This window comes from Seriola aureovittata, chromosome 7 (genome assembly GCF_021018895.1).
Source record: "Seriola aureovittata isolate HTS-2021-v1 ecotype China chromosome 7, ASM2101889v1, whole genome shotgun sequence".
Classification (NCBI taxonomy): Eukaryota; Metazoa; Chordata; class Actinopteri; order Carangiformes; family Carangidae; genus Seriola; species Seriola aureovittata.
In genome coordinates this window covers 24,997,466-25,141,644 of record NC_079370.1, presented here as the reverse complement: position 1 = coordinate 25,141,644, position 144,179 = coordinate 24,997,466, and the positions used below count along the sequence as shown (strand labels likewise).

General features: G+C 40.3%; 3 protein-coding genes across 12 annotated transcripts in view; 2 read left to right on the top strand and 1 right to left on the bottom strand.

Moving 5' to 3' along the window:
- The window catches only part of id4 (inhibitor of DNA binding 4), a 3,470-nt gene extending 730 nt beyond the window's left edge, over positions 1 to 2,740 (top strand). Inside the window, exons 2-3 of the mRNA XM_056381800.1 lie at positions 555 to 620; positions 1,340 to 2,740. Of these exons, the coding sequence (XP_056237775.1) occupies positions 555 to 602 (48 nt within the window). The 3' untranslated portion in view covers positions 603 to 620; positions 1,340 to 2,740. The remainder of the gene's footprint in view (positions 1 to 554; positions 621 to 1,339) is intronic.
- A 50,720-nt stretch (positions 2,741 to 53,460) lies between these two features.
- On the top strand, positions 53,461 to 124,591 carry LOC130172133 (neurocalcin-delta A). 7 transcript variants are annotated; one of them, XM_056380577.1, is made up of 9 exons: positions 53,461 to 53,615; positions 56,187 to 56,314; positions 68,020 to 68,075; positions 73,353 to 73,418; positions 84,957 to 85,035; positions 106,776 to 107,186; positions 116,694 to 116,799; positions 120,479 to 120,598; positions 122,322 to 124,591. In XM_056380577.1, the coding sequence occupies exons 6-8, from the start codon at positions 106,809 to 106,811 to the stop codon at positions 120,574 to 120,576; spliced, it is 582 nt and encodes a 193-aa protein (XP_056236552.1). In that variant the 5' UTR covers positions 53,461 to 53,615; positions 56,187 to 56,314; positions 68,020 to 68,075; positions 73,353 to 73,418; positions 84,957 to 85,035; positions 106,776 to 106,808; the 3' UTR covers positions 120,577 to 120,598; positions 122,322 to 124,591. The 7 variants fall into 7 exon arrangements, with proteins under 7 accessions (XP_056236552.1, XP_056236553.1, XP_056236555.1 ...); XM_056380579.1 differs by having other exon boundaries at positions 53,489 to 53,624; XM_056380578.1 differs by lacking the exon at positions 68,020 to 68,075.
- Positions 124,592 to 126,904: 2,313 nt separating this feature from the next.
- Positions 126,905 to 139,111, bottom strand: LOC130172945 (grainyhead-like protein 2 homolog). 4 transcript variants are annotated; one of them, XM_056381931.1, is made up of 15 exons: positions 138,807 to 139,111; positions 137,882 to 138,068; positions 137,351 to 137,785; positions 137,173 to 137,228; positions 136,057 to 136,309; positions 135,779 to 135,890; positions 134,351 to 134,445; positions 131,272 to 131,430; positions 131,082 to 131,139; positions 130,679 to 130,863; positions 130,476 to 130,513; positions 129,101 to 129,192; positions 128,848 to 128,933; positions 128,598 to 128,662; positions 126,905 to 128,149 (listed from the first exon to the last, which is right to left on the bottom strand). In XM_056381931.1, exons 1-15 carry the CDS (start codon positions 138,818 to 138,820, stop codon positions 128,035 to 128,037), a joined length of 1,950 nt encoding a protein of 649 aa, XP_056237906.1. In that variant the 5' UTR covers positions 138,821 to 139,111; the 3' UTR covers positions 126,905 to 128,034. The 4 variants fall into 4 exon arrangements, with proteins under 4 accessions (XP_056237906.1, XP_056237907.1, XP_056237909.1 ...); XM_056381932.1 differs by having other exon boundaries at positions 130,679 to 130,818; XM_056381934.1 differs by having other exon boundaries at positions 136,159 to 136,309.
- Between the last annotated feature and the right edge of the window lie 5,068 nt (positions 139,112 to 144,179).

Genomic DNA, 144,179 nt, shown 5'->3' with positions numbered 1-144,179 from the left:
TTAACCAGCAGGGACGCTTCTCCATTCTCTGTGTCCTCCGGAACTTACCGGGGACCCCGGTTTACCTCCCCGTCCGCCAGTCAGACTCAGACAAAGCGCGTCATGCCCGTTATGTGTCATTGTCCTCTCAGTGTTAGAAAACACAGAGAATCATCTAAATGTTTTACACGTCTTATCGCAGCCTCGGAAAATCATCCGTAAAAAATGCATTTGGCGTGGGCTAGATTGCGCACTTGATTGCGGGCTTTATGATTTGCATGATAATGACAGTGTGTGTCAGAGGCCCTACCTTACCCCAGGGTTGGTGAAGTACCTCAGCCTGCAGCCCACTCCACTGCGCACAATAAGAGCAATTTGTTATTCAATAGGCTATAAGAGAATTTATTATGGGAGATATAGCGGGCTAATTTTCCGCTGCTCTGCTGTATATCATTTATTTCTTGGTTGTTTGGGCCTTGAATTTATTTATGTTTCTCATCCATGGAAGCAATAAACGTTTTAAATGTTTGTTTTTAATGTTTTTTTTTCTTTTTTCTTTTTTCTTCTGTTTGTAGAGGACGTCAATAGTCAAAAAGCCGGAGGACACGATTTTATGCCGCTGAGACATGAGCACTGCATTGGTAAGTTGACTTCAAATAATATGAGTCATTATTTGAAATGTTTTTTATTATTATTATTGTTATTATTATTATTTTCCTTTTAATCAGACGCATGTGGCCAGTAGAAAAACACCACAGGCCCGAAGCGTGGCCACTGAAGCATCCCCATTAACTTGATTACTGTAGCCTGTATGTGGTGTAAATTGACAATCTCAAGAGTGCTCTGGGGAGGCCAGGAGATGTCAGAGAAAATAATAATTGAAGAACATGAAATTGGCAGCAACCTCAGAGGCAGCTGTGCTTTGCGCAATAACTGTCACTAGTGTAGCAATCTGGGAAGAAGAGAGGGTTAAAACCTCAGCTTGTCCTCTCTTTCAGTCTTACACACACACACACCCTCTCTCTCTCTCTCTCTCTCTCTCTCTCTCTCTCTCTCTCACTCTCTCATTCACTCTTTGTCTCTCTCAGTTCCATTCAAGCTGCTGCTCTGGCTTTACTGTCAGATTTATAGCACTGAATCCAAATACACCTGGATAAGACTAAAAGTATGTATGGTGTGTGTCTCAGTGTGAGCGCCTCGGCTGCCTCTCCTCAGCCTTTTCCAAACAGCCCGAGGAGCTGTGTGCTTGTTGTTTGACCTGGTTTGTTTTGGGTTGTTGATCAAGCATGGCCTCTGTTTTGTCGGTGGCGCCAGTCAGTCTGGAGTTCTGCAGCTCACCTCCCCCCCTTCCCCTCCACAGGTGTGCAGGCTGCACAGAGCTGCTCCAAAGCCAGCAAAGCTTCGCCAGGGACTCACACCCAACTGGAGGCACAATCACAAGGGGATTTCAAAACCGCTGGGAGGAATTAAACCCAAATAAAGTCACTATTCATATAAGCTTTTTTTTTTTTTTTTGGTTCCATTGAACAAGGAATCACTGTGTAGACATCTCCCTCTTCTTCCTCCTGTTTAAGTTGCTCTAACTTTACTTCTTCCCACTTAAAATTTTTCTAAAAGAGTGAAAATATGGAATCCCCACGTGGAGAAGTTTTGTGTTGGAAACTTGTCTGTCAACAGCTATGAAAACTGTTTGTGAATTGTGCTTAAAGAATAGTTAAAAATGACTCCAGTTTAAAGCTTTACTAAACTGCGAAAATCATTGTACATGTTTTGTACATCTATTGTTTAAAATAGATGATTTGTGTTGGACAGGGATTTAATCCCTGGAATCTTAAAATGTTTCATATTGTAAAGAAGAACAATTCTGATTCGAGACAATTAAGATTGTACATAAAGAGACACAAATGTTCTATAAAAGTATGTGAAAGGAATACTTATATGTTTAAAATAGACTATTGTAATTATAAGCTATTTTTATTAAAACCTTTTTTGTCGTTATGTAAATATTGTGTTTCCACGTTATGCTCTGCCAGTAATGTCCTCACATGACGATATCAGTTAACTCTTTGCAGTGTTTTGGAATAGTTGAATATGTAGCATGTCAGGCTCATTGCAGAGATGTTGAATGTGCACTGAAGCAGCCCTCCGTGTGTAGATATGTGGTGGAGTTCAATACAAGTTCTTTTATGATTTGGCCTGCTCAGCTTTCTCTTGAGTTGTTTTGTATTCATTAACTACGACAGCTTTGACCTGCTGGGAGCGATGGGTCGCTCTGCTATTTGATCTGTAACAAAAAGGCCTGATCTGATTGTGTTACACCGCACTCCTGTTCAAAAAAATGAATCTGATCGTCACAGCACTTTGACAGTGTTTACAATATAATACATCAAAATCACTGCAACACAATGTCGCTGTTCTAGGGGAGTTAATGATTGACACCATGAAACCATGAAACTTTGGTTATGAACTGATGAAATATGTGAACATGAAGAGACTCTTTTCGGACAAACAAACAACTGTATTCAGACAGGCCGTGTCTTTAAGTAGATATGAACTGATTTCCCTGTCGGAGAGTCAGCAGCCGTTGTTAATGTAAAGAAAAGAAAGCCTTTATTTTTCATGACATCGAACACCGAATTTACCTCACCACCCTCCTGCCAGTGTGAGAGGGCACTTGTACATTACTGTCAGCTGCACTGTTGGACTTGACCTTCACTGGCTTGTGAGGAGTTGTCAAAACAATTAAAGTTTCCAGGAAGAATTGTGTCGTCTCAAGTTTTGTCTCAACGGGCATCTTGGTCTCTTGCTTTCAATGCCTGCGCTGTCACGTGAAATAATGAGGGGAAACGGGGAGGTGCAGGGTGACACCGCGCACCGCTTTCAGTGAGTACAATTGAAAATAAAGGGTGGATAACAAGATATTAGAGTGTTGCAGGTGTCAGCTACTGTCGGTCCTCAAACCTGTTTGACAGGATTCAGGGATAAAGACTTTTATTTTGTAGGCTTTCATTAATTCCATCACACGCACACACACACACACACACACACACACACACACACACACACACACACGGCCACAGGTTTCCAGAAACGCAAGAGACAACCAGGCAGTCAAATTCATATTAAACTATGAGCCAGGTGTCATTTGTTTCATAGCTTTATCTATTTAAATGAAAATGTTTACAGTAAATTTCTTATTTCAAATTATCTCCTTAACAAAATGGTTTGACTTTTAACATTTAACTCTCATAATTATTTTTACGAAGCAGAGGTGAAGGGGAAAAGAATATCCTCCATGCTGTGATTTTGTGAAATATTTTCCTTTAGCAGAAGGAACAGGAGCTTTCTTCATCTCACCGTCTCTAAATAAACTCTGTTAATATAATGTCATTAACAGAAAACTGAATATAGCAGAACGCTGTAGTCAATAATTCACAGCATTCAGGTTTACCATACTTACTGTAGGATGCATTCAGCTGGTTGACCCGTGATGAGGAAAGATGTACAGTAAACTTCCTACATTAGCAGCATTGCCATTGATAAAAAGCCATTATGTTGCCTTACAATTAAATGACAAAACTGTCAGGTAAGGAAGTGTGATGTTAAAACACTAGTTCACAAAATAATTGCTAAGCAGAAGATGTGGAAATTATTTTACTAAAAGAATTAAAAAGAGGAGAGTTGCTGACTGTAAACTATACTCACGCTCCCAATGAAAGAAGCTCGCAGTGTTTCTGCAGGAGGCCTCATGCAGGTTACAGGAGCAAAAGGAGTGAAAATAGCTGCTATATCTCAACTGTTTAAAATTATTTTTGAAGAAAAAAGCAGGGATTGATTTTTTGGTTTAATGTTAATGATTTATGTTTTTTTCAAACGTTTAAAAAAAAAAAAAAAAAAATCTGAAATGAAAAATTAATTCTTGATTCAACACTCCCCTTCATTTATCAGGCTTTTTTTATTTTGAAAATATTCTGAAACAATAGTAAAAATGTATCCTGAATACCGTTCAAGTCAGCGTTCAGAAAATACTTGCGCCTCAACAAAACAGTGTCCGTCCTGTCTGCCGTCTTTCCCACAGAGCTGAGACACACTGACCCTTGTTCACTTGTCCCCACATCAACCTGGTGAATGCGGGTTAAAGCGGTGGTTTGACACTGACAGGCCCAGCGATGGAGGCGCCCTGTGGGTGCTACAGACACCTTTCAGACACGCTGCTCCACCGTGGCCATCTGAGGATACGCGGGCTACGCAGGCCACCTGTGTGTGTTTATAGTCCACAGTAAGAGAGCCTGGCCTCGCTGCCCTTGACAAGCACTGTGACCTTGTGATGTGTGTGTGTGTGTGTGTGTGTGTGTGTGTGTGTGTGTGTGTGTGAAAATAGAAATGAAAAAATGTGTTTTAGCACAGGTGGCCATCTTGACAGTTAGACCTTCCTGATATGATTAAAGATATTCTGGGTGTCAGAGAGAGCACAACACGACCCTGAGAGTTCAGACCTGGCCTCAGCAGCCATGACGACACAGTTGGTGAGAGCTGGGAAAATGCATTTCTCACAGTAAATGCTAGTTTTTATAGATAAATTCAGGGATACGCTGGATATAAACCAGCTGAACCTTTAACTCAGTTCACCCTGCTGACCTGAATAGCTTTCCTACTGTTTTCCATCATGTCATTGGATTCATCACATATTAATCAAAAGTATCAGGATTAGATGAGATGCGACACAGCAAATGTGAAGGTCAAAATCGTGATCATGAAAATGAGCGTGTATTTGCCACAACATTGCGTTTTGTTTGTGATGCAAAATAATCCAATATAACGTGTTTGAAACAGGGTTTGGATTTACTCACACAGCTGCTGAACGTTTCCCAACACACATGACTCTTCTCAGATCTCATGATCATTTCAGTCACACGACCAGTTTAATTTCCTGCTGTCCAGCTGCACTTCTATATCGAGAGAAAATATATTTGATAATCCAAAGACAATTCATTCACATGTAACCGTATAACATGTAATACATTTAGCATTTATATATGGCATCAGTTCAACAGCCAATCAGAAAATACATACATACACTGACACTTACACTTACACACTCATTTGATCCTGTTTACATGATGCTGCAGAGAGACTTGTTTTCCCTCGCAGCTGCGGCGCTACAGTGAAACAGCATCGACACAAAGCAGGAGACGTCTGTTACACCTCCATGATCTGTAGCCTCGTCTCATTCTCTATTAGTCAGCACTGACACTGCTGCCATCCCCAGATACATTATTCATCTGCGCCGCTATTATACTTTGCTGCCCCCGTGTTGACTAACAATTCCCACTGTCTTGCTATTTGCCACCACAGTGGTGCCACATCCTGTATCCCTCCAGCATTAGCACCGCAGGAGTTTTCAAATAATTCCTGTTGGGGCCGAGACGGCAGTGCAGCAGAGGAGCATGAGAAAAGTGTGTGAGACTTGTTCATCAGCTTTTTCATCCTCTTGTAGTTTTTCCAAAAACTACTTCCTACCTGCGGCCTTCCTCTCCTCGTGCCCGTCCTGCCCGCTCCACATCGTGGGAAAGCATCACATCCTGTTTGATAAGGAGGCTCAAAGCACATTGGTCGACCTGTTTTCTTCCCTCACGCTGAGGCCACGGGAGTGGACGCGCCGGCCCTGTGGTTATTCACCAGAAACTGTCATTATGAACACAGTATCATTATTATCAAAACAAGGGATTGGCCAGGATGCAAGTGGAGTCAGTTGTTTGCACAGGTGTGAGTGTGTGTGCGTGCTTGGCTCTCATACATTGGTGTGTTTTCCCTATAACGTTCTTGCAGAAGATTACAACAATATAAAACTCAAACTACAATTGTGTGTATTTGTGATTAAATCTTGTCAGATCACACTTCTTTATCTTCCTCCTCCAGATGAATCTATGGCTGTAAGAAAGAATCCACCATCACTAATTGCAAAAGTTAAAAAAATCTAATCAAATCTTTCTTTTCTTTTTTTTCCCAAGCACGGCTCCATACAAAAGAAACACACCAGCTCCTATTTCCACAAAATAGGAGCTGGTTAATTAACCTTCTGCATATGTTAAACTGCAACAACAGGTTTAGCTGTGGTGTGTCACCTCCCTCTCTCCCTGATTTAACTCCACATTACGCCGTTCCACGGGGGCCTATATCCCTGCGTGTTAATCACTGCTCTTCCCGGCGTACAGAGAAATATATGGCGGGTGCTTGCAGAGGAACAGTGGAGGACAAAAACGTGCTCACTCTTGGACACTACTTGATTACAGACTAATTGGTCTAGAGTGATTAAATATCTCATGCTTCTCAGTAATTGCAGCTATTTAAAGCAGCTATTAGCTTAAGATGCCTGCCACCAACAGCCATTTACTCATAAACAAAATGTGAGATGCAGCACATTCACCTGTGCTGCTCAGACTGGAAACAGGAAGCCCTGAGCCGCAGCCACACATCATGGCACATATTATATATATAGATTTATCAATGAAATATATATATATATTTATATATACATATATACATATAAATATATACATATAAATATTGAAAGTTTTATTTTTCATAAAGCAAATGCATTGCTTTTGAAAAATGTGTAGCAACTTGTCTTTTTTTCCTTTGATGCATTTCCAAATAAGTAACAGATGTACATTTTCACTGATGCCTAATTAATCACAATTATATTCATATTACTACATTCATGTTACTTGTCATAACTGAAGTGTAATTATTTTTTCATCTGTGAGTGTGTTAATGATTTGACACTTTATGTTTTTATATATGAGATGAAAATGTTATAATAAGCTTAATAATAACAAGATTTATTTATGAAGCACTTTTCTTAACAATGTGCTTCACGAAAGGATGAAACAACAATAAAACAAAGAAGTAAAAATGAAATGAAATTAAAATGGAAATGATGAATATTTTAGTTTAGCAGCCGCAGTCCACACAACAACCTGACACGCTCGAGGAAGAAGGATGAGAAACCACACGCTCAACATTTTTATGTGACTTGAGCCCTGGAGCCATCAAACACAATCACAGGAGATATAATGCGTGTACACCCACCAGTTTAGCTGCAGTCAGGGCCTCTTTCAGGGCAACAGCAAATAATGACAGGGGTGAAAGAGAGGAAGAGGACAAAGATGCAGTAAGAGAGGAGGAATAGGGACAGACAGTGTGGGGGGGGGGGGGGACTTGGCATCGCCAGTGCCAACCAGCAGCTCCCGGGAGACCTGCGATGAATTACAGAAATGAGATCTCAGACAAATGCCAAGCTTTTCCAAAGAGCAGCGAGAATGGCTGGCGCCCCCCCGGAGAACACAGTGATTATAGAGGGGGAGCCAGGGGTCTGCCAAGCCCCTTAAAGGATCTGTGTGAGTCTGTGTAAGTGTGTGTGTAGGGATGGCACTGGGACAACAGCCATGTCACAGAACATGACCCTGAGGTGCAGCCATCAGACAGCCAATATGGCGAGTTAAATACCGCTGCTGCATCAGAGCGGAAGGGCTCCAACTGCCTCCAATCAAACAGGTTTCTGTTCACCTAATGAGCTTAATTAATGAGGCTTAGTTTCTTCTTTGCTCCAAAAGGGGGAACAATGTGCAACATTTGCCAGAGAATAGGCTGCGGTGTCTCTGACAGCGTGAGGTCGTCAGCTGTTTAAGCCACATAACCTTTTTATTTTAACTCCACCATATTTTAACAATCCTCATCCACGTAGTTATAACTTTGTGGTATTTAGATGGTCCCTGTGTGAACTGACTCAAACTGTGACTATCTATGTATTTATTTGACTGAATTGGACGATCACAATGATAGATGAAAGGACAGATACATCATTTCCACTGGGGATGGGGCGGGACATGTGCCCATCACTTTCTCCAAATCCTGTTTCTCTCCTCTCATTGGTGGAGGATGGAGCAGTGTGCTGCCTGAGAGGAAGAGATGCTGGCACCATTCAGATCTGAAAATAAACATCTGTCATCTCCTCTGCTGGTTTCTAGGTTGAAAAATCATTTTCTTCTTTAAGGGCAGACATCGTCTCCCGGTCAATACGTTTCTATGCACCTTAACCGCAGCAGTGATGCTTTGTAGGAAATGTTCCGCTGGCTGGGAGCAGGGGACACATCCAGTCTCCTCTGGGTTTAGGCAACAGAAGTGCTTCGGTTGAGAATAGTGAAAGATGGTGTTTTTTCCTACATGGAGAAAAACACATTGTGTTTAAGATCACTGCGAACTTTTTCTGACCACAATCTTCCTCTAAACTTGCTGCAGTGCTGTGAGAGTCTGAACAGAACCATTAAGGCCTTTAATAATGCTGTAATAGTATTGTACTGCAAGGTTGGAACGTTTCACATGTTCAGTATCGGCTTAATGGTAAATGAACAACATATCTCCATCACTTTAATACGCAAATACCTTTATAACAAAACCTATCTACAGTTGAAGTGAAGTTGTGTATATAGTTAAACTCAGGGCTGTATATAAACACAATAAACCATAGACCAGGATAAAAATACATACTGCTCAACATTTAATGAAGCATGAATGAATCGTCAGTTTCCTATAAGATAACCAGCTGATATTTGTGACCGATTTTTAATGACGTTTAGGATAAAGAATATGTAGCTGAACCGCCCACAGAGAAGGCCGTGAAAAGAATCCACACAACAAGCAAGGCGTCAAAATAAACTAAATGAGGGTGCACTGCCTGGAATGAACACAGTCCCAGTGACAGATAAACGGATGAATAATAATAAAGAAATAAAGTGATGGGCATCGTATAGCATCGCTATCAGAGAGGTCACAACTAGCTGTACTTCCCGACCTACATCATTAAAGCTGCTGAGCACCGAGAGTCAAGATAAAGAAAAAGGAAGAGAGGAGTATAAAGCACATGGTTACACAGCAATGCCACAGTTTAGTTTCAACTCTCTGAATTGTCTGAAGCTTTAGTTTTTTAACGTTGGTAACCCACATTCCTCCAGACCGAGCCCACGCTTCACACACTCCTCATGCAGCTTGGCACGACAGTATCCAAAACCAGAACACTTCATACACATCTCGGGATCAGCTGTTGTGCCAGAGCACTGACAACAGAATTAAAACAACAGGTAGCATCACAATATGGATCACTACTGTCTGTGAAGTATCTTTATTTATTGATTTATTTGGCATAAACCAAGATTCCATTCCAACAAAAAGAAAGGCGCTCATTGTCATGTGTTGTGCCTCCTTTCAGTATGTGAATCAGAAATGCTGCATCACAATTCATTTGGCTTTTTTTTTTTGATGTACAGTAGATGCAGCAGAATGTTTTGGTGTAGCTTGGCTGAGATAGATGATTGATGGATTTATTGATTGATTGATTCTGTCCTCATTAAGGCAGACAGGACCACATTATTCTGATATTTGAAATTTCTCTCCGGGCCTCAGATTTGAGCGATCACATTGCCTCATATGAAATTGTCCCTGAGTGGGAAATGCAATTCAAAATGGGGATTTTATTTCAGCGACTGCCTGAAGGCAAACCACATCAAACTAAGCACAAATCACATTGGAGTCTGAGAGACCTTGAATAACTGCATTACTGCGATTATATTTGGAAATGGGAAAAATTAATTTCATCGCACTGCAATGTTTCTGTTTCTCACAGATCTGCATTATGATATAGATCATTTACAATTTCATTAGGAAAACATTTGCTCACATTTATCTGACTGGAAGGAAGCACTGAAACTAAACTGAGAGCAGAGACTAGACTCTGACTTTGTTCTAAGACATATAAAAATACTGGCTGTGAACAATAACAATTTGCTCAGTTACCAGATAAAAATTACATCCACCTTATGTACCTGAACCTGAGAATATGCAAATACCTTTTGTTTCAAAAGTTTAACTGCTGATGCTAAATGTCTCCTACTCCACACACACACACACACACACACACACACACACACACACACACACACAGAGAAACTTTCCTCCTTCAGCAGATGAATGTTGAAGCTGTCGTTTATTGTCATTAGTGTCTCTTTTGATTATTTGATTAGTTCATTTTAAATGTATGTAAAGCACTTAGGAACTGCTCTGAGTGCGGAAGTATAGTTGATATGGCATACTTTATAGTTTAATTATAGTTTGCTGATAATACTTCCGCACTTCATTCATTCATTCACACACACACACATCGCTCAATATTGAGTTCACTTCTTCAAACCCTTCACACACTACTCACCACAGCTGTCAGTGTGGACAGAACTTTGGCTCATTTTCATTCCTGGATGACCTCTGAGGGAAACTGGTGCCAGGTGAGGAGAGAGAGAAGGCGAGGCAGAATCCAGGCTGCTCTGTTACCATGGGGCGATGGGGTGTTTGACTTTTTTACAACCCATCCCAGGGTGCTGTCTCTTTTCCTTCCACCTTACTCTCCATTCATGAGCCCCAGAGAGGAATTCTTTTCCTCATGGAGGTGGAAACTTTATGAACAATGAATCCTGGATGTCTGGACGTATCTGCAGGAAACTGCCAGGGATGGCTCAGACAGGAAAATTGTTTCTCTGGGTATTTACAGGAGGAGACATAAGGTGTGACATGGATGAGAACTTGTGGCCAAATGCAGAACACTGCACTGTTGTATTTCTATTTCTGTGGCTATTCTATATCTATGTATAGTGAATATGCACAGATTTGTACTGTATTACAGGAATTACTGAATTACTTTATTTTCTTTTTGTGCAAAAACGGCTAAAAAGAAACTTGAGCCTAATATATATACATATTTCTGATTAATGTCTGAAGAACTGTTCTGTTTGTCGTAATGGAAGCGTGCTTTATGCCAAATAAATAAATGAAAAATACATCAAGGACAATAGAGACACATGTATGTCACGCTACCTGTTGTTAATGTTTTCTGGGTCAGTGTTTGTTAAGAGACAAATGTTATCAGTGTGCAAGAGCTGATCTTGAGATGTGTATTTAGAGCGCTGGTTGCATCAGTGGAATATGGATGTGAGTTGAGCTGCATGTCAGTCAACTGTGAAGAAACAGCGACCTCAGTATAGAGAAATGCAGGACACATACACACATACTGAACGCTTGTAAATAGACACTGGATAACGCAGATGTGATGTATAATATTCTTGGCCTTTAAATGTGTGGGAGAATGAACTTCCTTGTACAAACAGCTCCAGAAGGCCTCATTTAACCTGAAATAAAGCGCCACGTATCTGACACTGCTTTGTTTGTAAATGCTGTTTCATATTTAAGGCGCTCTCTCGCGAGCAGCAGTTTAAAATCTCCACCGAGCTGAGCTGAGAGGTTGAGCACGAAACTGGATCAAAATGAAACAGTAAAGCCTGCGCTCCTGATCCCTCCATATGTTTGCATATAGATATTAAGCCATCGATTAGGGGAATGCTGTCATCTAGTTGGCAGCGATTAGGCTGCTGGCTTTGGCACCCAGTCAACAACAAATTCACATGCTAATGTCTTCCAAATCAGGTCTCGCCCCCAAACTGGTTCCCCTTATTGACTTGATTCCCTGATTGGACAGATGGCCACCTTTCAATATCACAGATGTCTGTTTGTGTTACGGGGGTTGCGTGTGTGTGTGTGTGTGTGTGTGTGTGTTTGGGGGGTGGGGGGGGGCTCCCAAGCTTATGAATAAACAACAACAATCATCTAGATAAACAACAACATTATCTGGCGTCTGAACCTTGGCGACGATCCATTATGGCCATTACTGTCACATCATGTGCTACAGTTGGCTTTTAATTGCTCTTATTTGCTATTGTGAATGGGGGAAATCTCAGCCACTGTATCAGTCGACACTCTTAATTGATTTGTCCTCATGCTTGCCAAGACTGCAGTCAATACAGTCGAGTGCAGTGGAACCTATCAAAGCAGAATTAGGAGTGAAGGCACGAGCACCGAGGACAAAACAGTGGTGGCTCGTGGAGAGAAGAGGGAGAAAGAAAACAGCGTTTCTATTTCTCCTGATCCTCCAGCCCCCCCCCTCCTCCCTCCTCCCTCCTCCTCCACACACATCTCTCCCTCACCTCTTGCTCTGCTCCTTCTCTCTCCAATCTCCATTTTCATGCCTGGCAGCAATCTTTCTCAGGAGACTTTCTCTGCAGTTGTGTGAGGAGAATGTCAGTCCTGTGTAGTTCGGTGTGTGTGTGTGTGTGTGTGTGTGTGTGTGTGTGTGTGTGTGTGTGTGTGTGTGTGTGTGTGTGTGTGTGTGTGTGTGTGCGTGTGTGTTTGTGTGCATGTGTGTGTGTGTGCATGTGTGCATGTGTGTGCGTGTGTGTGTGTCTGTCTCGACACAAAACGTCCCCTGGATGTGCTCATTACCAAAACACAAGTGCGTATGACTCCCCAGAACAAGGCATTCTGGGTACTGCCACTGTCTATCTTAGCTTTGTGAGTTCGTAAGCAACTAATGAACAGATTCAGGCATGAATACAGGGCAGCCGCGCTGCAGAAACACACACACACAGACACACATACACGCGCGCGCACAGAAAATAAAGACTAAATGACCTTTCATACATCACAGACTAAGAAAAATAACGAATCGTTCAATATTCTACAAATTTAATATTCTGATTTTGTGTGTGGATGGTCTGAGGCTGAAGCTGTGCTCTGGAAAAAAGAAAAGAAGAAGAAGAAGAAGAAGAAGAAGAGAAAGAAGAAGAAGAAGAAACCTTTTTCTGCTCAAAAGCACAATCCCCTCGCTTCCAAAATAAAGTGCATAAAATCAGATGCAAGAGGAGCTGCTGCTGCTACAATACTTCCCAGGCTTTTACATTAATTCAACATTCAATATTTAGCACACAGTGGGGTCCTGCTGGTGGGCTGGAGGAGGCTCTGTTAGTGAGAGGATTTATTTTCTCTCACAGCTTGACTCGCTGTGACTTTCAATGGAAAGTAAAAGTTTTTGTATTTTATAATATGAAAACTGGCATTCTGACTTTTCTAGAAGAATACTCCAGTTCTGCAGTTGACAAAACAAAATGTCTACAAGGTCTGTTTTGTTTTTGTCTTCATGTTTGCAGAAAGTGGTTAAATTATTTTATAACTTTCAGTCAGTCAGTGAAAGAAGAAATTCACATTGTCAGAAAGAACATCTCTTCTGCGTCTAAGTACAGGATTTAAAATAATATAACTTTTGATTTTTACAAAGAGAGAGGATAAAAAGAAAATGTGAGACACTGATTGGTCAAGAGAGAAACTAAAAAGGAAATTTGTTATTAACGATTAGGAAATCTTTCAAGATATCAGAACCTTGAGTCCGTAGCGTGAGTTCAGCTCATCGTCAGGTTCATCAGCTTTATTTTCTCGTGTGTGACATAAGTGATCAAACTGTAGTGGTTGGGTTCATATACACAACCTTCCAGACATATAGTGGTGTCCAAAAGTCCAAGTCCACATCCCCATTCAGTGGTTTCAAACATTTGGAACCCATTGAATGTACATGCTGTATAACAATAACAATAACATAATAATAATAATTATTGTTATTATTGTTAATATTATTACTATTATTATAACATATTTCTGTCCATACAAGTGAGCACATATTTCCTTTAAGTGAAACTGATCAGTAGCAGAAAATAATAGTGTTGAGGTTCAGTGGTTCATGTACAATATGTAGAGATAGACTATCTATAGATGGAGTTATAAAATGTTGTTTAGTGAAATGTTTTTCAAGCTGAGCACAGACACTCATAAATATGTATTTTCATGTACAAAAGGAAACAATTTACCCCCAATCATATTCCCAGCGTTCAAAACTAATCAGCACATGGCCACGAATGGAAAAACACTCTAATCTCACATGAAATAAAATGCTGTGAAATGAGCAGGTGCATAGGTGAACAAAGATAAATATAGCCTGGCTTGATGAAATAATTTCTCTACCTGTCCTGGATAATAACTCATTATGTTAATCACAAGCCCTATTAATCATTTTCTCATTTGAACTGTCAGGACGTGATTGTTGTACAAGGACATTGTGTGAAGTACAGCGAAAAGATTCGCCTTTTGCCATTCATCAAAAAAAAAAATAGTGAACGTCGGAGCGGAAATCAAGGCTGAAGCCGCTGTGATGTGTCTGGCCCGAGCTGCAACAATGAGAAGCCTCCTTATATCTTGAGCGGTAAAATAGAAAAGAGTAATGATAAATGCATTTGCTCTGGTAACCCACTCTGGCAGTTAGATCCTGATGGTGCCGTAACACAACAGCACAACAGGAAACATATTAACAATAGCCAGGAGAGTGTGTGTCTCTGCATACTGTATGTGCTTTCCTCTGCATATGTGTGTGGCACCAGGCTCATATATTGTGATTGTCTCATTGTGAAAATGCCCTACTGGGATGGCCAGCTGTTCCTGTGGCCATAAAAAGGAGGCAGGAATGTCTGGTGGGATGAAGGAGGCTGCAGAGACGCAGAGAGAAACACACACACACACACACACACACACACACACACACTCGCTTCAGAGGAGCATATGTAGGACACAGAAATTTAACACAAAAAGGTAAAAAAAAACCTCATGCAAAGACACATCAGCATTCACACACATCTGCATGCATGCATTTAACACAATTTTACACAGTTACACCAACATACAAACACAAAGACACACACACACACAGCAGCAGCAGCAGCAGCAGCAGCAGGCGAGGTGGTGGAGGCGTTATCGGTCCATATCTGTGCTTGGAGCCACAGCAGTCTCCAAGGCTGCTATCAGCTCCCCCATTATCTCTGTCTGAGAGTGTGGAGGAGGAGGAGGAGGACAACGATGAAGCCTGCTTCCCCACCCCCCATCAACCAGCTCCCCTCATCGCTCCTGTACATACACACACACACACACACACACACACACACACACACATATATTAACACCAACTCGTTAAGAGGGCGGAAATGAAATGTCTGTCCCCTGAGTTGCCCGAGAAGCAGAGCTTTGCTGCTGTGGCACAACTTTGGTGACTACAATAGGCATCAAATAATAAATCTACAGACAGAAGGAGAGGGGATAAGGAAGGAAAAGAGATGGCGAGAACAGGACTGAGAGAATATGAATGAAAGACACAGAGAGATAGAGGGGATAGTTGGGGGAGGAAAGAGAGGGAGCAGCCTGCTGCTGCAGCCCCTACCTCAGGTGTCATTAACTTAATGGTCTCTGTGGATGGTGAAGGGCTGAGCAAGGATGGAGGGCAATGGGGGAGGAGAGGAGAGGAGGACTATGATATGTGTTGCTTATTTTAGTTTTCAAATAAAAATCAGTTTTTTTGTCTCTGTATTTTGCCTTAATCTTTATTGCACAGTCTTGTTCATGCTGTGTAAAATTTGCTACTTGAGAGAGTACAAAACTAAAGACACTGCTCAAGTGAGAGAGTCAGAGAGAAGACCAGGGAAAGATCCTGGTTCAGTGAGTCATCTACAGACTCTTCTCACTAAACAGGCTGGACATAGAGCAGATCGTGAATCCGTGAAGTGTTATGGAGCTAAAAAGGATATTGTAAAGTGTATCTGCAAAAAAAAGTGAGCATAAATTAAATAAATGGCAAAAAAAGAAAATGACATTTTTCTGTCTCTTGCATTTTAGCCAGAAAAAAATGTTTCTAAAATCAGTCACATTGTTGCTTCCGAGCCAGTGGCCTTAATTTATGCATCACAATAGTGTTTAATCAAGTGGAGACAGAGAGGAGCAAAATGCTTATTTCTGTGACGCTGCCAAAGGCTGCGAGTTTAAAACCAAGACAACTCAAACTTTGCAGGAAGGAAAGAATGAGAGATTATAACTCAGGTTAAAACCTTTTCTTTATGCATTATTTTTGTTTGGTTTTTTTTTATTTTCCCTTTTCAGTAATACAATTAAGAAAAGAAAAACCAATACAATAATAATTCACGGAGTAGTAATAATAGTAATTTGGTGTATACACGACAATTTCCATTTTTCTATCGTCATATTTTAACCATTTATTACATTTTTGTGATCAAAGGTTTTTGAGGCAAGTCAACTCATCCTGTGAAACTAAAGCTAAAAAGAAACTGGATGTTTTCATTCACATCAATATTCGCACCCAGTTATTCAGTTGTAGTACGAAATGTCCAATAAGTCTGATCATCAATATTTGTCTGATATAAATCACTGGGTTAATAGTTGAACCAAACACCCCGATATTGAATCGTCATTAATGAGGAGAAATGAAGAGATAGATTTTGTTTTTCTTCATGGATTTCAGACCCAGACCAGCATCTCTCTGTATCTACATCCTCTGTACAGATGGACCACTTACTTCTTTTCATCAGTGTTCCTCAGCAGCACTCATAATTCTTTTGTGCTGGTGACATGGGCGTCAGTGTTGACAGGGCGTCCACCGCTATCATCTGGACTGTCCAGCCACTGGCGCCGCACTCAGAGGAGTTTCTGCACCACCTCAAGTCTGACATGGAAACACTCGGACACACGAGACAAGCTATTAGAGGACGGCTGTCCGGAATAGAGATGAAGAATGGACAGAGAGTCCACTTCCTGGTACTGTGCTGCTGAAATTTAATATAACGTCATTATTGCGTGCGTAGGATGGATGGGAATCAGATTTACAAAGACTGACAAGACGGCCATTGGCATTTCCAATGCTGCTCTCACCATGGTAACATATTAGCTTTCTGCATGTCTGTATTCAGAATGCATTTCCATGACACTATTAATCAGAGGTGTCAAGTAAGTGTAGCGTGTAAAACAGCCATTCAGTAATGTGAACTGGGATGAAGAGATCATTCTTCATATTCTAACTCTGCTCTGGTCTGAAAACGCAAACAGCTGCTGCATTTGCAGCATGACAGACAGCATGAGAAAGACACAGGCCACTGAGACAGACAGAAACAGACATGCTGAAGAGTGAGACAGATGACAGACCTCAAACTATTCCAGATACATAAGACTGACACTTAAAAAAAAGCAAGAGGGACACTGCAGAGATGAATGGGAGAGGAAGGGAGCTAACGAGAACAATATCTAGCACAGAGGGACCGATGGGGAGAATAGTGACAACACTGGAGCCAATACGAGGAGAAAAGCTATAATTCATGGGAAATGTAGTGAGAAATAATTTGTCATCTCTGTTAAAAGTACCTTGATCACAGCTGTGTGGGTCTGCAGGGGGAAGCTTTTCAGAGAATTGTTTATCTACCATTACAGCAACTCACTGTGTTCAAGTTCACTATTTCACACACAAGGTTTTCTGTAAGTTACTGCAGCACAAGCAAACAAATACACACATACACAGCAACACACCCTTCTCTCTCACACTCACACACACAGACACACCCACCCACACACACACACACACACACACACACACACACACACACACACACAGACACACACACACACACATCCTGCCACACTGCAGGGACCATCTGACAAGGCCAAAGTGATGTTGGTTTCAGGGGACCGTGAGTCGGTCCCTCCACAGATGGGCCGGGGCCCTGCACCCTTTCCCTAATGCTCCATTCTGCAGCTGTTTGAGATTAGCTAGGTACCATCAATGCTAATTTGTGCTGATACAACCAAAACTTTTATTGAGATGAGAGGAAAAAAAGTAGATAAAACACACACACCCTCCTGGTACACTGAAGATGTCTCCTTGAGTCTGCTGCGGAGGCTGCACCCAAGGTGTACAGAGTCCAGGGTGTGTATTTAAATACATTGTTATTAAAGATTATTAAAGCTCGGTGCTATGATTGCTTCTAGGAATTTGAGCCATCTTTTCGAGCTTTGTATAGATTCAAAACAATTTATTTACAAACAACATATTTTACAGAGTATTTCAGGAAGGGACTGTCCGCAGGGAAAGGGACAAATTTAAGAATGCTGAGAAGGTTGTATCCTTGTCGAAGCCAGCTGCTGATCTGACTAATGATAAGCCGGTGCTACTAACTGAGAGGCTGGTGGTGGGAAAGGAGAAGCCGACTATTCATTCAACCAAGATGTTAACTCGTTCGTCTTACCTAGCAACCCACTGGATCGGCTAATAGCTTGGCTAGTCATTAGCATTCCAAAGCAAGCTATATTAGCTACTGATTTGGCTGGCCACTTCCACCTCTTCTTCTGTGTTGTATTGCCAGATGGGAGCCAAATCTGGCACATTACCGCCACCAACTGTAGACAAATAGGGTTTACCTAGATTCTTTCAGTTAGAAGTGTGTGTCTGTGGTGTTAAGGCAGAGAGAAAAAAGAATGTCAATAAAGTTGAACTTAAACTGAATTTGTCTATTTTTATTAACAAAAAAAGTCATCGCTCGACTCCAGTTCCAGCAGAGTAGCCGCCGACTTTCCTTTGCATGTGCACTGTAAATAAAGATGGACATAGCCTCTGTGACATCACTCATAGGTTTCTGAAGAGCGGTTTTGAAGCTCAGAGTGAGCTGCTCCACCATCGCCATCTTGGCAGTTCTGACTCTGCCTAACTCCCAGCTAATCCAATAATGGGCAAAGAAGTGGGACATGTGTGGAGCCAAGACCTCAGTGCATGCCAGTTTGTGGCAAGCATGCGCTCATCCACCTGTCACTCAAAGCAACCACGCCCTCAATTCTTCAAGCCTTAATAAAATCTCAAAGAGTTATTCACCCCCTGTACATTTGTCCTGAAGGAGGAACATGTTTATTTCTGCTGTAAAGTTTGACATTTTAGCATGGGAGTCTATGTGGATTGACTCATTTTTGGAGCCAGCCTCAAGTGGTCATTCGAGGAACTGCAGTTTTTGGTACTTTCGTGTTGGCTTCATTTTTCAGCCCCAGAGGTTGATGTGCACACATGATCCTTCTGCTTTTCAGTCTATTTTTTCTATTCTATTCTATATTTTATGGCCCACCAGCCTTTGTGGTGTCCTCACTTGAGCCATGGTCTTAGACCAAACAACAGTTACTCAGTCTGGTTTCCAGAGACAGTTAAGGGAAACATATGAACAAATTAATGAATTAGTGTAATTGGGTGTACATACACACAGGTAGTCCAATGGTTCGCATTGGACTACATTTCGTGTAACGGCCGATAGGTGTCAGTCCCAGCCTCCTCCTTTAGGTGCACAGGACTGCTGGCCCTTTTCCACTGCACAGTATCGACTCTATTCGGCTTTTTGGTTTCCCATTGGGCAAAAGTTGTGGATAGTTCCTGGTATTATTAGTTATTGTTCTATACTTCTAGTATGACAAGCAGCAAGACTGCGCCACTGAGGGAGTGAGAGATATTTCGTATCCCTATCTCTATGTTTGGTATCTGTTCGCTATCCTCCATCGTTCATATGGTGATGCAAGCAAGCAGACCTGAAAAACATATAGCTTAATAAACATATTGAAAAATCCCTAACATGTTCTTTACTCAAGTATATGTATATAAGTATGTATATAAGCCATATATTGTATGTAATACTGTCTTAACAGGTTAAGTAAGAGAACTTTAATGTTTCCTATTAAAACAGCTGTAAACGAATAAAACACATCTTTAAGAAAACTCTTTACTCTGTTGTCAACCGTTTTAACATTGAGACTTTTTTTCATGCTTGGTTTTTTTGCTTGCTTGCTCTTGTTCAAGTGTTGACTTTCATCTTTGAGTACACCCTAAAACTTAAACAGCTAAATGGAATACAACTGTCGTTCGTTTGATTACTTACACCCATTCCTTCTGACATGTCAAAATGTTTGCCATGAAAACGATCTATAAAAAAAATGTAAAAAACAAAAGAAATAACATATTATAGAAATGTTGACCAGTAGTGTCACAAATATGGTGCAATGTCAGCAAACTGTCACCGTCCTGTTGAGCTGATCCTAAAAAAACTAATATGACTAGGATTAATGTAGCATATTGTTTCTTGAGGCTGTATATGTATGATACATTCAAACCTTGTCGCCACCCCTTGCACACATCCCTCCATCCAATTTTGCCAGTCAGTATCGTATGTATGCCGTCTCATAAGGCAACCATAATGTTCTTGAAAATACCTCAAGAAGTAAGAGATTGTGCAGCAGGATTCATGTCTTTTTTACTGATTATTTTTACATTTCTGTGTTGTGATAGAATTTAAGCCTGTAATACCACACACAGATCATCTATTTACAGCTGTTTACACATGAGGCATTTGTTCATTTTCCATTCGGCTGTGTGTTCACCAACTTTCATCTACACCAGAAACACACCAGACCTATAAACCTCTTCAACACACATACATACAGTTTTAGATCTCCCTCTCTCTCTTTCTCCATCTCTCTCTCTCTCTCTCTATCTCACACACACACACACACACACACACACATCTATCCCACATTTGGCCAGCCCATTACATTATTTATCATATTATTTATCATATGCATAATGTCTCCCAGTTAGCCTATTTTCCCCAGATAAGTAATATACAGTGTAATGTCACTGGCACGCACACTGCTGTAGGAATAATGGGGGGGTTTGTTCACTTTATGAAACACTATTTATCACAACAGAGACAAACAAAACCGATTTCAGCTCTGGATTATTCACCGGCAGAGACTGATATTGTTTTCATGCAAAACCAATAAAGAGGCATCATGTGGAATTTTTGATTATATTATCAGGGCCACAAATACATTTAATAATAAAAGTGTACTAGTGCCTCATGATTGAATCCTAATACAGCATGGTATATTCCTTCGGGTTTTTAATACAGTGTACAGAACCATAAAAATAAAAAACCTATTGTCATTGTCAAATTAATGACATCTTAAATATGCTTAACCTGCCTGGTGACACACAGTACACACTGTCTTGGAGTACCTTCTGTGATGTCATCTTTTATCTCGTTACACGTGGTAGGTAAGCAGTAATGAAAGGTTATAGTGAAGCGTGACCATTTTATTGCCACTGAAATTGCTAATAATGTTTTAATGTATCAGTCAATAGAAACCATGCTTTCTTAGCACCTCAAAATTAACAATATTTGGAGGAAACTGCTGATTTTAATTTAAATCCATACCTTTGAGCGTGGTCATGTAGCGATCACCACTTCGATTATTTGGAAATACACCATTGACTTAGTTGCTTATAGCAGTTACTGGTAACCTACTGCATATGCATTGGAATAGATTAGTTTGTATAATGACAAGCACTGTTAATTATTGAATTAGCTATATGTGTCTGCATAAAGTGCTACTTTAAAATCCAGTAACTCTAAAAGAATAGGTCAATATTTTGGTAAAATGCTTTTCCACTACTTTGCAGATGTGCCTGATGAAGAGATCGATACGTATGGAGCTATAAAGGGATACTTCAAAGGGTTAAATGAGAAATCTAAATAAAATCTGTTGTTGCTGTAGGAATGCTGTCTCAGTAGCCATGAGGTCACTTCAATACTCACAAGCCATTAATGCCAGTGAGGATGACCCACACAAATGAATGAAGTGTAAATGTGAAGTATATCATTATGTGAAAAGAATGGCACACGGCCGTTGTGTCACATTTGTGTCTATAGGGAAAGTAAGAGGCTGCCTAAGAAGCAACAGATTCTCCCAACTCCACTAACAAGCCACTCAGTCAAAGAGCCACGTGTAATTACACTGCAGTCATAGGCCACCTTGTCTGAACTGACAAGTGAGAGCATCACTTTTAGATATTTAAAGTCACCTACAGAAAATCTAGGAGAAAAGTGCCTCAGAGGTTTTATCGGCTACACGGACGATAAGTATCATAGATCATTTTTATGTCTATATATCCATTATACTGTGATAGTGACACCAGGAAGTGTAGACATTTCTTGACAGTGAGGTTGCTGGTATTAAGTATCATAAATTTGTTGTGTGTACATTTACAGTTTTAGCCAAAGGTCACTCATTAGAAAACAGTTTATCTGTGTTAGTGTTAGTGCGGTTATGTACTAACATGCATGCATGGAAAAAATCTTTAAGCTATAAACTGAACTGAATCCATCACCAGAGATAGGTCACTCGGACAACAACCATTAGTCATTTAGCCTTACTCATTTCCGTACAGTGCTGGTCTCTCTGTCCTGTAGAGGAAACTCCAAATAGTATAGTGATAGCATATGTAGATAGTTGGGGTTGTGTGAGGTGGTGAGGTGTGTGCAGCAGCACATCGCTCTGCTTCTGTGACGGTGCTCCCGGCTGCTTCTCTAAACTGGCAGCACGCTGATCCGAATATATTGCAGGTAACACACTGACCTGGGATGACTACCTCACACACCCCCAAGTCAAATAACCAGAACTATGACTTTAACACTAAAGAAGCTGCAAAATTTTTTTTTTAAAAAGTGGAGAACGCGCAGATTACCACTTTAAAACTGAGTAGTGAGTGTGGGCACACTCTCTGTCTCTCTCTCTCTCTCTCCTCTATCTGTCTCTCTCTCTCTCACTCAGATCTGATGCCAAGTGGGCGCAAGAGAGGCGCTGTGTGTTTGTGTAATGACTACCTGCTGCATGGCACAGTTACCTTTGGACACTACAGAGAAATGTGATTAACCACTCAGCCACACTCTGCACTGTTGCTTTTCATGCCCCATGAATGTATGCAAACACTGGAGTACGTAGGTGAGAGAGGTGTGTGTGTGTGTGTGTGTGTGTGTGGTGTGTGTGTGTGTGTGTGTGTGTGTGTGTGTGTATGTAAGCATTTCCTCTGTGGCGTATGGTCCTGAACATAAAAATGTTGTATTATGTTGTTTAATTGTATTTTTTATGGCTCCATAATCAGAGCTATGTTTTATTTCTGAGGTGGTTTTACATTGACTTTGTTTTTACATTGAATTTCTTTTTCTTATTTTGCCTTTAAATCTTTATGGCCCAGATTTGAGTTTAAGTTTGAGTTTAGTTTGAGTAATCTATAAAAAAAATCTCTTTTGTTCTTTCAGCTGTTTGTGGCTTATTATGTGAACAACTGTTTCTTTTTTTCCTGTAATTTCCCTGTTTATTCCAAACAAAATTACTGTTATTGCTGCTGCAAACATCACGTGACATCACATTTTGTCTGCCAAATGATTCTCTCTGGTGAACGTGAAAGACTCGCTGGGGGTGGAGAAGAGCAAATATTTGTTTCAACTAGTTTCTTATATGAAAATGATCAATTACTAAGGTCTGAGTAATAGATCAATCGAATCCTTTAAACCCTGTGGAAAAATGTGCTTATGTAAAAAAAAAAAAAAAAGAAAAAAAACATTAGCTGATGTCGAGCCAGCCACAACAGATATAACAGGACATATTAAAAATGTAGCAACTTGTGAATATGTTGCTCTGTTTTCATTTCCCAGCTTCATAAAGATTTAAATGAATCTGTTTTCAGAAGCTGCAAACAAGGAACAAGGGCTGACACATTTAGATGCCTTTCTTTCTCTCAGCTTTCATCTCTCATAAACAATCCTTCCTCTCTCTCTCTGTCTCTCTCTCTCTCTCTCTCTCTCTCTCTCTCTCTCTCTGTCACATTTTACCATCTTGTCAATTACTGTCCCAGTGGTTTACCTCCTCAGTCTGACACATCCACGGAGTGTGTGAGCATTCATCAGAGCTGTTTAACCCTCACAATGGCCCGAACTGGAAACCAGCCAGGGAACGTCACGGAGGCAGCCAGTTGTCAGCGACGATCATCCCCTTCCACCCTCAAACCCCCCGTCACCGAGGAGCAGATCAGACAGGGAGCGGGCCTTGTTGATGAGAAGAAATTCACTAATTGTTTGATTATACAGATCTCCATGATAATGAATCACTACTCCATGGTTCGGGAACATGGTGTGCAACCCGAATTACCACCCCAACACTCAAGCTGTGAAAGTTGATTACTCATTAGCGGGTGACTGAGTGGCACAAACAACCCTGACACCCCTTTTAAAATCCCCTCCTGTGTTTTTTACTGTATGTACTTGTAATTGCTTTAGGCTACAGTACACTGTGACTCAGGAGACTGGCCTGCAGCAACATAGAGAGATTAAAATCCAATCCAAAGTCAAGCAGCAGCCTGTTTCTTCCCTTTTTACACCAGTTATTAAATACTGCAAATATTCAACAATATCACTGTATATCACCCTGACTTGTCTGCAGGTCGGGAGGCTGAAATAAATCTCCAAAATGTTATAAAAATATCATCAGCAACCAATTTTAGAAGCCAGATCGTGACATGCTGTCAATATTAGTATTGATGGTTGCTACTCAGTTAAACTACTGGCAGCAATCTGCTTTTTTCCTCAGTCTGTCATCGTTTGATTTGAACACTCTGGTACGGCAGTGGAACCGAGTCAAGGCTCATTTATTTGTGTAGCACTTTATGGTTGTTCGATGTGCTGAGCAGAAATAAAAGAAGCAAAATACAAGTAAAAAGCATAAAAAGAAAAGAGTATAAAAACACACATTATAAAACAGACAATATCTAACTAAAGTGTAAGATTAAAGGATTCACTGTTGTTAATTGATTAATCATAATGATTTATTTATTTATTTGAACTAATTTGACCATTTGAGCAGTCAAACAGAAGTAGCCTCATCCAGCCACAGTACATGTCGTGATTTAGACCAGTCAAATAAGCACTGTACGAGTGAACTGTGGGACTTTGGGGGTATTCAGATGTTGATGTGATGAGCTGCTTCTCAAATTCCCCCCCCCCCCCCCCCCCCCCCCCCCCAAAACCTTATCAACAGAAATAAAGTGCAGCATGATTCTGGGCCTCTCTCTAACCTCTAACTTGAATTTCAATATTGATCTTGGTGGAGAGCCATCGTGGGCAGCCATCATGGTTTTTAAAATCAAATATAATGACTGACAGCTCAGTCAGTTGTTTGTCTGTCCAATCACATCTGAGCAAGTTGTGGAGTTGTAAAGTGTGTTGGAGGATATTTTCATTTTTCCTCTTTCCAGATCTTCATGGCACTGAGCTGGTTGTGTGGTTTGGATGTTGCTTCAAATCTTCTCTAATTCACACTTTCCACCCAAACTCTTTAAAATAGTATCCTCATAGTTATACTCTATGTAACTTACATTATACTTTATTTTTCATGGACTTAATAATAAAGGATTCATCTTTTTCTCTACAAAACAATTCTAATGTATTTTACATATGGCGTCATTTGGAGTCAGAGTCTGCGCAGTAGTGATCAGGTGGTGTTATCGAGGTCCCACTCGCAGACCCGCATGACCCGTCATTGTTTTATAGCATCAAATAACAAACTGAAACAAAACTTATCAGAAAAATGAACAGGTGAACAAACATCAGTGTGATAAAAAAAAATAGCCTCAAATGACAGAAACAATCTTTGGAAAATAATAATTTGACATGTATTCTAATTTTTAATTTGGCCTGCTTACACGGAAGGGGCGGGGTTTATCACCTCTACTGCAGCCAGCCACCAGGGGGTGATCACAATGTTTTGGGCTCACTTTTGGGGAGCTGCCTTATTGTCCATCTTTACATTTACTGGTGTAAACAAGGTCCCGTGTATTTTCTCCTTTTGTAGCATTTTATAATAGCATGTTTCTGCAAAAAAGTCACAACCACAGCTGCATCTGAAGGCTGCCATGGCAACCAAAAACAACTTAGCCTAGGGTCTATGGACAGAGGGTGTTGTATATTGTATAGAAATAGGCCAGGGTCACAACAGGAAAAGCACAGGTGTAAATAATATAAAATGAATGATGGCTGAATCCCATTTAGCTGGTATTGTGCACGCTGGCACTGTCCTAATACGCATTACTGGGAAACCTGAATAGAACAGAGCCACTGTTAATGTCATTAGTAACACCTGTGCTTTTTCCTGCTATGACAAGTCAAAACACCTTGAGTGTAAAGGCCTCTGAGAAAGGATGGGCAAACTATATCTAGATAGCTGCAGTAAGTACAAAGTGTAGTTTTGCACTTTGACTGATCCACAACCACTCTTAGTTGCACTTTGACTGGCTTATGTGTCTGAATGATTCATTCAGTCCAATTCAGCTACTGAGCAACTAATTCACACAGTATTAGCTGCAGCGCTCAATGACCTACATCAGTGCAACAATGTGACTCTTGAATTGATTACGGCAGTTTGTGTTTCTCCACAGTGTGTGGAGAAAAGCCAGCAGCAGGTGTTGCCATGGTATAAAATAAAACAACTGTCTTGGGCCTGAATAGTTTGTGTTTACAAGCAAACTGACCTGTTGCTAACTGTTTTTATTCATTTCCATTGGACTGAACTTTAGCATTATTACTGACATTCATATTCTCCATCATAATGATCACAATGGAATCAAAGCAAACATCTGAAGCTCATATATTGCTCAGGTTTATCATACGGTCTTGTTGGAGAGGGGCTTCAGAGCTGAGGATGGTGTGTAATTGCTTGTACAGTACGGCTCAGAGTGTGCTGCTGGGTTTTTGTGTGCTATATGTTTGTGAGTACATGTATGTATATATGGGAGTGTCCGTGCGTGTGCGTATGTGCGAGTGCGTGCTTGAGATTGCCGCAACAAGACAAAAGTTAATGAGGTTTGAAGGCTGCTGTGGCAGCGGCGGCCTTGTCTTAGTCCTTAGCCTCTCTGCTTCCTGCCCAGACCTTTATTAAAAGGATAATGCAGCAAGGGTCTTTAAGTGTGCAGCTGCAGAGAGAAAGACAAGGGTGACAGAGGGGTAGAGCGAGAGAGAGATAGAGAGAGAGGGGGAGAGTTAGCAGTGGTGAGCAAAAAGAAAAAGGAGTCAGGGAGAGTGAAAGAGAGGGAAGGCGGCAGAGAATAAGAGAAACAGCCTAAATAATGGTGACAAGAGGAGGAGAAGGGAGATGATCTAAACAAGGCATGCAAGGATAGATGGGTAGATAAAGACATGAGGCATAATGAGAGAAAGACTGGAAATGCTGGAGATGAGGGATAAAGAGGAGAAACAGAAACAGGGAGAGCTGCAGTGAGAACAGGAAAGATTCAGAATGAGATGTAGCGATAAGAACAGGGAGGAGACAGACAGGAGAGATTTAGAGCAGGAAAAGCAGCAGCCACTGTAGCAGGTTATCTGTGATCACAATGAATACACAACAGGGAGACAACACCAGACCAAACACTTTAAACAGAGAACACATTAGGACTGTGGCATCCATTTGCTCTGGCATTAACCTGAACATTTTGGCTTTCAGTAAACTTACGCCTTTATTAATGAAGAAACCCATGGGAACATCAATGATGTTTTACTTTATTATGAAAATTATGTTGTTCTGAAAACATCAGGGTAAAAGCATATTACACATGTACATCACCATCAGTTGATTTATAAGCCAAAAGACTGTCAAACTGAACCTAACCTGATATTTTCATCTACTAATTCATTTATTATATTCTTTTCAGGGTCACAAGGGGTGGGAGCCTCCCAGCATGCACTGAGCTAGAGACATGGGACATCCTGGAGGACTTGCCAGTCTATCATATCAGTGTTTTTCTGTTATTAAAAGTTTCTTATATATGTTGAAATAAATGAAAAATAAAAAAGAAGTCCAGCACTATTTCAGAACAGATGTGGTACAAATCTGGTATGGAACATATAGAGCACAGTATATGCTCCACATAACACTGCTGTAAAATCCCTATAGAGCATTTTGTAAACCTATTGAAACCTACTTCATCCTAAAAGAGAAAACAAAATATGTGAATACTGTTAAATACATGAGACAAATAAGAATACAAAACAGCAAATCAGAAATCATCAGAAAATCACTGACCAATAACAAACTGAAGCCAAGCTTATCAGAAAAATAAACAAGTGGACACTCATCAGTGTGATAACACTGGCCTAAAATGACAGAAACCATGTTTGGGAAAAATTGATTTGACTTGTACTCTAATTTTTAATTTGGCTCATGTCCCATCCGCTAACACGGAAGGGGCGGGGTTTATTACCCATACTGCAGCCAGCCACCAGGGGGCGATCACAATGTTTGGCTCATTTTTAGGGAGCTGTCATGTCGCCGAGCTTTACAGTCATTGGTGTAAACAAGGTCCAAAAAAAAATCCTAGATCAGGTCAAGGATAATGAGCTCTGATGGTACACGTGTAACACATTGAATTCACAGCCACATAACTGCAGCATCCAGCGGGGGAGTCGTGTTGCATGTCAAACCCTTTCTCTCTGTCTTCCATGTTTCTGTCTTTCTCTTCACTGTCAACTGTCAAATAAAGAAAAATCTCTCTTTTGGTGGGAGATCCTTTTTATCATTATATAAATCTTTCTTTCTCTCTCTATAATAATTCTCTTCTAATTCTAATTTTAGCTTCATTGTCTATCAAATGTGCTTCAGTCAGACTAGACAAACAGGCTAAATTAGTTACTTAAAATAAATTATCACTCAATTATTACTGTTATTGTGTTTCATATTAGTATCAGTTCGTGACAAGTGAAACCAGATATTCATGTAACTATCATATGTGGAGCATCTGCAGCCACTTTGCCAACAGCTTGTTGAAGTCTGTGGTTGTTTTCACTGGGTGGGAGATATTGTCAGTGTCAGAAATATTTGATATCTCCAACTCTGAATTACAAGTCGGTGGCTGACATGAACGGTTTTCACTCGGCTGCTCATAATAATCTGTTAAAACTTGAAGTTTGTGCTCTCATCCCCATAGATCATCCCACAGGCAGAACAGCTGGTAAAGTCAGAGTGTGACAGAAAATGAGTCTTTATAAACACAAAAACTTTAAAGGTGTAGTTACACATTTTGGAAAGTGCTTTCAAGTCCAAGCATTAAAGGGATAGTTCGGGTTATTTGATGTGGGGTTGTATGAGGTAGTCATACATAGTCAGTGTATAAGCTGCAGTAGATTGCACTACATTTTTTCAACGTCTGAACTACTGTATTCCTCTGCACAAGTGCACCTACGGAGTGCACTGTATTACGCTTCAGTCGCAGGCCAATCAGAAAGCGGCCTAACACTTGTGCATAGGAATACAGTAGTTCAGGTTCAGGTTGAAAAAAGGTAGTGCCAAAAAAAAGTTCTGTTTTGACTGGAAGATAAACTGCTGAAAATATTCTACATGAGGCGAACATTTAAACAGATATTGGATGGTTTTGGTGGGAATTTTTTTAATGTGTCTCAAATATGGTTTTTCTGCTGGCTCGTGCACAGCAACACATCACATCACATCACCAAGTGTTCCCGGCCGCCTCTCGTGACTGGCAGCTGATCTGAATCTACTGCAGGTAAAACACTGACTATGCATGACTACCTCACACAATCCCACGTCAAATAACCTGAACTGTCACTTTAAGTATGGAGCTAGAGCTACGAGGCTTGTAGCTTAGTTTAGCAAGCGCGAACAGTTAGCCAAACTCTCTCTCTCTCTCTCTCTCTCATCTACAATGTAAAGAAAAATACCACAAAAGCTAAATCAACAGAGTGTTTGTGTACCGATTAAACAAAGGAGATCAAAATGTATGAGTCCATATAGACATGAGAATGGTATCAATCTCCTCATCTAACTTTTAGTCAGAAGGCAAATAAGTGTATTTCTTAAAATGTGAAACTATTATTTGAACATTAGCTTTCTTATAAATTTAACAAGCTTACTTCTATGATATGGAATTGTCTAATTAGTTCCTTACTGTCACAACACACAGTAACAGCATTTTTTTTCTCCCCTGTGGATCAATCAGTCTGTTGAGATGAACCGACATTTTTGTTATATCCTACTTTACTGGCCAATTAGCAACCTGTTAATTGGCGCAGGTGCACATGTCTGAATCCAGGGGCATTGTTATTTATTAAAGGATCTCCGCAGACCTCCTGCTGGCTGAAATTAGGCCTCCTTTCGGCCAATTGCAGGTCTCAGGTGTGAGTGTTGTGGCAAAGACGTGTGCCTGTTAGTGTTGGTAAGTGCATTGTAATTAGTCTGTGACTGTAATAAGTCTCTCTCTCCTCGCTCCGTGTCTGCTTGGCCTCTCCCACCAGCTGCCTCTCTCCTTTCCCCCCTGCTTCGTCCATCTTTCTCACCTCTCCTCTCTCCATCTGCCTGTTTGTCGCTTGAAACATATACAAAGTCTCAACTCCATTCTTCAGTGTTGTGTCTGTTTTCTTGTTTTCCTTTTGTCTTGTGTCTCACATCATCTGTTAGATTCTTCTATTTCTGTCATTTTTGAATTACATTGGTGGACCAGAGCACACAGGGAAGTTTTCATGTGACATTATACCCAAGTAATGACTTTGCAATTTGAACAGACTTGTAAAAAATTCTTCTGTTCGACATTTGGACTTGAAAAACATCATTGACTTTCAAATGTGAATTCACTGACAAACTGTATATGTTATATAAAGATGTATCCATCCTAAAGCCTGTCAGTATATGTTGATATTATATATAGTGGCTTCCAAAGGTCTGAGACCACTTTCCCAGAAAGTGAAGTTAGATATGCTTAAAATTAATAAGAAAAACATAATTTAGAATTTTTATACCAAATAAAAAATAATTATATATACATTTCTAATATATGTACATATACAAATTTTACTATACGTACTTCATATATGTTGTAACTGTATATCTTCATATTTCCAGAGGATGTATATATGTGATAGTAATATAAGTGACATATATGGCAACATCACTCTTGATATAGGGGCATATACAGTATGTCATATATTACATTTCTGAATGAGTGATGATTATTCTCTGAGTTTGTCACTACAAGCTACACAACACCTTCACACACAAGCCGTCTCACCAACCAGTCCAGTCCACTTTAGATTTTAGATTTAAAAGCACAAACAAACACCTTGGCATCTTTTCCATTAAATGTTCTGTTGATGCCGTTTCAGTTTCTGTGGTTGGAGCTCTTTGCATTTCATCACAGATGCCCATCTGTTCTTCTGTTTATGTCACCTGAACTGATGTTTCTTCTGTTAATGTCATATCACCTCACCTCCTTTTTTTCCTCAAACAAAAAGACCTACAGGATGTGTTAAAAACAGCAGATAAAATTATAGTTCTATATTAAAACATGGACCCTGCTTTAATTTGCAGCCTTACTAAACCTTATTTTCGTACAACACTAAGATCCTGATCTCACAATGAAGATGGAAATACAAGAACGCAATGAGACAACCATGTAAAGTGTGGTTGCCTTACTGGGTTTGCATGAAGGACGAGTACATGTGGATGTGTGGGTGTATGTGTTGAGCAGGGGTAACCACAGCCCAGCCATTAATCCTTCTGAGAAGGAAGGACAGAGGAGGAGGAGGGGCTGCAGGGAGGATGTAAATGAGGAGGGGGTGACAGACAGCTGACAGATTCCTGCTGGGAGCTTCATTTGCTCCCAGCACACTGCTTCTTCAGTGGGTGAGAAAACAGGAACCTGTATTATCAAGCAGGTTCATCATACCTTTTCGTAATGTGGCTTCACTAATACTACGTCCACACTACTACGTTTTCATTTGAAAGAAACAAAAAAGATCTCTGTCCAGATGAGCGTTTTAACTCTGTATCAGAAACTATCTCTGTCCAAACTAACACACCTTAAAACGCATACATACCTGAGCAATCACGTACAATGGTGCAAACAGGAAGCAGATTGTTTACTCTGCAGCTGATCAGCTGCAAAAAACACTACAAATGAGCAACAGCGAAAACATCTGCAGTGTTAAAATGCAGAATTAAACATCTCAACAGCTGCTAGCAAAGACAACAAGGTCAGTAACACTTGTATTTCATTATCATGTTGCATTCATCACTGGTAGTCGAGGCTGATAAGACCCAATCAGGGAGCGAGTGTGGGTGTCTACGTCATTGTTTTCAAAGGTCTCAGTTTTCGCCCGCTGGACGTCAACGCAACCCCTGCGTTTTCAAACTAAAACGGGGCGAGCAGCGTTTCCTAAAGTCTCAGTTTTAGGTGCTTGAAAACGTAGCAAAAGGGATGCGTTTTAAAACGAAAACGCAGTGTAGTGTGGACGTAGCATAAACCTGACAACGGTCAGGTCACACGATGGTGGTGATCAACTCGATACATCCAGAGAATGTTCACATAAAAGCACTGGTGTTTGCAGTTAATGACAAACATGGATAAGTCAATTGGCAGCGCAGAGCAGTATATTTTACAAAGAAGGAGCAAATAGTATTAGACAAATGCAATAAGGTTAAAATCATATGCAGGATAAAGGCAACACTACCAAATGCAGGAAGAAGAGCTGGGTAAAATGTGCACGCATAAGTTAATAGACTAATATCACTGCCCTCACATCAAGGCATAAGCTCTGACTATAATTACATTTCTGTAGATAGAATAAATGTTTTCTTATGGCGTGTATGACAAGTGCAGCCTCATTCTTTCAGCTGCGACCCTGGCCAAGTCAAATGGACTTGGGAGGAAATAAAAAATAAATATAAAAAACACAATTCGACGAGATGAGTAGGCTTAACTTTGACATCTGATGAGTACAAGGCTTTAGTGCTTCAATCAGTCTCTGTGTTAGGATGACATTGGTGTACAAAGGCACAGTGACACAGCTTTTTACACTGCTCGCAGCCAACAGGAAAAAGAATGAAATGAAGGAGGGGGCCTTCTCACCATCCGTGCACCAAAAGCTCCACGGGATCCTCTGCACATGGTGACGCCAGTTTCCAAGAGAAATGATTGATCAGTAGGCCGTGCTTTTATATGCGTTATGTTATCTTGCAACATAGGTTACCATGGGGATGTACACCAGTAAGAAACGAATCCAGGGTTAAACCTGAAGTTACCTTGTTAGTTTGTGTTGATAATCGGCTCATTGTAAGCAGAGATGATCTGGGAAAGTCATGTCTTCAATTAGGTGTAAAAAATAAATAAATAATTAAAAAAAATCTGCCATTGCGTCTCATTCATGCTTGTTCTCCTGAGCCTCATAATTTTATCCACTGCCTGAAATGTTCCATCTCTCTCCTCAGCCTGAGGTCGGTCCCTATAGATGAGATGATACAGCAGCAACCTAAACATCAGTGGCAGTGATGGAGTATGGTGGCGGCAGCTGAGTTAATGAAGCAATATCCACTTTGTTTGCAGGATATGAAAGCTTGAATATATTTGAATATATCTGTAAATACCCACACTGGAGTCATACATTTTTATTAGAGAATATGAGAATATGTTGTGATTGTTTTTCTGACCAGAATACAAGAAGCTAATAAACGTCATTGTGTCATGGATGGATATAAGCTGATCAGCTAATGGCCAACCTGGATATTACGGTGAATGTACATCCAAGAATGTAGAATGGCAGCTTTCATTTACTTGTAGCGTATTATATCAAGAAAATATGAAGTGCACATATACAAGTGGTAGATATTGGTCTTTCTCTGAGCTACATAACAGGCTTTGCCTGTCTATGTAGTTTAAAGATGTACACAATTCAACTAAGCAGTGATGCTACCTATCATAACCAGCTTTATCACCCATGATCAGTTTTATCAGTGCTGTTAATGACATGTAACACGTCATGGTTAGATTGTGTGGATTAAACTCCTCACATTTCTTATATGTTTTATTCCTCTGTGCCAGTAGAGGCAAGATTTTTTTAACCTGGCTGGGACTTGTTGTTAATTGCCCAACTGTGACTTTTGAAGTTGAAATCATTGAACAAGAGGTGCGTCCAGCCAGCAGGTTCATCACTTTTTTCTTTATTTTTTTGCCTTAATTCCGATAGCGAAAGAGAGAGACAGGAAAGTCAGGGAGAGAGAGAGAGTGATAGAGAGCGAAAGAGAGAGAGAGAGAGAGTGGATGATTTGGCGCAAAGGAACTAAACCAGCCCACTACGGTTAGGATTACGACTTCATGGTTGAGAGTATTGGACTGCAACACTCAGTCAGCTGACCAATGATGTAACTTCATCACTCAGTCACTCAGCGATATTTGTGTTCATAAGGCTGGCCCTGCTGTTAGCCATCAGTCTGGTACAGACACATTTGAGTCTGTGCTAATGCACCTGTCTGTGTATGAAGCATCATTCCCTCCATTTTCTACCTACATTTTCATAAGACACATCACAGTGACACACTGTGATCTAATATGGCATAGAGGACGGACCAAACCAAGTGGATGAATCCCATTGCTTTTATATGGGCCATTTATTCACATCCATCACTTTCAGTTAGGAGCTCTGGGACGAGGGAGACTGGTCAATTTATTAGTCATCTCCCTCCTCGTGGGTTCAGGGGCACAAGAGAAAGCCGAGCATGCAACACAGACAAGGATTCAAAGTGGGGAGAGTCCACAGTGAAAGACCATTTGACATCAATCAGAGTGACAGCGTGGCGCTATGTTTGAATCACAGTTGAAATGTTTACATGTGTAAAAAGAGAAATGTAAGAACCCCCTATAGTTTCAATGCAATATCATTTTGTATTATTTTTTGGATGCTTTTAGGAATGTGAGAAAAGATTTCATTTGGGGGAATTGATCTTTAATTTGCATTACTTTTGTCGAAGACAGTGATTAGACTAGGAATAAATCATTTCTAAACAACAAATCCAACGCTTAGTGTAGCAGCTGTGAGATTTTCAGTCATTCCTTTAATTTCTGTGGTATGATTCATTTTCTCTTCAGCTACAGTTTGTCCCTCAATTCTCTGTTTGAAAATAAAGAAAGAGAAAGACGAAATGGATGTTGATTCTTCTGAGAATGAATTGATTATACACAGAATATTTTTGCAAAAGAACAAAAAAAAGAAGGATATAGCCAAAGAGACAGGAAGAGAAGCAGAGGAAAAAAGAAAGTGAGATAGCAAGAAATGAGAGGTAAAGAAGAAAGTACACAGAGGAGGGGAGGGGGTTGTGGGGGTGGAGGGACCACTCTCCTTTTTACTCTGAAGAAAAAAAGAAGAGAAAGGACGAGTGGAGGATGACAGCAGGGTCTGAAAGCAGCAGCCTTCTGAGAGGATCATACCTCCTGTCAGACCATCACTCAGGATGTCATAAATTCACACACACATACACACACACACACACACACACACACACACACACACACACACACACACACATACATAAAAGCAGGCAGCTCAGTGGGACCTGTCTGAGGAGAACACGTGTGAATGGATTAGAAAACACTGAGGTCAACAGAGGTTGATGGGCACGCTGCAGAAACACAACACAAACACACACAACAAGCTGTGTTTCCCTTTCAGGGAAAATTTCAGGGGAATGAAGGAGTGATCCTGTCTCTTAAAAAAATAAGTTCTTACACAACTCATTTGCCCAGAACATATACTATATAACTATATAACTATATAACTATATAACTGCTGATTAAGTGTATATATGGAACATCTGTAAGATCTGTAAAATTTTATCACATTTCACTTGTTTTACTTTTGATCTTCACTCCTGGAAAATGCTTAACATTTTTTATGAATAAACAACTGAAAGTACTTGAAAAAGGTTGACGCTGACTTAAAACACACTTTATTCAGTGTTGTCACTATAGTACACTGTGTGTGTCCTTAATGTGGAACAAACATGTTCCACACATTTTCCTCCTCATAGAACATTTGCAAAGCCGATTTTTTAAATATTTTAAATCCCACATTGTGAGCATCCCTTCTTCCCTTCTCTTGTTGCTGCATTGCTACACGTCTTTGCACATTGCCAACTGTTTTGTTTCCCCCGTGCTTGTGTCTGGATGTGCGTCCTTGAGTGTGATACAAATAAAACAGTGGACCACTTTTAAAAATCTGACTCCACAGCGCTTCTATTGGTCAAAAACTCCACAGGGCACTTTAACCAAACCCCAACCTTTAAGAATAACGCGGGTGGTATTATCTATTCTGTTTCTTATGGTCAACAAATCTCATGAAGAACGAGTATTGTGTGTGTATATCCACAGCCTGATACAGCCTCTGTGCCTTGAAGCTCCATTGTCGTCCAAAAACTATTAAAAACACATCAGTGAGCCACACTGTAGCACGGGGTGACATGTTCCATCATTACCATGGACACACACACACTGTAGTTTATTTTAATTCAATTTTACATAAAACATCCTGCTGTCAGAAAATGTGAATTCATTCACTGCTGAAAATAGTCCCCTGCAAATTCTGTTCCCTCCTGTTAGAGTAACATTCTCTAACTACGACACTGCCCAGTTTCTAAAAACTACACATCTATACAACCATACAGTGTTTCTAGAACTATATATCTCTGACCCGTTTTTCCCATATTGTTTTTTCAGGTTGTCCACCCGTCTAACTGTCCCATTCAAATGGACATGATGTCTTAGAAATGCCTTGACAAATGTCCGCTCAGACTCAAGAATGAAACACGGTGACCATGGTGACCACACAAAACCTTGTGAACACAATATCTCCAACACACAGACTTCACGCAGTAATTATGACAAACTTTCACACAAATGGTTGATATTTTACTGGGTGACTCTGGATAAACAGGGATGTAACCTGAAACTATATTGAGAGGCAGAGGGATACAACCGTGAGGCCATAATTCTCATTTAAAGATGAAAGCCAGTGGGTTTGGGACTGAGTGCCACAGACAGGATGGAGAAGACAGAAAGTAGAGACGGAATAACTCGTTGTTGGTTTTGGTCTTGTGCTGGGATTTGTTGACAATAAGAACGGCATAGGATAATACACCTGATCCTTAAACTAGCACATTGGTCCTTGGTGCTTATGTCATGTACTTTGAATGATCTGACTCACTCCCTACAAGAAATGGAAAAGTGAATGTAGGGAATTGACAGTAACGCAAATGTAATATATGAAGGCTACATATAATATGAAGTATATGTACATGTAAAATAAAAACATGTGAAAATTACATATAAAACCTATTAGAAATTAGAACAATTTCATATATTTCACTATTTCACATACAGTATGTCTAGCTCATAGAAATATGTATGTTTATGTATTTATGCTTCCATTCCAAAGCCTGTCAATATATGTTGATATTATATACAGTGGGTTCCAAAAGTCTGAGACCACTTTCCAATGATGGGAAGATAAAATTCATGAAAAAAAGAAAAACACATATACAGTAAGCATATACAATTTTTACATGTAAGTTTATGGTCACAAAATGTTATACCATATAAAAATTCATCATATAGATGTTTTTAATATATGCACTTTTAAATTTTGCTATTTCAAACTTATATCTTCGTTTATCCATTGTGTATATATATATACACAATAATAATATATCCCCTTAGAAGTGACATCTATGGCAACATCATTCTTGATATAGGGACATATACGTCATATATTACATTTCAGTATGAGTAATCTAAGCAACAATTATAATTACTCCAAAGGTAAATGTAAATTAGTGGCATATAAAGGTTTTTTGTCAGGATTGGGTTGGAAAAGGAGATCGGATCATTCTTGTTATCAAAATGATTTCAATAGATAAATTTTCCTTGGTGCCCAGAGGATATATTTAATTATCACCATCTCTGAACAAACACCCCTCTGTGTGTAAGGATCAGCTGTCAAATAGAAGTTTAAGGAGGCATAAATCATTTCTGGGGTGTATCTAACTATTCCACATTACCAGTGGCACCAGTGTGTTTTCTAAGTGTCCCTGCTCTTGTATCCAGAGAGGGCCAAACCTCTCCAGCACACAGCAAGCATCAAGAAAGAGCCTCTTCATACCACTCCTCTGTATTCATTATCTTGCTCTATTGTGCACTAGGTGTGTGGTGCTGTGCTGTGATGTGTTGTGCTGTTTGGTGCGATGCTCGGCTGTGCACCGAGCTGTGTTGGTTGTGTATACTTCCCTCCTCTCTGCTGTGCTCCCTATCACTAATGCAACAGACATTAGCATAGTGTTTGATGTTGAGTTAGAAGACATTTAGACGCTCTCTGTTTAACAACGGTGTCAAGTGTTTGCCGCATCTATTTACTTCTATAACAAAATCAAACAATGCACGCACAGGGCCACAATGGCTCCCTGGCTGTGGAGGATGATGAGAGGAGGCGAGAGGGGAAAGAGAGAGATAAAGAGTAGAAGGAAGAAGGAGAAAGAAATGAGAGAGGAGCCCTTCTTCTCTTGCAGCGTAGGAACTGTGAGTGCTGTGAATCAGCAGCACTGTGTGGAGACTGTGGTGTCCACGGCAGGTCTTCATTAGAGCACAGCTAAGACGGGAAGAGCCCGCTCACACCCAACTGAGCTATTCAATACATGTTTTCTCCTTCTGCAGTATTTTTGGATGACTGCATCATTCTTCTTCCAAACGAACGAAAGGAAAGTGTGTGTTTGTGCATGTGTGTACACATATGCAATTCCTTTTGATCCTTGTGTGAAAAAGCTGTTGCACTTAAATCTGTTTGCGAGAATAAGATATGTTTATGAAAGACTAAAATAGATTTTTAGATATTTGCAGAAAGCCTGAATAGAAAGAAGTGATACAAGCTCCCATATGTTTGGACTTCCTGGTTTCAGTGAGTGCATAGAAGTTTGATTAAAAAACAATCTGTCACATGACTTTGTTTTTTTGTTCCATCTATTACCAGCAGTGCCATGGACAGGAAAAAGGAAAGGAGTTCAGAGAATAATTGCAGAAGACCAGCATCTATAGTTCATCTATACGACACAGGCGCATGGAGGGCAACACCAAAGCAGGGGAAAATACATTTATTATGTTTGAAATTTTCACGACTGACATCATGTCAACACGGGAGGTGTTTCAGCTGCTATTCAGTCATCAGTCTCAAGTCTATTGAAACGGATACATGTGCATCTATTTTAATTAATCTAGCTGGCAGGCTTTTTCCTCACACATAGATGCAATAGAAAATAAGGAGGATGTTCTTATTCCTCAAGTCTATTCCATCTTACACATGTAACTATAGTGACCTTGTGTTGGGCTCTCAGTGTTGCCAAAAAGCAGATAACCTACACTTAATACTGTCCTTGAACGCATCCTTTGTAGACACAGACAGGGGACTGAAGCTGCTGCTGCTGCTGATGTGCTGCTCACACAGTGTTACTTTTGTTTTTGAGCAGATTTTCCCTGTGAAATACACAGCAGCTAGAATATAAGACTGACTGTACATTGTGTCCTATATATGTGTGTGTTTCTGTGTTTCTTTTTATATATTTTTAGATCAGAATAAACATAATCTATATTTATCGCCACAATTGTGTATCATCTGCATAGATGTGTGTGTATGTTTGTGTTAGTTTTCATATGAGGCAGGGAGATATGAGGACCCAGGAAGAAAGAAGAGGGAGAGAGAGAGAGAGAGAGCAGAAAAGGAACGACAGCTCTGTGGAAGGAGGGAGATAAGATGGAAAAGGTGAACAGCAACGCTTGTCACAGCCGATGCTGCTTCAGATTGGGACGGGTGGAATTTAATGGAATAAAGGCAGGGTTGGGTTGGGCTGGTGGGAAGCAGCACTCTTCTGGGCTCTAACCAACACGAAATAAAACATCTACTATGGTTCATTCACGAGTTATAATTTCCAGACTCATCACATGCTAAATATCATAGGAACTATTTGAGAAGTCTCCAAATTCGGTGTCACTGCTGCAGGATTTTTCTTTAAATAAAAATGGTTGATGTTCACATAGACAAAATGAGCAGAGGCGACGTGTGATATTGATTTTTTTGTTTCTACTCAGAAAAGACATGTTTCATCTGTCTATACACACATCAGAATTATGTATATCTGCATTTTATCCCCACAGTCAATACTTGTCCATTATCCTGAGCAGCACAGTGTTTCACATGTGTGGCTGTGTCCAGCTGTGGCAGGTGTTTCTCTGTTTGGGCTGTCAAGGACAAATGGTGGGAGATGGGAGGGTCACTTGTAAGTAACGCAGAGCAATCTGTACGGCATCTCTGCTCCATTCAGCTCCATCAGCCACAAGCTCAATGAGGCTACAGTAACTCTTGCAACCAGGGCTGTACATCAAATAAGACTGTTGATGTGTGTGTTTCTAATGCATTTGTGCATGTGTGTGTGTGTGTGTGTGTGTGTGTGTGTGTGTGTGTGTGTGTGTGTGTGTGTGTGTGTGTGTGTGTGTGTGTTCTGGGAGCATTGCCCTCTGAATCTCTACTTCCTGTATAACAATCCAGCAGAGGTGTGCAGTGGCCAGAGACCTCTTTTCTTTGATATGAATAGCAGCCAAAAGGTCTTGGCTGGAGGCTGATATATGTCAATCAGCTTCTTTTTTTTTTTTACCCCTCGCACAGCAGCAGCGGCAGCAGCATCTGCCGTCCTGTCCGTCTCTCTCACCTACAGCAAATCCCTCCCCTGCACTGATAACACTCCAAATAACAGGTGAGCGACTGCTGGCAGAAAGGAGATTGCCTGACCTTATTGTTTGCCTTCGCCACCTCTTTGTTCTTCACAAATAAAGGGTTTTTTAATAAACTGAAAGGTCCTCTGCCGTGGCCCATAGAGAAAATGAAAGGGGGCAGTGAGGTATGGTACAATGTGGCGGGAAAAAAAGAGCAGCTCATCAGAAAATAACAAAGGTGCAAGTTAAAGATAAGGCGCCTGTCAGAGATTAATCCAGGCCTGCTTGATTGTTTTCTTTAATACCAGACCTGCTACAGCAAGCGATAAGTTTGCTGAGTAATTTGGTTTTCTAGGGGACGGTTAGCGAGTGGGTGGCTGGGTGCTCGAAATAATATTCAGGTGTGCTCCATAATTGATTTCTTTTTTTCCCCACTCCTCAGTTCTCAAAGAAAAATGAGATGAAACTCAAAACTGCTTTGACTTGCCATTCTGTTCACCCCGCTCTTTCTCTCTCTCTGATTCCACCCCCCCACCCCCCTTTTTTTTTCTTTTTTTTTTGCACTCTTCTCTTCTCTTCTCTTCTCTCTTTCGCCTTTGGATTAATAAACTGGCTTTGTTCAAGACAATAAAGGGAAGGAGAGAGTATGCTTGAGGAAGCAGTTTTCTCTTCTTGCTAGCAGCTCCATTGTGACGGTTTCTGAAAGTAGCAGAGAAGAGAGAAAGATGGGCAGTACACACACACAGCAGATAGACAGCACAGTGTGTGTGTGCGCACGTGCGTGCGTGTGTGTGTGTGTGTGTACGTGTGTGTGCGCACGTGTGTGCGTGTGTGTGTATGTGTGTGTGTGTGTGACACTTTCTGATGAGTCTGAGGAAAATGAATGCAAAGAACAATAGATTAAAATCTATTGGTTTGGTAATGAAAAGCACAGATACAGTCACCCTAAGTTAATATGGCTGCAGAAATAAAATATGTACATACAATATGTGAGGAAAAATGAGTTGATAAAAATGCTGCCCAACTTATCTGAAAGGACTTTTTAATTTTCTGCAGCAATTACCATCCTCTCCCCTCTCTGTCTCTCTCCTCAGAGATCATTCCAGTGAAGTTTCTCTCACTTGCTGTGTAGGAAATGCTTTAAATTAGATTCATCTTATAACATACACATCAGCTGTGGGCAAAGCTCCACATATTGTATTTTTTTATATGTATATATCTCAAAGGTGAGTAATAGGCTTTTCCATTTTTGAAAAGCAGACAAGCAAAATCTGAGTGAAATATTTATCGTTAAATCAATCATTCATCATCATCATTTCAGCCTCAGCACTGCGCTCGTCCACCTCTGCATATCTGAATAAACAACTTGAAAGAGGGATTGCAGAGACAGACACAGAGGAAAGGAAACATTTCTCATATTTTTCATCATTTTGCCATTTTGATGCCAAAATTGATCCACCTCACAAATCCCTCATCTCTCTGCCTCTCTCCTCCCCTCTGCTCTCTCTCTCTCTCTCTCTCTCTCTCCGAGCCACTTCTGCAGACGATGGCCTGTACTCCAGGGCTGTTTTCCAATTACGGCTCAACCTTTTCAGAGAAGGTCATTATAATTAGAGATCCATTTAGCTTTTCTGTGAAAAGCACGAAATAATTTTTTCTGATTGTGGTCCCTGGAAGAAGGAGAAAAAAAATGCTGCAGTGCTGATCTCAAGTGGCTCTATTATTATGGTTGGGTGGACAGGTTGCATGCATTAATGGCTTCACTTGGAGGGGAGACTGGCCTTTTGCACATTACATGAGCATGAATGGGAAAAGACATCTTGGAAATAGCGCTCCGAATCAATGCCAGGCCTGTATGTGTCTGTGTGTTCACCTCGGTAAAGAGAGGATAATAAGCAGAGGAGGACTTCATTGGGAGTGGAAGTTGCTGTGGACTATAACCTGTCTGAAAAAATGAATTCTTCATATGTAATCTGAGAAAAAAATGATTATAGAGCTATTGAGCCCTGTTTGAACAAGCCTGAGCTGGCTAAGATTTCAGTAACACAAGTGATCCAGTGGATATATAGTTCTGTTTCTGTTGGACCATAAAAGTGAAAATATATACTGTTTGAAAATATGAGCAGGTCAGCTAGACAGGCAAACCTAACATTACACAGTTTGGATGCCGAGTTTATTTATTCTGATTTTACATTTTTGATCTTAGCTCATATTATTATTTCTCGGACTAACTACCTCGACACTGCAATGACAAAAAGCTTCATTTTTGATTTCCAGCCTTAGCGTCAATCTCTTAGCACAATAATTGCATATTAAAGGCTCCTTTACAAGATTCTTGTTTTATAATCAATCCACTGGAAAGCTGGAGATTTTCAAAGACGGTCTTCTGAAAAAAACAACAGCATCAGTTGTTTTAACAAGGTATTTAACAGTATCAGCTACAGCTACAGCATCTTTATGCTCAAATGTCAGAAACCTCTGGCAGTGGTCATAATCATGACGGGAGAAGGAGGAAGTCAGGAGATGACAACAACAAGTCCTGAACATCTATACAGGTCTTTTCTTCCAACCCTCTGATACGGCCCATAGTGTCTCCTGAAATACTGCTTCTACAGTCTGGATCTTGGTTATCATGGTTACAATAATAAACACACCGAGTGAACCGACAGCAGTGTATCGGACCTTCATCGCCATGGTTACAATTATAAATGATCATGGCTTGGTTAGGTTTAGGAAAACATCCTGTTTTGGGTTAAAATAAGTATTTGCTAAAGATTAGACATGGTTTCGATAATAACAACGTGGTTACGGTTGTTGCACAGTCATGGATAAAGAAACAACATAAACACAGGAAGTGAACACTGGTCTCCTGAGTGAAATTCCTGTTTTGTTGACCCATCCATCCACCACAACCTCCTCCTGACGTGGACTTTGTCTCTTTATACTACGTCACCAGACATCTTCCTTTGCTCCTGTCAAATTACTACGACAACTAGATGTCACCTAACAACAAAACTATTGGTCAAGTCTTACAATAGGTGGCTAACAATAGTTAGCTACAATTGTAGCTAACAATAGCTGTGTCCCAATTCAGGGGCCATGTACTTAGGAAGCTACACTTGAAGGCCGATTGCATCACAGCAGCACGACTTCGCTGCCCCATTTCAAAGCCTCCTTCAAATGCAGCCGAAGAATGTGGTCTTCTTTTCCTGGGCAACGAAGGCTTCAACGGGTGGATCCTTCGTGGCCCAAGCTATCCCAAAATTCATTGTGTGCTGGTAATGAAAAGAGTATGGCAGCAAAGAACACTGACAGAGTCAGAGGATTAAACTTTTATGTGTGTATTGGGTTTCAGCTCAGTTCAACAGTTAACGATACAACTGTTAAAACCAAGGCCCTTAAAACCTTACATTTTTGTGAAAAAAGTTTTGTGTTGTCAAGGTTGCTAGGCAACAAGAGTCGCGCTTTGCGACATAGCAGTAACGGAGGGCACAGCTGGTGACAAAAAATGAAAATCTTCCGTAGGTCAGTCTCATTTTAGTTCAGCCTTCACAGTCTACGACAGACACCTTCGTAGACTGCGTCCTCCGAAGGATGCGGCCCCTGAATTGGGACACAGCTAATAATAGTTGTAGCTAATAGCTGAAAGAATCATCAGATGTCTGGAGCCCATTGTTTAAAAGATATAATAATCTGCCATCACCACTGTAAACCACTGTGTGAACATCAAAAACGTGACGTGTAGCAGCAGTAACTATTCTGACTTACAGTTACCTGCCACCTGTCAATTGTTAATTGATCTTTTCTAACAGTAACCAAGCAAAAATAGCATGCCCCACACTGAAGGAATCTTATATTCACATTCATCCAAAACATGGTGCGTGTGGTTCAAGGTTTGTGTTTTTCACAAAAATACATGAAACTGTGTTTATGGACAGCGATTCTAATTTAAATTCCCTCTGCAGCCACACGCAGATAGGTAGTAGTTCTGTGCAGCATACAATCTATACAACAGTATGTTTTCTCCTCTCTGCATTACAGAAGCAGATGGCTGGGGACCAGCACTCCAAAGTGGTGGAAACCAACTAATTGGTTTGAGGGAAATCGATATGGTGCCGGCAGCAAACCCCTCCTCTCCCCTCACAGTCCATCAGTCTTGCTCTGCAATTACCCCATTGATTGGCCAGTGCTAATTGCAGGTCTCATTATTGCAGGTTTCAGCTAGTTGCCATTACAGCAGCTGAGTTCAGAGGTAAACAGTGAGGAGTAATGCAGAGCATATACTCCACACTATAGCATGAATGACAAGGCAGACAGGTGGTCTGGGGATCAGTAGGCTAAAGTCTATATCAGTATATCTGGGTCTGGATATCCAGTGAGTCTGGATCATGATAATGAGATATTTTATAGAGCATTACAACATGGTTGGAGAGTTCCCTAATGCTCTACAGCAGAGGGAGGTCAGAGGTCAGGTCACCTTAACAACAGCAACCTTTCAGCTGTTGGACGGCGGCGTACTGTGTAAAACATGAAAATGAACAATTACTGAAATGGTCTGGTCACCAGACAGACAGAAATCTGCTGCTCATGAGGTCATGAGTTAAAAAGCTGTTGAATGGTGCCAAATCCAATTCCAAGTAAAATAAGTACTTTGTTAAGATTAGAGGACATTTGTTGTCATGGTTACAATTATAGACACATGGTTAAGGTTACAGAGCGATCACGGTCATGGTTAAAAGAAACAATGTTGACTGTCGGTTTGAAAAGGGAAATTAACAGCAGTCTACCGTGTTGAAGTCCCATGTTTTGTTCGCCCATCCATCCACCGCAACCTCCTCTCTCTGCAGACTGTGTCACTACGTAACAACCGAGAGGCTGAAAAATGAACGGCTATGTAGTGTGTGTGTGTGGGGGGGGGGCAGGCACCAAAATGTTTTCAAACTTGTGAGAACGGCGACTGAGGAAGGAGGACACATTGTCAGCGCATATGATGTAATTTCCATGTGGCATAACACATGGGGGCAGACCCCATCCCCCAGTCCTTGGTATGACGTGTGCTGTGTATGTCTGCCATCTACGCCAACCACCTCCTGGCTACTATGCTGCCATTAAGAGAATAAGCACTAAAAATGTTTTGCCCCTGCACAAAACCCAGCCATCCACTTATGTTGTTGTATACTGCCACCACAACATAAGTGAAAACACTGTTTAGTATATCAACGTAATTTGCAGGAGACAGTGAACAACACAGCAACTCTGTTCACATTATATTTTCCTATACCATCTTTTCTACTGATTTCTACTGTACTGTACAATATAATAAATCAAAATTACAATGCAGATCCAATCTCGGATATAAATAGTCACTTGTGATAATATATAGTGGTAATGGATTTCCCTGTTATTTGATTTTATATGACTGATATGCTTAAAGCCATGTTCCATGTTTCACTTTGCTCTGTTTATCACCAGCCGTTTGTATGTGTGTGTGTGTGTGTGTGTGTGTGTGTGTGTGTGTGTGTGTCAGTGTCATCATGGTAAAATATGGTCCTGGCACAGAGGAGGTTTAGGCAGGTGACACAACCAAGTAAGATACAGTCACAAAACTTTACAGGTGCGTAGCTGAGATCAAAATCAAGAGTACGAAGATGGGTGAGGTCCAGCCGAGGATTACTGAGCAGTAATAATGTGGTAATATCTACTGAGTACTCATGGGTCAGAACGTCAACATGTTGTGATCCTGTTGTACGATGCTCTCTAGTTTTAGTTAATTAGCAGCTGATAAAAGAGTTGGAAGGATCAGTGGTGATGGGAATACACTGAGAGAGGGGGACATGATATCCTAGGACAAAACAAGTCCAGAAAGTGTTTGTTTTGGATGAAAATTCACTACATTTTTGTTGAAGATTCATTTTCTTGGAACTAGCTTTTATTCCACAACACCAACGCTGAAGTCCATGCAAGAAGTAAATCCGTGGCAGACGTTTCTGACACTAAGCTAAAGATTTAGTCAGTACTGATGTCTTTATAATGGAGGAATAAAGAATGTGCAATTGTTACAGATTAAAGGTGATTCACGTTATTCGCACGATTTCCCCAAATTCAAAGAAGTGCAATCGTCATTCACAATAACATTCATTAAAAATTTAAATCATCAAATTAAAAATCATCTCTGTTTCACTCTAACTTATGTTCACTACGATGGTCAGTCAGAACAGAGAGTCTGTGAAATTAAAATGATTTAAAATAAGCACTAGGAAGGAATGTAACAGCCAGAATCCTGTCTGTCAATGAAAATATAAAGACAGACATTTTTAATAGATCAAATTTATGCATAATTATTCTATCGTTGCTAGAATACATTTATTTCATTTTGATTTAAGCCAAAATCAAATGCAGTGGTGTTTACTTTATTGTTTTCCTTTCAAAAGGTTGTGGACTAAAGGCGCCTGATGGTAAAAATGCAGCCTTACAGACGTGTCCCCACCCACACACACAGACACTCACACACACACACACACCACAATTAATCTATTCACACATTAAATCCAATGGCTGTAGAGTAATGCACATACACACAGGTAAACACACACAGAGACGCACAGACAGTCTCCGCTCGTCCTGTTCTCTCCCATGGGTCTCTGTTAAAATTGACCTTCTCTGCCTTTCATCACAGGAAAATATCACCCTCAAAGAATAATAAGGCTGCCAGACACATTAATTAGAGAGCATCTATTTAGATAAACGTCTGAGAGAGAGACAGAGAGAGAGAGAGGGAATGTAAGGGAAGTTATTAATATGCAATATGAAAATAATTACACCCAATTTTTCTTAATATGTGGAAATGGCACATGTGCATTTTAATGTTAATGTATTTTTCTGCTGCAATCTTTTTATGGACATTTGTTTGCTGGAAAAAAAAAAAAACTTTTGTAAGGTTTGCAAGCTCATTTATTTCCTGTTTGTGTTATCTTGGTTGATTCTGAGTGTATCCATGCATATTTATGTTTGGTTATTGTCAAGAATAATGTTACTGTTTCGGCAGACCTGCAGTATTTCCTGTGATTTAAAATCAAGCATTTTTGCTCTGTCAGTCACTTAAACAGCGTGAAACACTGTGTTTTTCCAGAATTTAATACACACTGAGCCTCAGTTTTTTTTATCAAGGTTAGGACAGTAAACACCTTGTAATTGTGCAGGTTTGTTGTCAGTGTCTGTGTGTCTCCTGCAAACTCACACAACACACATCACTCTTTTCCCTGTATGTCTCTGAACACTGATGCATTAAGGTCTGTGCTTAGATGTATTTACATGTTATAATATGTGTGATTTGCTTTTTGTGTATCTGCAGGGGCTCTTACAATTGATGTGTGTGTGACCCTCGGTAAATAAGGGTCTGTGCTCCATCTGGTCTCAGTCAGAACAGTTTGAGGCAGCATCTCAATCAGAGCTGCTGATTGGTGTTGTTCTCATGTGCTGCAGCTGCCCAGCCCTCAGCACCGACACACGGGCTGGGATCAGCTCTGCTCACACCTTTTACCCACGCAGCCAACTGCAGAAAACGGCCCACTTCATGTGTACAGTGATTTCTGATTTACCGTCCCTGCAGTCAGTTCTGTCTGTACAGGATGCAAAAAGGGACAAAACCATAGTCTCTATTACACAATGGAACTTCTGTTTTAATAATTGAAGCTTCACACATTCGGTTTAATCCTTTGCTGCCTTCACATGCTGTTGAAAAAACTGTGTTGTATCAATCACACCTAAATTAAAGTGGTAACTATGGCAGGGAAAGTGGGGAAACATGACATTTAACATCATGTTTTTTTTATACATTATATTTTAGGTTGCTTCTGTGTGGAAAAAATATGGGGACATTTTCTCTTCTTCTCTTTTCAGCTATGACTGTGTGTCAGGTCACAGGTGCATGATTTCGTACACGGGGGTTTAAAGAAAGCAAAAGGCTTCCCTCTCTTATCTCTGCTGTACATTTCTCCTGCTTTGTGAATGTTTCATTGTTACTGCTTTAATGCAGATTTTAAAACACCTCAGTCGACCTCAGAGCAGCCATCGCTCTCTGAGGAGAGGAGAGAGACAAGTTATGTCTTTGTGTGTGTGTGTGCGTGTGTGTGTGTGTGTGTGTGTGTGTGTGTGTGTGTGTGTGTGTGTGTGTGTGTGTGTGTGTCTGTGTGTGTGCGTGCGTGCGTGCGTGCGTGCGTGCGTGCGTGCGTGCGTGCGTGTGTATCTGTGTATCCCGGGGTTGGGGGTGGGTTTGATCGTTACCAAGGCGACAGAAATGTCTTTTCCCTGTTCTTTTACAGCAGGAAGCAGGAAGACTTCATCAACTCTGGATGACCCCCCAGAAACACAGGTGCAACATCTTCCCTTTCTCTGTCTGTCTTCCTCCTCCTCACAGCGTCTCCCATACACACAAAAGCATACACCACACCCATAGGCATACACACACACACACACACACACACACACACACACACACACACACACACACACACACTGCATTGCACTTCTACGTATAGGGCTGGGACATTGGTGGGTTCATCAGCTGCTCAAATTACAGAAATTAAATAGACAACTTTGATTTTTTTTCCAGGTTCTCGCTCAGTTTCCAGCTTCTCTCTTATGTGATCCGAGGATGAGTGTTTCCGGGAATGTTGGTTAAACAAGACAGAGGCAGTTTGAGGATGTTGCCTTATGAGAAGTCATGATTAAAGTATTGATTTCATGTATCTTCTGTATTAATGATTCATGTGATTATTTATACCTGATTAAATTTATATAATATTGCTTTTTCTAGTCGTGTCTGCTTTTTTTTTCTTCTCACTTGGAGACTGTAGAAAAATCAAGTGAGGACAGGGATCAGTTGTGTTTTCAAAAAACTCAATATAGTACAATTACATTATTATAAGACATTGTGTGGCATTGTGTGTTTTTTTGTTTATTATGGGGAGAATCCAAAGAAATGATCAATAATGCAGGGAAGGTCTTTCTTATATGATCATTTCCATAAAGTCCCTTAATAATTACGCCTTACATTTAATGGAGTTTTGTTTGAATAAAAAAAAGAAAGAAAGAAAGAAAGAAAGAAAGAAAGAAAGAAAGAAAGAAAGAAAGAAAGAAAGAAAGACAGAAAGAAAGAGAGAAAGAAAGAAAAAAAGAAAGAAAGAAAAAATGAAATGCATTCCATCTGAATATTCATTATAAAACCACTGTGGTGTAAACTCCATTACTTTGACATTCTCATGAATAAAAAAACAAAAGAACTGAAATTTCCCCACAGGGATCAGAGTGTGTGTCACTCACTCACAAACCTGATTATTGACAATAAGGCCTTCATAATGCTCAGCTGCTGTGTGTGTTGCAGATAGCTGCAGTGCATGATGAAATACAATGTGGGGAAGATGCTGCCAGTAAATGTGAGACCAAACAGGGAAGAAAAAGCAGAGATAGACGTCTGACAAACTGACAAATGATATGAAAAGAAATGATGAAAATGACACAGTGATTGTGATCTGACATGTCTGTTTTACATGCATATTAAACTGGGGTTGTTATCAGATCAATAGTGACTTTTTGGGCTTACAACATTTAGCACAAAGGTTAGAAACAGCATTCTTTATTATTCTCTTATAAATAATTGCATGAACTAATAGGAAACATGTGGTCAAAAGCAAATGAAAGGTTTAAGTAAAATTGGGTATACTCTAGGTTATCTCTTAACAAGGAGGACTCAGGGAATGTTTAACATGCGACACTCTGGTTTGGACCTTTTCTTGGCTCCGTGCCTCATGAGTGTAATTTGGATGAGTGCAGCTCGCTTGCCTTTGGGCTCATTAACAACAATATAAACAGTAATTACTGTGATCGCCTAATTAATTCATTTAAAAATGCTGCACGGCGTAAAAGGCATGAGCAAATCTTTTCTGGAGATAACAATTTTACGAAATTATTGTTGGCATAATTAGCAATTTCATGTTCCAAAATACAAGTGAAATAATTAAAATTCTGTTTTGTCCCATTTCATACATGTACTGTTTTATTATTCAGATTCCTCGTGTTTTTCACTAAGCCTGCTTTCTGTGAGTTATCCTCCTCTGATCCCGTCTCTGTCTGCATGGCAGCTCTGCAGCCCTGATAAATGTAATCCTCCCCTCTGGACACATTTCTTTGTTTTTAGGCCATTTCCACGCTCTCCTCTGATCACCAAGCTTTACTTATTATAGAATTCTTTGCCTTCATTCAGTGGGTTTTGTTGGATTAAAGAATGGTCATTTGGGCCTCAACTGTCCATTAATTCTATCTACTTTATTGGCCAGTTAATTGTGATTAACAGTAATTAAGATTCAGCTGAACAAAGAATAGATTTGTTTTGCTTCTGGACAATAGACATTATAAATGATGAACTCTTTCAGTTTCAGTTCTCGCACCATGCCCACATCAAGATTTCCTCCAGAAACAACATTTCAATTAAGTCTCACAATGAGCAGCACAGATCTGTTCCATGATAACAAGTTGTCATACTTTCTATATGAAAGACAAAATCAGCTCGGCCGGAAAGTAGACCCCAAAAATGGAACAAAGTATATCCACGTTTTGTGTCTGTATAAATCCCAGTGGCCTTTAATTGTATTATGTCATTAAATATATTTATATAGTAAAAGCCATTGTTTGAATTTCTAACTCATGCAGTGCTTTAATGGGGGGGAATATTAATGCATAATATGAGAACTACAATGTCAGAAGAGGGACAGAGTGGTTTATGTTACAGGCATAGTCCTCTGACCCTTCAAAACCCCAATTAGTATTCCTGCTGAATTTATTACCACGCCAGGCATCACTTCTTGTTTATTACGTCTCTACTCATTAAAATGAGAATTAGATTTATGGACAGATCTGACTGATGCATGGGTGAGGGGGGAAACACACTACATCAGAATGGGGACAAATCTGTGTTTGATCCAGTGCAGTGTGGTGGATGTTTTAGTTTCAAGTGCCAGAGATTAATGGTAAGGATAATTATTTAGATTAAAACCGAGGCAGGGGTTATGAGAGGTAACAGTGACATATCAGTGAGGCGTGAGGTACAAAATGCCTCTCATCCACACACACACACACACACACACACACACACACACAACACACACACACACAAACACACACACACACACACACACACACACACACACACACACACACAATTTTCTTTTCTTGATGTAAGAAAAAAAATCTACTGACTTATATGGTCATATGTACCTAAAGTGGATGTTTGACACGCATTACAGTGATTCTAACTCACTATATGTTGAGATAAATATCTTATAAATAAGCCTGTATTTTCAGCCAGATGACAGTAATACAATAAAATAATTGAATGAATGGATAAATCTTATTTTTGGTACCTGAACTTGTATGAGATGATGTGATATGCACAAAATGGGAACTTACTGTGGAGCGCAGCACTCTATCGCCACCTGCTGGTCTTAACACAACTCCATGCTCCTTATTTAACACAGACTGAGTTATTGGTTGACTGATTCAGTGTCACATTTTGCAGTAAAATCCAGAATATTCTTTCCCAGAAATCATAATGTGTTTATAAGTGTTATTAAGATCATTTATAGCCTGTCCAAAGCTTTGTGCCACAGCAGGTCCACACTGACTCTTTTCTGCACAGGTATCATACTAAGTACTAAAGCATACTATACAAAAATATTATAGGAAACCATCAAGTAAAGCCTGACATGCAGCTTCTATTTTCTTAAAGCAGAGCCTTCTGCTGTTGTGATTTAAACTGTTTTACTAACTGTATTTTAAAGGTCCCATATTTTACATTTGAAGTGTTGATCAGAAGATATATTTGTGGTTTTAAGAACCAAAAACCATCTCATTGTAGTTATACAACTCCTCTCTCAGGCTTCTCTCTGGAGCTCTAGTCACAACAGGTCAGTGATCCAATCAGAACAGAGGAGGATCTGAGCCTATCTTCTGATTGGCTGACCTTTTTCTGAGTGATTGAATAAAAATATAGCAGATTTCAGGTAAACACTCCAAAAACCAAATCCTGCAAGGTTGAATGGTGGGTCCAGGTGGGCAGGGCTTGAGCAGTGACTGCTTCGTTGTGACATCACAAACTTACAGAAGTCCTGACGGCTGGTTTTAAGGCTCAGTTTCTGAATACAGGCTGTGTGCATTTCTCTGTGGACTGAGGCTTTGATACTTTCACAGTATTAATATAGAACCTAGACCTAATTTATGATCAAAGAACACAATATGGGACCTTTAAAGAAATGTTAGCTTTAGTATGCTGTACTGTTGTAATGATGAATAAAACCAATTGGATTTAATTTGGTTGGTATAGATAATGAGTATTTAAAGACTGACTGGCAAAATAACATGATCAGGACATCCATACTTCTAACTGAGCTCTGTGACTTTTCAATTAGAAATATTTTTAACAGTCACTTCAAACAGATGCTTTGACACCTGCTGTTTTTGGTTCTTGTGCCTGTGCCTGGTAGGGCCATTTCCAAATTGAATTATTTTTAATGCAAAATAACAGGCAGAGTTGTTAACTCAACTCACTGGTCATTTGTGAAAGTACATGCTTTCAGCCAGTGTCAGTGATGGTCTCCTTGTAACCACTGTTCATGTTTCATATGACTGGCATATTTCATGATATTTGGTATTTTTAATATTTTCCTTATGATTTTTGAGAATTTTCTTCAAACCACGTTACATATATTTTGCAGTACATGTGGTTCATGCAACGCCAATTCAGACGGTTATTTCTTCTATGATATAAAGTTTCCTTAAAACTTGCAAACACTGAAAAAGTGTCATAAAGACATCTGCCAAAGAAGGAGCTGTATTAACAGCTAAGATTAAGATTATAGCCTTGGGGAAATGGCCCATTTTCCGTAGTTGCTCACTAGGTGGCGCCAGAGGCTCATTTAAAAATGAAACGTAATTCAGCTCTAAATTAGAGAGGAGGAAGAAGACAGAAGTCTCACTCTGCTCATTTCTGGATACCACGAATGCAAACAGATGTGTCTTCCACATATTGCTTCCCGGATGGAGAGTTAAAAATGTAATTTTTTGCAAAAACAACCACCCTCTCTCGTGTCACAATTCACGAAAAATGTCTCTTATGCTATGTCAGAGGGCGCATGCGTCAATACAAACACAATTTTGCAGACCGGAAGACGAGCCAGTTTTTATCTGGTGTAGCACATCACCTTTCTATGCAATCTTCGATGTAACTGACTACACACTGACACTTGTTGGGGATACATGTGTTCCTGCCTGTCGCAGTTTACCTGTTTACCGGTAGATGAAGACACGTCTAATGACATCGTTAACTTAAGTGGTAAGTCGGGTAAGTCGCCTGTTTGAGCTTAGCTGTTTATGACATTTATAGCTCTCGTTCCTCTTAAAGAGCCCTATTTAAACTCAGTCATTACAGCTGTGTTACGTTGTGGTAAACTCTGCAGTCTATCTTCTCTATCTGGTTGAGACTATAAGCAGTCTGATAAACATTACCTCCGCACACACTGTCGTTTAGAAGACGTTTAGCTAGCTACTGCTGTCGGTTTGAGCAGCAGGTTAGGTCAACACTCAGTAAACCGTAGGTAGCTCTGGCGCATCCAACAACAGTAGCATCTTAGCTTGCTATGCTAGTAGAGCTTTGTAGAATACAAATTATTTTTATGTTTGGCTACAAGGTTTAAATGTCCCGAGGGCTTTTGTTCTACTGTTACGGTTGCAGTAGCGTTGTGTTCTCGCTGTTGTGCATTTATTGTTGGTGTAAAGATTTGTTCAGGTTGTACCACAGGCGGATACATATTGAAACAACTAAGTTTCACTGGTACATGGCTCTGATGTGGGCAGAAAGTTTAGATGGATTTTTAGGTTGAAGGTTGAAGAACCAAAGACCACACAGAACCATGTATGAAATGATGTAGTATTTTGTTATTATGATAATCACACCTCTGTTGTTGGGAGGTTCAACAGTCTAACTTTATGCATGCAATTCATAATGGGATGAAGCTTTTTTCATTTAGCTGCAGAACATGAACACAGTTTTTGTTTTGTTTTGTTTTTTTATAACATAAGTTGGGTCTGTTTTATACATCCTCATTTCACTAAGAGATTTCTTACATAAGGCAATACATCTGACACGTTTTATAAATTACACAATCAAATTAATAAGCATGAACTTTGCTTACCCACTTTTTATATGAATTTGTCAGATGTTAAGCAATGACATCAACTTTTATTACGAATTACGAATCTTTGTTTAAAAATGTACTATTAGTAAGTATATTATTATCAGATTCTGTTAAACTCCCAAATATCATTATCAGTATTTGCTTCAAAAATCCAGTATTGGACAGACTAGATACTTGGTGTGACGTATTAGTGCAAGCCTATATGATACAGCGTTTGAAAAGAAAATGCATTTTTATATTAAATACAGTATTTTTTTTTTAAATTTCATTTATTATTATTGATCAATCTGCTGACAATTTCAATTTATCAGTTAAACATTTTGGCCTATAAAACATCCCAAAATTTTTTTTTTTTTTTTTAAATGTTCATCACAATCACTGTGAGTTAAAAATGAGAAAAACATTCAGTGTAGTATCATGTGAAACAAGAGAGAGCAGTTCACATCTGAGTAGCTGGAACCATCATATATTTGGAATTTTAACTTGGAAACTAATTTAAATAGTTCCTTTTAAAATGGTTGCAGATTTATTTTCTGTAAAATCAAATAATTATGCCAACCATATTTAATTTACGTCAAGACACCTCAAATCCTTTAACTTACACCTGTGGCAGATGGAGTCTATACTGCTATAGCATGTGAGAATATTTACTTAAACACCAACTGCACACTTACAGACAGCCAGAGACTGGAAGTATGGTTTAGCACTTGTATGTTAGTGAAGGTCTTAAGTCATTTCCCCTCAGTGAGAGACATTTTTTCACCACATCTCTGTATGAAAAGTGCCCTGAGATGGCTTCTGTTATGATGTGAGGCTGTATGAATATAATTGGCTTGACTTGACTCTCTGACAATCTCTCAGTATGATTATTATTTGTTTTATATGTTGTTACAGCAGAGTTAAGCATCTGGTAGCAGTATCATGGGTGTTGGAGGTGTCGGTAGGTGCAGATCAATAACAGGAAATCAGTGGTAGCAGATGCTCTCTGGATGTGCAAAGTAGATTTCTCACCCAATCTCCTGAGTTCATTACATGTATGGAGAGGCAGATGAGCCGACATCTGGGGCAAATGGCACATCATCAGGCGGAGTGGTTTGACGGCTGTAGTCAGCATCAAGGGTGTCCTACTGCTACTGTTAGAGCTTAATGGGAGATTGGGTTGAAAAATCTGTATTACATATTGACTTTATCCTAAGTGAAAGTACCTCTATGATAGTGTTTACTGCTAATGAAGTTTAAGGTCTACACCTGTACTGCATGTATAGCTTAGATATTTTTATTATTTTTAAATTATCCCACATGAAATATTTATTGTGCTTGTGATTGTTTTTTCCCAGCCATGCTAAATAAGATCACAGTGTGGAGTAGAGTAGTCAGTGAGTGTCTGAGAAGCTGTAATAATGTGGCTGTGATAAGAGCCAGTTGTACAGTAACATCATCTGAGAGTCAGTGTTTCTACTGACCCCTTGTATGTACCAGGATCTCAAGCTTCTGTCGGGTCTGCGGGTCGGTGAGCTTGAACCACACAGCTCACACTCCCCTGGACTCCAGTCAGTGATTTACAGTGACCCACTGACCTACCCATTAAATTAACATGCACTATGTGCGCACACGTTTATGAGTACAAACACAAACATACACGCATGTCAAATATAGTAAGTGCAGAAACTGGTCATTTGAAAAGTATGTTTCTGTCCATCCTTCTTCAGGTGCTGTCAAATTTCAATTAAGGTCATTGGTGAATAAGGAAGGACGCTATAAACTCAAACACCAGAGGGAGTGACCCAGCAGTGTGAAACCACTCACCTGGGCTGCAGGCGTCTACACCTTCCACCCGGTGAGTGACAGAACTACAGATAATGAATTAATTGTTGCTAAAGATACCATACATGTTGTTACACCCCCAAAGTGTGGAACACACTGCGTCTGGATATTAGAACAGAAAGTTTGATCTGTATTGATTGTACCTATACTTCACTTCATCACGTTGCTTTCTGTTAGTACACACTTTCAATGGCTCACTGCATTTGTCAGGATAAAGCTTTGGGCAGCACAGTGGTTAACACTGTGCTCTCAGAGCATGAGTTGGAACATGTGCTTTGCCACAGTCCAAAAACATGTAGTTTAGATGAATTCCCTATAGATGTGAAGGTTGGCCTGTCGCCCAACACATGCTGGGACAGGTTCTAGCCTGTAATCAGTTTAGAAGATGGATGGATGAAAGAAGATAAAAAAGATTCTCATTCACTGCTTATTATGAATCCATGGGAGACTTCCAGAATTTGTGACTATTGATTGGCAATACACTATGATATCAGTATTTCATTTATTTATTTGTTGCTGATCATGAGATAGCTGTTGTTTAGCAAGCAGGTTTATTTAATCCCAGAACCAGTTCTAATAGATGTTGGAGTGGCTCTTATGTGGCTGTTCCTTATGTCTTTATTCAGTTTATATAGATAATGACTCTCATACTGCAGTTTAATTTTTTTCAAGTGGACTGAGCAACAAAACCTTTCATTCTTTGTTTTTCTAGCCAACTGGAAATGTGGAGGAACCTTTTACTTAGTCTAATTAGTCTCAGTGTAATAGATGTTACATCATAGTGTTACCTTCATGACACTTGTTCTAATTATTGGCCTGGGGCCAGGAAGGGGCCCTGAGCTCCATATTCTGGGTGAGGTTGACATCATTGGTCAATTCAAGGGCTCTTGAGTCACTTGTCGGGCTCCAAGCCGAGGATCATTGTGCCCTCGGAGACCAACAGGAGCTGTTTCCCCTGATGTCACAGCAGTTTAACTAGAAAAATAAAAATAGATATTATGTATGAGAGATAAATGATCCTACAATCATGCTATAAAAGTATCATTAATTCCAAATAATAACTCCAAACAAATCTTGCGAAACTACAATTCATTCTAAGTAACCGTGAATGAATGGCAAAAAACAAATGGCAGTATAGTGAGTAGGATTAGATCTGCAGACATGTTCCCTATAATGGTGCAGTGGCTGTGAGGAATTTAGCCAGGGCTGACATCATGTCATCACTTGTATGTTGGTTGTTTGGTTTTCTTTGGCTCTTTTTCCTTATCAAGCACGGACACAGTGTGGGAAACAGTTTCTACATTTGTCCTTCAATTTTCCCAACATGGATAGTTAGAATTGCTGGCATTCCTTATTGAAACCCAGGACTCAGCTGTACCACGGCCAGATGAACCCCCCTGCTGGTAATAAGAACGTCAAACAAGTCAGATTACAGTTTTGTCTGTTTGTTTTTACTTATTATTTTGTGGCAAAAGGATTTTAAACATTACGACTTGAGAGGTTGCTACTTAGGACATCATATTCATACAGTATGTGCCTTTTAAAAAGCTGAAACTATATTTCCAATATGTCCTGTGAAGAGGAAAAATAACCCATCGAAATTCTAAATGTCAAGGCATGTCTTTCATGAAATATCCTTGAAGCACCAATGTACAGACAAATATCACAGCATCTCACCTGCCCTGTAGTGTACACAACTCTGCAGACGTTCCCCTGTGCCTCTGCTCTGCCCGACACACGTGTGGCTTAGCGGCTGAGACCAAACAGGATCATCAACTGTCAGCCTCGTGCTTCCCACGGACACAGTGGTGACAGCTTGAACAAGGGAACATGATGTGCTGCCCGCCGCCTTCAGGAGAAGGCCTGACACACTACACCCCCTCACTCCATCCATTCATAGGCGGATCATTTGTGAGTGTAGTGTTTGTGTTGCAGTGTGGCATGCTCATGATTTGATGACAATTTCAATTTCATATATACTTCAATAAGAAAATAATATTAGTATAGAAAAAGAAATAGGACTGGTGGCAACTTGGTGTTCAACATGTCATGTTTGTCTTCAGTAATGTAGATTTACCAGCTTTACTGTTGTATAATTGTGGTCCTTACAGGTGGATTATACAAAAAATATATTAATTAAAAAAACACCACAAATTCTCAGCTTGAAAAAAATGTGAAAATTTTCCACATTGAACCAAAATAAAGTGTCAAAATCAACAAGTCACTCACTCTTTAGTCCCTTACTGTCGGAGTAGTCACTGATGTTTTGAAACTTGTTTTCAGAAACCCAACACTATGACTAGTTGTCAAACCAACCAACTGACATCACTCAGGGATTTTTCTCTGACTGTTCAGTTACTCATTAAGTCTCCTTGATACTTCATGAATATGTCTCCACACACAGTGTCAAAGCCTCCCCAGCTCTGTGTTGATCACTGCACCCTGCTTCCTCCAGGTAGACTGCTACAGTGACAGCTCACTTGGCAGATGGTAGGGTTGGCACTTCACGACCACCACCACAGGTCACACACAGACCACCATCACGAATCCTCTGTCATTTTAGTAGCAAGTTAGTCTGTCCAGCTTGACGGCTGTGTGCTGAAGGTTGCTGTGTAGCCATGTTTCAGTGAGCCAAGCACGTGAAATTAGCCCATACATCTGCCTCTCTGCCTCTTCCTGGTCACTATTGTTTTCTTTCGATTTAATATCATTTACAGTTTTTTCAAATTCAATTGGTGACACGCGTCTCTTGATGCTGAGGTAACTCTCTCCAAACTCATCATTGGGTGCCATGAATGCTGGATGTCTCTGCAGAGGATTGTCTGGGGTGGATCAGTCATACAGAAACATTGTTTTCCAGGTGTATTGTCACAGAGGACAGGAGGTGTAATGTGAATGAGAACTTGTGGACAAATGCAGAAGATGAGGTTGACTGGTACGATTGTATTTCTATTTTTGTAGCTATCCTTTCCCCAAGTATAGGGAAAATGTATAGTTTTGTATTTCATTATGGGAATGACTTTACTTTCATTTTGTGCACTTGGAATTACTCTATGCAAAGATGAATAAAATGAAGCACTTCTAATTCATTTCTACTTAATATACTTTGACGTTGCATGATCAATTGAATAAAGAAGTGTCCTTTTTGTTAATGAAGTCCAGACTTATGCTAAGTAAATATAAGATACTATATAGATACATATTGTGTATGCTGATACTAGTTGTTTGTGTTTTTTAGGTGACTGTGTAACAAGTGACAAAGTGTTATTGTTGAGTTTATCCTGAGATGTGTTTGAAGTGGTTTGGTTGTATTAGCACATCCTGAAAGTGAGATTAAGTGTCGTGCTGAGCTGCAGGTCAGTAAAGAAAAAAAGTAGGACAAGTTTTGAAAATGTGAACTCTTCTTTTTCATTTTATACAACACAGTGAAAGCAAGCATTTCATAGAGTGAGAAGCACCTATGATGTCTCATGCCTGTCAGATTGAGCCTGCGGTCCATAGATGACTGACACCTGGCCTTGTGATTCGTCAGATGCCATTCTTTGACCTGTGCGTCATCACAGCTATGTCTGATGTGTTAGATCATAACAATGGCTGTCATTAAATGTGATGACAGACTGCTGCAGTCTGCAGCACGTATTGATATGCTTTTAAAAACACAAGCTCTGATGGCTAATAATACCATGCACCATATTTGCATCACTGTGGTCGAGAGTCCAATACACAGCCATTTTCTTCTCTCCTTTTTAATGAAGTACAGTGTGGATTTGTGCTGATTGATAAATCGTATTTTATGAGTGAGGGGTGAACCTTTTACCCAGTCTCACAACAACTACGGTCGTAGCTCTGTGAGTGTAATCACAACCTTTTGTGAGTAAAAAAGCAGTTAGCGTTTTTCATCACACCACCTATTCAACAAGCTTTAAACATGTAGGAAAGATACATTTTCAACTTTTCCCAAATGAGCGCAGCGTGCCAACAGTAAACTTTTGTAAACTTATTACTACAGCCTGAGACAGCAGCCCCCACTCTCAGCAGTGTTACCTGCAGCAGAAGGAGGAGGACGGAGGAGATGACTGATAGTGACTTTTGTCTGTGTTCTTCATTCAGCTTTACTCAGCAAAACTGTGAATGCACACTTCAATATTTGTTTATTTATCGCAAGTCACATCGCCATCGCAATATTGAACAGTGTCATCGCACATTGCAAATTTTCCTCATATTGTGCAGGACTAGTGTGAACTGGTTTTCACTGTAATAAACTTATTTGCATTCAATCTTAAATGGATAATAAAAATGTTATTATTGTTTCATTGAAGGAGACCACAGGGAGAAAAAGTCAGGCACTGATTGTGAGTGTTATCACCAGTCTGTTATAACAGTGACATAACAGTTTATAGTTCAGTCCTGTTGGCAGTAACAGTCCAGTTGGCTGGACAGTAGAGTTAAGCTTCCTATTAGCTGCATTATGTGAAGTACAGAATCATGGCTCTGCAGTGAGTTGTGCTGAGGATCCACATCCAGCTTTATTTTTATACTCAGGTCTTTTTACGTTTGATCACGTTTATTTTGAGGTTTTGCTCTTAATCGACGCTGCATCCTTTACCACACCCTCCTGTTGGTATGCCTAGAAAACCACATCCCTCTGCGGCCTGTCATTCAAATGTCAGCTGTACGCTCAACTGTGTGTCTGTCTGTACGTGTTTATCTGTCCATCTGTCTGTCTGGCATGACTTTCCTCCATTAAGGTCAACTAGAAAGACAGAGACCAACTGCCAGAGTGTAATAATCTGGTTATGAGCTTCATGGCCTGATGCTAAATAAAGCCACATTTCTGTTCCCTTATACACATACAGAGATAATATTGCCGTGGCTATTATCAATATTTTAATTGTAAGAATTGATAACTGTAGAGTAAATCATTACCTGTACTGTATGTGAAAGGGGTCACACATTGTGATGAACCCACAAATATTTATCACCCACTTCTGCACTTCTCCTAAGCTCTACAGAGCATTTTAGCTTGTTTCAGCTCATTGTTTTGGTTTTGTAGCCTTCACTCTCAGGACAATCATTCACATTGTTTTTAGGCACAGCAAGCAGCTGTTTTCAGTAAAAAAAAAAAAAAAACACTGTACACTACCTGCTCAGCGTCAACCAGAAGCTAGTAGACACAGTTAGCAACAGGTCAGTGAACATCATGGAGCATTTAGTCGCTAATGAGCCAAGTATTTCCCTCAGGAAGCTGTGGAAAGCAACACAGAGACATGTTAGACACACATCAATCAGGTGCATAGAAAAACAACTTCAAATGAATGCACATTTTGCTCCATGTCTAAATTTTCCTTTTTAACGTAAAAGCTGACAACATGTCAGTGTCGTGAGTAAACGGGCTTTTTACTCCTTCCGACCTGCTTGTTGAACAGCCAACTACCTTCAGAAACACACCATTTCTGTAACTTTCTAAAACCAGTGATATGAAATTCACACTCACTTCACACCGTGACTGGCCAGCTGTGCAGATGTGAGAAAGGAGCCAAGGATTGAACGTATAGCTCTCCTTTTTCATTTGTTACAGAACTATTTCACGTCACTTTAAATGTAAACAAGTGCAACACCATGAAGAGATTGGAGAGACCGTCTGAAAATGCGCAGTTATCACTGTTTTTCAAGAATGTCATGTCTCCCCCTTCTCCATGACAGCTGGCTCTTCACTCCGCCTTCCAAAAGCTTACAAAGAAATCATATTTGGGGCCAGTTATTGCAACATGCAAGCTGCAACTTACAACCTGAAAGCAGTTTCTCTCACAATAATTTTGACACAAAATAATCAAAAGAAAAAACATACTAATGGCCCATGTTTGGCCAATGCTTGTCCCATGTGAGAGAACTGTAGGACTAACCATTGTCGATCTGTGTATAAGCTGTGCTGGCGACTCCGCTTTATGGAACAGCCCCCCAGGATCCCAAAGATACACTATGCATACACTCAGAGGCAAAGCAAATGACCCCATTCCCAAATGCAAATAGGCCCAGTGAAGCCTTTTTGGTAGACACGTCTTTCAACATCACCCAGGTGCTCAAAGTCAGTGTGGAAGAAATACACCAGTGGGCAACATACCATAGGGCATCCATGTATGAACTGTCTTAATGGGCAGCAGCTGTGGCACTTCACAGTGGTCTGTCTGTCAGTCATTCTGACTGCTCTTTATGTGGCTTCAAACATATCTACAGCACGGTGTGGATTCACAGTAAAATATTAATGTTTAGCCGTAGATTTTCATTTCCTCATTGGTGCAAACAAGCAGGGGTTGCCAACTCAGCAAATTTGTTGCAAGATTTACCAACTTTTCAGACCTCTTTAACAACTTTTTTTCTAAAAAAAATTTTAGTGACTCTTTGGAGAAATCTTAGCTACTTTCCATAGAAGAAAGTCGCCGGTACTGTCCCCTGTGGGTACTCTGTTCAGAAATCAGATGTTTTCTCCATCCATACTAAAAACACCTGAAAAAACATATCACATGACCATCACATACACTAAGCACAAACATGCCGGTGTAAACAAGGAGATTTAATTATTTTAGGTTTATGTTGCAGTCGGTTAGTTGCAGAAAATACTACAAACAAGGAAGAGCAAAGGCAGTTGTGTTGCACTTAAATGTAGAATTTAACTGCACAGTTGCTTGTAAAGAAAACGCTTGTAATTCATTCTCCATGTTGCATTCACCGCTGGTAGTCATGACTGATAAGGCCCAACCAGGAGGTGAACGTGGGTGTCTGTGACATTATTTCCAAAGGTCTCTGTTTCTGCTCGTCCAGACTACAACGCAACTCCACAGCTTTCAAGCTAAAACACGCTCAACAATGTTTCCAAAATAGTTTTTAGGGACTCAAAAATTCCATAGTGTGGACGCCAGGAGTAAATCCAGCAAAAGCGATATGTTTTAATACAAAAACGTATTAGTGCTACCACCAACAAGGCAAAAAAATCAGCAATTTCAGGTTTAACGAAGTCTTGGAACAAGAAAATGAAGACTTATATTTTGTATTTGTCTTTGTAAAGGCAGCTCTGGTACGTGGATCTAAAGATCGTAGAAGTCACACAGGAGTAAACGGCCACAGTGGTTGTTTTTACTTGTTGCTTACATCAAATGTGTGTAATCTTGTACAACATCTGCTAAACTTGACTCTGAGGTCTCAGCGCCATATGTATACTGAAATACATGAATGCAGTGACGCAGAAACAGGCACAACATATATTATTACATAGAAACACACAGGTGAAATCAAACAAACAGTACCACAGACAGGCAGATAGTCAGACAGATACTGACAAGTATGCATGTTTAATCTGAAGTGCTAAAAAAAAAATGTATGCACTATGACGCCCTTAAACCACACACTCCATTACTTCACCAGCTACACAGTGACACCCCTCCACCAAGGCCAGACAGATTGTCAGAAGTGGTGGCATCACTCGCTGCAGGGTTGTGTCGGGAGAGCTGAGAGGAGTTGTTGAGCTCCACTGACAGGTTTGGCTTCACACCCTGACTGGCCAAGAGTCCATGGGGATGCCCAGAATTAGCACAGGGCTTTCCCACTATGTGAGAATGCTATGGTGGCTGGAACGCCTGTCAATGTCAGACAAGTGTGAAAAGAAAGGTACACAACCTACTTCAAAGGGATTTTTAGGCATCTAGAAAGCTGAATATTTCAACTCTGTTAGTAGTCGGTGGTATAGTCGTCAGTAAACATTTAGTTAAACGAGATTTGGCATATCTAGCATAAGCAAATCATTTTATGTGAAAACGTTGGCTTAAAGAAAAGACAGAGATCAGCATAGAGCACAAATAATATCGAGAGAAATTACCCTCAACAGGAGTGGCAAATGTTCGTTTTATGATCCACGAATAAAAACAATTACTCATGTGAAGGACAATTTGTGATGAAGTTAGTGGTATTATTGGTAAACCCCTAACCCCTGCACAAAGTTTAGGAGCACTGCTTAAATCAACGTATAATGCAACACAATATTTTTTCCATCCTAACTACATTACTGGTAAATGCTTTGGTAATTAATAAACAATTTACAGAAATACCAATCATGTCATGTGTCATGTAAAAAAAAAAAAAAAAAATCTCAAAGCTAGTGCTTTTTTAAACATAGACACTAAATAATACATTTCCAAATGTAAACATGTTAAACTTGTTCTTTTTTAACAATTCATTGTGACTCTTCGCACTGCCATCAGCTGTATTAAATTTCATTGTCATTTCAGCCTCCTCTGCAGATCCATTATTCCTGCCTGCTAGTAGAGGAGCTGCTATTCCATCAATGCATCTGTCCCTTCATAGTTAATGCGTCATACTGTTGGTGTACTTTAAAACTGTTTCATGTTTAAAGTTTGTGGTTGAGTCTGCAAACTTTTCCTGACAAATGTTGGGCCACACCGAGGGCAGTACATACAATAAATAACATTCCTTTCCTTGCAATATCTCAGCCACGAAAACTGTGTGAGCTGAGGAGAGAGAAGGTCTTTGCTTTTCAAAACCAGATCACATGCTGATTCCTCATCTGAATTGTCCTCATCAGAAACTCTGGACTGGCACAGGGGGGGTCTGAATGATCTCTTATTTAGGAAAAATGAATTGATAGCTTAGTATAGTTTAGCATAGTTTCATTGTCACCAAAGGGCAGAATGAGAAGGGGAGTAAAATTTGGTCACAATGCAACTAAACAGTCGCAGTCTGGAGTCCCGAAATGCTTTTATGAGCATCATAAAATTCATTCACAGATGGTCATAAATCTTGTGGATCATGAAACCAATCGTATACACTGCTCAAAAAAATGAAGGGTACACTTAAATCACACATCGGATCTTGATGAACGAATTATTCAAGTTGAAAATCTTTACTGATGTACATTGTATAAACAACAGTCAATGGAAACCAAAATCATCAACCCACTGGGGGCTGGACTCACAATCACACTGAGAATCAAAGTAAAAAACTGAAATCACAGGCTGATCCAACATGAACTTCATCACGGCAACTCAATAAGACTCAGTAGTGTGTATGGACCCTGCATCCCTGTATGCACTCCCAACAATGTATTGGCATGCTCTTGATGAGTGGCAGATGGTGTCCTGGGGAATCTCCTCCCAGACCTGGATCAGGGCATCAGTGAGCTCAGTCTGTGGCGGTACTCGGCGGCGTCGGATGCACCGATACATAACGTCCCATAGGTGCTCAATTGGATTTAGGTCAAGGGAACGTGAGGGCCAGTCAATGGCATCAATGCCTTCATCATCCAGGAACTGCCTACACACTCTGGCCACATGAGGCCAGGCATTGTCCTGCACCAGGAGGAACCCAGGGCTGCACCAGCGTCAGGTCTGACAATCGCTCTGAGGATTTCATCCCGGTGCCTAACAGCAGTCAGGGTACCGTTGACTGTGACACGGAGGTCTGTGCGACCCTCCAAGGATCTGCCTCCCCAGACCATCACTGACCCACCGCTAAACCGGTCATGCTGGATGATGTTACAGGCAGCATAACGTTCACCACGGCGTCTCCAGACTCTTTCATGCCTGTCACATGATCTCAGTGTGAACCTGCTCTCATCTGTGAAGAGAACAGGAAGCCAATGGACGACCTGCCAATTCTGATGTTCTCTGGCAAATGCCAGTCGAGCTGCACGTTGCTGGGCTGTGAGCACAGGAGGATGTGGGGCCCTGATGGCACCATCATGGAGTCTGTTTCTGACAGTTTGGTCAGAAACATGTACACAGATTGATATCCCTGAAGTTTAAGTGACTTGGTGTTATACTGTGATGATTAAGTGTTCCCTTCATTTTTTTGAGCAGTGTACATGAATTTCTTTTATTTAAACCGTTTAAGAGACTCGTTTTGTATTTGGAAGCAGTTTATATCACAGAGGTGGAAATCTTCTACAAGCTCTCTGCTATAAAATAGAACCAATTAAATTCTGCCAAAACACAATGTACTGGAATTACTTGTAAATTCAGATGAGAACCTTTCTCCACCTTTCTGTTTTTAATCATTCTGTTAATACTGTTTGTTTTATGTTGAGGCTTTTTAAGTAATGCAGGTGAATATACACAAGCACGAGTTGGGTCCACATTATCTTTATGTAATGTTCCAGTTTGCCACCCAGTGTGCAGTGGAGGAGAGGAAGGATGAAAGCTTCTTGGAGCGACAGTTATATGAGAGAGGAATGGTAATGAGTGGGCTGGAAACCGTGACAGCTGGTCTGCCGCAAGTAGGGGAGTGCGAGAGAGAGAGAGAGAGAATAAGAGGAGGGGTTACATGTGGGAGTACACCACGGCGAATATGGTAGGACGACGACTCGTTGCAGCCGCAGCCCAGTTTTATTGAGCAGATGAGCAAATGAGTGAGCAAGCGTGTCTCGTCCAGACACCCACACTGCCTGGGCTGGTGTCCTAGGAGATTAGCAATACATTGTTACGTCTTTCTCTGTTTTTCTCCCTGTGCATTATGTTGTTTTTAATACCTGATGCCATCTCAGTATACATCCATCCCTGACATTTTGTGTATTGGCACCGAGAAAATCTTTCATTTTGGCATTTCCTATGTGACAAGCTGACTCATACCATATCTTTTTAGTTGCAGATTAATGTAATGTACCCCACACATCTCTGGATGCAGAGCCAGTTATTGTGTGACACCTATTACCAAATAGGTAAACAAAGACCTCAGTAATAGATGAAGGAGAGAGAGAATAGTGTATTAAAAAGAGATATTTTGAAAAGGAAAAAAGTTTAACTTTGTTCTGCTCACATCTCACCTAATTATGAGTTTTAGAGATGGAATAGGTGAATATGTGTGTCAGACTCTCTCACACAATTGTGTGAAATATCTTTCCAAAGCAGTGGCCGGTGTGGACTCCAGTCCTGTTTGTATGCAGAGTGAGAGCTGCTGGCAGCTGCATTGTTGGGCAGCAGTGATTTGCTTTTGTGATGAACATTTTTCAATCAATTTTCATAAAGTGCACCACTCGTATTCCTCATTTTCATACAGCTGGGTACCACAACGTGAGCTGCCGTGATCAGAGTCTGTGATGGTGCCATGACACAAGTTGTTTTCCACACAATAAAAAGAACACAGTGAAGATTTCAGTGTCAAGAGGAAATACTGAGAGCGGACATGAGTAAAATGTTGTGGTAGCAGGTCATTGCTAAATCAGGTTTAAGACCTTGGATTACATCATCTCCTTGTTGAGCTATCAGTGTCAGTGGTGTTTGGTCATTGATGAGGATGTTTCATCCTCATGAATGTAACAGAAATAGAACACGAGAGCTTGCAGCTAATAAAATGTTAATCCCTGGAATTACACAGTCTTCCTGCTCATTTGACACTGTAGCTGCTGGTGTTTGTTTTGCATGAATGCACACACACACACGCACACACACATACACACACCCACACACACTATGGGGGTTTCTGATCCTTGATCGCTCTCTTGGAGTTGAATATTGTTCTAGTTTTTACACCTTTTTCTAGCTGCATTGTCTTACCTACCATGTGCGTGGAACACGTTGCCATGGCACTGGTGAAAAAGCTGAGGTCTCCCTGTTGTCACACTTTGTTCAAAGACAAACATAGATTTCCAAACTCTCTGCTTTTCTGTATCTTAGTATATTCATTTCCTTTATTTCTCTCCATGTGTGTCCACAGGGGAGCTGACCACTGAGATTTTGTGAAAAACGAGATCATCTTTTCAAGAACAAAATGTAAGAATAAAAAATCATTTTTAATGTGCTTGCAGACAGGATACGCTCACATGTTTTTATTACATGTATTCACTACCATTATGGACTGCGTCATGACTTCCAGCTCTCTCTGTGATTTTAGCTTGATTAGAACAATAACCTCTCATTAAAACTATTTAGTTGCAGCGTAGCCTGTTTAAGTGGCACTGAGGTAATGTAATGGCATTGAACACTCTTGAAAACAAGTATGGTCTCCTTCATAGATTTATACACAAGTTGTTCTATTTTTAGTTTTGTTGTAGCTCTTGCCTCTTTTTTTCCTATAGTGTAACATCAAAGTTATGAAGTAATTTCATTATTGAGCCAGAAGCTGCATTCCATATACGGTCGTCAGTCAGGCCAACTTGTGTGTCATTTGTGTTTGTGTAGCTTCACAAATGGTGTGTGAAATATGCCCGAGCCCTGGACAATCTGTGGTGTCTGCACATGTTTTTGTGTGTCTGTGAGAGTGAGAGCATAAATGTGCATAAACACCAGTGGTTCTGCTTTCACATGTGGGACTATTAGAATTGACTCAGGCTAAACTAGTTCTCACAAAACCAGAATCAGTTGATTGAGGGAATTGTTGTTGGACTGTATTTTGATGGATTAGCTTGTTCTCAGGCAGCAATCCCTCTCATTCTTCTCTCCCTCCTTAGCGTTCGGTTACAAGGTGCTTAAGTAAGGTTAAATTTATTATAGAAAAATAGTAGCTTTGTCACTGAAGAGACAAAAGAAATGTTTGCTGCCATATCAGCCAGTGATAAGACATTTATGGAGAAGTTCCCTGACATAAAAGTGTTGTTATCTCGTGATAAAAACGTGTGTATCTTAGGGCTGCCCCCTAAAACTTGATGAGTTGATGCATCCTTGGAGAATACACTTCTTTCTTTAGCTGCCTCACAGTTCACAGAGCAGTGCAGGAGTAACAGAATGGCAGGCTTTGTAAAGCTTGTAAACTTTACAACCAAGTCTTATCAGTGTGTGTCTTGTCAGGAGAGCTGCTAGTGCTCTGGCTTTGGACAGGTTGTGTGCGTTTAAAGGAAAAGTGTTAAAAAAATGCTGATATTTTGGCCTGACTTTAAGATGTTTGAGGTAAACATCTGTTGGAAAGCTTTTATTTCATGAAACATAAGGAGTTGTCGACCAGGAGAGGAGAGAAACGTGACAGTAAATGACAACAGAATGCAGTAGAGACTCTCACATTGAGCTGAAATGAAACATGCGCATAAATCAGATAAATAACAGAAATGATTTTTTTTTTTTTTTAATTCTTTTGTTTATTTAATTCTTTTTTTTCCGTTGGTTTCTTGGGGTGGGCAAAAACCACAAAACTAACTGACCAAACCACAAAAGTGATGGAAGTAGAGAGAGGTGAGGGCAGAGCGACTGGTCTCCGTTGACTGTTCTGATCCTCTCAGCTCCGCGGTCCAGCTGACAACAATGTGACATCTTAGCCCGGTGAGACACTCCGCGGTGCAGAAGGATTTCCTAACTGATGGAAAAAAGGAACAGATAGTTGGATCTTTGTAGTTCGACTGACAGAACTCTGGATCGTGTACAGCCCTAGTGTGTATTTATCTTTCGCAGTGTAAAACCTTCCCACTGAGTAACTATTCTGGGAAGGTTGCAGCTGCAACACCTCATCTTTGGAGTTATAGTTGGAGCTTTTACCTTGGCCCTTTCACATGGCTCTTCCCAACGGATGGAGCAATGTTGCTAAATCATTCTAATCATTCAAAAATATTTAAAACTACGCATTTCAAATTAATATTTCACCCCTTTGAATAGGGGCTATGCACTGATGTCACTTTTTCACATGGTACAATCCCACTCACAACCCAACACAAACAAATATCTTGATGAAATCAATCAATCAATGAAGCCATCAGATAATTTGCCTGTATGACATACCAGAAAGTCTGGTTTTCCCTTCATGCACCATACAGTGCTTACAAAAAGTGTGCACCCACACTTGGTCAAAGTACAGAACACTTTGCTAGAAATACGAAACATATGGTAATTGACTGGATAAGTAGTCACCCCCCTTCTATGACGACCATAAATCAATTCTGGTGCAACCAATCATTTTCAGACATCTCACACATGGAGTTCATCTTTATCAAGCTCACTTTAATAATCTTCACTTTTATAGAAGTAGCAGTAATATTCAACTTTATTTACAGAACACATTTAAACACGACTTGAGCTGACCAACAAAGGACAATTAAAATAAATAAAAGCAAGTAAAACAAATGTCTAGAATAAGAAAAACACAAGGAAAGCATGGGAAATATACAGTATATATAAACATATAAACATGCTAACAAAAAAAGCCATTGAATAAAAATGTGTCCCTAGCCTTGATTTAAAAATAGAGATGGAGGGAGCACATCTCAATTCTATTGGCAACTGGCTCAATCATTTTGGAGCAGCAGCTGCAAAGGCTCTGTCACCTTTTACTTTCAGCGATCATGGGATGTACTTTTAGATCTAAGAGATCTCGGAGCTGAGTGCCAATGGATAAGATCAGTGATGTAAGTTGGGGCCTGGCCACTAAGAGCCTTAAAAGTAATCAGCAAGGCCTTAAACTGAATTCTAAACTGAATAGGGAGCCAGTGAAAAGAGGTTAAGACTGGGGTGATGTGCTCAAGCTTTTTAGTACCAGTCAACATCCTTACGGCTGCATTCTGGGCCAACTGTAAGCGAGATAATGAATATTGGGGAATATAAAGAATAACAATAGTCCAGTCAAGTTGTGATGAAGGCGTGAATTACTTTCTCCATATCATGGAAGGGCAGACTTGGTTTCAGATTGGAAATGGTTCAGAACTGATAGTAACTCATTTTAACAACAGTGGAGACGTGTTTATCAAGGCAGAGCTTGGAATCAAAGATAACACCCAGGTTTTTTGCATGATACTTCACACATGGGTTGAGGTGGTCTAGCTTACTCTCAAGGAGACTACTGGATTTAGAGGGATCATATATGAGTACTTTAGTTTTGTTGCTGTTCAACTGAAGGAAATTGTTTGCCATCCAGCTGTTTAATGTCCTCGAAACAGCCCAGCAGAGGTTAAAGGGAATCCGTACATTTTAGTTGCTGGATTTAGCTGTGTATGTGTGTGTTTCCAAGAGGGAGCATATACAGGCTGAATAGGAATGACCTATAGCCACTCAGAATGTCCTGTTTTTAAGATATGATCCAAACCACTTTAGTGCAGTACCCTCAATACCGAGCCACTGTTCAAGACAAGGCAAAAGGATGTCATGGTCGACTGTATCGAAGGCAGCACTAAGATCTAGTAAAACTAGGATCGTATTTTTCCCAGAGTTAACAGAGCTGTTTCAGTACAGTATAAAATTCAGTACTGAGTAATATTAATGGGTGGTCTGTCTTCCATTGGGAAGATCAGGTGCAGCAGTTTAAACAACAACTTCAGTCTGAATGTAGGAATAGAAACACCAAACAATTATCTTATCAACTTAAAATTGCTGAGAACCCCTACTGTATACCCCATTGCATGGAGCTAATTCGGGTCATTCCTCTATGTGTAAGGTTATTTAAGGCTGCAGCTACTTATTTCTGGACTAAAAGTACAGACATACACCAACATGCTTTTTAGGAGTTTATGTTAATGGGGTTACATCTGGCCAATCGGTGTATTTTTACATTTTACAACCATGTGTTTGAAAAATTACATTGATTGGTTCTCTAATTATGCTGACTGAAAACAAAATGTGTGGTGTATCTGAGAGAAAATCTGTCTGCAAATCTTTTTTTCTACCCTATTACAAGTAAGCAAAACGGTTGTATAATGGTGCTGTTACACTTACATACTCAGAAACACCCTCACACACACGAACAGAGTTGTCAGTTTGCCTGCAGAGTTTGCGGTTATCAAGCTGTGCTCTGCAAGTGGAGTTGTGTTATTTGAGAGACCTTGGGGAAGTGAGAGGCATGAACCTGAGGAGCTGTTCTGTTCCTCATCTGCTGCAACACGGAAGGTAGCTTTCCTCATACTTTCCCCTCCGCCAGGCACCCGACAGGAAAAAGCTTTAATGGCACTGGCTCGTATTGTCATAGCTGACAAAACACTTGATGCTTGCAAAGAGCAGGATAATTCTCATGAAATGACTCAACTCTATGATAAAAAGCACAATAATGAACTGAAAACCTCCAGTCCTGTATACATGAACCATTGTCATTTTGTCAGCCTCAATTCACTACTCATTGCACATTATAGCCATAGCACGAGACATTTTTCTTATGATTCTTGGCGTCTTTAGAAAAACAGGCTTTTATTTTTGTCTTTTGTGCCATGACTGGACAAGTTGGTCTTTCCAGTTTCCTGAATCTTTATCAGTCAACTGCACTATTTATCATGAACTTTCAATGTACTCACTAACATAGAATTGACATTCTCTCTAATTTACTGCCTTCTATTAACAAAAAGAGTAGTTGTAGTGAAATAAATGTCAGTTGTGTTATCCAGTCTGCATCTGTAAATTTACAGTATATATCACATTATATATACTATATAGATGTTTAACAGTGCATGTTGCCTTTTTGAAAAAGCACAGGTGTGTTTTTGGCGTGAATGGCACTCAGCTGCTCTGTCCAGCTGTACTGTTTTGGCCTAAGAGATTTGAACTTTGGGATTTTTCCAACTCTCTCCCCTACTATGATCTAAATATAGAGGACTCAATTACCATGGTTAATTTCAGCAATTCCTGTATAATTAGTCTATTTCTTTTGGAAAAGTGCAGTAACTATGTTTCCCGGCAGACTGGGAAAACTTTCAAATTCATGTGATAACTGATTTTTAGCTATACTAGCAGCGCTGTATGAATGCACTGTATGGCTCTACAAACAGTTGAGAAATGAGTATACAGCCTTACACACCTGAAAGTTCATCTACCACCAATCATTTCAAAATTTCATTTGAAAATTGTCCAATACTTTGAAGAGGGGACTGTGTCCAACAGTTTCTGTAACTTTCCAAACCCGACAATCTGACATTCACACCCACTTAATGTATTGATTGGCTTGAATGTAGTGATCGGATTGAAAAAGTAAGGTGGCTTTAAATTTCCCTGTCTTCCAAGTACAGCTGAGTGCAACACTATGAATGTGTATCGTTATCCTCATCAGCTGGAAGCACTTCTGTGCCTAAGTAAGGCCTCTCAGAGATACACATTAGCATGGTTGTAGACTGTTGTTTAACAAATTGAAACATTTCCCTTTTGTTTGTATAGATCTGACGGGGGTGTGCAGTGACAACGGAAGAAATAACCCTGTGAACCGAGACGAATACGCTAAAGGTTTGCACAAAAAAGATTTCATCTGTTCTCTCTAAACTTGCAATGTGTTCTGATATGTAGTCTTCAGGATGTAATGCTGGATAGACTGATGGCCTTATTTTTTTTTTTCTGTGGATACAGAGGCCAAAGGGATAATTGGGAGGAACACACTGGCCACTTGTTGTGTTGGTTCTATCTTCTTTCGGTATTTAAATATTGCATATTTGGACAAACCTTAGCTACCTTACACAGAAAAGAGTCACCGGTACTGCCCTGCGAGCGAGAGACACACCTCTCAGTGTGTACTCTGTTCAGTGAGTGGCAGAAACCAGCTGACACTAGGCAGAACTCAAATACGACATAATGATTTTGCTAATTAATGTAGTACATCATTTAGCAACTTTTCCAGCAGCTTCAGATACTTTCCATTGAAAGAATTGTTTACAGCGGTTCCACAGCAGTTTTCAACTATGTCCTCAGTTCTACACATTGACCACACATGGTCCAGCCATGTCCTGGTTTTGCTCTAGTCTTGTTGAAATATGTGACACTGGAAAATCATTTGACTCTGTGGTGACAAAAATTGATCTCATGATGTTTTGTTGAATATGTCATCATAACTTGTTAGTGTTGAAATGAAAACAGTCATAATCATTGACATTGTGATTTTTGTTCATATTTCCTAGCAGCCACAGATCAGTGTAGGACACACTGCTGTCTCCTTTCATCTCTGGCTTAAGGTGGTGTATTTGTCTAAACAGTAAAATGTTGAGTGGTCAAGCTGCTTCGTGTACAAGGCCTGTTGTTTTTGGTCAGTGTTGTTTCCCATGACTCTGAGATGAGCCAGAGGAAGCCCAATGTGATTTCCACACAGTTCCCAGGCCCTCAAATCCCTCCAAACACAGGCCATTACACACAGTCACACATACGCACACACACTTGCTCAGAAATCAGGGGACAAATGTGTGTGTGTGTGCGTGTGTGTGTGTGTGAGTGTGTGTGTGTTACTAACATTAAAAGATATAAAATTAAATTGCCTTGACATCCTTTGGTAATTATTATACAAATTCCAACCCTAACTTGTCAACCAAATACACACACACACACACACACACACACACACACACACACATACACACACACACACACACACACAAACACACACACACTGGCCTGCGGGCCTGTCAGAATAATGACAGCTGCAGCTTGTCCAGTTAAGAGGCCCACAGCTTTATAACAGGGGCCGACTGCAGCAGTGCCTGACACACTCACACTTCAGGTCACTTGGTGTCAGTGAAACCTCTGAACTTTTTTAAGATGACAACCACTTATATAAGAGTTGTATTAAAATAGGGAAACTTCACTCAGTCTGGTTCTGAAACTATGGACAGAGGTAATAATTAGCTGGTTAGTCTTGAATAGAAACATTAGTTCCAGGATGTAACTCTTGTAAAACCAGGATTTGTTGTTTTTATTTTTTGGTTGATCAGTCTTCATTCTAAGCTAAGCTAACTGCTAGCTGGCGCTTGTATTTCGTGTACAGACACAAGAGTGGTATCGATCTTCTCATCTAATTCTTGGCAAGAAAACTAATAGGTGTGTCAAACTATTCCTTAAAGAAATTTGTAGTCACTGAACCAGTATCTGGTAGCTGCTGTAAAATGAGCCACAGAAGACCGCATGGAAAGTATTAGTCATTTGACTTTTAATCAGATATGTTGTATTTGAGAGTATTTCTTTTACAGTCCACAATAAGGAACAACTGTCTGGATTTGAAGCCTGTTTACTTTTATGGTTGACATTAAGGGGTTGGACGTACAGTATGAGTGTGTGATAGAAATTGAGAAAGTCTGACAGCTAAATAGCTTTGTTTTGTTTTTTTGTTTTTGCTTTTTTGGGGGGGTTTTTTCATATTACATGTTAATTGTTCGGCTGCAGTAGCAATAAGATACTGCACCTTGCAAATTGTTCCTTTTAAAGAATTTCTCTTCGGTCTTTCAACACCACTTGTATGTATGTATTTGTTTGTTTTGTTCTTTTTGTTTGAGATGTTTTGAGTATGGCCCCTGTCCTGCTGCCTAGTTGTTTTGCAGAACCTCCAGGTCACTCCATCAGATCAGACTCGATGTAACTATGTTTAGCAGGATTACCTCACCCTCTCTGACAGCTTTTCCCTCTTAGCAGATTCACAGCAGTAAAAGCTGCTGGTTTTAATGAGATGTTCTGGTGGAGCTGGTGGGGAGAGCGCTGCTGTAGACTGTTACTATAATACTGTTTTTAGACTGATGCAGTGACCTAGGATAAACCCATATTTACCATTGTTCTAAGGGGCCCACATGTATTAACAGCCAAAGTCTAGTTAAACCCAGGTTTAAAGTGGATCTGAGCAAATGGAAACAAGTATCTATAAAAGCTACAAGATTACTACACAGTTGTTTTAGATTTATTATGTGATCACACCAATTTTACAGCGTGTCAGTCTTTGTTGACATAAAGCATTTCAAAATAATACTTCCGTTAATTTGGTTCATTTGATAGAATAAAAGTTTAGTTTAAACTTTTGGATTTGTTTTATTGAATATACCATTGGTTTCCAATCCCCAAATTACTCCTCATCAGGATTATGCCTTTTGTGAATTGACTGTCAAAATGAAAATGGACTAATAGAGAGAGGCTTAAAGAGTATTCAGTTCAACTCAGTTTACACAAAAGAAAGTTGAAGAAATATATGAGAAGTCGTTTGTGAATAGGTCCCATCATGCTGTCATCATTTAAAGGGGAAGTCAACCCATGAGCTGTACAGGAAAATCCCCTGATGGGATCTTAACACTGGTGGTGAAGGGGTGAATAGCAATGATTGAGGATCTGGATGGATGAGATATGGAGCAGGAAATCAAATGAGGTCAGTGGAAGGGGCCATGGACGCTGGTTCAAAATCTGATTGGATTAATAGAGAGAGAGAATAAATAGAGTAGCATGAAGTTCGCCTTCCTGATTGAACTTTTGTTGAGCTTCATTTGTCCAAAGTTGGAAACACCGGTGACTCACAGGAAGTCTCTAGCCAATGAAAATAAAAGCACGATGGCTGCTGCTGTGAGCTTACTCCATGAATCTGGTTATGTCTGCCATTTGATAGGCGAGCTGCATCTGTCCATCCATTGCATGCCAGTAGACGGGCATTAATATGCAGAGACAACTGCTCTATTTCTGCATGATTGATGCGTGTGTGGAGCCTGTATGTGCGTATCAGGGATAGTGAGCAGAGGACCAGTGCATGACTCATAGGAGAGGAGGTGATGTGTCTTTTTCTCGCTCCTGACTCCCAACCTGCCGCTCTCTGATAAGAGAGAGGCTGAGACAGTGGGCTCTGGTTAATCCTCTCTCTGCATCCAGCCTGCTGTCTGCCATGAAGAACAATAGATGGGACAGACCAGTCGTCAGTCTTTTCTTCTGGCTTCTGTTTATAGCTCCTGAATCACCAGGGATAGAGTGGGTTGTAATGCAGTTGAGTAACTCTTGATACTCTTTGCCGATTGTATAACAATCCTTCTCTTTTTCACCCCCCCAATTTCCTGTTTCTTCACAGCCCACCTCCCAAGCTATAAATTGGATTAAATAAATACATTCTGTAAATAATGATTTTCTCACCACTCTGGATTAGAAATATACACACATCAAAGGTTCAGTCATACACAGTAATATAATTAATATGACTACCAAGAGGGAAGAGAGCGTCATGGTGGTGCTTAGACACTCCTGAGAAGAAAGAGTTGTTCAAAAGCTTATTAAGATTATATTTAACATGTTTGACCTTTATGACTTGAATCCAGACCATCAGCATCAGATCTAGTCTGATGGTCCGGCGTGACAGTGAGAATTATTTTGTTATCAGGTTCATCAGGTTGAACACCTCACCTGAAGTTCACCCTATTCTCGTGAAGTTCACTCATTATGCTTAAATGTTTAGTGGGTTTACTCTTTATGTTTTGCTTTTTGACTGTGAATCGCTGTATACACGGTCTGGCAAGGTTCTCTCTCAGCTTTGAGTTATCACTTCGCATGAAGGTTGTACTGTATTTATCCTCTTGTCTGCTAACATTGTATTATTCTCACTGCCCCAATCCAACCACTTAACAGTCAGAGAAATACAGTTTTAATCTGCACCTGTTGAAATACAGACAAGTGTAGAGTAGTCCCATTTGTTCCATTAAACAATCATATTTTTTCTGTTGAAATAAGTTTTCATAATCGTAACTTTGCCTTTTTCACTGGAGTCACCCACTTTTCAGCCTACTCTCTTCAGTAAGAGCACCTCAGCTAATCACTTCCCAAAAAATCCTTGATACAAAATGCTACGGTTATCATTTTCAGCATGAAAAAAATTACTATTACTAGGTGGTTGAACGTGGGTGATGGAACGCAAGTATGAAACAAGAGGAGGATGGTGGGCAACATATCTACAGTATGTCTTTCCAAATTCCAAATTTATCTTATCTTTTGGCATGAACACATTTAAGTTTAGTATTGCCAAAGCAGGTTGTATAAGGTTTCCACAATGTAAGCATAGAATTTCAGTGGGAGGCACAACAGCAGCAAAAGAAGTGGAAAAAACATGCATTTGAGTGAAAGTGTGTCTTTCGTACATCTTTTACAGGTCTGTTTGATAAAAGTCTGATTGTAGGAGTTTAGGAAGATTAATTTCTTCAGACCACATTTTGGTTAATGACTGTGATAAAGACTCTGCTCCTAGATCTGGATCGGATCTTATTCAGGAGATCTAATTCATACAAAACTGGAGTGAGAACTAAACCTATACTTAGAAATGCACACTTAATTACTCTTTTACTAAATTCACTCACTTTTTTAATACAATATCACCAGCTTAAATGCATATTATAATTATAATCAGTATAATTCCCCATCCCCATCATTATTTTAATACCACCTCTAACATTAATTTAGCTCACTTCTTTAAACTCTGCAGCTGGTTCATTGCTAAAGATTAATTACAATTCATCTTAAAAAATGGGAATATTCAATATTTTTATTCATATGATAAATAATTGCCAACTTAAATGACAAATTGTTGTTTACTTCAGTTTTTTTCTTGAATTAATGCACATTATCACACTGTATGTTTTACACAGTAACGGAGGTTTAAGATGCTTTCGTCATTTGTTTTGGCAGCCGGTGTGGTACATCGGATTAGCCTGTTCAGCGAGTTGCATCGGCTCACCCACCTCATGTACTGCAGTTACATAACACACGAGGAGATTTGTTTTTAAAACAGTCCTGTCTCCTCATTTCAGTGAGCAATGAATTAACCTACTGTACATGTGAAGCTATGAGAACAGCTGCTGTTTGTGAGAGACTCTCTGACTAAAGCTGCTGCAGGATAAAGGAGTGTGCACCGTCAGAGGTAAACTCTGTTAATGGAGTAGTAAAAAAAAAAAGAAAAAAGAAAAAAATTATAGTGGAGTAGTGATGCACAGTGCAGCTTCTTTATAGAGGTTTCGTGCAGTATGTAAGTGTGCATGGCTGCACATTGTCATGTGGTTGTTGTGGTGGGGTGTATGTAGATTCCTTTTCTCTCCATTTCTCTTTCTTTCTCACATTACCACCCCCCTTCTCCCTCCCTTCCCCCTCACAGGACTGTGCATTGTTACATTCATAACCATATGGTGTGTGGGACATGACTCTACTTCCCTGTCTGCTGGCCAGGTTTCTGCTGATTCCTGTATGTGTTTGGTAATCGGCAGTTATATAAAAAGGTGGCGCTTGTAATTCTGCAACACCGTCATCACTGTAGTCCCCACATGCGTTATCTGTCCTGTTGAGAGTAAAGCTCCTTGTTCCAAGCAGATCCTCAGAAACGTGGAGCATCGGACACCTACATCTGCACCAGAACATCACCTGAAACTTTGACCTGATAAAACGAGTTTGTTAATGTGAGCTTTTAGTGCGTTTTTACAGAGCAGCTTTCTGAGAAGAACAGTAAGAACAGACATTGGTGTTGGTGGGTGGTTGAGAGAATAAATTGTTGTAACTGTCTGCACTGTGACCAATGGTAAGCCTGCTTTATTTCCCAGAGTTTACTGTCAAATCAGCAACAGGTCCTGTTTTCAAACAGCTGATGGATTGAGTATAGATCAGCTGTGTGGCCCGTGTGTGTTAATCCACAAAAACAGGAAGACAGTGGAAGATTTGTCACTTGATGCATATGTGCTTATGATGATATCTACGAAGTGTTCACTGTGTGCAAAGGGATCTGCACCGGATACGGAACACAGGCAGATATTTAATGGAGGCTCTGCCCAGTCAGTCCCCTCCATTCAGGGTACATGACTTACACACACTCTTTTTCGGAGGTGTCAGTTGGAGCTGTACCCTCGTCCACTGCTTTTACGCTACTATTAGAAGGAAGTGTAGCTTTAGGCTTGTTATTTACTTGTTTTTATATCAGCAGATAATGACCAAATCATCTTTGCCCGACACAGGATTATCTTCTTTGAGAACTTGTGATTTTGCGCAACATAAACAGATCTAAACATGGCAATATTCAGTGAAGTTACTGTATTGTCAAAGGTCAGGTTCACAATTTATTTTTTGTCTTAAAACAATAGTCAGGTGCTCATAAACATGTTTTACATGCCGTAGTCATTCCTCCTTTTCATTCAAATGATGTTTCAGTCGGTATGAACAAAAGGCAAGCAAAACCTACTGTATTTTAATGTTCACATGTGCACCTGACTGTTGATTTTAGAGAGGCTTTAAAGATTGTGAACCTATTCTTTAATTTTGGCATCACAGCAGAAAAAACAAGCAGCAACCCCTGGGGCTGACAAATGAAGCCAACACGAAAGTGTTTGTTCCTCAAATGACCACTTGGAGCTGACTCCAAAATTGAGTCAATCCCCATAGACTCCCATGTTAAAATGTCCAGTTTTACTGCAGAAATAAACCAAGTGTATATCCATCTGTATGTACAGAACATTATAAATGAGTTTCTCTTCAAAACTTCAAGCCATTGTTGTTGTTTCTTCAGAAACACAATACACTGGGTCGTCATCAAGCCCATGTGAACATGTACTTAAAGGCAAGTGTATCATAGGCTTAAGTCACAGAGGCTTTATCAAGATAAAACCACTCACATCGTGCCCCTATCACAGGTATCCCAATCGTATGAAAATTTGGCATTTCAGGGATGTATGTCATAAATATTGTTTTAACACAATTTCAACCGAGATCAAATGTTCCAGAGACTCATCTTATGCATTGTCCACAGGGATATCTGTAGAGCTCTGTTCCCTCTGTTGCTTGGAGCATGAAAATACACCTTTATAGCTACTAAGCTTATCCTGTTACAGATGCATTTACAAATGATTTTCTAAATTCATTGAGTAAAATGATGAAACACCAACACCACCTCCTACCTTCAAAAACTGTAGAGGAATCACTGTGTGTCTGCGTTCTCTATGTGTTCGTTGATTTGTTGGACACTCCAACCTTGTTAGCAGCTCAGGGCCTTCCCTCACTGGCAGCTGATTATCCATTTTATAATCTGTTGTTATCTAATAGCTCCAGTCCAGCTGCTGAGATTAACGTAACAGCTCTCTGATACAGGTCCAACCTTCAGGTTCAAGGTCTCACTATCCAACAACAATTCACCCTTACAAAGACATAAGCAGACATTTGTCATTGCCCTGTTTTATGTTGATTTACCATTCTAGTAATTTGTGAGTCTGAGTCTGATACCTGACTTCGTGTGCCCTGAGCTTTTAATAACATGCTGCAGACAATGATGGAGTTATTTCGACATGAGTTTCTAACATTGACTCAGTGTGGGGAGTGTTTCCTCTTCTAAAGGAAGAACTTCTGAAGGGTTTGCCTTGGAAAGAGACGTTGTTTTCTCTTCCGCCCATGCTGTTGCTTCCTGAGCATTCTGCAGGAAGGAATTCCCTCTAGTGCCTGTTACCCACCCTACATCCTAACACACACACAGGAGCTGGTTACATGCTTCTGTACAAGTCCTGCACAGAGAGACTAAACGCAGTGAAAAGAACTTTTGAAAAGTTATAAGTATCCCTTTTTCACCAAGGGCAGGCTCTGATCTGTTGCCTGATCTCAAACCAGTTCTTCACATTTGTAACAGCCAGAGAACTGGCTCTCGGCCAGGAAAACTGATTCCAGAGCAGCGGGGCGGGGGTTATGGTGACCAACAAGACCAACTAAAACTTTGTGTCCACCTTCTGTTTTAAAAAAAAAAAAAAAAAACAGAGCATCTTGTCTTCCTAATCCAAAGAAGAAGAAAAACCAGAGGGTGAAATCATGAAATTGCTCTCTGGTATTTATATAACCATCTGCTGCTAGCTGCTCATTTGCACAATTGTAGGTTGACATGTTGTACGGTTTTAATGGTGTGTTGCGTTTTGTGGATTGTATATATTTTTAGTTTACTTTGGGAGAAGCCAAAGACAAATTTCCATTGAGGTGGACAATAAAGTCAATTAATCAATGAATCAAAATCTACAGGCATTCTCACTTTCCACAGTGATAGGGCCAGGTATGCAGAGAGGTGAAAATGTCAGACATGCAGTACAGTGACTGAGTGTTACCTGTATTGCAGTAACTTTTCAGCAGCCTGTTCACATACTAATGAATACTTTGCTTTTATCATTCCCCGACCCTTTATTATGATGACCAGCGTCTCATCCCACCCTCAAAGGCAGCTCACATGAAACAGTATAAGCAACTTGGCCTTTCTAACACGGTCGACAGTGCTGCTCAAAAAGTTATTCTGAAAGGCCATGTGTTCACCTTAATCAGCCCAGGCATCACCAGTCAGCTCACTAATCCCAGGACTCAGGCTTTAATCTAACTAATTTATCCCTCGACCAATTTACCCACCCGACAGTCAGACTCATTTCAGTTTCTTACATCATCTGAGCTCCCTGTGCTTTGCTCTTCTCTGCCCTAATGGCTTTCACTCTCGTGTCTTGTTGGACTCCTCGATAGGATCTTTACAGTCATGTTTATCCTAGCTGCAGGCTTCATTACATTACTTCTCCATGTATTCTGTCAGGTCTCTCTGCCGTGTGGCATTTCATCTCATGTCTCTGTCCATGTGCCTCTTAATCAGTCACACATACCCTTACTCACAGTAGTCCAGAGGGGGGTGGTTTTCACTTGGCTGACCTCAGCCCCACCCTCCACACTACCCCACCCTGCCCTGGGCCCCACAGCACTCAATTCAACAGGCCAGCAGATGCTCTCCAAATGAATGTAATCAGACCAAAGCTGTTCATACTCACAGCTTGGTGGAGGATGGGATAAGGAGGGTCTTTGGTTGGCCCTGAAATCCTTTTTTTTCTTCCCACACTGCACACCCTCAGTCTTTGTCTCATAGACGAGCCCCTCCCCAGATAAACTTCACACAATGCACAGCACATTTTGGAAGTTGGAGGTGATTCTTCAACAGACCACTATGAAAAAAAGTTAAATCCCTGAATACAGAGAGTTTCTTTTAGACACACACATGCATGTAGGGCTGCAAGCAACAATTGTTTGAATCATCAGTTAATCTGCTGATTATTTTATCAAATATATTTCTAAAACATCCCAGTTTTCCAGACTCCAAGTGTTCAGAGGTCTTCTTTTGTCGGATTAATAGTCCAAACCCAAATCAAGTCCTATTTAGTCTCACATTTGAGAACCTGTAAAATTCAACCATCATTTTCGCTTTAACAATGACAAACGATTAATTCATTATGAAAACAGTTGCTGAAGTTTTCTAATTGATTAAACGACTAATTGTTGCAGCTCTACATACATGTACCAAGGCAGCGAGCTGCTCTGATTTAATACATATTTTTTAAGACCATAAAAGACATTGTTTAATATAAGCAAAGAAAACAGTAATTAACTATCAGTACACTCAATATCAGTATTTGCTGTTGCACTTAAAAAATTGCAACTGGACATCTTAGACATTTTCCAGAATTCAGTAGGTTTTTCTCCTTGTTCACAAATGTATTAGTTGCAGAAGTAGAAAGTAATGACAAGGTTTGGTCATATTATAAATATAAAAGACTCATTTTATCCGTTAAATTGTTGTATTTTTTGTTATGTACCATAGCAACCTCAAATCCACTTGAGTAGCTCTGTGCTACTGGATGAAGACAGAAGTTTCTGACATCTCTTGTGCCAAACACCTGAAAGAGTCAGGCAGTGACAGTGACAGTAATAAACCAGTTCAGTCTCTACTCTAATGAGACATGAGGTTCTAATCAAACCCATATCCCCACTGTTAATTGTCACCTTTGTTGATTTCATTGTTATCTCTGATTGGCCGTTTAATCAGAGCGTTATATTTGAAATCTGTTGAGGCCTGCTTCTTCAGCTCTTCTCACAGTGTGATATAAATGAAATAAAAATCTATTGAAGCTAGAGCGAGTGTATTCCCCTCTCCCCTGAAGTAATAAAGTTTCATTTCTTATTTATTTTTTCTCCATGCTCCTTTATACAGATATAGCTCTTTTGTTAGTCATGTGTTGAATTAATCACTGGAGGATTCTTGGGAACATCAGAGTGGCGACATTTCTAATAAGTCATGTTTTCATCTGTCCAGATACACATCGACCTCGCTGTCTTTAGAATCAAATCATGGCAAATACATAAAATGTTCTTTATAAATAATCTTAATCTAATCTGCTAAAAATAAAGAATGAAAAGCTTCAAAGATACAATAAAATCTGGCCTTTCTTGCCCCTCAAAAAGGTCTTGAATTATAATAAAAACAAACTGGTGTAAAGAGCAGAACATGCTTGTTTTGGTGCTAAGAGCCTGAGCACAAGTTCAAAAGTGCATTTTGTCTGGTGCACATTCTTTTTCTGATTACATGTATTTCTGAGAACTGTGAAAAACAACAACAACATAGGAAACTTGAACCACTTCGTATCAGTTTCTAACTCTCCCTTCACTCTGTTTGTCTTGTCCAGTTCAGTCTGTCTGTGCAGCTCTGAGTTTGGCTTTTTCCAGCTACTGTGTGTAAGAATCTGTGTGTGTGTGTGTGTGTGTGTGTGTGTGTGTGTGTGTGTGTGTGTGTGTGTGTGTGTGTGTGTGTGTGTGTGTGTGTGTGTGTGTGTGTGTCTGTGTGTGTGTGTGTGTGTGTGTGTGTCAGATGACCTATTGAAATCATTGCGGTGCAGTGTGCCTGTTACCAAGGCAACACAGGCTTCTCCGTCTCTCTCTCTTTCGCTCCCTCTCTGTCTATCTCTCTGTCTCCCCTCCTCTTTCATTTCCCCTCCACACCAGACTGAGGTCATGTGACCGCTCTGACGTCAAGCTGGGGAGGCAGGCAGGCAGAGGAGCGAGTTAGTTTGTGGGCTTTTAACAAACCTCCTGCTCAAACTAGTCTGTCAGTCAGCGTTGGCTCTGTCTCCGTCGTTCACTCTCACTCCTCTTCTTCGCCTCACCGCTCTTCTAGCTTCCTCTCTCTTGCTTTCATCTTTGTTTCTCTCCGGTGCACTCCTTTATTCTCGCCTGTTGCTTCTTCTGCAGCTGCTGCCACAAACTTAGTCTAGGGAGAAAGTGCTGGGTGATGGACTGCTGAACAGCTTGTACGTCGCTACAAAGTGAGGTAAGCTTCCTGTGTTTTCTCTTTGTATGAATGTTGTGTGCTTTAGAAGCCAGTGGTTGTTTCCAGAGGAGTGTGCAGCAAGTTAAAGCTGGATAGAGGACAGCCTTTAGCTCATGCATTTGAGTCACATACTTGTGCAGAAGGGAAGTTGTCTTTTAGGTGAATGAGGCTCTGTTAATGTCACGGAACTCCTTTTGTCACCCTTAGGTAAAAGCAGAGATGTAGTGTGATGTTTGAGTTTTGAAGGGAGAGCCCTGATCAGGGTGTGAAGAAGACTAGCTGCTTTCTCCCCCAGCAAACGCAGCCAGATCTGTTTTCAAACCCCCTGCAGGAAATGAGTGATGATAGGAGGGAGAGAGAGAGAGAGGGGTAGTGTGATCATTATGGGGGCAGAGCATGTTATGTGTCGAGTAGCTGGAAGTGATGGGCAGTTCCACATGGCTTTTCCTTCCAAAGCGTTGCTAATGTTAGAGGCAGTAGTGTGGGCTGGAGAGAGCCAGAGGCAGGGTGAGGGGCAGAGCAGCTGCCACCTGCCCCCCCTCGGAGGGGATGGGAAAGCCTCAGAGGTTTGTGCTGCTAAAATGTAACTTATAGTATCATGGTCAATTTTTTTTTTTTTCTAAAGAAATCCAATAATCTGATGAGATGAGGGCATTTTATCCAGAGTTTTTTTTTTTTAGGAATTTTCTTAACAAGTGTCCAGCTTGACAACCCCCCATCACCCTCCATAACCCCCCACTCCCTGCATGCCTCAAACAAAGGCATGCCAGCCCACATTTAGCCCAAACAGGGTAGAAAGAAAAGGAAACGTGGATAACAAGTGGTTTGGATCTCCCTTCAATATACTCCCCACTCTCTCATTCTCTCCACCTCCCTCCCTCTCTCCCTGCTTCTCATCTGCTGTGAGACTTTATCTCTTGCTTCGTGCCTCCGAGCTCCAACTTAACGAAGTGGAGACGAGCCAGGAGCATGTAACAGGTCTTTGTCATTTTAACTAAAGTGTCATAGTCGCAGATATCTACTGACTCCATCCGTCAATGCTGGTCGACGCTGTGTAGAAGGTTAGTGTAGTTGCTGTGCTGATTAGACTGGATTTACAGTTTGTTTTTTGGAGAAAGGTTGTTGTGCTTTACTTTCCAAAGTCCATTTGAATATAAGTATGTTTTTTAATCAATCAATAGCATTAAGTTATAAAAAGGAGTTGTTATATGTTAATGGTCTTGAACTAATCCTTTCTAAAAAGTCAATCCTCCTGCTTTTATGACCTTAATGTAAATGTTTCATCAGGATAATTCCTTCACAAAGCAACACAGAAGTGACCTCAGAAAGCTATATGAATTTTTTGTTCAAGCCACAGTTTAAAGCCTCCAGTGTGTATTGTTTGTGTTGAGCATTTCCAAATGTCCTGTGAGCCTGACGGTGCATCATCCAGAAGTGTTTTCCTGTTGTGAAATGAGCTGCGTTAATACGACAAGAGGCCATTTTGAGTCAAGAGACAGAGACTAAAGTCATGTCCTACTTTTGTTTTCATGTCCATATCCTAAAATAATACTGTGTGTTTGTGCGCACACAATATTTTATCTAATTTTTTGTGTGTTTTCATGTTATGTGTGTGTTTTAAGTTGGGCATGTTGGCAGCAATTACTCTGACACCACACACGCCTCTAGCACACAGCCAGTAGCTTTATCTGACATCCTGCAGCAATGGATTGTCTCAGAGCACGTGTGTGTGTGTGTGTGTGTGTGTGTGTTGTGTGTGTGTGTGTGTGTGTGTGTGTGTGTGTGTGTGTGTGTGTGTGTTTGTGCGCACACTCTTGATTGTTTTCCAGACAACATTGTGCAAGAGGTGAACAAATATAATATTATCCTAAATTTTGTATAACTCTAGTATTGAAACAGCTGGAGTGAATGAATAAAGTGAATCAGGTGGCAGCTTTAGATGGTCACATGTGGTATTTTAGCTTTTGTCCCGTATTGACACGATGACACATTGATTTTTTTATTTTCAAAATGTCAAAAAGGGATATATGAATATACTATATTCTGAAGAAATATGTATGCGATGTCAAACCTGTGTGTGAAGCCATGTTTACGCTCGACGTTCAAGAGCTAACCAGGGAGAAAATCCTGGATCTAAACATTGCACAGGTTACTAGGATCCTTCGTGTAAATTATGGGATACTTCAAACTGACTCTGTCATTTCATGCTAACAGCTCGACACACTCACACACATTATAACATAGGTAATGGGAGGATAGAGCAGGGTGAGATGGTTACCATGGTATTCTCTCATTTTGTTCTCCAGCTTTCATTTACACAGAACACGCACCGGGTCAGGTCGGGCTTTTCTCCAGCTTCATCTCTGGGGGGTGGCTTTATCTCTGGGTCAGATGGCAAAACTGCTTCACTGATATTGTGTCTATTTGTCAACATCCAGATGATAAATAAGTGCTCCTTTATTACTTTTACACCATCTACCTGGGTTGGATAGGATCATAGTGCAGGGTTGAGCTCATTTATGTCCTCATCACAATTAGACAACATTACAGCAGCAGACTCATCTTCCCTGCTTGAACTAACAGCTGTTTGGAGTTACGGTTTTTAATTCATGCAAACATAACACTTCCTGTCACTGGCTCAGAATTGAAGCTTTCCACTGACCAACCACTGTAAGTCTAGAAATGTGAAGCAGCTACAGCTTCCTGTAGCCGTAGTTAACAACTGCTTTCATCTTTCTGCATAACTAATGAGTTTACATGGAGTTTGAGCAAATATCAAAACCTCACCAAATAAGCACCACAGACGGCAGCAGGTGTTTTAACCATAAGGAACTTTGGCACACATTATAAGATAAAGACAAAGCCACTGGTATTTTGCCCAGTATCAGTGATCGTTAAATGTGTGGGGTTGTTAAAATGACATGGTTAAACATGGTAGTTAACTGCTTTCAGTGGTGTAATTGTTAAGACACATAACTGCAACATGACATGTTTGATTTCTTGCTGTGTATCTATGTTACATGTCATTCTCTTGTTCTCTCGCCTTATTTCCTGTCTATATACTTAGCGTCACTATCAGATAAAGGTAAAATGCGTAAAACCTACATTTTTAAAAATGGTGGTTAACTGCCTGACACCTTGGGGTTCATTGACGTATTATTGTATGAGCCCAACATCAGTTTGTCAGAATCCTGAAACCATCACCAAACGACAGATAATGATCCACTTTTAGGAACTAAAGTTTACCAAATACACACAATGTATTTTTAGATATAGAAGAAGCATTTTCTGCTTTGCTACCCAACCAGTAATTTCAGGTGAATTCAAAATACTAAATAGCAGATGGTGCTATATCACAGAATTACACAGTCCTTCACCGTCGTTGAAGGTGACAGTGTCTTTTATCTCCTCTTGGTACAGTTAATGCCATCACACCTCTGCACACAGATCATCCGTTTGTCATTGTGTGTGTGTGTGCGAGTGTGTGTGTGTGTGTGCGTGAGCGAGTGTGCAGTTTGTGTATTTGTGGTTGCAGGTGGGTGAAAGTAGAGTAGCAGTAACTTCACTGAGTGTGTGTCTGTTCTATACATACATATGCAAAAGTTCTGCATGTCCAAGTGAGCGTAAATGTTACTGCTACAAGTGTGTGTGCAAGTGCGAGTTTGTGTGTGTGCGGGCGCTTGTGTGCGCATATATGTGTGTGTATGTGTGTGTGAGTGTGTGTGTATGTGTGTGTGAATGTGTGTGTGTGTGTGTGCGTGTGTGGGTAGTGTGTGTGCGGAGCAAATCCAGAGCTGTGTTGTGTTTCAATTGATTTAAGGAAGTTATATCATGGAAAAAGGTGACTTGTCTCCCTCCTGGTTTTCTCCTGCAGCGGCCCACACACACACACACACACACACACACACACAAACACACACACACACACTATGATGTGTTTATGCCTATATCTGTTTAAAAACCTGGTGAAAACACTTTAATTCTGCTACAAACAAGCTCGGCTGAACCATATGAACTAGGGTTCTATAACATCCCATTTCTTACTTAAGGGAGTCATGTAACATTGGTGGAAACTAACTTTAGGGCAGTTTATGTAACTGCTGATTTATGACCAGAGCCAGAGAGGGAGACAGAAACGGAGAGAAATGGAAGGAGTTTAAGTGAGGAATACACTCGGAGATAAGAGAAGAGACAGACACTGGAGGAGGCAGCTACAGTTCTTTCCTGTCTAGATTCCTCTCACTCTTTTATCAGGTGGTAAATAATGGCTGCTCTGAGTGATGCAGCGTTTTGAAAACCAGGAAACTGACTCGAGGAGTACACAGCTCAGTCTAAGTATTCTGGTAAACAGACGTCCAACAGACCATTTGAAAGCACCAAACTGCTGACATTACATCTACACTGTTAATTGTTTGTTAGTGGTAAGTGAATATAAACTGTAGAAAACACTTTGAGCTGTATCTTACACTCACCGCAAAGGAAAACACAAGTGTCTTTGCCAGTTTCAGACCGACACAGTCGTCTTTTTCTCATCCAACGCCCAAATTGTTTGAATAACAAATACATTTTCGCCCATCTGAACACCCATAGGCATGTCGGTCTTGAAAATGTGGTCAGGCACATCGTCGTCCAGAGGCAGCGGAGAGTGAATGTGTGATTGATCAAAACAGTAATATGTGCCTATATAGGCGTGTGCAGAACACGCATTCACTTCGCACGCACAAGCAGAGTGTGGTGAAAATGTGCTTCAGATGTTTGGATGTAAGTCAGGTAGAACACTACAATACAGCCCCAGAAGGTCGCAGCATTGTTTGTGACACATTGTGTGTTGCATAACATTACCAGGCAACATGGATGTCTCTTACATGTGAATGAGGCTCTGCAGGGAAGTATTCACTTGCGCCATGCACTTCAGACTGTTAAAATAGAGCCTCTGATGTGCATATGTGCGTGATGGTCCCCAGCAGTTTGCTTCATTGTAAAATTTTCCACTCATCCTACAGTCATAGGCACACATGGCAGAACTCAAGATACAGAGAGAGATACAGAGATAAATGCACCTGCTCATCAACATGTTGTTCTACAGCACCACTAGTGGTCTAAACCTCCACAGTGACAGTAAAGCTTGCTGTTGTGCTTGCTCGCAAGCAAAGCTAAAGTGGAGTAGGTTTTAAAATGTGGGGCCTCTCATATAAACACCCACTCAACAAGAGCTCCCTTTATGTCACTTCCTCTGGTTTCAACCAGGAAACAAAAACTTCTCTGAGTGAATTGGATGTCACAAGTAGGTCATAGGTACTTCACATTGGGTTTGAGAACTCTGGGAGATCTCCTGCGCAGTGTTGCATTAAGTGAGCGTCAAAGCTTTAGGCTTGTTGTATACTTGTTTTTTACCAGAGTGTTTGCAGAGACAAGCGGCTGTGAAGCCTGCACCTGGATGATTAACAATGGCAAAGGCACTCAAATCTCAAAATTAGTTTGTACAGTGTAAATTCCTACCTGTGGAAATGTCAGCCAGAGTGTTCACTTCACTTCAGTGGCTTTACACCTTTCACTACTCTGTCTGCACTCACCATACAGGTCAGAACAAGAGGGACGGGGCAGTCGGGGCAGTTAAGGTACAATTCCACTTCTCTGTTGAGTTGTTGTGATGGTTGAAGATTAGAGTTCACTCTGGGTCAAGTGTGCTTACCCATTGACTGTCATAGCACCACCACAGTAGATGAATGTGTCATGCATTCATTTGACATTTCACACCCATTAAGGATGAGATTTGTTTCAGTTTTTGTAGGACTTGTTCTAACTTGTTTTCATAAACTTGTAAGGAAGCTTTGCATCTTATAGTTGTGATTATACTTGAATATGTGGCTTAAGAAGAATACATTTTTTACAGCGCCTGTCTGCCTGAACAGTGATCTCCAGCCTGTGAGTAGCTGTGGCCTGGGACTCATCAGTGATTGTAAGGAGAAGAAAAAATACATTTAGAAATATGACATCAGCCACACTTCTGGAAATATTTAATGAGTTCACTGGACGTTTGACAAACAGCAGCGCTCTGTAGTGTTAGTCTTCAGCCTGGATCTTGGAGGAGGAGTTTTTTGGACTTGGGTTTATAGGGATGATGTCTAGAAAAGCTATAAGGATTGGGAAATGTGTGTCAACAATTTATGTTGGGCTGTAGAGATGAGTTTATGATAAAAAATAAAACAAGTTTGCCTCAGAGTAGCACTCACTATCCAAGTTGAGCGAGTGCTTGCAGACAGACACAGTGTGAGTTTGGAGGGACAGCTGGTCAGCCATGCTCTTTGTCATTGTCCCATGGGCTTCTATATGAAGAGGTCAGAGGTCACTCAACTGAAATCCAGCCCCAATGGGCTGCAGAATGCTCTCAAAGATTGCCTGCAGTTAAAAGGTCCCACGCAGAGACACACTCGCTGACATAGATCATTTTTAAAGGAAAGTCTTGGCCTATAGGGTGCCATGCATTGGTTTAGGGGAACTATGGGAAACAGATGTTCTATTTTTAGTCACTGAGGAATTCACACACACACTGTCGCGTCATGCTGGGCACCAGAGGAAAAGAAAGTTTCTTTTTCTGTGAGCTGTCGCTTTCCAGAGTGTATTTGGTGGTAGTACTTGACACAAAGAAAAGGAAACTTCCCTGCTGCTATTACTTAGCGTGTTTCACCACACTGCCAATTACAAATCAGAGTTCACCCTTTATGAATCAAAAGTCGTAAATTCAATGCTCATTGAGACCTGATCCATGATCACTGTCCAGACTTAATGAAGGAAGATTTGGTGCTGGGTCACTGAACTCGTAGAATAGGGCTTTAATAATTCAATAATTCACTCCTCCTAAATTAATAAAACGCTAATTTGATATTTTTATTTTTGGAACAGCTACTAGAAAATGAATAGTACACACTGGCATTAGATAAAATGTGGGCTCAGTAAAAAAGACGACATAGTGAATGATAAAATGTGTTTCGTAAGTTTAAAGAATGCCCAAATATGCCCAATTACTGTTAACATTATTCTGAACCTAGCTGCTTTTGAATTGAACTGAATTACCAACTGTACAAAATGTGAATAATTTCCCAAAGGGAGTGTTGCACACGTTAATGTGGCAGTTTGGAGGTGATGGATCTCTAGTACACAGCTACTAAGAATTCCTCCGAGATTGCAGAGATGCTTGGCAGTTAGGATGCATGCCTTACTGGAGTACGTGAGGCGAAGGGAGATGAGTACCATTACTGAATTGTCACCTACAAATAACTTGAATGCAATATGTGCTTGGAAATTGCTTTCTGAAGCTGTGCACTTATTGTGAGCAGTGAAGAAGTTATCATGGAGGGGGAATATGAAGAAGAGTAGTGTCTTTTTGTTGTTGTGGTAGCTGTTCACAATACAGATAAAGATGCTGTAAGATCTGATTCGTCTTTCACTGATGTTGGTTATGACTCTCTTTTGCACAAATGACAAATGCTGTGTTAGGACATACTCTATGATTAGTTATCAATACAGTTACTGAGACTTCCTCTTTGGTATTCTGTCATTCTACAATACATATTAACTCTTTATGTGCAAGAAATCCGCTTCACTGATGATAGCATTGGAAGAAGATGTCCAACCCAGTCTTGGCCCATTCTCTCCCTAACCTCATGACTTTGTGCATATGTATGTGAATGTATGTGTGCATGTAAATCCAAGTACTTCACATTATTTACAAATTGTGGAGCAAAACCGTATTGTATCAAATCATATCACCCAATCCCAGGTCATATATACAGGAAACAGCTAAGAGCAAGTTTTGTGATAGGAAAGACCAAGTTTCAATTCTCTAGATTTACTATGATATAATAGACACAACCAATTACAAGACACGTATCTACCCACCAAGCTACTACTAAGAACACCGTACTGGATAGAGCCTCCCTTTACTCTCTAAACAGCAGATTTACCAACTGCACGTTCATGCTGTGAATTTCCTGTTTACCACATCCCAAAGGTTTTCTACTGGATTCACGAAAACCAGTTTGAGGCGACTTTTCGGTCTGGTGCATCATCATGCTGGAAGTAGCCATTAGAGGATGGTAAACTGTGCCCATGAAGGGATGAACATGGTCAGCAACAATACTGCTGTTGCAATAAAACCATGATTGATTGGTATTAAGGAGCCCAAAGTGAGTGAAGAAAACATTCCCCCCACCATTACACCACCAGCAGCAGCCTGGACTGTTGACTCACCATAAAACCAAAACTGTGGGTTCATCCCTGAGTGAGCATTTTCACTTACACTTATCATTTGATCCACTGTTAATATGAAAAATCTTGGTCAAAGCAGCTTTTCAGGATCGTGATTTTCTGATATGTTTTCGGTGAAGGTTAGCATCAAGCATGTTGGCTGAATATCATTAGTATTGTAGCAGTTTCTTCATTGTCGGAAACGTTCAGCATCCACGAACACTGACGACAGTTGTGGTTATTGATTGGAAACACAGTGACCTCGTACAGCAGCCCTGGCTGTTTCCCAGTCGCACTGTTGAATAATGGCTGAGTGTGTCATTAGTTCTGTTTGATCATCTGGTGGTAACCTTGTACCTTTTTGATGGTTACTCCACTTCAATCTCCTACTGAAGGACAGTGGGAGAGTTGTGTGGGTGTTGTGGGCTAACAATGGCACTCTATGAAGATTCTGTGAGTAGAGTATTCCCATCCCCAGTACATCAGTGTGAAAGTATTTACGGTGCCAAATTACAGTACCAAGTCTTTGTGATGATGTTTCGTTTCCAACACTGTTACCAGTGTTTTGACACCTACACCCCAAACACACTGTCATCTGCACCGAAATAAACAATAGCCAAAACTTCCTGTTCTAAATCAATGGAGTCACATCTGTATCACTCCATATTTCTAGTCTCTGAGTGTTTTTTAACTTTGAAAGACAAAACAAGTGTTACAACTCAGAGAAACGAAGTTGCCTGGATAATCAGAAAATGAGTTTACATGAACTGTATTAACCTGGTTGCTGTAAACTTGTGTATAGATGTTGCAGATTTGTCTCCTGACTGAATTTGGAAGGTACTGTCTCAGACCCAAAGTCCTGGCTAATTTCTTTTTTTCTTTTTCTTTGTTTGTTTGTTTGTTTTTTTGGCATTGTGTCTCAGAGCAGCCTGACAGTGCAGTGAGAGGACAAAATGCAGCGCAAAAATGTCAAATAGTCCAATGTTCATCGTGGAGACCGACTTATTTAGACTTCTAGAGGCTACTTGGTGTTAGTTTCAGTTTCAGTCGGACTTTGGATGGAATTATGTTAAATACGAACATGCATTGCTCTGTATAATGATCTTTCCTGTCATCCAGCCACTCTGCTGTTACTTTCCCTGCCTGCATCCACATGTAGTAAATCTGGAGAATTGAAAGCCAATTAAAAACCTGGTTATCTTTATATGAAAATAAAGAATAGGGAATAAGGAGTAAGGTTCCTCTAATTCCCCACCCTGATACAGGAACTAGGTTTCTTGTTTACGTGACATTTAAGAAATCGGCTTACTAGAAAAGGACGACTGTAACCTGGTTGTTAAGTGCTTACTGTTGTGCATTTTGTGTCTACTTACCAATTTCGCTGTGTGTGCTAACTACTCATGTCTTCCTCTCTGAAACAAGGATGTGTCATGGCTACTCCCACTGCTCATCACTGTTCAGACAAGTTTAACAAAAAAGCTGCACACAAGTTTGAAGACTTGGCTATAAATCAAATCACTGTCGTATGAAATTAAGTGCTGAAAATCCTAAAACTAATTACGTTCACATTAAACAGTTGCAAATTCTTGCATTGCACGGCACATAAGAAACAACTTTATATTCTTAGTAATCTTTACGCTGTTCAATATATCCCAGTTCCCTAGGTTCATCCTGACCCCTGTCCTCCACGCTGATGTAACTTCCGTTCTGTTTGTTATTTTCCGTGATGTTATATCCTGTTTCTATATTTTTCTTTGACCACAGGAAGCAGAGCGAGCGTTGTTGCGTCCCCAGGGGCGTTCTTCAGTCAGAACCATCTCCAGGCTCAGACTTTGCCTGAGTCACGTTTTCTCTGTCCCTTTCTTTCTTTTCCTCCCTCTCTCTTTCCACTCTTTCTCTCATAATGCATAAAATGGTAGAAATGATAGACCTTGCATCTTTTATCAGTTATAGTTCAGCTTCGGCACATTTTACAGTCGCCCGACGTCAACTTTCATGATGCCAATGGCACCTTGTATCCAGCAGGTGTGAGGCGGGTCTTTTTTTATCATCAGTCATCAGTTTTATGGAAAACCCAGTTGGATGAATAAAGCAACACAGGCAGCAGTTGGTGTATTGAGATTTAAATTGATGGAGAACTTTTAAATTGCTTCATCGGTTCTCTTTATGTGCTTCCCCACAGCTGACAGCTGGGGCGTTATGTTTTCAGGTTGTCCATCCCATTCTTGTGAACGCAACATCTCAGGAACGCCTTCAGGGAATCCATACAAATTTGGAAGAAATTTTCACTTGGACCCAAGGATAAACTGATTTAGAATAGAAGATAGAAGGTCAAAAGTCAAGGTCGGTGCGATCCTACAAAACATGTTTTTGCCCTTGTACAAGTGATATTTGAGGAATGCCTTGATCGGTCTCTTCCTGACGAATGCTTCAGTGTTCAGTTGAGTTTTTTATTGGTTTGACTTGTAGGAGTCACTGTCTCTCCCTGGATGACAACCAGGAGCGAGCGCCTCCTGTTTCTCTGGTAGTCCACCACAAGCTCATTGGTTTTGCTGATATTGAGTTTCAGGTGACTGCTGTAGCAGCATGTGACGAAGCTCTCCGTCAGTCTTCTGTGCTCCACTGTAATAACAGTCTCTAAAGTGAAGACAACATATTTCTCATAAAACATTACTCCCTAGATTCATAGATGTCAATATTGTGATATAATTATATGATATATAATATAAGTTTCATTTTGCCAAATAATTCCTTTAAAGTCTGCACCACATATATTATATGAGTCCGGACAAACAGACATGTCAAGTGTAAGTGGCGTGGTTGGCAGAGGGATACAACCACGAGGCGGGAATTCTGGTTCCGCCTGGAGTGTGAGATTGACATGTAATTCAGATTTGGTCAATTTCTAGATGGCAGTCAGTATTAATAAATTACAACAATGTAACTGAGCACATATAAGGTCAATTGACCCTGTTCCCTTAAACCCCTACACTGAACAGTAAATTATCCCCCTTAGCATGTGTAACTAGGCACCACAGGTTTATAAAAGGCTTGGATGATGATTTCTTATTTTTCAAAATACAAGACCGAAAACATAACGAGTGGATCACACATTGTGTGCTGTAATGTAATCTTTTTATTGCAGCTGTTGATGCTAGCAGACTAAATCACATAATAATTCATATAATAAGAGACAGTAGGATATCTCTCCAGCTTTGGGACCCAGGAGTTAATCATTCAACCAATTAACCAGGTCCAGTGATCCAGTGGCTGGCAGACAGAGAACTCCCACCACCATGGCACCAAACCCCAGACAGGGAGCCAAACAAATTATACATGACCTCCATGTGCAAGGCAGGGGTCATTTTCTCTTGGACAAAGACAAAGAGAAGAAGAAGAAGAATAAGAGAGTCCACGCAGACACACAAACAGATTCTCACAACAGTCCACCAAAATAGTTGTCAAGTTTGACTCATCTGAGAAGTTGCTCTAATCCACTTTTATCCCACATCTTGACACATGTATATATCTAATGCGGGCAAGCATACCAGTGTAAACACTGTTTTATAATCCTTATTTAATACCTGAATAATAGCTACAGCTACAATTACAGTGGCCACAGACATCTACACTGTGGCTTCATGGATGATATTACATAACCCTGCAAGTTGATTTTGAAATTGACTTGAAGAAACATGTCATCTTGTGCGTCTCACTAGTTCACTCTTTTTCTCCTGAATCAATAGGCACAATGTGTGGTTGCCATGTCCTCCCCCTCCTCCTCCTCCTATCAGGTCTGTTACCATAGCAACTTAATGAAGGCTAAGGAGGCCATTTAAAAGTATAAGGGCTGAAAATAACAACATTAGGCTGCATCAAGCTAACCAGGTAGCAACCCTAACCTATCTGACAAGACTTCAGACACTGTTTGTCTCCTGTCTCGGGTTTGGTGTTGATTTGAAAGAGCTTGCACAAGTATGGTCGGCTTTATTACAAAAGAAAAGGGAAACGTTGGCTTTAGTCCAAGTAGTACAAACTCATCTGCCCCCCTCTTGGGTCACCCTCTATCCAGCTACTCCCTGGCTGTCTGCCAGTGCCTGTCTCTGTGTTTTCCTACCTCACCTCCCAGAGCCATTGCTTTGTCAGGAAGTTTGAGGGGAGAGGTTTCTCCTACACACTACACACTGGTTATATGTTAAAAGCATCTTTAGTCAGATGCTTTTGAGTTTCACACTCTTCCATGGAAAAAAGCTCAGAACAAGAACATTGGTGGATAATTGGCCTACGTAAACAAACAGTGTGGCTTGAGTGATCAATTATTATGAAATGGCTTGAACTGTCTTTGGGGTTTCCTGCTGGAACAGGAAAACGGAGAACAGAGGTATGTCTGTTAAAGCCCAGTGGGATGTAGGCAGACACAGTCATCATCCATTCACCAGCATTTTCTTTCTTACTTTAATCTCTGATCTGTGTGTGTGTGTGTGTGTGTGTGTGTGTGTGTGTGTGTGTGTGTGTGTGTGTGTGTGTGTGTGCATGTGTGCGTGCGTGCGTGCATGTGTGCGTGCGTGCATGTGTGCGTGCGTGCACGTGTGTCACCTCCCTCTCCCACTCCTGGTATTCCTGCTTCCCATTGTTCTGGAGGCTTGAGCTGCTGCCTTTCATTAAGAAAAATGAACTGTACACATGTTTCTCAAACACAGACCCCCCCCCCCCCCCCCCCTCCCTGGGAAACATTCTCTATCTGTCACTTTTGCTGTCTTTTCTTTTATCATTTATTCTCCACAAACCAAAACTATTTCTTCATGGTTGCACATCAGTCTGTTAGTGTGGTCAGCACTCATATTACTCATGGATTTCCTCACAAACCACTTTGGTTTTCCATTGTATATTTAGCATTTCTGCTTGGATTTCCATTAAGAACTATTTGCAGTGAGTGACAAGATGAACCAAATCAAGTAAAGGTTAATTACTTTTTAATTAGCACCATATGCATGCATATATCAGCCCTCAGCATCATGATGCTAAGGTACAGCTAAACAAAACAAAAGCACACCACATGATGAATTAGTACCCCGAAGAGCGCTTTAGGAAGAGGAACGGAGATTTCCAATTCAAAGTGTTCTGCTACACTCAATTAGAAACCTTTTAAAACAGGTTGCTGCATAGTAAATACAAATTAGTTTACCGTTGATTTGCTACTTTAATAAGCAAAATCACGTGGCACACCAGTGAGCCATTTTAACACTAATTTAACTAATTACATACAGTGTGTGTGCGTCTGTCTGGTAGTGTGTGCAACAGCACGCTCTGCCACAGTGTGAGCTGACCAGACCACAGCTAGAATCAACAAGGCTTTGTTAAGGGCTCTTTGAATCCAGCCAAGATGGAGCTATTTCCTCTAAGCTGTGTTAGCACAGTGAGATACATGGGGTTAAGTCATTGATCCTGATGTACAGCCATCACAAAGAGTCCACTTCTACATTTGCTGCCCTGCTTTTCTGCACTGTTATTCCAGAGAGAGAGGGATTGAACTGTTTGACACATCCTACAGGGTAGGGTAGGGTATTACTGCCAGTGAACCAGTGGGTAGTTTGAGAGGCGGATCCTGCAGAGGATCGACTTGTCCACTCATGAAGTCAGAAATTTCAAGTTTATTACCTTGAAGTTGCCCCTAGATGGTCATGATGGAAACTAGCTCATACTGTATCAGGTTAATAGATGTGACCTGTAAGACGTCCTCACTTTTTAATGCAGGCATTACATCCACAAGTGAAGAGATAGAGTTGTGTGTAAACAGGGTCCTTTATTATTATAAAAGTGCAAAGAATTGTGTAGCACCTCTTTTATTACCTTCGCCTGTAAGGTTATGTTTACACTTGTCTGTTTGCAATTTATATGTCGTACATGGGTCGGACCCATTAAATTTTGGTAGATAGACAGTTAATAACAGTTAATAATAAATAAACAATAATAATTAGATTAGTCCACTTCCTTTGGCTGAACTGTTGTACAGCCTGATGGCAGTGGGAGCAAAGGATCTCCTGAACCTGCTGCTTCTCTGTCCTGCCAGAATGATGTGGAGAGGATGGTTGGTATTGTCCAAGATGGCCTCCATCTTACATTGCATGCGTCTCTCCACAACAGTCCTGAGTGTGTCCAGACTCCTGCCAGGCACAGACCCAGCCTTTTTCACCAGCTTGTTCAGTCTCCTTGTGTTCATGTCAGACATGCTGCCGCCCCAGCAGACTGCAGCATTAAAGAGTACATGGCTGCCACTGACTGCTAAAACATGTGGATCAGGTTAAAGGGTTAGATACAGATTTTTTTATTTTTTTATAATTTTTCTCAAAATGAGTTAATATTTAACCTTGGTGGAGGTATGGCTCTACTGAGTGCCATTCTAGTTCAGTATGTCATTGTCTGAATAGTTAGCACACCTTTGTGTAATTTCTGTAAACAAAGAGACTGTAGTTGAGACAATCAGTAGACTCTTTTTATTGCCGGAGGTATTGTTAGAGATAGTATTGGCATTGATAGACATTTGCTACTTGTTCCAGTTTTTTCTTCTGGTTTACCTTAAACCAGTTTTTCTTGACATAAACAAAGAGATTTTTCACAGAATCTGGTGACACACAATGTAAAGCTGTCAATGAATATTCTGAATTTAATTATATAATTGAATTGAAAAAAAGCAGGCATTCGATTGTGAAAATTAATATTCAATTGTGAAAGAGAGCAGCACTACTGTGACTGTCTGCCTTGTGACTTCTCAGTCACACAGCAACATTGATTTAAAGGTAGGTCAACCTGGAACGAGTAGAAAATTTAACACCAACTGTGTGGTCATGATGGCTGAGAGAGAGTTGCACTCCGAGCAATCTTAAAAGCCCTGTTGGAAAATACTTCAGGTTTTGGTCAGTAGATGGCAAAATTGTGGAACCTTGAGATAAAGCTATATCCAAGCTATGAAAGCTACAGTTAGCCTACCATTCAGCACTAGCAACCTCACATCTGAAAAATATGCACCCAAATGAGCAACTACACAAATGGACATGTCTCTCGTTGTATTGTTTTGCCCTCTTATGGACATAATGCACAAAAATAGATATTTGACTGATTCAAACCTATGTGTGCTTTTTTTAAGAAGGAATAATCAAATGCCATTTTTGTCCAGATTTGACATCACTACCACAATGTGACTCTTTTGGCAGTGATGTAGTTCAGTTGTGGTTCATAAACTGCTGGTTATAGTTTACCAGTGAGAGGCTTCTGACGTAAGATACAGGCAGAGTGCACTGCTGTAACGTTGGACCATTTTGTGTCTCAGTTTCCCTTTTTATTTGACTCCCTGCTTCACATCGAAGATGTTTTATTACCTTTCTGAATTTGAACAGCTGATGATCACAGTTGGCTACTTGCTACTCACCTCACTCAAATACCTGCACCCACACAACCACCCATACACCTACACACACACACACACGCACACACACACACACACACACACACACACACACACACACATACCCACAGTCAGTGAATGTGAGCGTGAGTAGTGTGTGTGTACCCATGCGTATGTTTATGCAATGCACTCAGCCAGAAAGCTCATCAATGGCTGTGAGATTTTGCCGAATGTTACTATGGTAACTGCAGTAAAATTGCTTCATAAGAGTGAATTAGTCTTGCGAAAGATGAAATAAAACAGGATGAGGAGAATGAAAATAAGGTGCAAGCAAGGTGGAGAAGAAAGACAAGGAAGGGAAGAGTTGAAAGAGAGAAAGATTGGTTGAAGTGAAAGTGGCTTTATTAAAGGACAGCTGCAAAGTAAAAAGATGTTTTTTAATTTCCAAAAACAATAAACCTCATTCACATCATCACAGCCTTCAACACCTCTCATTACAGAGAGGCCTTGTGTTTTTCTAGAAATTGTTTTGTCCACAGAGGAAGTAAACAGAAACTATCTGCAGCTTAACTGGTGAGTTAAATTGTTGTAATGTGAATGTGAATGCGAGCCATGGAACCAATTCTTCTCAGACTCTATTTGAATCTGAATCACTATCCACTCCTTTCTGCAAGAGATGAATGATAATCCATTTAGTTGGAGAGATTAGAAGCAGCGTCCAAATGGTTCTGCAGTTGGCTTCAAGAGAGGAAATATGACTGGAAGCTTCAGACTTGTACAACATGTCAGCCGATCACATTGCACAATCAAGTTCTTCATACCTTCTCTGAACTATCTAGTGTCTGAGGTGAGGCAAGAAACTGTCCATGATAGAGGAGCGTGGGATTGTAAACAGCTAGTCACACACTTGAAGACCTCTTTTTAAATTAACTTCATTCCTAACTTGTGTAGACCCTGTGGAACAAAGCAGTTGCAGTTGCTTTGATTTCTGATCTGCCTCCATGTTTTATCAGAGCTATGATGAAGTCACACACTCCCCTGCAACAGCTGAAATCTGTCCACCATCAAAAAAGCCCCCAAAAAAGTCTGGAGCAGCAGCTTGCCTCAGTGGCAGTATTCAGCAGTAAAGGCCTCTCAGAGCTGCCTCTGTGCTTCATGTCTTGTGTTAAATTTCATTTTGTTCCAAGAAAAGTTTTGTTCTCTTTTTATTTTTGCTTGAAACAGAAAATGTTCATCACTATGATGCACTCATTTGACCTTTCACTAAGCCCCGGGCCCCTTTCTTGCTGCTGCTACGTCTGTTTATCTTTCCATTCTTGCAGAGCACATATGCATTTTGGAACGATAACACTGACAGATTCACAACTTAAAATTCTTCTTTGAAACAATACGTTCTTGTTTTCAGACAGAGGCAGAGAAAATCAGGATCTTTACTTCTGGCTGCTGGCTGTCATTGGTAGATTTGATCAACAGTAGTTAGCTAGCTAATTAAAAATGAAATGTTAACTCCAGCTGTTTGAAAATTCTGTCTCCTGCCAATGCTTCACTATTGTAATAACATGTTATATCAATATAATTAGCCAAAATATAATAACCAATTCCACTTGACAATCCAGCCGGTCAAGGGGAATTATATTATTATTATTATAATAATATTATATCATGACAAGACCCCTTTTATTCATGTCATTAATAAAAATCTGTTGATAAACAGTAAAAAAAGATGAAAGCTAATAGTTGTAGATAAAAGCGATTTATGTGATGACAGAAGAAGCACATGAAGCAACAAAACTGAATTTATGGGCCAACCCAGAATCCTCCTATTATCCCGTCTAAGTCCACCTGGCGTTTTGTTGTGGAAAGTGGGCGTAGACTGTCAGATTGCCTGTTCTTGGAAAGTCAGAAAGAAATGTTTAGATATGCCACCCCCAGCCCAACTGTGAGAAAGCAGCTTTCCAATGCTGTCTAGCTTTCTGAATAGCTCAGTGAAGCATGCGGCACCTTTGAGAGGCACAGAGATGTGTTCTGTCACTCACCCATGCCTACTCCTTTTAATGGCAGCTGCTGTCAGTCTCAAATGTACAGTGCAGTACATATGCAAACTTCTGTTCTCTTTTCACTGCATAAGCCCACATACAGTAACACCTTTATATTTCTGGTTTTATTGATTGTTTGTTTGTTTTTTTTACTACATTCAACCCTGAAGAAACAAACTATAAGCAAATTTAAACCTAAATCCAAAAGTTAATCATAAAATACCCTAAGCAGGAGTGAGGACCACAGTGTGTGTGTGTGTGTGTGTGTGTGTGTGTGTGTGTGTGTGTGTGTGTGTGTGTGTGTGTGTGTGTGTGTGTGTGTGTGTGTGTGTGTGTGTGTGTGTGTGTGTATGTATGTGTGTGTGAGTGTGTGTTTGTATTGTAGCAGTTTGTTTGTACCTTTTAGCCACATTAATGGCATGACTGTGGACAGCAGTGTCAGTCAGACAGTCTGTTGTTGCGTGCGTATGGAGACTGTGTTGTAGCAGCGGACAGGGTCATGACTGTGATTCCATTAGTAAAGGCTTGGCAACACACTGAAGTGAAATCACTCTGAGGGTCAGTTGCTGTAACGGCAACAGTGCAGTAATTGGCAAATTACTTTAACTTTCTCAACAAAACACTCGGTTGTGCAGTTTCACTTGCCATTAAAGGACAGAGGATGAAAATCATGATACTACATGTGCCAAAAACAAACATCTGAAGGTCTATGATGTTTGTTATTTTTTGCTCAAATTTTAAAATCTTTGTTGCTCTTTCATTTAATTCTGAAGGCTGTGCATTTCTTTGTCATGTGTCTTGTTTTTGATGTGTAATGTCTTTTTGTTTTTACTAGATTTGGTGAAAGTAGATAGAGAGAAAAAAAATAAACCGGATACTCTGTGGAGGAAACGGATAAAACCACCTAAAAGTCAGTAATTAAATTTCATGTCTGAGTAGAATCTGTAAAGCAGTGCAACATTATTGGATGAATTTCCATAAATTTGTAGCTTACGTTTGACATTTGTGGTTCAGAGAATGAATCCTAATGACGCTGGTCTTATCTTTTCCACTATTGCCACCATGAGGTTGACATTTGTGGTTTTGAGTAAAATGTCTAAAAACCACTACAGTATTGGATGAATTGCCATGAACGCATGGTACATACTTTCATGTTCCCCATACCGTGAATTATGATGACGTTTATGATCCTCTGACTTTTGATCAGGTCAAGATATCAATGTGCTCATAGTGTTTATGACCAAATACCTGTACAACTAAAGACATTACCATCAGCCTCAGATGTCACTCGTGTTTAGTGTTAATTAGCAAATATGTTAATTAGCATGTTAATACACTAAACTGAGATGATGAGCGTGGTGAATATTAAACCTGCTAAATATACAATGTCTTTCTGAGCATGTTGATGTTAGCATTTAGCTCTGAGCCCCGTTGTGTCTAAGTGCAGCCTCACAGAGCTGCTAGCATGGCTGACTCTTAGTCTTATTCATTTTTTGTCAACATCCTAGGTTTTACTCAAGATTACAGTGAGCACCTTGTCATGTGTAGCGTCAGTATCTGGGTTAACTTCCGCATGGCCTTGAGAGACTCCTTTCTTCCTTTGTGTTACTCTCCAGGTTATCTTGTTTTTATTGATATACTACTCTACATTCACCTTGTTAAATTGTGCATCTATTTCCATGTTATCTCCCTTCCCACATTTTCGGTATGCTGCTGTTTAAATGTTATGCCGTGCTCAGCGTGGCAGTGCAAACAATAGTCACTGATAGAAGTAAACAAAGGCGAAAATAATGCAGCAAAAATCAGTCCTCCATTCATTCATTCACCACTCAAGTGATTGTTTCACTTGATTATGATTCTGTCCCACTGAGACACTGGAGCTGTTTTCATCATCATGTTTACCAGAGAGAAGCTGTTGGCCACCACACTGGATCTTTTACTGTGTTTTACAGCTCAGTGTGAGCTCCAGCTTTTCCATCAGACTCTGAGAGCAGATCGTTCAAGTCTCCGATAAGTTATCACTTGTCAAATATCCTTGCTTACATTGTGGAATTTCTTCTGAGTGGCAGCCTTGGTTGAACCTTGTGTGCAGGACTATATTTTACTCTGATTGACTTGAGCTTTTGGTAGATTCAACCGCAGCGAGTGAGACCTAAAGCTCTTTTTTCTAATTTCTCTTAATATGAGATTGTAGTAGTTAACTACACACTGCAGGTGATGTGCTCACAAGGATGTGAAAAACAAACTTTCTGCAGTTGTAACTGCGTCCCATGGATTCCTATAGGGTGGTTGCATTTAAAGACCTCCCTTGGTGGTTTTCAGCACACAAGTGACTCATTTCCTGAGACTTTTCACAGTGAAGTGACAGGGCAATGCACAGAGCTGAATACACACCAGACATAAATACATAAAACCTAAACACACACAAGAAGCTCAAAAGCATGTTAATGAAATTACTGCATGTGCTGTAGTCATTTCAAACATTTGGTTCTCATAATTGTGTTTCATTCAATAAAGGCTAATGATGACACATGTTCAAACATGAGCATGCAGACACTCATGCACACACAGAGCATGGTTACTGTATTGAGAGCACAATCTCACTTAGACCAGGAGATGGCACTTCCTGTTTGTGTCACCAAAAGGACATATAAAAAACAGGCTCAGAACTTTTCCACTGTGTCTTTTGTCACTTTTTGGCTCGCTGTCACTATTTCCCGACTCACTCTAATTCTCCATCCGTCTGTCTGTCTGTCTGTCTGTCTGTTATCTCTTTTATCTCTTTTGTCCAGTATCACAAGAGGATTTTGTAAATTATAACAAATGTATGGAGGCCCAAAGTGACCAATACTAAATAAATAAGACAGTAAGAAATAACTGATTATACAAGTAAATACAGACTATATATTTAAAATAACCATGACAACCCAATTGAATTGTAAAGATTTACTGTAATTGTGTTTCTTTTTACAGTAACATACTTTATTTTCATTTTTATTTGATTCCAGCAGTTTTTATTTCAAAACTTTTTATGTCAAACTTTCTCCAAAATTAGTTTTTATTTATTATTTTTCCCAATTACCTTAGTTATTGTTCATCAGGCTGTACGACAACCAATCACATACTTTTGCCCCGTTTGTCTTGATAAACAGGCAACACAAGTTAACGTCCTAGTCTGTTCCATGAGGTGTTTTATGACCTTTATATCCAGGTCATGCTGTAATTTCAAAGTTCGAATCACCCAACATGACAGACAGCAAACACTCACTTTGATAAGCACTTTGAGTTGTAATACAAAGTGACTGGCTCAACTGCATGTAGGTGATGACTCACCTACATGACTCATTGTTACTATTATAGCAAATGTTGTATTTATCATTTGACATGAACATTTTTAATCAACTACAAACACTGTAAACAGGGATTATAAAGCCTTATCCTGTTCATAAAGATTGGCTCTACAAACACTCGTACTCCAGTTCCAGGAAGTGAATTAAAGAATTGTTTCTCAAGAGGTTATGAATCTGAATGATGTTTGTTGAGCAGCTCAGCTTAAATATCATTTGACTCCACCACCTTCTCCTCCCTGTGCATCTAAGATGAGTTTAATGTGTGTACAGATTTTATTGGCTAATTAAACCCATGTTGGGCATATGGCGCTGTGTGTACTCAGAGTACACAAAGCTGTTTTCCATGGAAAGTTCTATTAGTTTTTTAAAAAGGGAGTGATTTGAGTCCTGATCAACGTGAAGTCTAAAACCGAAGGTGTTTTACATATGTGGTTCATACCTCGATGAAGCCGCTTAAGGACAAAGCAGCTCCGCTCCTCAGCTTACTGTGGTGGTTTCTTTTCCTCCTGTCATGATGATGTCACTGTCAACCGCCTATACACTGAAATACCTTTTTAATTTAAACATTTCATACATGCGTGATGAACTGTTTTCCTCCTGTTATCCTTCAGTTGGGACCAAATTCAAAAAGCCGTTGTGTTTGAATTGTCCGTTGATATCTGTCTCATGCTGACACATCACCTTCTTCCTCCTCTGTCCTCCCAGTTGTGTGCAGAGTGATCAACAGGACTGACAAACATGGGGAAGCAGAACAGCAAGCTCCGTCCTGAGGTGATGCAGGACCTGCTTGAGAGCACCGACTTCACCGAGCATGAGATCCAGGAGTGGTACAAGGGCTTCCTGAGGGACTGCCCCAGCGGGAACCTCTCCATGGAGGAGTTCAAGAAGATCTACGGTAACTTCTTCCCCTACGGAGACGCTTCAAAGTTCGCCGAGCACGTCTTTCGCACATTTGACGCTAATGGCGATGGGACGATAGACTTCCGGGAGTTTATCATCGCACTAAGCGTGACGTCTCGTGGCAAGCTGGAGCAGAAGCTGAAATGGGCGTTCAGTATGTATGACCTGGACGGCAATGGGTACATCAGTAAAGCAGAGATGCTGGAGATTGTACAGGTGAGTGTGCATCATTCTTAGTGTGTCTTTCTATACAAACTCCAGATACTGAACAGACTATGGTTGACAAAAGTTCCCGGTGTCTAAAACAAAGAAAAAGAAAATTATAGCATCAGAAAGAAAGTGTTTGTCGTCTTGGTAACCTCTGTTTTCTCTGTGACTGTGAGCCTCCGTCAGTTCTGAGTTAATTAATCAGGTGACACATAAACATGTACACACCCACACATACACATTAACGGTAACATTAGCCAGGGCAGTGATTGTTACATCATTGTATTAACAGTGCTGCCAGTGTATCCATAACACACTCTTTATGACAGTGCTGGTATTTTAAGCGAGGCCAGGAGCACGTACAGCTCTGCTCCATGGGGGAACAAAGCTCTTCCAGACATGGAGCTAACACATGATTTCTGAGAGCGATGTCACTCAGGACCTTATTTACTGCCAGCATTGAAATGTCAGTGTACTTAAAAGTTGCATTTAGATATTAAGACTAGTTAGACCAATTGGAAATGTTCCCTGTCCTGCCAATGAAAGCAGTTTTGGAAACAGTCAGGGGCTCATTTAGCTTTACTGCTTTTTAAATGTGGCTTTTATCAAGAAAGGAAAATGAGATTTTCCATCTGTTCTGCACCTTTTACAGCAGCAAATGGAACCAAAGCTTAGACTAATCCATGTCTGCATTTCTGTATGAAAAAAAAGATACAGCTGACTCAATCTGAGAAACTCCAGTCATTTTGTCATTAGAGGAAAAGTTGATTTCTAGATTTTGGAGTTTTTCAACAGACAAACTTCAAGTGTGTAAGAATTGTTAAATTGACATCTGTTTTCTGGGCTGTATAACAGAGAACAGCTCACCTTAAAACAGAAAACAACAAGAGAAAAGAGGGAGATGCAGATGGCCTTTCCTCTGCAAGAGCTCCTTGTGTAAACACACCATTACATACTCACACAAATCAAGTATACGTTTAAGTGTGTGTATATGCTTTTTTAGTTTCTCCCACTTTAATATCACCTAATTTCACCTTCTCATCTTGTCTTTGGGTTGGTAGTCCGTTTATAAGCAGGAAGTCCCTGTGACCTCTGTCAGGACATGAAGATGTATGGGTGAAGAAAAGAGCTGCAACATACTGTAGAGAGGGAGAAACTGCATAGAGAGAGGAGCAGCCGATGAAGAGCATATATTATAACAGACAGTGTTTTTCATAGAGGAAGCAGAAAGGTATACAGTAATCTGTCTGCACGCACATCCGTGTGTGAGAGTGTACGTGTTCTGACTAACTAGAAGAATCTTTATTTCACCAACGTGTTTGGCCACGTTACGTTCATCAGGGTGATTTCAAAGAAGATTTTTCATTTTCCAGATTTTTTACCTCAACTAGTGATGGTGACCGTTTTTTTTTTTTTTTCACATTTGATTTAAATCACCCTGATGAAGGCCCTGTGCCAAAATGTGTAGGCGAAATACAAATGATTCTGACAGTTAGTCAGCTTGTGTTGTTGAGTTGTTGCTTTTTTTCACATTTGGTTCATTGTTACTTGAACACGTAATTGGCTGGTGAAGTGGCAACAGCACATATTTCTCATGCTCGATACTGATACCGCGAAGTGACATTCCCTCATCAGTGTGAATGTGGGCGACTGGAACCTTGGTGATGTAGTGATTATATGCAGGGGCTGGTAGGTGAACTGTTAGCTGTCTAGCTAACCCTTTGGCTCAGTCACAATAGCTTATTCTGTTTATTTCCCCTGACATTTAGCTCACTATAGCACACCACTTCGTTCAATAAAATGTTATTGAAGAGAAAAAATAAAGCTCTCCACGCTAAGAGCTTGGTAACTTATCTTATTAACTTAGTTTGGTCACAACTTAGATAATAGGTTAACAGTTTTTTTTTGTTTGTTTTTTTTTTTCAAAAGATGTATTTGTACCATCGACTCCTGTCTCACAGCCGTCTGTAAACCACAGCCCTTCTGTGGAGCACTTTTTACGCTCTCCAGCTCTCCTCACAGGTCAGCACTGTCAAGACAGCATGCTATTGGTCAGTCACCAAAGCTGAACTCTACACAGAACATTAATGCAGAAAAATATTGGATCCTCTTATCGCAGTGTTTCAATTTGAATTATTTAAAATAGCTAACAACAGCGTAATAACACAATGATGCTCAGACTTTACTGCCGATGTAAGTGAGGGGACACATCTCCTCTTCTCAGTGATACATGCTAAACCTGAGTCTTAAACCTGCAGTAATAGTAATTTCTTGGCTACTTTGAGGCAGCGAAAACTAACTGTAAACACCACTTTGCCTTCGCCTTATAAAGTTGTTATGTTAGCAGCAGTTGTTTTTTTACACTTCCAGCAGATGTGAGAAACATTAGCATTCATTAGAAGTCAGGTTTGTGTTGACTTAGTGAATGTTAGTCCAATATTCACTCCCTTTTTAGTTCTGTCTTTGGTGTCTTCGGCTAGTGGTAGTAAAGCTAGGCGCTGTGTCTTTGCTGCTGGCCTGGTAATGTACAGTGGGCTTATCAAACAGCAGCCTGCTGTGTTGGGACACGATGCTGATGAGAGCAGTGAGACTGAACCAAAAGGTGTGGCCTATAAAACTAAAACAATCCCCTGAAAGATGTTTAAATGCTCTGTAGAGCTCAGATGAACTGCTGATTTAGACGATAATTCTCTGTGTCAGCCATTTTTCTTCCATTGCTATTCTAAAATATTATGTTAAAGTTGCTTTATACTTTGATTAAGTGCTCTTCCTTGTTGAATATCATTGGTGTCGTTCCCATCACAACATCACAGAGGCTTGGTTTGTGTTTTATAAGCAAACTCTGAGTCACTGACGGTACGGGTACAGTAGCTGTAGAATTAAGCTAATAAAGCCAACTTCTGTGAGTCATTTCCAAGTTAGTCACTGCCAGTTCCACAAAATATCAATTTATAATGCCTCACATTTATAACATGTATTGTCGCTTTAAGAATACATCAAGACTGCAGTGATTCAGACTTCAGCCTGTCATTCCTTTCTACATCCTGACAACATAAACCCTCCGACTACTTTCCATTAAAAGGTGGTGCTGTTCCCAAGGACAACTGAAAAGAAAGCAATGACTTAGAGCCTCGTGTCTGACTGTCTGCAGAGCTCATCAGCTGAGGTGAAAAAGGACAAGAAAAAGTGGTTCAGAAATAGTTCTGCCTGAAGGAGGGCATGAATATATATATGTGTTAAATGTGTATATGTATGTGGCAGTTGTTAATTAACTGCAGCTTGTTAAGGACTCAGAAATGATCCACTTGCAGCATGCATACAAAAACCAGTCTTACAGTTCTAAATTTAATTGTAGCTTTGGTAATGTAGACGCAGGAGCTACGTGTGTTACTCATTAGATTAGACTGTGCCATTCCTCATTGTTGAGTGCAGTTTTAGAAAAAAGCCCAGGGCCATCTCAGGTTCTTTCTTTTTATCTGACACACAGAAGCATTTATTCATACACACATACGCACACAGTATTCATTTATCCTCATGTCTGTCCCTTCCCTCTCTGCGTTTGGCTGGCTGACTCTGTCGGTTCAAAGCCACCCACCTCCACAGAGAGAAAGCAGGCGTAAGAGAAAAGTTTTCAAGTAGCGCAGATTTGTGCAAGTAACTGCACAAGAGCTCACAGTGTTTGAACAAAGTCTGCAGCTTAGCGTGATCACAGTATCTGCCATCAGTGATATCAGCGGGCAGATTGTCAGGTGGTTCTCATAAAGCGAAATCCAACCGTTTCCTGCCACTTGTACAGGTCTGGGTTGTGATGGGCCAGACATCCTTCTCCCGATCTTCTCATCTCTCAAGATAATAACCACGAGCTTCAGTGTTGATATTGATGTGGCGCTGGTTTAGATTGAAGGAAGTGAAAGGAAGGATCTTTTGAATTATAACCTTCCACATCTTTTTATGCTAGTTTTAGCTCAGTGTGATTGCGTTTAGCCTTTCAGTCTGTCCACCACTTTGGTTCACACCGTCATATCATGTTTTCCAGAGGCAGGGAAGTCACCACCAAAGTCAGTGCCAAGGACAATTTATGATACAGCTGGCATTTATTGAGAGCAAACGCTAGCAAGCTTGTTAGCAGGTTTGTTAGCTACATCCATGCTAGCCAGCTAAACCTGGAAACACTATCAACACAAAATATTTTCAGGTCATTTTGGTAAAAATCTTTGACCATGCTGAAAAATCTTGAAATCTTTTTTTGATCCTCCTTTGTTTAGAAAACAAAGAACTATTGACAACAGCCAACATTTGTTAATCTCAGACTAAATTAATCCCATAATATTCAGGTCAGAATTTTAATTTGTTCAGTACTTTAGTTTATGAGCAAACACCAGCAAAACTAATGTTCCATCAGCCTCAGCTGTACTTTGTGTTTAGTGCGCGGTAGACTGACGAGCTCTGTGTGCTGTGACAAAATACACGTGTGGTCACCTTCTACAGCTACAGGTCCCAGTTTCAGTACAAACCCGCAGAGCTGCTAGCATGGCTGTACTGTCTGCTACGTACTCACTGAGTATATGCTGCATACTACCTACTAAAACAACAAATTAGTATGCAGTATATAAGTACTGAAGTATACAGCCAGTATCCCAGAATGCATTTTGCATGAACCAGCGGCAATGACTGGCGGGGATTTTAAAGAAGGCTGAAAGCTGTTGTAATATTCACTAATAACACTGTTAACAGCTCACTTTTTAAAATTTGAACATTTTTTCAGGTGAGAATGTAACTGTATAGACTCACAATTATTGGTCCGTTCATGTGAGTTACGTTTATTTGTAAATCTGCTGCGACGATTTCAGAGATTGGAGCACCCTGCCAGTTTACTGTGCCGTAACGTCCTGGGTCCAGAGCAGTGCTTCGCCGTCATGCCTCTTACCGAGCCTCCGCCTCATAGCCCGCCATTATAGTTAGAAATGCCGTAATGCATCATGGGACAGATGAATGTGTCCAGTATGCTCACGGCGTATACTGAGAAATTCTTGCTAATCTAGTATACGTCTGGGTATTTCTCACGTACACAAAATTCACATACATTATGTACGCATCTTGACGTCACACTCAGTATGAACAGTACGTTAGTAGGCGGTTCGGAACACAGACTTAGTCTTGTTCATAATCTTTTATGTCCAGCCTGTGTTGTTGCTCATTACAGAAATAACTCTTAATCCTCACTTGGCAGCAGGGAGCCCAGTTTTTAGAGTGTATTCTCTCCGTAAGGGATATTGTTCATCACACCAGTATTATTGTGGCCAGCACTTTCCGGTGCTTTACCTAAAGAGCCCTTTCCTCCCACAGTGGTCTCCATGTTCTCTATTCACATTCACCTCCATTTACTGTAGTAACTGGGAGCCAGCTAATGCTCTCCCGCAGAGAGTGTGTAAAATCTGGTGATGCTCATAATTACCCTTGCAGTGGGAGTACTTGAATGAGATGGATCTCGGTCAGCCTGGCTCTTCCTAGTCAGATAATGACAAAATCTGAACACAGGGAGAAAGATATAACTGTCTCCTCCACTCATCAATATTTGATATCTAACCTCTGTCTGTGTTTCATCTGAAACACTGAGTTTACAGCAGAGCAGACAAGCACAGAGGGAAGTTCATTCTTTCAATCAAAAGTCTCAACTGGCAAAAAAAGAAAGAAAGGAGAGAGCATTCATACTGGTAATTTAATGAGATTGAACAGAATAGTGGGAGTAGATGAAGAGATCAGAGAGATGAAGGCTCCATGGGAAACGTATTCATCTGTGGTGTGAGGGTGAGGCGAGACACCGTGCGTGTTGTGCCTCAACAGTTGGAAGACCTCCCTCTCTCGTTCTTAAACTCTGCCTTTCTACATGTGTCTCTCTCTGTGTTGTCTGATGTGGTTAAGGTGTAGAGAGAAGGTATTTATGTGATGATGCTTTCCATTCTCACTCCCATTCATAAGTGGTCAGGTAACAGTCCAGAGTTGTTGCTTAGTAGCTATGTGCTTTTTTTTTCTCTTTATGTGACCTTAACTGTCGCTCAGGCTGTTTCTGGCTCCACAAGAGATGATGTTTTGTTCTTGTCTGGAAGCTCCCAGCTCAAAGGTTATGGAAGCACCTTCCTTTTTCTCTTTGGGGCGTTCATGTTGTAGAATTGATGCTCCGTAGATTGCTGAAAAATACAGATTTGTGTTACGGACAAATAAAAGAGAGATTACCGGCGGAGAAAAAATAATGTCACGGCTCTTTTGATTGTTAGATTTGTGAGAAATAAAGAGAATCCATAGTATAAGGTGAGAGGAGAGATGGAGACAGACAGGCCTGATTTTTCAACAGCTTCAGATGTGCAATCTAAAGACTTAAAAGATATTATATATTTTTCTAACTGTCGATAAATCCCATCACAAGACTGTGTTAGTCCAATACTTTCTGACTTCCATAACTTTTCCTTGGCACGCTGATTCCTACTGAGGATATAAATCTTTAAAAATGATTTAAAAATACTTTTTTTTTCCTTTTTTTAAAGGGTGAATTATTTCCTAAAACAGTGTAGCACAACTTTTTATCAAGTTTTACTTAAACAAGAGTAAACAGTGCGTTTGATAGGGACTGGCCTGAGCCACAGATTAATACTGAATGGGTCTGCACTTCAAACCCCTATAGGACACTAGGTCGTCGTGTATGTGGGATTGAGTCAAAATGAACTGCAATGTTTGTGGTGATAAAGTCACTCAGTGTATTGGCATGGCTGCTGATGAGGAATAAGACATGTGAGACTTGGGATACACACAAACAGAAAGATAAGAAAAATGTCTAAAAAAAAATCACCAGACTTGTACTTCAAGCAACCCTTTATTTGTTATGTATTTTAAGAATTTATTGAATGTCATTGTGGAATGAAATGGGTTGAGACAAATCCTTTTCTCACTTTTGTTCAGACTGTTTTCATTCAGGGAATTCTGAGAGGCTTATAAATTGCAGATCGTTTCTCTTCTTATTGGTTGCTTGTAATTTTGGGATTTATAATCTTATTCCAGTGCACTGCTCTGGATTAGACCAGCAGCTAAATCCCCACTATGTAATATTGGCTAAATGTAATAAACTCTCACTGCAGTCTGAAGGATTTCGATTAATAACAGACCAAACTCCAAACTGAAATAAAGGCTGATATTAACTGTGGCTGCTGCTTGTCTCTCAGTCTCTCCTCTCCGACCCAGAAGCTGAGCTGTGTAATAGGAGGCATAACCAGCACCTATTTAAAGCTCCCGCTGCACTGTAATCACAATCAAACTTCTTCTGTTCACATGTCAGCTCCTATTCCCCTCAAAGCCGCCTCCTTATTAGAGACAGAGAGAGTGGGTTGTGATTTCACTGTTTACTGCCAAACAGCCTGCGATGCAACAGAGAGCAGAGGAGACACAACACTGATAAATAGTCTGTGAGGGATTGTGTACGTGCATATGTTTGTCTCCGCCCCTCCCCTACCTCAGCCATGGAAGTGTAATCGCAGAGCAGTGAAGCGGCGCTACAAGCTGACATATTGGAATAAATCCTCATCTGTGGTGAATGGATACAACCACTGAGAATGTGCATTGACTTACCTGTGTTTGTCTTTGTGACAGAGCAGAATAAATGTTACTTATATCAGTAAATTAAATATCACAGGGCAATGTTACATAAGATCCCGTGTGTGGCAAACTCCTTTGTGTGGGCCTCCCCAGGTCTCTTTTGTTATTATACTCTTATCTTTAACTGGACTGAATGAATCATCAGCTCAGCACAGCAACAACTGCACAAGCTGGAAAGAGAAATACTGCAGAACAGTTCCCAAGAACTCAGGACAGGAAAGAAGTAGTACAGAAAATATTGTGTGTGTGTGTCATTTGCATAGATTGCAGCAGTAGGAGTAAATGTGTATGAAATAATGACTCAAATCATAACGATTTCAAGTTTCTTCAACTCAGAAATGTAAATTCCCTTGATGCCTTAAAATTGTGAATCAACTGAACTCAGGTTAAAGTTATGAATGAAGTTAAACAGAGACATTTTTACCGTTCCATGACAATAATTAATTAGTCATTCATTAGTAGGTAGAGTAAATGTAATAGTTACATAATCTGCTCCAAATATTTTAAGAAACCAACCTGTCCAGGAGCAGTGAGGTGACATCCATGACTGCCTCAGTCCTTCTCCTCTTTCCAACAAGGACAAACCACACCAGTGTCCGTGTCTGTGTCGATCGCTCTCTTTTTCACACTGTAATCCTTCCTCTGAACACAGTTTCTTATTTATCTGGAGCATCACAAACATTTCTTGAACGTTTCCAAGGTTTTTCCACCATAGGTTAGCTACACTACACACTCCTAGCTGCTGTAGCTGCTCCATCTCCCTCTGACACCATGTTCTGTTGTCTATATGTACATTGTAGACACATCTGGTGACTCAACACAAGCACCCGACAAGACAGCTGCATCTTGTTTCCCAGATTTTTATCATGTGTCCCCTGTGCAACACAGTACAACATGCTGAAGGTTCCTACCCATGTATATAGACAGGAACCGTCGGCATGTTCTCCAGTGTTGCACGGGGGACACATAATACATGACGTAAAACAGCTGTCTGTCCAGTGCTTCACTGTTTACAATGTACATATAGACAATAGAACAGCCTCTTCAGCTCGGGCAAACTCTCTGGTTGATGTAAAATGCATCGCTACCGTCACAGACATCAGATTTAAAGCTCTGGTATACTGCTGAATACAGACACATTTACCTGCTGCTCATATGATTAATCAGCATTGTGTGAATTCGTTTGGCAAGGACTTCGGTGTGACTAACTGAGTTAAGTTAACTGAACTTGAGATTTTAAGATGAGTCGACTGTTTAGTCACATGGACAGTCATTACAGTCATTACAGTCATAACAGATTTGGTTTTATATTTCCTCAGTTTAAAGAGTCAGTTCTTCTTTTGACATGAAGACATTTTGTACCAGAGTCAGTACAGAGACAACATGCAAGGCTGCTCTCAGTGACTTTGTTAGATTATAAGTGTATATAGGGACTGAATTGGATATTAACTTTCATCATGGAAAAAGGTTTCTTAGAGGGGGAGCGCATAGAGAAAACGCTTTTTAGAAACTGGATCAGTTGTATCCAAAGCACTAAAAAATAACCACAGCATCAGCAGATCAATACATCAAGCTTAGTTCCCTGAGAGAAAGAAAAGCAACTTCACCACTGATACCGAATTTGCTAAATAAAGAACTCTAAGTACTGCCAAAAGAAGGCTGCATTGTAGTGGCCTCAGAGAACCAGTAGCAGTTTTCTAAACCACTTCTCAGGAGGGGGAACAAGGCCAAACGCTGGAGGTGGTGGAAGAGATACCAGCATTTCACAGTTGGAGAAAAGTCCTATTTACTGGTGAATCCAAATTTGAGATTAGAGATTTTGTTCCTAATAAATCTCTAGTGAGTGTATAACCTCGTTATGTCCCCATGTAGGCAATCTATAAGATGGTGTCCTCTGTGATGAAGATGCCTGAGGATGAGTCCACACCTGAGAAGAGGACGGAGAAGATCTTCAGGCAGATGGACACCAACAGGGACGGTAGGTTAACTTCATCTTCATGTCCACGAGTGAGTGAGTGAGTGAGTGAGTGAGTGAGTGAGTGAGTGAGTGAGTGAGTGAGTGAGAGAGAGTGATGCCGCGTAACTGAGTTAAAAGGTCACACCATTGGTTGGCCAGCCCAATGTTGGAGTTTCCTCTTTCAAAATGAACAATGAGCAATGTTGACAGCTTGGTCACTAGATATCCAGACTGTTCAGACATCTTTACCCACTTCTCTTTTGTTTTGTTTTTAAGGACCTAGCAAAACCTAAGCTAAACCTTAGCTCCTCTCTGTAGAGGAGAGTCACCAGTATTACCCTGCGAGCATGCGGTCAGGCTTTCCCTCCGCAGACACACATCTCTATGTTGACGATGTTGAGGTTATAAAATCAGCATATTAGCAGCAGAGCAGCAGCTTGGAGATGGCTTGGAAGGTAGCATGTAGTGTTAATGGGCTGCATGTCACTATTTCAAACTTGTTCCATTGTCCGTCAACAGAAACAGAAAAACATTTAATGAGAACAGCTTTATTAAAATGTAGCTTTATTAAAATACTGTATCTGTGAGCACAGAGAGGAAGAGAGAAGCAAACAGATGAAGGGCTGAAACCGGCTCACACAAGGCAGAATGCAAACAGCCGATGACACGGTCCAGCCATATACTAGTTTTTGACTTGTCTTGTTTAAAATTGGGGTAATTTCACATAGATGTTGCATACATGTGGTAGAATAAATTGATGGTACAGAAAAAGGTTAAAGTGACAGTAAAACAGCATGTTTATGTTGGTCATTTTTGTGCCAAGATCAACTGCTATGGTGTATTAAGATAACCGCAGGAGGACCTTCTACTGCCTCTACTCTTAAAAACCAAAAAACTACTGCAACATTGATTTTGCTGGTAAGACAAAAAAAGATTGTACTTATAAGATATTTGTGATTGTAGCTTGTATCCTGGCTTGAAATACAAGTCCATTATATTTCTTTTGCTTATCTACCAAGATACCAAAAGCACTTTAAAACAATCTGGTAGAAATCGATTGATTGGTTGATTGACTTCAGTGAAATGAGACATAACAGGCATTTCAAATGCAAATGTATTGAACGGTTCATCCCTCTCAGCTGGTCACCAGCCTGGTTAATAGTGACAGAGGCATTCTCCAGTCTGAAGCTGCTATTCACTGCCAACAGATTTCACACCTGACCTGTAATTGTAGTCATACACAACACACTCAGTCACACACAATTGTGATGTAGATACTCAGAAAGCACCAGCGATCCTGAGCACAGGAAACACAGAAACAAGGTGGGAGGAAGAGAGAGATGGACAATTAGGAATTAGTGGCTGGTGTGGGTAGAAGGAGGAGACACAGTGAAAGAGGAGAGAGGGTGGGGGGTGGGGGGGGTGACAGCAGAACAAAGACAGCAGCACACAGTGATCGGGAGCGTGCTGACCTGGACGTGGAGACATGCCGTCTTTCTCTTCTTTAAACGAACATCACAAGTAGTGAGAACACACCGACTGCATGAGAGAGGCAACTTGAGTGTCTCTATTACGGGGGTGGTCAGGAGAGCGAAGAGCTGTCTCGACACTGCCACCTGTTGGTGAGAAATGGGACATCATCAGGACTGGTTGTGACTTCTTTGTAAAGGTTTGTTTTCATCCCAGTAAAATTCTTCCAAAAAAAACTTCACGGGTTTGAAAAGCAAATAAAAAAAGTTTCACATTTTCGCAGTGAATGGGTGAATGAGTTTTTTAGAGTAGAGCTTCAACAGGAACACATTTAATGAAGAACTAATGGACCATAATACTGTCAGTGTCGTCGTTACTGACATTTACTTTTCAGAACAAAATGTATCTAATGTGTCTGCAGTGTTCAATCCTCCATGTTATTAAAACAGGATGTCATCACAGATTGTCCTCTTTTATCAACCTTTAAAGGTCTAATATGTAACTTTTCCACATTGAAATGTCTAAAAACAGCTAGATCCATGTTATAAATTTTGTTGAGTTATGTACTGACATTATCCTGATCGTTTCCAGCCATTTTCAAACCCAAATGTATCCATCATTTTAATCAGGGTAACAGTCTGTTTCAATTAGTCGCCTGTCGATGGCATCATACCCCCTATGCACATACATCAGTGGTGATTGTTTGTTTTAAACCATAATTTATGATACATTTTTAAATCTTGGTCATTCAGAGCTGTATACACTGTTAAAGGAACACTTAATCATCACAGTATGACACCAAGTCACTTAAACTTCACACAGACAGTTTTTCTCTCCTGATCCTTCCTGACTGATTCTTCTCCAGTTTTGTGTTTTGCTGGTGTCTTTTATCAGTACTGGTAGCATGAGGCGGAACCTGCAGCCCAGTCAGGTTGCACAGGTAGTCCAGCTCATCCATGAGGGCACATCCATACATGCGGTCACAAGAAGGTTTGCTGTGTCTCCGAGCACAGTGTCAAGAGCATGGAGGAGACACCAGGAGACAGCGTAACACAAGGAGAGCTGGACATGGCCGAGGAAGGACATCGACCCAGCAGCAGGACCGGTGCCTGCTCCTTTGTGTGAGGAGGAACAGGAGGAGCACTTTCAGAGCCATACAGCATCATCCAGCAGGCTACTGGTGTACATGTTTCTGACCAAACTGTCAGAAACAGACTCCATGATGGTGCCATCAGGGCCCCATGTCCTCTAGTGGGACCTGTGCTCACAGCACAGCAACGTGCAGCTCGACTGGCATTCGCCAGAGAACATCAGAATTGGCAGGTCGGCCATTGGCTTCCTGTTCTCTTCATAGATGAGAGCAGGTTCACACTGAGATCATGTGACAGGCATGAAAGAGTCCGGAGACGCCTTGGTAACGACAAGTACTGAGCTCACTGATGCCCTGATCCAGGTCTGGGAGGAGATCCCCTAGGACACCGTCCGCCGACTCATCAATAGCATGCCCAGACATTTTTGGGAGTGCATCCAGGGAGACGGGGGCCATACACACTACTGAGTCACATTATGAGTTGCCGTGATGAAATTCATGCAACTTCGATCAGCCTGTGATTTCAGTTTTCTACTTTGATTTTCGGTGCGATTGTAGGTCCAGCCCTCAGTGGGTTGATGATTTTGGTTTCCATTGACCGTTATTACGTCATTTTATTCTCAACAAATTATACAATGTACATCAGTAAAGATTTTCAACTTGAATTATTCGTTTGTCGTGTGATTACATGTGATTTAAGTTTTCCTTAATTTTTTTGAGCAGTGTCTTTTAACCAGATGAAAGACTTTAGTTGTCAGACGTCTAGATCATAACTTATTAGAGAAATGAGCTGAGCAGATGTTAGCAGCAACTGGGCTCACAGCCCCTCCGACACGTCCTGTTTTCACCAAACAGCAGCGAAGAAACACTGATTTTTAACACAAAACAGGTTTATTTAGTGTTTCTACAGGTTTTAATCACCAGGTCTGTTTGCTTTGGATGGGAGGAGACCATCTGTGGATGATTCAGCTGCCAGTAAATTAAATTAATTAAGATTAGATGGTATTCTGACAAAATCTAACTTTAGTCTGACTTTGGCTTTAGCCTCTTTACTTTCCATCAGTTTTAAATGCAGATACATATAAATTACCAAAAGATAATTTCTCTCCTAATTCCAGGCTGGTCTTGTGTGTGTTTTAGGCAAGCTGTCTCTGGAGGAGTTCATCAAAGGAGCTAAGAGCGACCCCTCCATCGTCCGCCTGTTGCAGTGCGACCCCAGCAGTGCTGGACAGTTCTAAACCCGAGGCATCAGTATAACCTGTAAGTCTTACATTTAATTCACTTGCAATACAACTCACAGTGAAAGTATCTGTTGCCTAAACATTTAATCACATTTTTAAAAAGCAGCAAAGTGTAGCAGGATCAGAGAGGTGAGAGGTACGGACTGTGCTCTGGTTGGAAAGCTGAGGTTCAGCCTCAGGAATGAAGGTGCTTGCTGCAGGGGAGCTCTGCAGAGGCTGCGTGCACCGTGCTGAACGTGGGATGGGTCATGCACAGTGGCACTGGCTTTGTGACTATTTGTAGTTCATGGACTGATATGAGAGACTTTGTAGGAGGTGGCCTGGTATTTTGAAACACGCACTGAAGCTGTTGATGCTCTTAAGAAGTTTCTTCTTTTTAAAGCCTTTAGTGTTGGATGTTTGAAGTGCCGTGTTTTTGGGCACGTCTTGTAAAAAGCCTCGGTATTCTCTCAGAATTTAAGATCTTTACTTTATAAAACCCAAGAACTTGTGTTGCCTCCCCATGTGTGTTTATGACACTGTTACGATGTTTACTGTTGAGGGAAGTCCACAAACATTTCTTTAGTTTTGTGACAATGAGCTCCAGGCAGGAGTTGTCTCACCACTTTGTGAACTCGGGCTACAACTTCACATCTGAGCTGATAGTCACAAAAGGTTTCTTGGTGCTGGAATTCTGGCAGTGATGATGTTTGGGAATAAAAGCAGAGAAGAAGTCGGCAGCAACAGCAGCCTGGCTGATGCCTGTCTCTTAGATGAAACAGTGATAGCATCCCTCTCTCTGTATGGGGAGTCTACAGTCAGTCTCATCGGCCTTCATAAAGTTTGCTTGGACTTTTTCTTGTTTCAAGTACAGCACTTTCTCTCAAACAACAGATATGATACAGTTATGAGGGTGGATAGGAAGGTCTTGTAATGATAAACTGTAAAACATTTTCTTTTGGTAGATGATTTTGTGCAAAGTGATGTACAGTAAGTGCATTCAGCAAAGATAGCTTTTATTTGTTGCTCTATCTTCTGACTTCAGTGTCCAACACTAATTCTCCTGAACACCTGGACGTAAGACTCCTGAGTAGGACGACAGAAGAGACATTTAGAGGAATCAGAAGTTGATCAACATTGATTATTACATTATTTAAAGGAATATTCTGACATTTTAAGAGATGTGCCAATTACACCTCAAGACTCCAGGAGGTCACTTTGTTTTTTTTTTTAATAGGTATGAGGGGCTAATTAGTGAACATAAGAGTTGGTGGAGTAGCTGTGCCTAAGGTAACTGCCTGCTGGCTGTAGCGTCATATTTACTGTACAGACATGAAGGTGGTATCCGTGTTCACATGTAACATTCTGCATCACGCCAATAAGAATATTATGAAAATGTTCAACTATTCCTTTAAATTGAAAACCATTCATGCAGTTTATGTTAGTGGAGTAACTCAGATAAGGTACTTGTTGTTTTTAAATGAACCTGCACACTGTTGTCATCTGAATGCATTTGTTGACCTGGCAGCCATTGACCTCTACTGTTTCATATTGTATTGCTGTTACTGCAAACCATGAAATGCAACATGTGATGATGACTAATGATAAACATTAAAACACCTGCCTCAGTGTGTGTGTGTGTGTGTGTGTGTGTGTGTGTGTGTGTGTGTGTGTGTGTGTGTGTGTGTGTGTGTGTGTGTGTGTGTGTGCGTGCCTCAGTGCTAATCTGACTGCTCTGCTCCTCGTCACTTGTCTCCTCACAGAGCTTCTTTGGGTGACTCTAAATGCCCTTGACTCTCCACTATGGAGCAGACTGATGATGAAGGATGACAAGCTGATGATGACGATGAAGAAGACAGGCCTTCAATTTGCACTGAGGACTTCAAAGACGGGCAACGGAGCCACGTTCTCCAGTTTTCCACCTTGAGCCGTTTATCAAAACTCTCCAAACCCCAACATAGACTGAACCTCATCAGGTTATCTAACCCCACTGATTGTAATTGACCAGGACCCCTCAGTTCTCCCATAGACATGTCAGAGTATAAGGAAGGTCTACAGTAGGTTGTATATATACAGTATAAACTGGATTCTCTGTATCAGTGTCTTTGCTTGGCTCTCTGTGCCCTCTGAGGCTCCAGCCAGGGCGACACAGAGCCTCTATCACTCTAATGTGTATCATAGACAGAGTGTGTGCATGAGACGACAGGGGAGAGATGATGGTGTTGAATAACAGGACATACTGTAGGTGAGAGAATTAAATCTACGGAGAGGACTTGTGAAGTTTGTCCTTCACTCAGAATACGTACTGCTCTTAGTTTCCTCTTTTCTACTGTGAGAATGTGTACGCATGTTTGTGTATTTTGCAAACTTGATAGACTTTGTTTCATATTTTGTGCTGGGACAACAACAACATGTAATATTATGCTACTATGCATATGCACCCTAATCGATAGTTTGATTTTGTGAAGTGTCACTGACGTAATGAAGGATGAAATGCATCCCTTTATCCATCATCTGTTCCAGTGGTTTCTCATATCAGTAAGAACCTGACGGAGGATTTTGGAGCTGCAGCGTCACTGCGCTCTATCTTACGGTTAAAATAGAAAACTAGTCTTTAAAGTATTTGAGTAGTGTAGATATTTTAAAGTGCAACTACATTTTTAAGCAAATTCACATAGCCCAGAATGCTCGGTTCATAACAAATGTTGTGAAATAATAATGAAAATGTTTGTGTATTTAAGCTGTTGCAGGATGTCAAGCATGCAAACCCATTTCTTTTTGACATGTACTCTGTGAGGAAGACACTTCTTCACATTCACTTTCAGATGTCTTTAAATGCTGCATGTTGAATCAGTCGTTGAACAGTTGGGTACAGTGGTGCATAGACTAAGTAACACAAATGCATGTGACTTATGCGCATGTGTGTGTTTTTAATGTTTGTTTATGAACATCAGTGGCCAGCGGCCCCTGCAGCTCTGTGCTCACTTCTCTATGTTAGTATTGTCATCATTAGTGCTACCGGTGGTCAGTGTTATTGACAGCATGGACGGCCAAAGCTGACACATCTGACGGTTCGTATGAATAACTTCACGGAGGGAAACAAAGAGGGGCTGTAGGAAGACCACCATGCACAACAAGCTGTACACATAAAGACACACACTGTTTAATAGGGGATGCTGAGAGACATCTTCTGTTTCTGTTGATCTCAATAATGAAATCACCTCCCAGCTGCACCAGTAACAGGGCCAAACGTACGCAGTCCCAAAGCTGAGTATACTTTCGACTAGATGGTATTTAAATAATTTATAGGATAACATAAAATGACTGACATGACGTTGGGTGACACAACATAAGTGATGGTGTCCCACAAATACAAACACTCCCAATAAATCAATTAACATTTTTTGGTCTCATCTCCTCTCCCTCCTTTTTTTTCTTTGCTCAGCTGCAACAGAAAATTCCTGAAAAGAAAAAGGAAGCAGTCCCTCTTGTTTAGGATGTTTAGAGGAAGCTCGGCCAGGAGCAGGGAACGTACCCGAGCCCTTCTCCGGGGCGGAGCCAAGCCGTTTCAGTTACTGCATTGTTTCCCAATCAGAAAAGCTTTGATTGTTTTATTAAGTAACTGCTGTTTTTTGTAGGAAAATAAGAAAAAAAAAAAAGATGCAGACAAACAAACAAATGGAGAATCACAACTACTGCAATGATACTGTCACAATGTGTTGCTTTTATTGTATTTTTATGATTTTCTTTTCTTCTTTTTTTTTCTTTTTTTTTTAAAGCTGTGTCAGGTATAACATTTCTGTTAAAACACAAAATAGCATCTTGTGCCAAATAAAAACAAAAACAGTATTCTATAAATTTATACTGTACAATTGTTATTATCTGTTGAACAAAATGTTTGTAATTGTTGCATTTTGTAGGTTTTGTATGGTATTCTGTATTTAGTGAACTGCAGTTTTGGAACACAGGATTCTGTTTTTTTGGTCAACTTTAAAAGGCAAGAATTAAATTTACAATTTATTGTGTGCAAGCATTTATGTGGTGTCTGGTTAATTGTGTAATTTTTGTGTGTATTATTGTGGTTTTAATTAGAGTCTGATGGATAAAGTTTGACTTATATTACCTTATTGCAGATATATTATATCGATGTATTTGTTCGCCCATAAGTAACAAAAATATTCAGCTCAGAACTACCGAGAATAATTTTTCATAGAAACAGTGTTGTCATCGCATAGTTTGTCCACCAGAGACAAGTTTAATTTTTAATTGTAAAATGTCCCAGTTCACACATACATGTATAATATGCAAAACTATTTTATAAAAACAAGTATCGGGGCGCCACGGTGGCTCAGCTGGTAGAGCCCGGCCCGGATTAGAATCTGACCTGCGGCCCTTTGCTGCATGTCATCCCCTCTCTCTCCCCTACCTTCCTGTCTCTCTCTCACTGCTGCTATAATCAAGACAGAAAAAGCCTGAAAACATAATTTAAACAAAAAAAACAAGTATCAAAAGGTTTGTGTTTATGTAAAATAAGGGAAAAAGGAGTTCCAAAATACTTAGTTACTTTCCACCACTGGTCAGGTTATATGGGGCACCGATTGTGAAGTGGTGCATAATACAATTAATAATTAATACAATTAAGAGCAAAATTTCACCACATTTAGCTCCAAATACTGTTTAAAAAAAAAATATTTACTTTTCTTTAAAAAAAAATAATAATATAATGCTTAAATCTAAACGTTATCTAAATGTTAAATTTAAACCTGAATGTTGAGTCTAAATGTTAATTGTAAAGGTACATTACAGTTTTTCTAATGCTAACGTGATCCATGATACCAAAATGCTCACAAATGAGAGAAGTTAGAAGTGTTTTACTTATCAACTATCCCGTTGAACTGCCTTGTGTTGTTGAGCGTATTGTATCTAAATAGAAGGGCTGTAAGTATATACAGTAAGAAGACACAGTATGTGCAGCCTGATTTCACCGCCTTTCACTTAACTTTTCACTGTAGGTGATGTCCATGGTGACAGAAAACAAGAGTGTGCAGCAATACTAGCAGATGAGGCTGTACTTGGGCCGAGTGCAGCTTTGAGCTAAAAACTAATGTCATAATACTAGGTATTTGATCATAATCAAACGTACTGGAATAATAGATTTTGAGCTGATAACAGCACTACATGAAAAGTGGGGATCTGGAATTTTTGTTCCAACTTGGTGGCGATCCTCCCAATAGTTTGAGACATTTCACTAGGAACCAAAAATGTCAACCTCATTGTGGCGCTAGTGGTTAAGTCAGGGGATCACCAAAGTCAGCAGGATTCGTCCTCTGGGAACCATCAGTGTCTATACAAAATTTCAGAATAATCATTCCAGTAGTTGTTGAGTTATGGATTGGTCAACACTGCCTTCTCCAAACACTGTGAAAGCTTTGACAGACCCACACCATCCAAACTAGTCCTGTAATTTTCAGAGTAGTAAAATGAAGACTTTTGCCAGTTCAGCTCAATAAAATGAGATCACTGTGACCTGTCCCGCTTTGATCCGTCATTACAGAAAGGAACAGAGTGAAACCGCATGTTTTAAACTGAAAATTGATAGAGATCACAGAGATACATGCCAATAGACAGTTCAGCCAGAAACTATGATCTGTCAACCTCAACCATGAGACTCAGTACAGTGTCACTTATTCCTAATAAGCTGCTATTTCCAGCAGAACAGGCTCCAGGAAGTTAATGTGAACATCAGGAAGAATCCTGTAAAAGTTAACATGACTGTACTTGCTAAATCCATCATGTCATAAACTAGGAGTGCATGTATCAACTTATACATTTCCACACATGGATTTTGTGTGTAGTCTGCTGGTTATTGCTGGCTGCCGTTGACGTAAACCATTTCTAAATGACAGTCTTGGCATTTACGAGCGTTATGGTTCGAAATTTGAAGAAAAAGCCCAGAATTGCATCATTCTTAAGACCAAACTATTACTGAGCAGCTTTATATATTCCTGCCTAGGTATAAGCCATTACTAACATTTGGATTGCCAGGATGCAAAACAAAACTCTTTGACTGACTGGAATACATGTCCAATTAGATCCATTCATTAACACATCAGTCAGCATTTAGAAATGGATACCAACATTTAAAACTGCATTAGTACTGCATGTGTTTTTAATTGTTTATAAGCATAAGTAAATACTCTGCCACTAATAAAACCATTAATTACAACTTATAAATCTGTCATGGAGGGTGCCTTAACTCAACAAATCTGACCTTTGATGCAGCAGAAACTGTTGATTAAAACTGCAAACAAACTGATGTTAGACGTAAAATAAAGAGACAAGTGACTGCATATAAAACTATATTTATTGAATCATTTAAAAGACTGTACATCACAGTGCATGAAGCGTATGAATGATGGAGACGTTGTCAGTGACTCAGGTGTAAACACAGGCAGTGAGCAGGAACAGAGCAGTTAGACCGTTAAGCTCTGATGGTTTGCAGTAGCCTCAGACAAGGATTGTGTAAATGGACCATTTGGGCTTTCTAAGTCCCTAACTGTCATAAATACGACTGACTACAGTCTCGTCAGAGAGAGATAAAGCAATAAACATTCGCACAAAGGAAGCTAAACAGTTTAACAGCATCCTGGAGACTTGCAGTCTTCTTCCATAATGGTGCCTTGTCTAATTATAGATCCTGAGACATCAGCATGTAATCACAACCGTTATTTCACTGGCACCAATTGGAGTAAAAATATGACCAATCAATAAAAAAGATGGACAACAAATAAAAATTAGACAAAGTTCACTTTGACTAAATCGAGGGACCAGAACTACTTTCAAGACACGTCTAGAAATAATTATATACATACAGAACAATAGGCCTTGAACAATATTACCTTGAACTGCTGAGTGGCAGCAAAAGATAAACTTGCTCTCAAGCATCTGATCAAGTCGTTTAAAGACTTCCACCACTAGAAGACGTAGCAGGAAGAACGGCTGAGGCCACAGAGGAACCAAATAGCAGTCCCTGCTGTTAATCCAATAAGGCCACTGTGTACTGTTCTGTCTACTTCCTGTGAAACCACAGCATGCTGCTGGATGGATGCTTTGTGGTGATCTCATCTCAGTCAATTCTCATGAGCTAGTGAAGACTTGCAAAGGTAGTTCGAAAGATTTTTCCCACCTAACAACAAATCCACAATGAGTTCCTAGTGCAAGAACTCCTCCAGCAGGTTGTCTGTTAACAGGTACCACAGCAGGTGCGGTGGATGTGGATTTTGGCCAATGATCCATTCAGGGCAACAAACCCTACTGAGAATCTTATGTGGACGTCAATAAAGACGTCGCTGGTGTCTAATACTGCTAACAATACTCACAATTTTTACATGTGGCGAGGCTAAAGCTTCACCCACCACTGATCACCTCTGTCTGACAATATGATAACTATGAATACAGCGCTGTGGCTAACAACCGTCAGATCTCTGACAGAATCACATGCAAGGTTTCTGCTGAGCTCTCGATGGCCAGGATGAAGGTGTCCTCATTGGAGAAATGCTGGATGATGTTGTCATCCATGTTCACCAGGACCCTGAGGAAGACAATATACAGTGACGAGTTAATCTGATTATTTTAGCCATACTAATGAATGTTCACATTAATGGCTCCCAGACGATGTACCCTAAATATTTTGGTGATCCCCTGATTATTTAATAGCGATGCCATTAGATTGACATTGGTGGTTTTAATTGAAATGTCTTTACAACAATGCACACAATAACACAATTGCCATGAAGTTTGGTAAACTGGATGAATTTTAATAAGTATTGTCCTTTTTGCTGTGAACGACCAACTTGACATCTGCTGAAATTTGTATTTTATGCTAATTACCTAATGTTAGCATGATAACACACTAAGATACAGAACATGGTAAAGATTATCTGATAAACATCAGCATGTTAGTATTGTTACTGTTAGCATGTTAGCATAGCGAGCATGACTACTGACTGTTACTGTTGTTTCTATGGAGCTTGACTCACCCTTTTTTGCTTTTTTGGTAAACCTTGGTCACCTTGTCAACAGGCAACGCATATTTCTCTGAGATCTGTGAAGAAACCGTGTATTTTAAACATGTTGAAGCATCCTGAGGTCACAGCTAAGTGTAACTATTTAGTAAAAGGTTAGTTTTCTAAGATAAACTAATCCTGTTTAGCACAATGGATCCAATGTGTTTTCTATTTCAGCATATTATAGTTAAAACCAAATTACAATCTGACTTTCAATACTCACTGCCTCCATCAGTGCTTTGAGGGTTGGGGTGTGCAGCATTAAGGCATCAAACACTTCATCACACTCCTTCCTCACGTATAGAAGAACTAATGAAGCGTGGAATAAACAAGACAAAAAACATCAATCAATCACTTCTATAAAGTGCTTTACAAGGAGAAGAACCTGACACAGACATGCAGTGCCGCTCAATATTTTACACAAATATTATATACTGTTTCATTCCGGAAAAGAATGAAACATGACATTTACAAACCTCTCCTTTCCTCGTCTACTTTGACCTTCTTGGACTGAGGTGGACAGGTATCTTCCTCAGCAGCACATGACATCCTCTTCACCAGAACACTCCTGACACCCATAAACATACACACACCATTTAAAGCAAGACTATGGCTGTAGTCGAAAAGTCTTTTTCACTTGAGAAGGTTCCTAACTGAGTGAAATGACCCAGAAGTAATTAAGCGGCAGGCATGATAAGAGCCGGTCGAATTCTCCAAATGATGATGAAAGGAGCTTTAATGCTTCCTATCTTATCTCCTTAAGCATAGGATACACTGGACCTTCCTTTATGAAAGGAAAGGAGAAAATGGCGTCCCACAATTCTTTGTCGCTCCAACATTTAAAGTCATGCCCCATTACAGATTGTAGCAGTCCCACATACATGTAGAAACAGTAGAGAACCTGTTCTGTGTTTGTGATGAGATCCAATACTAATGGATGATTGGCTGAGCTCCAAATCGACAAATTAAAATTTCCTCTCTCTCACATCTATCCAGTTAGGAATCATCTTCAAGAACAAGCAACAACAATATCATCATCGTCACAAAATACAATACACACAAATGGCGTTTCACTCCTTGTATATACTACTTGTGTATTCCTTTCATGTAATATTATTTCCACATTTCAATCTTGTTTTGTTTTGGTTTTTATTTTCAACAATATCTATTTCTGTTGGGCTCTGAGTCCGAGTGGTTAAGGACACAGCTCATGTACAGAAAAACAACGCCTGTCAATCGCTCAGGAAACAAACACTTCATCATCATGTAAACCAGCAATTACCATGTCCACTCATGTCAAGTTCAGTTTAGCATTCAGCTAATGTGATTGACATAAAACAGCAGTGTGCTAAAATGTAGATGGGCGGAGCTGGTCTCTTCACTTCTGCTATGACGTCTGTACTGAGAATACTGAGCTTCTTCTTATAGCTACCTGAAGATCCATAGCTAGTGGTGTGTGACACAGTGCTGTTACACACCTCTCGCAGGAGATCGTATCCGCTCAACCCAGGGAACATAGTGCAAGAACATGCGTTTGGGGTGTGGTGTGGGAATGAAAGAGGCGCCATTCTCCATATTACAAGTCAGTGTCCTGTTGTTTTGCATAATGTTGCTTTAAATGATCTGAATTCCTGCTTTAGTGTTTGTTCCTCAGATGTGAAATGGAGAAAATGTATCATCACCATCACATTTCACAATCTGTTTTACCATGACACACACACGGACACTATTTCACCATGGAAAGATCATGAAATATGCACCACTTCCAGTTGTTGCTCAGGGTGTAGTGAGGTACAAGACATGAGCATTTAGAGCAAATCAGTGGTGTGAAAATAATAGTGTGATACTCACCCCTCTCTGTCAACCTCCTCAGTGTTAAAAGCAAACACCTGCAAATAGAGTAAAAACCCATAATGAGTCATGCTGCTAGACTGGACCGGGACTTTTCCTGTGTGTGTCTAAGTGTGTATGTGTATGTATGTGTGTGTGTGTGTGTGTGTGTGTGTGTGTGTGTGTGTGTGTGTGTGTGTCAGAGACAGAGAGGCATCCCTCACCTGCCCTGCTCTCTGCAGGTTTCCAAAGTGGACGTCAGGGATGAAGAGGACAGGCTGGGAGTCCAGGTCTATCATGGTTTTGAACAGTGTGCTTTGAGCCCTCTTAATGGGAGAGGTTTGCCCCAAGCTGCCATTTTTCCCTAATCCAGAGAGAGTGTGAACTTGCATCTGTTGCCAGGCAACCACTTCAAGTACAGATATGATATGGTTTGATTATATTTTCCTGGTTTTTTAGACTTCTGCTGTCCTCTCCACTCCATTCAATCTCATGATTTCCTGGAAAGTGTTTTGTAACCTCATTTCATATCAAGCTCACTAACATTATTTATGTACATAATCAAAATAAATATAATCATTTTCATTATTTAGCCAAAATGAAGAAGAGAGAAAAAAACATTTTTACCTTTCATCCTCTTTCTGAGATGTTTCTTCTCCTCATCACGAAGCTTCCTCTCAGCACCCTGCAAAAAACACAAGAGGGTTGATGGGACAGAAAGTACAAGATATACTTAGAGAAAGTTAAAGCAAAGTCTGAATGACTTGCTTATCTTTAACCAGACCAGACAGCTGACTGTGCTGGCATCCTTCCTCACCTTGTCGCAGAAGACCTTGATCTGAGAATAGGCCCTGTGGATGGGTCTGCTGTTGCAACTGTTGTAGCTGTAGGTGTCAATCTGGATTATCAGAGGCATCCCCTTCACACCCTTCTGCGAGGAGAAGTCTGTGCTCAGACAGTTCACTGAGATAAAGACCTAGGAAACAACAAGACCAGGTCAAAACCTAGTAACAAACTGCTGCTCTACCACACACTGAACAGAGGAGACACAGAGAGGTGTGCCTAGGAAATGCATCACCTTAATCCACTGTTATGGCTAAAGCAGTAATTAGTGAATTAAAGATAATAATTAAGGTATTACTCTATTTGAACATGAAAACCTATTATTTGCCTGTCATCATCTGAAACTTGGTTAGTTTTACAGCCACTCTGGCTCAGATCTGATCTGAGATCTGATCTGACTTAGCTGTGAGATTTTTGTTTGCTAGTGAATCTCGACCTGACCCAAACTGTGCAGTAATGAGTGACACAGGATCACAGCGTCATGACTCACAGCAGCAGCAGCCGCTCAGAGACCAGATGCAAAACTCAGCCATGCAAATGTATCCGACTCTACCACCTCTCAGCTCATTTCTCCCTTATGTTAAATGTTTGATATGCTTACAAATAAGCTTCAAATTTGTGAAAACAAACTTGTGAATGATACTGATTAGAAGAAAGTGTCATTTCTGTAATGAAACTGTGGTTTAATATTTTTCTAGACTGCTCAGTTTTTGGAAACACAAGGTCTCTGCTACATAATCTGTAAATAATGTAGCAGGGCAGAGCTGCAGATCTGCTGCCCTGCTGAGTGGCTGAATCTTTCATACGCTTGTAAGAGAAAAACAGAATTCACAAAATCTCACCAAAATCGCAGCACAATCATTTAACTATTTAAAACTGTTTAAATCAAGTGCTCGCTGTAAACAACTACATATGGTTATCCTCACACATTTAATCACATGATGGCAAAGATTCCCATGGATTAATGATGACATCTGTTTAATGCCGACACAACCTTAACCAACATGAACTACGGATGAAGTTTCCAGTTAAACAGGACCAACAGCCTGAGTAACAGGTCGGCAGAGACACATAACGGTAGAGATTCCTCACGATGGCTCAACAGCGATTTTCCCACTACACAGAATCAATAGCATCGTGCCTGAACCTGCAGACGTGAGGGCTGATTGCTGAAAAGGCCTGAAGCACAAATGAGCCTCCTACACACCTCCACAAATTCACACCTCCACAGACCCAAGCCATTTAAATCTCTCCAGAAGTGGTGAACACATTGCTGCTAGCATCTGGGCATGTGTGTGTGTGTGTGTGTGTGTGTGTGTGTGTGTGTGTGTGTGTGTGTGTGTGTGGGAGGCTTGTTGTGTTTGTTCTTACTGGATGTATGAGCATTCAAATACCTTCCTAAAAAATGAAAAGTTCATGAGGCCACTGAAAGTGGCTGTTTAGTGCCGTCCACTGGACCAGGCACAAACAAACAAACACAAAGCAGTGACATACTGCAGGAAGCATCTCATCTCCCCTACCAATATATTTCACACCCCAGTAAAATGAGAATGATGACTGCTGCCTGGCAACAGCAGAACCATGCTAGAACAAAAAAAAAAAAAAAAAAACTTACCATTTGGAACAAAAATCTCAGGTTTGTATGTCAGAGTCTGATTGGACACCCAACTACATATGTTTGGAAACCAAAATGTCTCGGTGGCACAACACAGAAAGAGGAGGGAAGAATTAGCACTGACATGGGAGCCCACATATTTCATAACGGAGGTGTTCTTTCTCAACCACTTCCACCTTATTTCCAGTAGGATTTGGCCTGTGTGGAGGATTATAACTACAGTCAGTGTGCCGCAAATAATCAAACCACTCTACTCCTCCCTCCCCTCCATCTCCGTGCCTTATTACGCTCCACCCAGCCCTTCATGTACGCCATCTAAGCTAATGCAGGAATCTGGAGCTCACTCACCTGAGAGTCAGCTATAGCGACATCTTCCATCAGCTAATACTAGCTAGAAGCAATGTGGTGCAGACCCTGTCCATGAGGTCTTCAACTCCCACCTCTGGAAGAATTCCCAGCTCCACTTTTGCCCATCAATCTACATTCAGTAACCCATTTAGTGATTCAGATTATCTACAGACTCTAATTTTTACATCAAGATCCATAAATGATTTCCTCAGAAATTGGCTAAAAAAGCCCTATCTTGCAATGTGAAGGAAAATGCTTTTTAAAAAATAAATATATAAATTCCTGGATCTGCCCCTTTAACCAGATCCGCAGAAAAATGAAACGCCTTCTTCCCTGGTTCATCCCTCCACCCAGTTTCGTGCAAATTGGTTTAGTACTCTTTGCTAACCCTGCTGACAAATAAACAAACAAACTCAGACACGGGTGAGAAGGTAACCTCCCTGGTGGAGGTAGCAATTGCAGTGGAGTAAAGGTGTTGGCCAAACAGTAAATATTTATCGGCAAATCCACAAATCTGGAAATAGCTCTCCTTCAATGAGGCTCTTTTGGGAGTTCTCATTAAATCTGAGCTGAAGCCACAATGTCTTCAGCCCAAAACAGCCCGGGGGGGGGGGGGTCAGATGCTGTGGGGGGTGGGTGTGTCTTTCTTTACCACCTTTACAAAAGATGAAATCTAAGTGGCTCCTTTTCCAGGTTTGTTGCCATGTGCCCGGCAAATCTGCAACCCCCGAATAATGACCCAACTCAAACCAAGAGATGCACGGTTTGTCATTGAGGACAAAGGGGGTTGGGGGTGGATGTGGGTCTGGCATACGTTTCATCAACTATTCTAAAACCCTGAGGTGTCAACAGTCCACTGACAAACAGGTGAGTATAGACAGAGAGTCTCTACAGCTTAAGTGTCCTCAGGACAACAATTTCTGGTTGTCTTTACAAAAAGAAAGAAAAAAAGGACAAAATCAAATTCTTAACCGCTTGAGTGTGAAAGTGAACATTTTCACTTTTAGATCAGTCATTTCTTGCTTTGACTTAAACAGCACAATCTCCCCATTCTCCTTTTGCTTTTTTTTTTTTTTTTTTTTTTTTTAACCTTGGCTTCTTCACTGACATCCCATGTGAAAGACACAGCGTTGTAGGCGATTTCCTCCACGTTCCCAATCGTGCAGAAGCTCTCCTTGTAGTCGGCTGCAAGCAAAGTGAAGATCAGAGAAAACTGTTTCAAAACTGTGGCACAAGGAATACAGCAATATAAACAATATGAAAATACTGCATCACATGTAAAAACCCTGTATTCAAAATCCCATTTCATTGTATTCTAAGCAACATACCTAAAGTATCAAAAATAAAAAGTCCTGGTTCTACAGAAATATGCCCCCATGGCTGGTATATTATTATGTATCATATTAATGGATTGTTCATACTGCTATATCAATGCATTTAGCATCTTAGTTGCTTTTTACTGTTGCACACAGTGAAGGTGAAGCTAGTTTGAACTATTTCGAAATAAAAAAGCGCTACAGTTGGGAAGTTTACTCCAACTAAACTACCCAGGCATATAAAACATGACAAGGAGCCCCAACTAGACTTTTTTGTATCATTCGTGTCATAAGTATCACAAAGCAAAAAAGGCTGAAAGCCACTGGTTTAATCTCTAACAACGCACTGAATTCTATAAGATCATTATATGTTTTTAATGCAAAATCATAATCTGTAAAGAAACTATAGCTGTCAAATTTATGTAAAGGATTAAAACTACAGTATGTCCTTCAAAAACCTTGTGGAGTAGAAGTATGAAGTAGCTTTAAATGGAAATACTCAAGTGAAGTACAGTAAAGTACAAGAGCCTAAAACTTGAATATATGTACTTAATTACTTTCCACCACTGTTCAGCTGCTAGGAGACTGTTCTGTCTTTAAATAAAATGTTTAGACTCATTATCAAGTGAATCTTTAACCATCTATATCATAATCTCGCATCTTTTCACAAGACAAAAAAAAAGTTCCAAATTAGTAAAGATCTCCACACTGCCCTTGTTACCCCCCTAAAACACCCAGCCTCTGCTCATGCAGGCTAATTTCTACCCGCCATGGTATTGGCATGAACTTGCCAAAGACAAAACCACCATAGTGTTTGACACTCAATTCCATCCAGTTTGAAACCACAGGTTGAGGCCTGTCTCTTGCTGATTGTACAGGATATGGCCTTAGTCCAGGCCCCCACCTATTTCTCCTGTTAACGTCTATGCAAATGCAGACCCATCTTGTCACAGAACTCCTGTGAGAATCGAGGACTGACAGTTATTCAAATAGTGACAGGATTCCCCCATGGAAGCTCCTGTAGGTTTCCCACCTGCTTACTGTCTCTTTACCTGCGTGGGTTTGTGCATCTGAGGAGTCAAAATATCTATATTCATATTCATTCATTACATAAGTGTGAGTTTTTTTCTATCTGGATCTACTCCCCATCTGTTCTACTTATAAACCCCATCCAGACAGAAGTGTAACAATAATCATCTTACCAATGTCCAGGACTCTCTGTTTAGCTGTGTGCTGACGGGAATGCCAGTACTTCCAATTCTTCAGCTGCTCGTCTCTGCACTTGTCTTCCCCAAAGACGACCATGATAACACTCTGCAGTGCAAGATATAGTATAATGAAAAATTAAAGTGAATAAAAAGTAAATATAACATTTCTAGGTGTGAAAAGGTTTCATGCTACTGAACAATAAGCTAACAGTTTAATTTTCAACCTCTACCTTTACACTTTCTCACCATTTACTGTATCTGCCCTCCCTCACCTGTACAATACTGTCGTGCTGCCGCTCAGAGCCTCCCATGGTGCATTGCTCACTACTGGATGGGCTCCCATCAGGCCCCTGTGACAGCGTCGGTCGACTCACCCGCACTTTGCCTCTGTGCTGACATAGGGATGATCTGAAGCCGGTCTCAGACAGTGTCAAAGCGTAGAACTGGCCCCGGTTCAGGTAAGCCATGGGTCCTTCTCCTCGCCGCAGCGACATGCTGGCCTCCAGACTGTATTGGAAACTATCACTGTATGAAAATAAGCATGTGAGGAAACGTTTGACACCCCATCATGGAGACAGTCTCTCCTCTGATACAAGAATAAAACACAGTTTTGTATTTACAAGTAAAATGAGCACAAATGGTGTTAACATTTTAACAAAAAACAAATCAAATTAGAATGAATTCTGAAGATGTGTTTTCTGAGAGGGCTAAGTTGTTTGGAAGTGGAAAGGGTTTGTCTTTAATTTACAAATGGAGCATTAAAGAAGGTTGTTGTAGCAAGAAGAGCTTCGAATGAATCAAAGATACTTTGAGGTGCAATAGCATAGATGTAAGTATTATAATATTGTATATATTTACTATCTTCACAAGCCTGATACAACGCAGAGCTCCACTTTTGTCCTGAAACTGTGATAAACATATGAATGAACCACACCCACGTTCCACCCTTACCATGAACACACACACTGTAGTTTATTTTGACTCAGGGATAAATACACCATCCTGCGGTTGTACAGCAAATCATTTCAGTTGAAAATGGTCCCCAACAAGTTCACCATTTCCTCCTGTTTGAGTTATGTTTGTTAAAAACTACTATGCCCAGCTGTTTCAGGGAAATAATCTATTGAAAAATATATTATTATAATATATATACATATTTGACCCACTTTCTTCAGTAGGAATGAATGGGCTTGGGGCGGAGAGCCACAGAACAACATAATTAACACATTGTTGGTCTTGGTCTTTTCATGGGACATGAACAAAGATATAGACTATAGCTAGTCTTCTGTATCATTTGCATGCACATTAAACCAGTGTAAATCTTTTGGATTTGTAGTGTGTCTATCTACATGTTCAGTGTATTTGTTTGTATCTGACTTTCAACTCACACGGGTAGGCTGTAGTGGAAATCACCATTTCCTGAGGAAGGACTTCTGTGGTACATCTGTGAAAGAACATAATATGCGCCATGTGTTTCCAACGGGAAACTACTCATCAAGCAAAAAATCCAAACAATGTGACTATGACTTATAATGCAGGACATAATGCCACCTCCACCTCACTCACCTCTCCCTCCACAGTATCCTCGTACGTGCTGTCTGGAGTGCTTCTCTGATCATCTTTCAAGTACCCAGAAAGGGACAAATCATAGCAGCTCTGCTCGTAAACCATCCTTATCCGGTCTCTGGGATCTTCCAGACAGGAACCTCCAGAAGAGGACACTCCCATGGACGTCTGGCCCTCTGTCTTGACCAGAGCAAGAGCTGCCCCACCTTTACCTTTACCATCTCCTGCTCTGCTCTCTCCTGCAAGGCTGGTAGTTCCGTACCTGCAGCCCTGATGTTCTGTGGTGGTGCTATTGTTTAGAGAGAGGTTGACAGGCACGGATCTAAGAGCCTGAAGATGGTGGTCTAGTATTTCCAAGTTCCCACAGTTATTGGGTCCAAGAGCGGAGGGGTCTGTGGGTTTAACACCGCTGGAGGCACGTCCCCTCTCTCTGACCTGACGGGGTTATAGCAAACACAAAATATAAGATCTGAAACACTGTGTGGAAATTGGCTTTTTATGAATTGGTCTGTAATGTAAAGCCTTCCACACCTTGTAGTAGTCATAGAGCAGTCCCAGAGCTGCTGCACTGTCCTCATCTCCATTGATGCTCATCATGGCCTTAGTGGCCGCAGTCAGTGGGTTCTCCAGGTAGCTCCTCCATGCCTCGTCCTCACTGTTGAACACCCTGCCTGAGGGCACCGACACTTCATTCGGTATCACCACCACCAGCCGTTTACTGAGAGGTCGACAGGACAATGGGAAGAGACAATAAGCCGTGTTGTTACTGCAAATTCAATCTGTCATTAACAGAGGCCACGTCTGCCAAGCCACCAAGTCTGCCCCAGGCTGTTTCTCACCAATCTACAATCTAATAGCCCGGTCCATGTGAGGTGTGTTTATCTAAGTTCACTGAGGAGTAACTGCTTCTATATACCACATTTAAATAACAGAAAGATATACTGAGAGCTGATCAAAATTAAGAGTTACTTTTTAAATATCCCATTTATAAGATATCATCCAAAGAAGCTGGTAAGTAGTGATATTGTTTGCAAGACCTCAGTTTTAAAAAGGCACATACTGTTTGTTTATATATATATATATATATATATATATATATATATATATACACACACACACACACACACACACACACAGTTTTTAATATTTACACAGTTAAGACCAATCTTTATCAACAATTATAGTACATCACTGTAATATTACCATTATATTCATTAAGTAATGTATGTGTCTGTGATGCATTTGCCACCATTTAATAAAAATGACTGCATGTCATATAAATGTAGGAATAAAAAATAGAGATCATGCATTTTTAATCAAATGGGAAAGGTTCTGTTCTGCATATCCAAAGAACAAAGAGCCACACACAAGACAATTCAAATATTTGAAGCACATAAAAGAACTGGAGTAAAACTGACAAAACATATTAACTGTGATATTAATGCGTCTCTCCTACCTGTCCAGATCCATGCTGCCTCCAGGACTCTCCGATGTTGTCTAGGACTTGCTTGAGAAACTGGACTTTCTAGTTAGTGCAGGTAAGTTTCTGTGGGAGACTGAGAAAACTAGGCCGACAAGAGGCGGGCTGTATTTAACCTCGCAGTCAAAACAGCCAATGAAATCATCTGTAACCGAGCGCACTAAGATATATTGGACTGTCTTTGATAGCAGGTCAATTTTGAGGTTACGCATGGGCTAGGTTTGTATTCTGGTTAGAAATTGGTAAATTAAGAGAACCTGAAGAGGCAGGGCAAACAAGGAAACGAAGATCTCCTTGCTGATTGGTTAGATGTTCGTACACAGCTCGTACAGTCGTTCCCACATTGGTGAGTCAGCGGCGAAAGGCGTTACCTGAGATGAGGCAGAGGTGCGCACGCCAATGTTCAAATTCAGTTTATGTGCTAAAAAGTGACTGGTGTCCACGGGAGCGCGCACCTTGATAAAGCTGCATCGCCCAGTTTACGTATAGGTCTATAGCTGTTTTTATCTGGATCAAACACTCATAACGTGCAAATACAAACTTCAACGTTTCTTGTAAACGAATAATCACAATTGTGGCCGCAGAAGTGCACGCAGTATATGACCCAGACAGAAATGTAATATATGACATATACGTCCCTACATCAAGAGTGATGTTGCCATATATGTTACCCATAAAGGGATATATTGACATCTCATATATACATCCCCTGGATATATGAAGATTTAAATTTATAACATATAACATAGTAAAAAATTGTCCAAATATTAAGAAATATGTTTATGAAGAATAATTTTTGTATAGTAGGCTATAACATGTTGTAACCATATTTGTTAATGATATATAACAACATAGATACAAAAATTGTATACGCTTACACTTGTTTTTTTTTTTGTTTGTTTGTTTTTTACCACCAATTTCCATCTTCCAATTCTGGGAAAGTGTCTCAGACTTTTGGAACCCACTGTATTTAATACCAACATAGATAGATAGATAGATAGATAGATAGATAGATAGATAGATAGATAGATAGATAGATAGATAGATAGATAGATAGATAGACAAAATATGAAATTGTTTCAATTTCTAATAGGTTCTAATAGGTTTTTACATATATGTTTTTCTTTTATATGTACCTATGATATATGGAAATTCACTACATGTACACATATTACATTTGTGTATGGGAAGGCATGATATTTACATTATTGTAGGCTATAGTATTGTTTCTAGTGTCTGTTTGGTATGTCTAATGTCTTTGTTTATATTTGGAAACTAGACTTTAACACGTTTGGTTATTTATGAGATAAAGAAATGATGCTTTGCAATTATGACTCCTCTGTCCCAGATTATAACGAATTCAGACTTTTTTTAACCAGTTTAAATATCTTAGAAGCTGCAATACAACCCATGAAGGTCTGTCTCTGTGGGTGAATTTTCACCAAGGCAGAGGAGGAAGGCTCTAATGTCAAAACAAAAGCCCAACACATTGAAGAAACCTTGTTTCTAAATAAAATTCAGTAAAACCTTTTCTTCCCACACTTCTACACAAGCACTCTCAATCCCCCGTCACACATTGTAAGCACGCGCTCAAATGAATGATAACTTCAATTAATGAAAAACCAAAGATGTCAGAATCCTTAATAGATTCAGCAGTCGCACAAACTGCTGCAACATGTCTCTATTATTTCTGTGAAGGCAGTGGTGACTGACCTTTGACCTTTGCCCACCAAATTCTAATCGGTTCATCCTTGAGTCCAAGTGAATGTTTGTGCTCGATGTGATGTAATTTCCTCTGAGTGTTCCTGATATACCGCATTCGGAAGAGCATGAGGTCACTGTGACCATGAACTTTGACCTTTGCCCACCAAAATCTAATCAGTTCCTCTTTGAATCCAAGTTAATGTTTGTGCCAAATCTGAACAAATTCCCTCAAGACGTTACTGAGATACCACGTTCATGAGAACTGGACAACCTGAAAACACAATGCCTCCGGTGGCAGGTGCGGAGGCATAAAAATAGACGTGTTAAATAGAATAGAAAGGTAGCTGCATGGTGGTGCTGTTCTAGGTTATAATATCAACTTTGGTTGTTGTGGGTGGTCAGCATGGCACCTGTAATGTACAGTGTATAATAATGATATTGCTGCATAGAAAATGTAACTAGAATGACTGGCTCGTGATTGTCTGGGCTCTTGGCTCCACCACCCAAGCTACTTTCAGGTTACATCCCTGTTTATCCTGAATCATAAAATATTAACCATTTGTGTGAAATTTTGTCATAATTGCTGTGTGAAAGTATTTTGTTACCTTTGACCTTTGACCAAAATCTAATCAGTTCATCCTCGAATCCCAGTGAACATTTGTGCCAAATTTGAAGGGTTTCCCTTGAAGAGATCTCAAGATATCACGTTCCCAAGGCCAAAGGCTGGTTTTCTGAGGTCCCCGTGACCTTCACCTTTGACCTTTGACCACAAAAATTGAATCAGTTCGTCCCTGAGTCTCAGTGCACGTTTGTGTGAAATTAGAAGAAATTCAGGTGTATAAAACATAAAAACAACTTGGCCTTGAATACATACATTATAATGGAATTCAGTTATGATTCATCTTTGCATAGGTTGAAGCAATGCAATGCATCAGCTTTGATTAATGATTTCGTTCATGCATTACACACATCGATCACCTGCCATTCATCTAAGTTCTCTATGTCATGGCCACCCCACACTAGCTCTGTGACCCATCTTGGCCCCCCCAGTCAAAACGTCCTGGATACGCCACTGCGTAGGATACCTACTTCCTGGTAGACTAAGAATCACTCTGAATTAATGCCTTAATCAGAACAAAACTATATTTCCAGTGTGATTACATGTGAGCTGGTTGAAAAACATACAAAAGAAGTGGAAAGGCGAACACAACAAGAATAAAGAGGTCTTGTTTAATTTCAGAGAGGATTATATGGGTGTCCCTTCACCAAATAAAGAGACACTCAATCCTATGTCCAAACTTGCAAAGTGCCGCTGGACTGGCAGCGCCTCACCCTTTGCCACACCTCTCCTCCCACTAAAACGAGCTGACACAGAATTAGATCTCTTAATCTTGTCTCATTTCACACTTTTTGACTCCTCATTCTCCTGATTCTGCTCCTTTCAACAACTCTGGTTTTATTTAACTTTGCCAAAATGTTCAAATGATTGTCTTTCACATTAATGTTGTGCCATTCCTGTCTCAAACAACTTAACAAGTCTAAACAACTAATCCGTTCAGACTCCAGAAAAAAACACTTTTGGATTTAGTTGGACTGTGATTTATTTCTCCTCTCTGGGATGTTAGGAGCACTGATCCAGCCCAGAGGTGCTTCCACTACTTTTGGTAGTTTGGCAACATTTCCCCTGTGTGTCCACATGGGGGCAGTACTGCATTGAAGGACAGATTTGTGTTGTATTCTGCTGCTGGCTGGCAAGTGTTGGTGGTTGGACTGATTATAATGGCTATTACAGGCTGCTTATTTTTCTCTGAGTCTCTCTCATGTTGCTATTGAAATGTATGGGTTTGCTCCGCATATTTTTTACAGCCAAACCAATATACTGCATAACACAGTGAAGTGAAAACCCAAAACTAGGAATTAAGTTTGTTAAACCTTTTGAAGAATATAGTTTGTATATAGACAGTACAGTCATAAACCAATGCTGATGATACGTCTCATGATAGCCCTAAGTATGAAAATGATATGTGTGTAAAACAAGTTCGAAAAACAAAAGTAGACAAAAAAAAAAAGGACAACTTTAAAATAAAAATGAACGTAACAGATATTCTTAAAGGTAAGAGTGAGCCCTCCTCCATTAGGAGCAACAGCCTGGCTCATGAGCAGCTGGCTCAGTTATAAATAAAGACCTTTAAAGTTGTTTGTTGTAACAATACTGTAAAACTTTTATTGACAAAAGAAAATATATAGTAATTCAGGTAAACAGTGGCACATACAAATCAAATGTAAATGTCACAAGTAGCCTATAAATGGAGAACACAAAATAAAAATAACAAAAGACAATTGCTTTGGGAAAAAAAGGCGATACAAAGGGGTACAAAGATATTAAAGTATTTAGTCAGAGAAAAGAAATTGCTTTAGCAAATTTCTGTTTGTGAATGAATAATGAAATTCATCAGATATTCATGCCATCATTTGGATTATCATAGTGACAGATAATATCTTTAAGGTTATAGGAATAGACAGAGTTCAGACTCCAGGTCTTTCAAAAACCTTATATATATATATATATATATATATATATAAGAATATTTCACAATCAAAAAAATTCTAAATAGAATATATATATTCTCTATTATGTGTACAAAAGATACAACAAATATCAACGTCTACAAATTTGACAACAAGACAACTAGCAGGGTATATATTTTGTGAAATTTTGAAATGTACCTTCTTAGCCTTGTTTGATGTAGAGTATTTATAAGGTAAAAGCCAAGCCCTTCTCCACGAGGGGCTGTTATACTATTCTCACCAGAACTGGCTTTTCACAACGTATCTGGAATAGCACAAGTTAAAGAAAGGATGGAACTGGAAAACTGTGTACAGACATAAACCATATATGACAGCATATTAACATATTCATCAAAAAGTCTGATAATATGAATTTTATTTCTCTTTGGAGCCAATTAGAAAAGAATAAAGACTTGTTTCTGATAAGTATGTCACAGTTGTTCCAGACACAAGTTTTGTGAGGTGAGAAATCATGGACAAAAGATGGCTTCCATGTTAGAACAGCTTGCTAATAGAATTTTAATAATTTTATTGGCAATCTCTCTGGCAAGAAATAAATGCTTCAAATTTTGCCAAACAATATTTGCCTGTAAAACAGTTTTATAAAGATTAAACAGGGTTCAGACAGAGCATTAAGATTATGTTTAGGGGCTATGAGAACAACCCCAATATATGCTCTAGTTGCTATTAAAGCTTAAAAGGAAAAGGATGTGGAAAAGGATACTCCATCAATGAGGTTTTAAATTGATTCTGGGAGTATACTAAGCTTAATGGTTTAATGAAATTATGGTTGGAATATAAAAAAGATATGAACAAGTATGAAGGAGTTAAACTACAGTCTGTTGGTTGAAGTAATGTTCCTCCATAGATTACACCAGAACCATACGTTAATCTACAGCTCCCAGAGGAAGAATTGGCCAATATATCACAGAATGACTGATAAATTGTAAATTGTCATTATTTTCAGCAGAGATCATTTTTCAGCTCTAAGAAGTTTGTCATCAAGGCAAACGGTCAGAAAGGAACTCATTATAGAAACTCACATTATGTGTTTAAGGATGGGTATGGAAGTGCAGT

Excerpts from the sequence above, each read along its gene's own strand:
- LOC130172133 (XM_056380581.1), top strand. The coding sequence starts at position 106,809 with ATGGGGAAGCAGAACAGCAAGCTCCGTCCTGAGGTGATGCAGGACCTG. Across the intron at positions 107,187-116,693 it reads AGATGCTGGAGATTGTACAG|GCAATCTATAAGATGGTGTC; the intron begins GTGAGTGTGCAT and ends GTCCCCATGTAG. Across the intron at positions 116,800-120,478 it reads GATGGACACCAACAGGGACG|GCAAGCTGTCTCTGGAGGAG; the intron begins GTAGGTTAACTT and ends TGTGTGTTTTAG.
- LOC130172945 (XM_056381931.1), bottom strand. Across the intron at positions 136,310-137,172 it reads TTCCACTACAGCCTACCCGT|TGATAGTTTCCAATACAGTC; the intron begins GTGAGTTGAAAG and ends ATTTTCATACAG. Across the intron at positions 129,193-130,475 it reads GAGGAGGTTGACAGAGAGGG|GAGTGTTCTGGTGAAGAGGA; the intron begins GTGAGTATCACA and ends TATGGGTGTCAG.